The 136,723-nt window shown below is 44.8% G+C and overlaps 1 protein-coding gene across 7 annotated transcripts; it reads left to right on the forward strand.

Annotated features, from left to right (window-relative positions):
- Positions 1 to 3,252: 3,252 nt before the first annotated feature.
- Positions 3,253 to 100,696, forward strand: PUM1 (pumilio RNA binding family member 1). 7 transcript variants are annotated; one of them, XM_040338031.1, is made up of 22 exons: positions 3,253 to 3,372; positions 27,611 to 27,990; positions 31,515 to 31,583; positions 33,237 to 33,345; positions 34,678 to 34,925; positions 35,377 to 35,543; positions 38,412 to 38,682; positions 40,114 to 40,207; positions 47,613 to 47,729; positions 48,485 to 48,636; positions 49,424 to 49,562; positions 52,140 to 52,283; positions 52,442 to 52,726; positions 52,896 to 53,132; positions 61,781 to 62,048; positions 63,109 to 63,238; positions 68,518 to 68,652; positions 74,882 to 75,019; positions 75,133 to 75,258; positions 88,937 to 89,058; positions 98,807 to 98,999; positions 99,096 to 99,227. In XM_040338031.1, the coding sequence occupies exons 2-22, from the start codon at positions 27,622 to 27,624 to the stop codon at positions 99,225 to 99,227; spliced, it is 3,645 nt and encodes a 1,214-aa protein (XP_040193965.1). In that variant the 5' UTR covers positions 3,253 to 3,372; positions 27,611 to 27,621. The 7 variants fall into 7 exon arrangements, with proteins under 7 accessions (XP_040193965.1, XP_040193966.1, XP_040193963.1 ...); XM_040338032.1 differs by having other exon boundaries at positions 3,351 to 3,372; positions 47,628 to 47,729; positions 99,096 to 99,297; XM_040338029.1 differs by lacking the exon at positions 3,253 to 3,372 and adding an exon at positions 3,564 to 3,635 and having other exon boundaries at positions 47,625 to 47,729.
- Positions 100,697 to 136,723: the final 36,027 nt, after the last annotated feature.

Here is a 136,723-nt window from a genome sequence, read left to right on the forward strand (position 1 = left end):
TTCAGAGGGTCTAAATGGGAATAACACATCCACTAGGTCTGAGACAGAAGCTGCTCTCAGAAGAAAGTCGTCCAAGTAGCCAATGAGACAAAGCCTCGCTGTCCCAAGTTAGGATAAGTGCGAGCCCCCAGCTGAAAACCCATGGTGCTGACACCAGATCAAAAGGGAGGGCCACAGGCTGACAGAGACCCTCTCTCATCACAAAAAACAGAAAAAAACACTGTGACATGCGCAAAACGGGACATGCCCGAGGACGCCAGAACGTCCCCCGTATGGAGCACAGCTACCACCGAACGAATGGATTCCATGCGGAACTACCAGACATTTACAAAAGGTATTTAGGGCCTGAGGCCCCTAGAAAACCCCAAACCTCTCGTCCTGCAGGAAAGGTAAAATTACCCCGCAGCTTAGCAAGTCCCACACTGCCCAAGGCAGACCGACGGGCCGGGAGAGGAAGACACGAGGAAAGAACTTTGTTCTGTGGATGGGAGGAAACCCTATCTAGTACTCCGAAGAGACCACCTCGCAGACCCACTGGTCGGAGAGCAGGGAGGTTTCACCAAATTGCGAACCTGCAAGCCGCCCCTCCAACCTAGAGACAGGGAGACAGGTATTTAATTATCTAACATGTTTCTGCCTAGTCCTCTCCTGTAAACAGGGAACATAACCCACTTGTCAAGATTTAAGGAGCTGTGTCCGTCCATGGACGATAAGAGAAAAATGTTTTTTTATATATGTAGCGCTTGTGTACTTTATAGTACCGGTGCTAGTTAAATTTAGAGGGAGATCAGAGTATAGTTAAACTATGATCCAAATTGTCAAGTGCAAAACTGGGTCTCTGTCTCAGCTTGGCTGTGCTGTAGGCTATTCTGTTGCGCTGGGGTGTTCTTCCAACCCCGGTGCTGCAGGTGGCAGCAGTGGAGTCAAGGTTTGGGTGCTCTTTCGCAGCAGCCAATAAGGAGGGTTTGACCTCGCTGTGCATGCTGGGAGGGGTATTTATGAGGCAGGCGCCATTGGTTCTGGGTCTTCTTCTACGAGTGTGGCACCCACCTTTAGGGTGACCACATCACCACGCCCCGGCGTTATGGCTTACCTGGCCGGGGCGTGCGTGCCACGCAGTGTTCCTGGTTCTGGGACCATGTTGGCCCAGAGCATCTGAACAGCGACTGGGTCCCCACCTTTGAGGATCCCAAGCTGTATTTGCTGTTCGGTGGGGAGTCCGTCTGAGGAGCGCCATTGAGAGGCTGGCGATCCAAAAGGGCCTCGACAAACCACCGTGGATCAAGGTAGCCGGAAACTGAAGGATTGATCACCTGTCAGTCGGTATCTGAGCAACAAGTAAAGGAGTAAGGAAATCCAGGCGTAACTCATCTAAGGAGTATTATCTCCGTAACTACCAAATCAGAGAGGGTCTGTGGCAGGGGTGTCTCTCTGAAGTTCACCAAGGAGGGTCTGTGGCAGAGATTTTATCCTACAAACGTTCGAGTGATACTCTGGCTGCCAGGTCAGTGAGAGAGGCCCGTCTGGGTACGCTAAACCCACTCCGGCAGGAGTGGTGCAGGGAAAGTGTTACGCTTGGGAGCAGGACTGTTTCCCTATCATCACGCCTGACTCTGCTGGTCTCTTTCTTCTTCAACTTTACTTTCCTCACCACAAGTTTATTGTTTTTACCTGGCTGGGTAATAAAGAGCACAGCAAAGAGCACCTGTTGTGGACATTCCTTTACTTTTTCTAAATGCAATACGCATCACTCGCCCCTAGGAATTCGGAGGAGCCATGAGGTAAATGTGCCACCCAAATCAACCAGCAGCTCCTCCGGGGGTAATGCTACATATATTTTTTGGGGATATGTATCATAGCAAAAAGTAAAATATATTGCATTTTTTTCAAAATTGATGCTTTTTAGTTTATAGCGCAAAAAATAAAAAATGGGAAAGCGTTCAAAAACCACCAAAAGAAAGCTCTATTTGTGGGGGAAAAAAGGACGTCAATTTTGTTTGGGAGCCTCGTTGCACGACCGTGCAATTGTCAGTTAAAGCGACGCAGTGCCGAATTGCAAAAAAGTGGCCTGGTCTTTGATCACCAAAATGGTCCGGGGCTGAAGTGGCTAGGGCAGGGATATGCAATTAATGGACCTCTACCTGTTGCAGAACTACAAGTCCCATGATGCATAGCAAGACTCTGACAGCCACAAGCATGACACCCAGAGGCAGAGGCATGACTTGTAAACGCCAAATCTCAGAAATAGGTTCGGGTCTGTAGTGGTTAAAGTGGAGGTTCACCCTAAAAAAAAATTGCTAACAATACATTGAGAAGACTGATTACACTGTGGGTATGCTGTTTTTTTTTTTTTTCGTACATACCTCGTTATCGCTGTTTCATCCCTCGGCTTCCGGGTATGATTCTTGCTGGACTGGGTGTTTCTATTTGATTGACGTTCCTCCGACCGGCGCATACTGCGCGTCCTGACTTTCCGACAGAAGCCGAACGTCATTGCGCAGGCGCCGTATAGAGTCGGCTCTATACGGCGCCTGCGCAGCGACGTTCGGCTTCTTTCGGAAATTCGTGATGCGCAGTATGCGTCGGTCGGAGGAACGTCAATCAACTAGGAACGCCCAGACCCGCAAGAATCATACCGGAAGCCGAGGGATGAAACGGCGATAACGAGGTATGTACGTAAAAAATAAAACAGCATACCCGCAGTGTAATCAGTCTTCTCAATGTATTGTTAGAATTTTTTTTTAGGGTGAACCTCCACTTTAAGATCCGCTTTATGATTTACTGCTGTTCAGGGGATCTGGGCTTCAGAAAAATGGCCGCCTCCAACAAGAAGAAACAGGAACAATGCTGGAGGCAATTGGTAGCAGAATTGTTAATGTGGAATGTATGTTCCTTGCTAAAGAACATAAGTTGTTATGGGTAAAGTTCCACTTTGATAACTGTTTATCATACAGAGTGCTTTAGCTTTATTGAGGTTACATGAATGGGTGCTGACACTTCTAGAACATGGAAAAGTTCTCTGATATTAATGAAGAAGTACTTGTGGCGACCGAGGTCTAGCCTCACAGAGCTGTCTTTGGCACTCCTGCCCCTGTGAGGCTGCCCTGTACGAACAATACACTTTACAGTACACCGAGAGAAATCTCCCTTCATAACACTCCTAACCCTGCCTGCTTTCCCGGCAGGCCGCAGGGTTACCAAGGTAACTAGGCTCCCAGTCCTCCCTCCTCCTCTTCCCATCATGCACCGAGGCACCTCCGAGTCCCCCCAGTGCGCCGCCATGTTGTCGGAGTGATAGGCAGCGACAGGGAGACGGCTCCGGGGGCTGAGAGAGACACCGAAACAATCCGACTCCATCCTCCCGCTCCGCCTGTGAGTATAGCCTCTGTTTTGTCACCGGCCGCCGCCGGGAACCCTACACGCCCTATGGCTGCCGTTCTTTCGTTGTTTTACAGCTCCGGAAGGGGGGAGACGGGTGTTAGAAAAGGGGGCCGGTCTCTGAGGCTGGGTCCTCCCCCCCCCCTCCTGCCCATGTTTTGAGGCCTCTATTGTTACCGAGCTGGAGAATGGAGGCGACTACGTGAGGTGAAAGTTATCCGGGTGGCCCCCAATGGTGTCAGGAAGCGATGGCTGTGGTAGGGGCTGCTTGCCTTTCCCGCGTAGCTGACACATCGGGGGCTTTGTGGGGTGGTGGGCTCAGGAGGGCCTAGGACTGGCCCTGTACAGGGATCTGAGGGGAGGGGGACCCCCCCTTGGGGGCCCCTGAGGTGGTGTTTGGGGGCCCGGCTCAGTACTTGTGTGTTTCCTGCACATCACAACTAGTTGTCTGTGGGCTGAGGATGTGGTCATTCTTTGTGAATGGTGTGCCTGCACGGAGACCAGGGAGGGGGGGGGGGGGGGGGACATCTATATGTCACAGGGGGAGGGGCCACAGCTGCTCAACATTGGAGGGGATGTTGTCACTTGTTTGTGACTTAAAGGAGCATGTTTAGGGGGACAAAAAAAGGGCTAGCTTGTTATTATATATGAGGCTCCATTCACAAAGATGGTACACCACTGTCCTTTAAAGGAAACCTTACCCACTATAATGCGGATCTTGTCATATCCTCGCCAAGAAAACGTATTAAAGCTGGCCACATATAGCTTTCAGCGTTCCACTGAAATATTTTCTTGTTTAAAAGTCTGCAGCTGCTGACTTTTAAAATAAGGACAATTACCTGTCCAGGGCGCCCGCAATGTCCTCACCCGAAGTCGACCCATCCCTCTGCTCCTGGGTGGAGGCGACACCATCTTCATTAAGGGAATCAGGAAGTGAAGCTTTGCAGCCTGGTTCGCTACTCCGCGAGTTGTGCTGAACGATCTGACTGGTCCCTGCTGTCTTCTGGGACCTGTGAGTCTCCCAGAAGACAGCACGAGGCGGGGGTCGGACATGGCGTAGATCGCCGCAGATTCTACGGGGGATCTATCGCCGGAAGTTGGAGCAAATACCTGTATTAGACAGGTATCTGCTCCTCACCCTCGAAAGTTGCCAAATGTGACACTGGAGAGGGGGGAGGAACCAGAAAAGCAGAAGTTGCATTTTTGGGTGGAGCTCCGCTTTAAGAACTAAAATCTGAAAAAGTATTTTTTTTTAATATACATACACACGTACCTGCTTTGTAAACCACCTCTTCTAGGGTCCCCCGTTGTGTGATGCCCCATCTTCTCCATATGCCCCCAAAGCAACCCACTTGCTATGGGTACGAAGGTGCAGGTTTGATCCTGAGCTGGGCCGTGCGCATCTATTGCAGTATATCTCAACTCCAGCCCTCGAGGTGCCCCAACAGGTCATGTTTTCAGGATTTCCCTCAGATGAAACAGCTGTGAAACTGATCAAATCACCTGTGCACAATAATGGAAAGCTTGAAAACATGACCTGTTGGGGCGGCTTGAGGACTGGAGTTGTGAATCTATTGACACGCATACCGCGGTTTGGCCCCCCACTCCTTCCTCACTAATTTTGACTGACAGCAGCAGGAACCAATTGCTGTCACTTCTGTCTGTCAGTCCCTGAGTGCAGCCAGGCACAACGCTGGATCGATCCAGGAGTCGGCTAAGTGTTTAGATGGAGGGAGGGGCACGGGAATTCCTAATTCTTTTTTTCTTAACTTGACCTTTTCACACCCGTGCCTCCTGGCCCTTTAAGAGTTTTATGGAGGTGGGGCTTAGGAGCATGTGACCGTCGTGATTGGATGTCACGGCGGTTACATGATCCATAAACTTTTCGGTTAGGCGCCGGTGTGTCAAGAGCACACACTCTCGGTACAGCTGTTTGCACAGCGATTCACAAAAATATGCGACCCCCCCCCCCCCCCCCCCCAGTGCCAATGACCAGGTAGGGAGAGGCCACGTATTTGCTGGCGCCAAGGGGTTAATGCTGGCTCTCGGTGGATGGGTTTTAACACAGAGGCTGCATATATGCGGCCCTCTATAAACACCCTGATGCATCCTTGTGATTGACTGTCGCATGATCAGAAAGTTTCCAATCACAGTGGTCACATGACCTGAATGCCCACCTCTTGTCATCCAGAAGTTCCTAAAGGGCAGCTGCGGGAGGGCGGTTAATGGTCAATGCACACTATGTGCGGTGACAGATGTTTTACCACATAGTAAAGCGTCCTTTACCAAACGGACACTCGGAAAACGATTTTCCTATGTGTCCCGTACACACTGCAACACAGCCTAGTGCTACACTTAAATGCAGACTTGTTGCATTTTATTGCAGTGTACCAGCCCAAATCACACTGCAATGTCGGGCAGAGAAGCACGCCACTCTTACATTGCAGAGAATTAAATGTATGTTTTGTACACTTCAAATAAAGCTTGTACAAAAAAAAAAAAACATGCTGCGGTGTGTGCTGAATTGTGCACCACAGTGCCCCCTAGCCAGCCGGACACAGAAAATGGCCAGAGCATTGAATCTCTCTGGCTGCTCTGCCATTTACCCTTGTACACGTGTGAATTGGTCTTAAGGTAAAAAAATGTTTTAGCTTTAGAACTACTTTATCAGGTTCCTTTATCAGTGTGTCACAGTGCAGATGGATGAATGCTCCCCAATAGAGTATCCTGACAGCCGCCGGCGTCAGCTGTCAGAATACAATAGCCTAACAGCAGCGCCTGCATCAGATGCGAGACACTGTCCGACTGGCAATGTTCTGACAGTCTCCAACAAAACTTTGTTGAACAGTCAACAAAAAGTTGAACAGAGCCATACATAACCAATTCAGAAGGAATCTGGTGAAATCCAAGCCGTGTATGGCCAGCTTTACCTACTGGCACCTTTTTAAAATGTGTACGCTGACCTGGTCTGACTCTGATCTGTATGTTGTAGTACAGCATAATGTCCCAGTATCTGTAATGGAGCCAGGTGCTAAGTTATATCATCAGTGGCTGCCCATTGCATGAATTGAGAAGACAGCGGACCCAGAAGAGAAGGGGTATAGCATAATACCAGTGGGGATAAAGTGGTTTACAGGAAGCTCAGACCTCAGGTGGAGGAGAGCGCACAGAGAGGTAAGTGTGCGTATCATGGCAAAGGCTGGCCGACCACACTGTGGTCTAATTCCACTTCAAAGTGACTCTAAAAAGAAACAAAGAACACTAATAGTTGGACTGGGCCTCCAGCTTTACCTCTCTAGAAGAGGTAGCTCAGCCTGGAGAGTCTTCTGCAACTTCCTGAAGTGTCAGATTCCCGTGTTCCCTGCTGCATGTTGTAGTCCCTTCTGCCAGAGCCCTTTGTCACTAATAGGGCACAGTAATGATGTAGTGGGCTGTCATATGGAACCACAGTGCTTACTAGGGGGTCATGGACATCTGACACTCTTGGAAGTGTGTTGAATGCCGAGATTTTTTCTTTTTTTTGTCGGCAGTGGAGAGTGAAGATCAGTAGTTTGGGCCTTTAGAACTCCCAGGAAAGTGTTCAGTTTAATTGCAGGTACTACTTTTTAAACTTTTCTTTGGTAGCACTTCGAAGTCATTTTAATTTAAAGAAGTGACAGTTGCTTTCAGCTGGGAGGCTATGAGATTTGAAAATTTACACTTGAATAACTGAGAAATGTAGATCCTTTTTAAAAGCTGTGTGATTTGAGTCTATGGACAGGTGTAATGTACCTATAGTATCGTTTTTTTAGTTCCGCACTGAATGTGCTGATTTCGGTTTTCTTTTTCTTGGTAGCTGTCGCTAATTTGTTGACTTTATTGATCAGCCAGTTCATTTTTTCCTACTCCTAAGGTTATCTTTGTATTTTTTTGTCACAGGGGGCAAGTGCTTTGTGTCATGCTTTTGTCACAATTTGGCGGTGCAGCTCAGAATGACATCATGAGTGATCTTTTCTGCACCCAATTTTTATCTGCTATTGTCTTTGCCTGTTTGGATCCTTACATTGCTTTGTTTTCTTTCGATCCAGCTCTGTTAGTTGAGATTTGTCCATCTTTATTCTCTCTCGATGCTGTCCCCTCACATTCTTTGTTTGATGTACTACCTTACTTGTAGAGCTGTATGAAAAGCAACATATAGAATGCTCATAAAAACATTTACCATATGTACTAAAATCAAAGTACCACACCTATCATCGCTTTGGTTCTGAAATTCGCTCATAAAGAGTTAGTTGGCAACTCTAAAGCTTGAACTCCAGGCGAAAATCATTTTTTTTCGCCTGGCAGTGGGGCTGTTCCTGCACTGCACCTTTTTTTCCTTTTAGGATAGAGGAGAGCAGAGATATACTCTAACCCCCACCCCACTAGAAGTCTTAAAGGGTCACTAAAGGAATTTTTTTTTTTTTAGCTAAATAGCTTCCTTTACCTTACTGCAGACCTGGTTTCATGTCCTCATTGTTCGTTTTTGCTTTGATGTTGCTGTAATTCCTCTCTGTTCTGGACACTTCCTGGTTGTCTGTTTCCTGATCACCACAGTACTGGGAGATTTCTCACTGTGGTGACTAATCAAGGAGGTGTGATTACTGTGTCAGCACCAATCCAGTTTCGTTTTACAAAGCATCACTGCCCTCTATTGGCTCTTTGTCTCTGTACATCAGAGAACCAGGAAACAACAGCAAAAACTAAACTAAACTGTAGGTACATTATATGATTGATTTTTTATCTATTTTTAATCATTTTTAAAGGGAATCGGTTAACTATTATGTCTCTATACCCTGTAAACAGTCATTTCAGCTTAAATTTTTTTTTTCCTTTAGTGACCCTTTAAATAATGGACTGTTCCTGACATCATAAAGCCCAGAGCAGGGGAAAACTTTTTTTCGTTTTTTATGTGCGTGAGCTACTTTGAAGTTCCAATAAGAAGTCCAGCCATGATAGTGGAAGGCCTTGCTTGTACTGGAAATGTATTTGTTATTATTGACAATTGCAGAATGTCATGTAGACAATGCAGTCATTTTCAGACCAAGCCTTATTCCTACATTTCATGTAGATGTAATTCCTGTCACTAAAGTATTAAACTTTAGCTTGTGATTTCAAAGTAATTTTTAAGTTGCATCTTTCATGAAAATACCTGGTGGTCCTGCCATGAATGTCCTTGTTTAGGCAACTTCCTGTCATAGGATGTCAGTGTTCTTCCTGTCACCCAAAGTTCCCTGTCACCATGCTTCCAGTGGCGACTGCTACTTGCTGTTTCAAAGCACACTCTACTGACACGGTCCATTGTTACCGTACTCGGAGAGATGCAATACAGCCATAGTTTGGGTACATGCATGTAGACAGGAAGTGGCTGCAAAATGTATGTGGCAGATCAACAGCACAAACATAAAACAAATTGTGAAAAACAGAGAGCCTTAATTTTAGTTACAAATGTCCGGCATGCTAGTAAACTTTGACCCGAGGGCTATGAGTGGTGAACTCTTCCTGTCCGTCACTGGAACCTGCTGTAATGTACTTTGTAACTTGGCCAACAGACTGGTACGTGGCATATGTGGTCAAAGCCTTCCTTCCCTTTTTCTGCTTAGAACGGAAGAAATTGGGCCTTCTCTGTGAATTTCATGAACATTATTTGCATGGGAATATAGTTTTTAAAGGTGATCCCTGTGATTGAAAGGAGAATACCTTTACAGTTGGGGGTCCCCTCACATTGCAAGGGTGGTCAACTGTCTTAATATGGGGGCCGCAAGTTCAGCCCCCCGACATTGCCACAAGGGCCCAGTGTCAGACAGCAGACGTGCAACACGTTATGGTCAAAGACTGGGCATAATACAGGAGATGGTCAGAGCCTGCTGCTGACATTATATAGGAGTTGTTAGAGACTGGGGACACATTACATGAAACTGCTAGAGATCACTGCAGCAAGGAAATGGGTTTGGCACCAGGGGTGTCAAACTTTATTTAATCGCGGGCCACATCAGCATTGTAATTGCCTTCATAAGGCCAGTTGTATCTACTCAAAGATAGAACTTTGGGGTGCGCTGCATACAGAGTGCAGAGTTTAGGGGTGTTCTATGCACAGAGGTCAACCCCTCACTGTGTTGGTGGCTCTATTACCTCCCTGTGTAGGCAGCTCGGCCTTGCTTTTGCAGGGAGATAGTTTTCTCTCCAGGCTCTGGAGATCTGTCCCTGTCTTGTGTGTGCAGGGCTCTATTGGATTCAGGAGCTGTTAAGAGAAAAGTTATACCTTGCATGAGTGGAGAGTAGAAGGGGGGTGGAATGAAGTTCCGCCACGGTTCCCTGCTGCAAGGTAAAACGCGGAGACAAAGCCTGTCGGGCCAGATTCGGCCTGTGGGCCTTGTGTTTGACATATGTTGGGAAAGAGAAACGAGCAGTTTTACTTTCCCTGGTTCCCCGCTTCTGTGAGGGGGTCCCCTTGCAAAGACATTTTTCCCAGCCCGAAGTTCAGCATCACCACAGCTGATATTATAAGGCAGGGAAGGAAGATAATGGTTAACGGTATTTTTATTACAGCTGCTATACCGGTAAGCTTCTGCAGTTTAAAGTGAAGTCTCATTGTGCTCAACAGGAAATGCTCCAATTATTTCCTAGCAGCCATGTTGTCTGTCTGTAGTGGTCTACATTTGACAATGGAATGTTCACATGGCCACACTACAAGTTATGCAAAACATTCCAATGTCAACTATAGTGGATATCACTGCAATAATTTTGTCAAATGTGTAGGATAGTGTTGGCCTGTTGGGCCCCATTCACGGTGGCATGTTTAGCTTTTCTAAATGCAAGAGAAGTAATCTGAGAAGTACAGTAAGGGAAAAAAGTATTTGATCCCCCTGCTGATTTTTTATGTTTGCCCACTGACAAAAAAATGATCAGGCACTAATTTTATTGGTAGGTTTATTTTAACGGTAAAGGTCCATACACACGATTGGACTTTTTGACAACAACGTTCCGACAGACGTGTTTTATCGGACAATCCGACCGTGTGCATGCTCCATCGGACAATTGTTTTCGGTTTTTCAACAGACAAATGTTCGCTGTGAATGCTCTCAAACTTTCCGACAACAAATGTCCGGTGGAGGATAATCGGATCGTGCGTACACAAGTCCGTCGGACTAAAATCCAAAGTTTAAATGACAATGCTCAGAACCAATGCTAAACATCAGGCAACAATAGCAGAAGTTGCGCAAAGGGTGGCGGCAAAGAGCTGAAAAATCTCATGGTTTGGTGAATGTTGGCTGAAAAAGTTCTGCTGTGTGTGCATACCCAGTTCACGGCCAACACCCCTTCGGACCAAAATCCACAGACAAAATCCGATGGAAGTCAGATTGTGTGTATGAGGCTTTAAGGACAGAAATACAACAAAAATATCCAGAAAAATGCATTTCAAAAGTTATAAATGGATTTGCATTTTAATGTGTGAAATAAGTATTTGACCCCTTCGCAAAACATGACTGTTTGGCAACAAGGGTTTTGCCGCCAATTACTGAGGTCAGACAATGCTTGTAGGTGGTGACCAGGTTTGCACACATCTCAGGGGGGATTTTGTCCCACTCCTCTTTGCAGATCCTCTCCAAGACTTTAAGGTTTTGAGGCTGAAGTTTGGTAACTCGAACCTTCAGCTCCCTTCACATATTGTCTATGGGATTAAGGTCTGGAGACTGGCTAGGCCACTTCAGGACCTTTTTAATGTGCTTCTTCTTAAACCACGCCTTTTGTGGCCTTGGCTGTGTTTTGGGTCATTGTCATGCTGGAATACCCATCCACGACCCATATTTAATGCCCTGGCTGAGGGAAGGAGGTTCTCGCCCAAGATTTGATGGTACATGGCCCTGGCCATAACTCCTTTGATGCACTGAAGTTGTCCTGTCCCCTCAGCAGAAAAACACCCTCAAAGCATGTTTCCACCTGTTTGATGGTGTTTTTGGGATCATAGGCAGCATTTCTTCTCCTCCTCCCAAACATTGGGGATCAAATACTTATTTCACTCATTAATATGCAAATAAATGTACAACTTTTTTAAAAGCGTTTTTATGGATTTTTTTTTGTTTTGTCTTTCACTGTTAAAATAAACCTACCATTAAAATGATAGACTGATCATTACTTTGTCAGTGGGCAAACATACAAAATCAGCAGGGGATCAAATACTTTTTCCCCTCGCTGTGTAAACTACTTTTATGCCTCCTAAGGTGCCTTGTTTATGCGTTTTTGGATAATTCTGATTTAAGGGAGGTTTCGATGCTCTTTGCTGTGTTTACATGTATAGCCATGAGTAGAGTATCTGAATCCTGGACACAGATTATTATTTTTTTTTTATCTAAACACCGCTAAACTGACCACCTAATACAGGTAAAAGAACCACTGAAAAATCATCACCTGCATTTATTTGTGTTTAGAAGCGTCCTATAAATGCAGGTTTTACAGTGCCGGTGTGAATGAGGCCTAAAAATTCAGATCTTGTAAACGGATTCATTTAATCACACAGTTGGATGATGGCACTGGTTTTATAAAATAATTTCCCTCTGAGAATGTAAATGTTGCTTGTGGCTTCCAGATGATGATGGTGGTGGGGTGTGAATTTCTCCCTAGTAACACATTTTACAGAAAATGATGGTGTGGTCTGGAAAGAAATAGAAGTGTGCTATTTACGTAGTTTCATACATGTGTCTGCTATCTGCTGGCGCTGATGTAAAAACAGGAAATCTAGCACCTGACCATAAAGCTTTTCTAAAAATCTGATACGTTTCTTGTTGTAACTGCAGACATTGATACTATTTCAACTCAGGGGCTAACAGTGGCTATACTTCTTTTTTTTTTTCTTCTAAACATTTGAGAGTCCTCTTTGTGTTCACGATTTGCATGGTTGGCAATTTTTCATATACTTTTAAGCACCGAGCAGGATTCTAATATGCAGATAGGTTAAAAGTCACATCCACCCCAATCTGATAAGACAAGGTTCCGTGGTTGCTGTCATGTTGAATCATTTGCTGGCTTATTGTATCTCTTGGACTTTGGTTGAGAGAAGGTTCCAAACCGCTTTCCATTATGCCCAGCTACTCGGGCCTTGAGAAGTCAGATAATAGTGTCATATTCCCATGAGAGATTCTCCATAATTAAAAATAAATAAGTGAAACCTTTTGTTATGGCCTTCTAAAGGGAATATGTGATATAAATGAATTTGGAGAAATGTTACTATTATATTAAAAAGGAAGTAAACCCTCTTAAAATAATCCAGAAAAAAAAAACACCGGCAAGAGATAGGCATAATGAGCTAGTATGCATAGCATACTAGCTCATTATGTGGCACTTACCTGAAATCGAAGCCCCCGAAGTGCTCCTTGTTCCCCTCCGCCATGTCCCCTCGGAGCTTCTTCCTGGTATCAGCACTAGTGGTGCAATGAATCACCATTGATCCGTGATCCGAATGGGTCACCCCCTTCAGATCGGCACGCTATGCGATCCGCGGATTGCCTTAGCGGCCATAGTGTTGGGAAAGGCCGCGGCTTCGGCCTAGTTCCGGAGCCGCGGCCATCTTGGTACACCCGTCGGCGGCCCTCCTCTCTGTGTACACCCACAGAGGAGGAGGAGCCCGCGGTCGAGGGACACACAAGCCGTTGTCTGAGGTCTGGAAGTGCAGTGTAAGCAATTTTTTAGTACAAGAACGCTATGTTGTCATCTGTAAAATAACGTGACTAAAGAACAGCTGAAATGCTTGCTTTTGGTGGCATTGTTGTTCCAGTCTCCTTGGCAGTGCTGGTCATCTGCCAAAAACCTTGGGCATTTGGTCAAGTGAACATATTGATGAGGGGTCTGCACTGAGGGGTTACTCTGTCTGCCTGTACTTCTGGGGGTTACTCTGTTTGCCGTCTTTACTACTGTGGGGGGTGTCTGCACTGAGGGGGGGGGGGGGGGTCTGTACTGAGGGGGGGGCTATAATTGGGGGGGGGGGGGGTTGGATGACACCATTTTTTTTTTTGCACTGGGTGACACCAACCCTAGTGACGAGACTGCAGTGGGGGAGATGTGGATATTACGTTTTTTTTTTTTTTTTTTTTTGATCCGTTGCACCCCTAATCAGCGCTGTGATTGGCCGGAGCCACAATGACGTCACTCCCGCGCGGGGAATGATCCCATTCATTATGCCGTGACGCTCAATTTTTTTTTGTCAAGGTACAAAAATTCAGGATGGAGTCTGTAACGGCTACCCACTGGTGTGAGGGTCTCAGCCGCTGGAGACGTCCTTTTCCCTGGCAAGCTGCGATATGCAGGTACCGCCGGTATATCCCATCGAACGCCCTTCCAAGAAACGAGACAGACTACGTTTGCAGAGTCAAGCAGGACTGACTTTTAATGCCACATTTTTCTTCCTTATATCTGGTTACAAACTGTACAGAAACAAATGACACCCCCCCCCCCCCCCCAAGGGGGCCTTCAATACACACACTTTGAAAGAATGACCTTCCCTTGAGCCAATCAGCCGCTAGCCGTTTCGGCTCCTCAACTTAGCTTGATCAGACAATAGAATTCAATTAACCTTTAAAACAATTATCACTCGCACATAATCCCCATCAGCATACACCTCACAGGGGGGCTGTTACCTCCACAAAAGAGTTCATTAGCTATGCAAAGGGAACATTGGCATTCAGCAATGAAAGAGACTTGTCCAATTAACCCTTTGAGCTCAGAATACAATGTGGTACATCCAATTGTGACAAGCCATGCAGTTCCTTGTAAGTCCTCCCTGCATGAAGACTATAACTGTCCCGGCAGCATGCATATGTCCGTTACAGAGTCTATTCGCTCGGTGATAGCGGCACTCCATCAGGGGGACTTCATGGAGTCCTTGGATATCATGGACGCGTACCTGCATGTTCCGATATGCTCAAAGCACCAGAGATTCTGCGCTTTGTGGTCGGGGAGGACCACTTTCAATTTGTGGCCCTCCCGTTCAGCCTGGCATCAGCACCACGGGTTTTCACCAAGGTGCTGGCCCTGCTGAGGCAGCGAGGGATCGCTATCGTGGGGTATCTGGACGACCTTCTCCTGAGAGCTTCCTCAGGATTAGAAGGGGACGTGTCTATCACTTGTCGGGCTCTCCAAGAGTTCGGCTGGCTTCTGTATATCCAGAAGTCGGTGTTGGTTCCGTCTCTGCGTCTGGAATACCTTGGGCTAGTCCTGATTTCCGCTGAGGCGAGAGTTTTTCTCCCAACGGAGAAACTCCAGACACTGCATTTTTTCGGTGCAGCAGCTGTTGACCCAGACGTGGTCATCTCTTCAATTTTGCCCAATTCCACACCAGGGAACTACAGAAGGATATTCTGTCACATTGGGACAAGCTCCCGTCTTCTCTGGATTACCAGATTCGGTTGAGTCAACTGGTCAAGTCTTCCCTGGTGTGGTGGCTGAGGACTCCGGTGCTTCGGACCGGGAAGTCATTTCTACCTTGCCACTGGACCGTGGTCTGGCGGATGCCAGCCTCTCCGGTTGGGGGTACGTTTGGGGCACCCAGTCAGCCCAGGGGCGCTGGTCTCAGGAGGAGTCCCGCCTGCCAATCGATATACTGGAGTTCCGAGCAATCAAGCTGTGCCTTGCCAGGTGGTCCCTGGATTTGCAGGGCCGACCGGTCAGGTTCCAGTCCGACAACGCCACGGCCGTGGTGTAAGTCAACCATCAGGGGGGCACACAGAGTTCGGCTGCAGCGACGGAGGTCGCGCACATCCTTCCGTGGTTGCGCACATCATTCCATGGGCCAAAAGGTCCATTCCGGCTCTATCGGCCTTGTGCATTCCGGGGGTACTGAATTGGCAAGCCGACTTCCTAAGTCGCCAAACGCTAGACAGAGGAATGTGGTCACTCCACCCGGAGGTGTTTCAGAGTCTGTGCCCAAAGTGGGGCACTCCAGACGTGGTCCTTCTAGCATCCCGTCTCAATCAGAAGGTGCCACGGTTCGTGGCCAGGTCCAAGGACCTGTGGGAGGACGCGTTGGTGGCACCTTGGGATCACTATCGCCTGATTTACGCCTTCCCTCCTCTGAAGCTTCTTCCTCACCTGCTGCGCAGAATGGAAGCCGAAGGGATTCCAACAACTGTGCTCTTTCTCCATTTAATTTTTTTAACCTGATGCAGAAAAAGCAAATAAAGTGCACATAGCCTGCTACAGTGCCTTGAAAAAAGTATTTATACCCCTTGAAATTGTCCACATTTTGTCACGTTACAGCCAAAAATGTAAATGTATTGTATGTGATAGACCAGGGTTCTCCAAACATTTTAAACAAAGGGCCGTTTTTTTGTCTTTAGGAGGGCCAGATTGTGGCCAGCAGGAGTAGAAATTGTCTTGGCATCAGTGGGAGTAAACATCACCACATTTGGTATGGGAGGGGGGGGGGGGGGGGGAAGGAATATTGCCCCATTGTTGGTATCCTAGGGAAGAATAGAGCCCTCTGTGGGAAAAATGGTGCTCCATTTTTGGTATCAGTGGGAGGAATAGTGCCCAAGGGCCGCGTAAAGGCAAGCAAAGGGCCGCAGTTTGGAGACCACTGTGATAGACCAACACAAAGTGGCACATAATTGTTAAAGCGGGGTTCTAACCACAATTAGCATTTTTTAAATGTATGTCCTTTCATCATGCGTTTTTATAATATAAATCCGGTCACTTACTATTTTACAATCAGCCGCCGCTCCGCATAGTTATTCAAAAAAGATAGTTTATAAAACTATGTCCACACCGTTGTCATTTTGCTTGTGGGCATTGTGAAGCCCACAAGCACTTCCTGGAAGTCTTGGATGGGGAGTGATAATTAGGTAGCGGACTGCATCCTGGGAAATGATGACACACATTTCCCAGAAGCATTAGAGGGAGGTGATGTCCGAATCCTAGGTAATTCCAAAGGCAGATTTGTTTTTTTTAGGTCTAATGAGTACAATAATGAAAAACAACATTTTGGGATGGAAACTCCACTTTAAGTGGAAGGAAAATGATAAATGTTTTTCAAAATTATTTACAAATATGTGAAATATGTGAAAAGTGTGACAAATACTTTGTAGAGCAACCTTTCGCTGCAATTACAGCTGTAGGTCTTTTTGGGGATGTCTCTACCAGCTTTGCACATCTAGAGTGAAATGTTTGCACATTCTTTTTAAAATAACTCCAAGCTGTCATATTGGATGGAGAGCGTCTGTGAACAGCAATTTTCAAGTCTTGCCACAGATTCTCAATTGGATTTAGGTCTGGACTTTGACTGGGCCACTCTAAACTTTTGCAGACTCTAACAGGTTTTCTTCTAAGATTTCCCTGTATTTGGCTCCATCCATCTTTCCATAACCTCTGACCAGCTTCCCTGTGCCTGCTGAAGAAAAGCATTCCCACAACATGATGGGGATGGTGTGTTCAGGGTGATGTCCAGTGTTTGGTTTTTCGCCACACAGCATTTTTCTTTTGGGCCAAAAAGTTCAATTTTGGTCTCGTCTGACCAGAGCACCTTCTTCCACATGTTTTCGGTGTCCCCCCACAAGCCACTGTATGTATTTTGTATCCTTGTTCAGTTTGCATCGGCTGAAACTTACTTTGGACCAGCGAGGCTTAAAGGGATTGGGGGAGAAAAGGGAAGTGGCACCTAAGTGTGGAGGTTAAAATACATTTATTCCACAAGGATTAAAAATCACTTGGACTTGGAAGATGTAAGCAGGTTACAGGGAAGAAATTGCCAATGCCATCAATTGGGGGGTTAACTTTCATTGCCATGACCACCAATGCGTAGGATGGAGAGGGTTAACTTTTTACAGCGACTGACCACCAAAGTGTGGTTGGTGGGTGGGCTTATCGTGCTGGAGGCTATTTTTGACTCACTGACACCAATGCTAAGGAATAATAACTGCGTCCACTAACACACTCGGTAGAGCTGCACGGTTCTGGGAAAAATGAGAATCACGATTCTTTTGCTTAGAATGAAGATCACGATTCTCAAAAACGTAACGTAGTTTAAATATGCGGGCGAGACTTGCGTATGCGTTCTGCGTGCAAACTCACGGGGACGGTGGTACTTTATTTTAGAGAGAGATATATTAATATTTGCCAGAGAGAATATATAAATTATATACTAGCAGCTTACACTTGCCTGTGTGACATGTACAGGCTTGCCTTGTACTAGCAGGTGCACTGTCCCCTGAGAAGAATACTCCTGTTGCCCATCCACCGCATCGCGGTCTGACATCAGTTCCTGTATCTCCGAGCCATTTGCGTTTCACGCTGGCTCCGTCGCGGCCAATGATTCCCCTCCACTCCAACACAGGGACACAGGCAGCCTCACTCCACAGCAGCATCCGGCTTATAATGTGCACACTGAGAATGGCCAAATCCAGCAGGTGAGATTGTGGGGGCTGGAGAATTGCGATAACGATTCTCCGCGATTAATCGTGCAGCTCTAACACTCGGTGACACCAATGCTGAGGATTATTACTTGAGACAGCAGGATCAGGTGTGCATCACAACCCTTGATTTGCTGTGTGTGCGAGTATGTTTGAGGATAACCCAGCAAAAAATGTAAGAAGGTATTAGGAAAAAAAACGTTCCTCTTTAATACTCTTATAGTAAATTTTGATTGTAGGGTCATTTTTTATTTGTCTTTTAAAATGCATTGTGTTTACTTCCTTTTTTAAATATGAAAATAGCCTTTACATGCTAAAGTGGAGATCCACCCAAAAGTGGAAAATACGCTCATTCACCCCCCCCCCCTTCCAGTGCCACAATTTCCACCTTTCAGGGGGAGGGGGGACAGGTATCCTGTTCCCACTTCTGGGAGCCACAGCTGCGGATATTGAAGTCACCGCTCGGCTCCCTCCTTCTCCCCTGTTGCTGGGCCATTAGGGGAGAGGAGCAGAGCCTTGCGCATGCGCAATAGGGTTCCCGCCGTTGAGCTGTGAGGCTACAGTGCCGGGTTTCCTTGCCCGCAATGGCGGCGGCATGCATCCGACAGCTGATGGAAAAATCGGCTGCGGTGCCAGGCCGACTTCATTGGCCTCCAGGAAAGGTAAGTGTTCTGATTTATTAAAAGCCTGTAGATGCAGTATTTTTGTAGCTGCTGGCCTTTAATTTTTGCAGTGGTGGGCAGACCTCCGCTTTAAGTTTGAGCTTTTGTGTAAATACATTCCTGATTGGGAGTGGTATTATAGTCCATATAGTTATATTTCCTGTGTAGTTGTGTACAATCTCTAGACTCAGGTTTACGCTCTTCCTGCTTTTTTTCTTTCTTTCTTTCTTTCTTTTTTTTTTAACCAGCGCAGCTAGATGATATTGTCAGTTCACGTCTTGACATTTCTTCAGTCTGAATAACATTAACTTTGCCTTGTTGGCATCATCTTTTTTATTTTATTTAAAAAAAAAAAATGTTAATATAACTAAAAGTTTTGTAATCAAATTTCAAAGTAGAACTGCAGAGAGGTATGAGGTTAGAAAATGTCGTCATGTCTTTATTGCTACCATTAAACCAAAGACAAGAGTGCAGCTGCATTTGACAAATTATCCCACCTTGATATCAGTCACCAAAGCAGGTGATGTTTGCACTACCCCTACTGCAGACATTGAATCTTCTTGGCAGGACACGGACATCGGTAACATTTGTGTTTTAGGATGGAAAAGAAATGGGAGTGAAACGGATCAATGTAACTAGTAAACCATGAGAAATATTTTCATTAAAGACATACTAAAGTGTTGTTTTTTAATAAAAAAAAACAAAGTTATTCCCATCTGCTCTGTGCAACAATATTGCACAGAAACCATCCTCGTCTGCTCTTCTGGCTGTTCTTAACCAGTGCTGTCAGCTTCCCCCTGCTCTGGGTGCCTCCTAAGAAAGCCAGGTGAGCCATGTTTGAGCTTGGCTGTGTGTATCCATAGGCGCACACAGTGGCAGTTAGCCACACCCTCCTCACAGGCATTTGACTGACAGCAGCAGAAACCTAGGGCTCTGCTGCCCTCAGTTTTTCCTTTTGAAACAATGGAAGTGAAGGGAGCCAGAGAAAACACAAGGGGTGACCAGAGCCAGGTAATTGGGGAGGGGTGGGTTCCTTTTCCTTTTAAAGTTTATTGTAAAGCCTTGTGTTTTTTTTCCCCCCCCTATAAAAATGGCAAACATGTTTATACTTGCCTGCTCTGTTGCAGTGGATTAGCACCGAGCAGCCCGGATCCTCCTCGTCTCGGGTCCCTGCCTGGAGCTCCTGGCACCTCCCTCCTATTGAGTGTCCCCACAGCAAGCATCATGCTATGGGAGCACCCAAGCAGAGTCAGATACCTGTGTCCATTCAGACACAGAGCCCTGGCCCTGCTCCCTCTCTCCTGATTGGCTAGCTGACTTTGATTTTCTTGACTGTGTCTCAGCCAATCAAGAGGGAGAATCTCGGATGGCTAAGACACTGGTGGACTGAGAGGGACCTCGGGTAAAGCTGAGGGGGGCTGCTGCACACAGAAGGCTTTTTATCTTAATGCATTAAGATAAAAAAAAAACTTCTGACTGTACAATCCCTTTAATGCAGAGAAGGCATTAAGGTAAAAAACTTTCAGACTTTAGAGCCACTTAACCACTTGACCACCGGGCCTCTTTTGGCACTTTTCTCCTTCATGTAAAAATCACAATTTTTTGGCTAGAAAATTAATCAGAACCCCCAAACATTATATATATATATATATATATATATAATTTTTTTAGCAGACATCCTAGGGAATAAAATGGCAGTCATTGAAACTTTTTTTTTCCTTGCACAGTATTTGCGCAATAATTTTTCAAAGAATTTAAAAATAACAAAACAGTAAAGTTAGCCCAATTTTTTTTGTATAATGTGAAAGATATTACGCACACTCATGGAATGGCGCCAAACTTCGGGACTTCAAAATCTCCATAGGCGGCACTTGTAATTTTTTTTTACAGGTTACTATTTTCGAGTTACAGAGGAGGTCTAGTCTAGTGCTAGAATTGTTGCACACGCTCTAACGCACGCGACGATACCTCACATGTGGGGTTTGAACGGCGTTTACATATGTGGGCGGGACTTGCATGCGCGTTTGCTTCTGCGCGCGAGCTACCGGGGATAGGGGCGTTTGAAAAAAAAAAAAACATTTTATTTTTATTTTACTTAATTTTTTTTATTTTTACACTTTTATTTTTATTTTTTTTGATCACTTTTATTCCTATTACAAGGAACGTAAACCTTGTAATAGGAATCGGTGTGACAGGTCCTCTTTATGGAGAGATGTGGGGTCAATAAGACCCCACATCTCTCCTCCAGGCTTACAAGCATGAAATTGGCGAAAAAACATTCACCGATCTCACACCGACAGCCGCGATTGCGGCTTTGTTTACTTCCGGGTACCGGGCGTGACGTCATAACGTCGCGCCCGGGCCTCCGACGGTCATAGAGATGACTGGTGACCATCTGGTCACCAGTCACCTCTATGCTTCCCCAGCCAGCGCCGGCCGATTCGCTCTCCGGGCCCCCGATGGCACGGGAGAGCCCGGAGAAGCACCGGATGGTGCCTATAAGAACGATCAAGCGGCAGAACTGCCGCTTTGATCATTCTTATTGTGCACAGAATCGCCGGCTGAAGACGGTGATATCTGAATGATGCCTGTAGCTGCAGGCATCATTCAGATATCAACGCACAAACAGAGGACGTATTTTCTCGTACTGCGGTGGGCAAGTGGTTAAAGGTGTGCAGCTGACCTTGAGTGCTTGAAGGATCCTGTGCTCGAAAAACACTGAGTTGTTTTGATGGGAATATATGATGTAATTTTTTTCACTATCCAGTTTGCAGGTGACAGAAAGGGAGGTGTAAATTTAAAAGTTGACAGCGGTCACTGAAACAGAAGGTGAGGTATCTTCCAATTTCGACACCTCTTCAGAGAAGGGGGGGGGGTTCTCTTTCTTCCTATGATGTTTTTCACTTCCTGTCATACCTCCATGGCAGGCAAAATGCATTTTTAAACCTTCCTTGAATAGCAGATCCCTGTAATGTAGAAACGAGTCTGACATGGAAGCTGGCAGCAGTACTGTGATGAACATTTGAAAGGTCCTCACTTCTGCTGAACTGTTTCTTGGCAGGAGAACTAGGCAGCCCCCAGCTAAAAAGGGTGCCAGGGTCAACTGAGATGAAACAATAAAATTACGGCTTGGAAGATACTGTGCTGCTCACATGAATAGTTTAATATGTCCTGTGCGTCTTTAATTCGGGCTGCACCGATGCCGAGTATTTGCATGAGTACTTGCCAATACAGAGTACCAATATCTTTACAGTGTGAGTTGAACCCATACAAAATGAATGGGCTTAAATCACACTGCAAAGAATTGCATGCAATTTGAACAGGAATGCGGTGCGATTCCTGTCCGACTCGCTTGTGTTTTCCCACACCCCTCCTGTGTGAAGCAAGGCTTGTCATAGTGACTTCAGCCTGGATTCACACGAGAGCGGTGTGGGAGACCCGCATGCAATTTGGACAAATTGTAACGCATTCCTGGTAAAAGCGCATGCGATTCTTGCAGTGCGATTTTTACCCTATTAACTTTGTATGGACTCAAATTGCACCATAAAGGTGCAAGTTATTGGGTATTGGCGCACTTGACTGAAAGTATTGGCAGTCATACTCGCCGGTATTGGTGCATCCCTACCTTCTTTCTTCTGTCTTTCTTCTTCTTTTTTTCTTTCTTCTTCTTCATTCTTTTTATATTATATTTTGTAATTTACCCCTCGAACAGCCTTTACTTTTACAGTGCATTCGGCTGGTTAGTACTTCAGATGTTTGCCAATGCAAGACATTGTTTCTTTAGTGGACAGCATCAGGAATTGGACTAGATATTTTTTTACTTTAGGTTTGCTTAAAAGAGAAGTATGGTTGTGTGGGTTTCTCCATAATAATACTTGCCTAGGTGGGTGCAGCATCGGTCTGATGTTGCATCTGTCCCCCTGGCGCCTCTAACACTGAGAACTGAGCGATTGAACATCGCTGGTGGCTCGATTCTCACAGCTCCCTGAGCAGAGAGCTGCTGACTGTCAATTGGCAGCTCTCCACTCTGCTCCCTCCTCGTTCACTGAGCTGTGGAGGGGGCGGGGAACCGCCATCTCAGGCTCTCAGCGGCTCGCTGAGAGCCTGAGACGGGCACCTGGCAGATCCAGACTCCCATTGTTGGGTTGACATGCTGCCTGGACTGATTTCTGTGACGTCAGCAGAGAGCGGACTGAAAAGGGGTTGCAGGAGTGCAAAATTAAGTGCGTTCCTGTGATCCATAGGGGAAGCCCAGCCAGACGAGCTTTGGCTGGACTTCTCCTTTTAAGTCCCAACTCTGGGAATTGGTCAAGATCCACACCTCTAGTGCTGTCCTCTTCTCTATTAATAAATTCCTGTCTTTGAGCGGTCCCTCAGTGTTGTCGTGTACCATGCAGGACAATTAAAATGAATCGGAGTGTTTCAACCCCTCCACCACGCTCCAAATGCTTACCTGAATCTCTCGATCCAGTGATGTGCCCATCTGCAGTAGTAGTGTTCTCTTTTTCTCTTCTCAAAGGACTCGCTGAGAGTAGGGGGAGCCATTGGCTCTTGCTGCTGTCAGTCAAATCCTGTGAGGAGGAAGCGGGAGGTGTGGCCAAACCACATTGTGTGTGTGTCTATGGACACAGCCCAGGTCAGGAGTGCACCCCCTCAGCACACAGCTTCCTGAGGGGGCTATCGGAGAAAAGAAAAAGCACAGTACTGACCCTCCCAATCCATGTCAAAACCTGCTCAAAAGGCCAATAAAGATTTAAATGTATTTTTATTGAATGTAGAACTACATTTATTATGTTCCATTGGGAGCTTACACAGGGCTTGTTCTCTGTTGAAAGGAGCAGTGAATGTTAGCAGCTGGAGTGCCCACATCAATTCTTTTTACTAAACGGAGTACTCGGACAGTCCTTGAGGCAGTGTCAGGGGTTTGTGAGTAGGGGACTTTTATTATAACCATTTTAGGTGACTTTGAGGAAATATGCAAACCTTTTGGTATTAAAGGAGTTCTGTGACCTAAAACTTTTAACCCCCGCTGTGCCCGGGCTGTAAAACTATACAAAATAAACCGTCACTTACCTGCCTACGATCCCCCGTTGTTCCGATATCGCCGTCCCGGTCTCTTCCGCTTCCTGTGTGTCGGTGACTCATAGTGCGCTCAGCCTATCAGCGGCCGCAGCAATGTCCCGTCGCGGCCGCTGATAGGCTGAGCGCACTATGAGTCACCGACACACAGGAAGCGGAAGAGACCGGGACCGGAGAACGGGACGGCGATATCGGAACAACGGGGGATCGTGGCAGGTAAGTGACAGTTTATTTTGTATAGTTTTACAGCCCGGGCACAGCGGGGGTTAAAAGTTTTAGGTCAGAGAACTCCTTTAATAAATGATAGTAATTCTTATCCGTTTACAAAATTAGCATTTATTTAGAGGATGGAAAGTGTGTAATGTTTCATAGACTAATAAAAAGATGTCACATGATGTATGCTTACACAGTTCTGCATCCTTTAGACTTGTTTTGGTAAGTTGGATATGGACTTCCAGAAAATCATGCTGGTTCAATGTCTTTGATCCATTGAGTATGGCCTGCAAGGGTGATGATGGATTTCTAGAGTGACAAAGTTAAATTCATGTGAGGTTTTATCTTCACATTAACAGACGTCTCATAGACTGGCCCCCTCCTTCCCAATGAAAGCCACATTAGCCCGTGTACGTCAGCTAGAGATTTATTGCGGCTTTGGATTACTGAAAACAGACGTACGTGCAGTGGGCTCCTATGTTAACACTACTTTTAGGTTAATTGTTTGAGTCCTGGCCAGGTAGGGGTTAAGGTGAGTGCAGAGAACATTTTACTAGATTGAACTTTTCTGAATGGTACATCCAATAGAAGACTGGTCTTTGAATAGCTATGACAACCTCTAAAAAGACAGGAATGTCAGATTCAACTAAAACAGTGGGGCAAATAGTGATACAAGTAGGACCGCATTATATCTACTATGGGCCACATCTACAAAATGTTCACATTATAATTATTGTAGTTAACATTTCTTCCCGAAGAATGACCAATAAAATCTTTTTTTTTTTAAACCTGGCAAAAGGCATAACGAACTAGTATGCACCGCATACTTGCTCATTATGAAATGCTTGCCTTAGAACAAGGGGTCAGCAGGTGAATCCTGGTCCACATCGAGGGAGCTGACATTTTCCCTCGGTGTGTTTTCCTGGGTTTTGTGGCTCCTTCGCTGTGAGTGGCCGGAGCTGCAATGTTGTCACTCCCACGCACAAAGCCTTCTTTCCAGCAAGATCCAGCATCATCTGCCGGGCATTCAGAGCGCATGTGCCACTGCTGTCAGCAGGTGCATGCAAAGGAAATATCTCCTAAACCATACAAGCCTTATAGGCTTACCTGTAGGAAAATGTATAAAACAATAAAAAAGGGAATACAACCACTTTAACCCCTATGTGCCAACAGTATGCAAATATAACGGCCCCCGATCGTTTCTTGCAATCGGGAGCTTTCTGGTTGTGTGATTGCTGTGAGAGCCAATCATGGTGCTCACATGACCATAAGCCCCGCTTCTGATCATCTGAAACCTCCTAAAGAATAATTTGGTGGGTTTTGAAATTTTAAATGTTGCATAGTGTTTGCGCAGTGGTTTTTCAAATGGGGAAAAATTATTTATTTATTTTTTTTATGCAAAAAAAAAAAATGCATAGCCCAATTTTTTGGTCAAATATAAAAGATGTTACGCAGAGTAAATACCAAGCCTGTCATGCTTTTTAAATTTCACATGCCCATGCAACCGCGACAAACAATGTAATCTTTGCTATCCATAGGCGACGTCTTAAAAGCACTTTAGATTTACACAGAAGGTCTAGTGCTATAGATTTACTAGCCGTGATCTGATGTTCACTGGGGCGGGTGCTGTTTGCCTGCGTTCGCCTATGTGCACAAGGGGGCTTTTTAATTTTATTTAAATATTTTTATTTTTACACAGGTATTTATCTGTACTCAGAACATGGGGAAAATGCACATTTCGAGATTTAGGCCCATTTTATATTAATGGTTTGGAACAAACAGAAACAAAATTGTGTAGCGCTATGGCTAATTAATATCTATAATGGTAGTTCCTCATGGGAACAATGGGAACATAAATAAAGTAACAAATGCAATAAAGAAGTTCTCGTGAAAGATAAAGTCCAATGGTTGTAAACACAAAGTCCATATATCTGTAGACACCACGTGCAAAATGAGGGAACTTGATTAGAATCCCATCGAGACAAATTGTGTAGTGAGTGATCACCGCCACCAGTGGTAGTAAATGGAGGCTTACCGAAGATGGTGGACCTGAAATGACGTACGTCAATCAAGTCATAACAAGCTTCAAGTACCAGACAGGGTACACAAAGTAGCAATCACCAAGAAACTTGCTAGAAGTAATCAATCGGTGTATGATCATAAATGGATAACCTTGGATCTTCTATAGTATGAGGCGGCAGTGGGTCGCCATTGACTGCCGCCTCATACTATAGAATATGCGAGTTTTTATCCAGATACATGTGAGTGCACTTGCTATCTTTTTACAATAAATACCCAGTTTTATACCGGTTTACACTATGTGGCCCTTCTCTTTCCATTTTCTTTCAACTATTTAACCCCTTGCTGAGCTGCAAAGATCCAAGGTTATCCATTTATGATCATACACTAATTGATTACTTCTAGCAAGTTTCTTGGTGATTGCTACTTTGTGTACCCTGTCTGGTACTTGAAGCTTGTTATGACTTGATTGACGTACGTCATTTCAGGTCCACCATCTTCGGTAAGCCTCCATTTACTACCACTGGTGGCGGTGATCACTCACCACGCAATTTGTCTCGATGGGATTCTAATCAAGTTCCCTCATTTTGCACGTGGTGTCTACAGATATATGGACTTTGTGTTTACAACCATTGGACTTTATCTTTCACGAGAACTTCTTTATTGCATTTGTTACTTTATTTATGTTCCCATTGTTCCCATGAGGAACTACCACTATAGATATTAATTTGCCATAGCGCTACACAATTTTGTTTCTGTTTGTTCCAGCTAATGTGTCTTTGTTAGCAGTGTGAGCAGCTGGTCTTATTAATTAGTGTGTTTTAAGCAGCGCAGTATAATCACCCTTTTGTATTAATGGTTTGGTCAGGTCTGTCTGTCAATTTTTCAGGCTGACCTGAGCAGATGATCTACTTTAGTGGACAGCGTCATGTGTCAGTTTACATTCAACTACCACATATCAGAATAGAACCCCCCCCAAAAAAAAATGGAAATCGTTTTTGTCCTTTTTTTTTTTTAGCTACCTGTAGATCTAACATGGGTCTGAAAAGCTCCAGTTTGCAAATGGTGCAAAAATAAAAAAAATGAATGTCGCAGAAGTTAATTTCCATCCCGTTCTGCTCTGATTCAGCAGATGATCTGTCCTAAGATCTCTTACTGATCAGACCGAATGCCACCCCTGTAAAACCTCTTACTGGACATGAGGTTGTTTTGATTTTTGTTACCCCCCCGCAACATTCTTTTAAACTGACAACAATTCGAAATACTACATGATTCTAAAATTCTGAGTAATTTTTTCCTTGTATCTTGTCAGGCAAAATGGTAATGAGCAGATTTGCCCAAAGTCAACCTTAACCTTGAGAGCGTGGATGGTCAATAATGAAGGCACAGTTTATCTACCCTCAGGGCAAACTTTCTGCAAAGCGAAGTAAATATTTATGGAACCTCATGCACATGGACGGTTTGAGGCTGAAAAAAAATGCACTAGCGTAAAATCCCAGCATTTGTCTGTGCCCACGGAGCAGCAGGTGATGTGTACAGCTGGCCCTAGAAGAGGCTGTATGAGCATGTACTCCGATATATGCTGATGCTTTCATGCGTTGGTGCAAACACGCACATGTGTGTATGTTGTATTTCACGAGCACAGAATTTATGCGATTGAGAAATCTGTCACATTTTTTTACTCATGCATGACATATACAAGTACGTACAGCCATTTTATCTGTGTAAAAAAAAATATTTGTATTTATTAATGAGCCTTCGTGTTCTAGAATTGGTGGGTTTTTAAATACTGTTTTGTTGCTGCAATTACCCAGTCAATTTAGATTTTTTTTTTTTCGCTTTTTATAGGCGTTGGTGGAATGAGCGTTGCATGTGTCTTGAAGAGGAAAACAGTTCTCTGGCAGGACTCCTTCAGCCCCCACCTGAAACAGTACACAGAAGGTACCCTTAACCACAACATGCCCGTGGTCCTAACATCTGGACCTGTGGGCCAGCAGCAGCCGCCGCCACAGCATCCAACTCATTCTGCACTGGCAACAGGACCTCACGCCAGCCCTGTGGGCAGCTCAATGGGAGTGGCTGGGCGCTCGCAAGATGACGCAATGGTGGATTACTTCTTTCAAAGGCAGCACGGAGAACAATTAGGGGGAGGTGGAAGTGGTGGAGGAGGTTACAACAATAGCAAGCATCGTTGGCCCACTGGAGATCATATACATGCGGAACATCAGGTAAGCAAACGCGTTAGTAATAGATTTTATAAAATGTTTATGCTACTGTGAACTTATGTGCCTAAAATTTTTTGAGAAAAACTATAGTGTATATTTAAAGCCTCACCCCAGTTCTACTCAGGTTCACAGTACTCTCCTAGTCCAAACACTATATCATGACAGATGGGGTGATGTATTCCTACTCTTTAAGATCTGACACCTTGTGTTTTGCAGTGGCTGCTACACAGGATGTGGGGAATGGGAACCACTGTGGAGGCGGGTATAACTGGGTTGAGGAACTGCCCATGTGACAGGGTCTCTTGAAAACGGACATCTAGTAGTGGTGATCAATCAACTTGGGTACAACCGGCATGCCAGGTTTTTACCTGCAATTATCGCTAGTGTCTTCCCCTGCCCTCTTACACCTGGTAATTAAAGTGGAGTTCCACCTTTTTTTTTTTTTTCACCAAAAATCAAAAAAAAAAAATTTTTTTTTTTTTTTTTTTTTATACTCGCCTGAAAGGGCCATTTCTATGCGGAAGTAGCTCTTCTGCCTCGTCGTCCGTCACAGTGTCTTCTGGTGAATGGGGCACGCTGCCTTATGGGGAACTGTGTGTATCCCAGGAGGCAGGCGCCCTTCACAAAGCGCCGCGCATGCGCAGTAGGAAACGGGCAGTGAAGCCGTAATGCTTCACTGCCTGTTTGTTTACCTTAGTGAGGGTGGAGGCGCCAGAATCGAGCGATCGCCATTGGGGGGGTCGACATGACGGGCGACTAGGACACAGGTAAATGTCCTTATTAAAAGTCAGCAGCTGTGTGCCAGGCTCTGTTATCTGTAAGCATCACGACGCAGGGGGCAGAGCCTGGTGGCAGATTCAAAAAGTACAAAATGCATACCACATACATTACGCTGTGATCTTGCAGATTACATTACTGTGTGAAATCATTTCACCTCTTTTGTCCAATGCCCTGCATCCACTTTTATATTTATAAAAATATATATATATATATTAGTTCTTTCTGCCTGGAAACTTGAGATTTTTCCATAGCAACCAAAAAAGTGTCTCTTTTACGTCAAAGTGATTATAGAACAGCTAGAAAACAGCGATAGTAAATTCGAACACGTGCAGAATTGAGCGATAGTGAATCGTGGGGAAATTCATTTTATTATTTTTTATATTTTGTGTTTCAAACATTATAATACCTTGGATATCTACTAGACTCTTGGACAGATTTAAGTGTGTTATTACTAAGAATTACAGGCCTACAATATAAAATGCCAAATTTCTATGCAAAACAATTGTTCTGCATGTAGTCGCAAATAATTTCACATCATACCGGCAGGGAGGCTACATAAAACAAAAGATGAGGTTGCGCTGAGTAAAGAGATAACTAACATTTCAAAATTGCATATGCCAGCGAAACAGACTTCAGTACCCCAAAATTTCCATAAGCAATGCTTTAAAAGCCCCTACAGGTCACAAGTTTAGTTGATCATGAATATTGCCTCTTTTGTACATGGGTGCCCCTACTGCTTGTGTTTTTTATATTCGTATTGGGGGGGAGAGATGTTCGTATTGGGGGGGGGAGAGATGTTAAGTGCTTGGGTGTAATATTTTTTGTTTTCTCCACTCCAAAAAATTCCCTATATGATTTGCATTTTGCTGTTCCAGGTTCTGATAAATGAGATATTGGGTGTTTTATTTGACCCCCAATGTTTCACCTGCCTTTTGTTGACCTTAAAGCGGGGGTTCACCCTAAAAAAAAATGTTTCTTTATCTACCATCCCATCCAGCATACTAGCGTCAGCTACAGTATGCCTTTTTTTTGCGCTGTACTTACCGTTTAATCGTCCAGTTTCGTTTCAGACTCCGGCATTCCTATGAAGAGGGGAACATGATTGACGTCCGGCTATGGCGCTTCACGCGTTCCGAAAATAGCCTAAATAGGCCTCGGATATATACGGCGCCTGGGCAGTCAGCTCCTTGTCTGTGCGCAGGCGCCGTATAGCGGCGTGAAAAGCCGAGTCCTACTCTGGCTATTTTTGGATCGCGTGACGCGCCATAGCCGGACGTCAATCATGTTCCCCTCTTCAGAGGAACGCCTACTCCCCACGGGAGTCTGAAACGAAACTGAAGGATTAAACGGTAAGTACAGCTGCACTTCTGGAGATCTGTGAAAGGGATCAGGTGGCTGTACATCCAGCCCACAGTCTGCATGTTATATTTACATGGTGGCAGGAAAAGGATTAAATGGCTTCTGTACTTGACAGAAGAACACTGCATATGATTTAGTTTGCCTGTGTGTGATCTAACTGGAAACCATTTTTAAAGTTGTACTAAACCCTCCAAATCAAAATAAAATAAACATTTACAATGTGTGATGCGTGCCTTCCTTTTTAAAGATTTTCCCTCTTTTGCATTTAGCCTCTCCTCTGAAAATGGGCTTTCCTGTGTTTTTTCATCTTTTGGATGGCTACTCTGCCTTTCAGGGTCCTGTGGAACCCTGATGTGGGCACCCTCACATGTGGGCTTCTGATTCCTGGCGTGGGGGCTGCTGCATAGTAACATAAATCATTTTGTACCCTAAATACAGGTGTAACATAGTACTAAAGGTGAGCTTATACTTTAAAACTGATCTTCAGCTTTCCTGTCACATTACATAGTTTGTTTTGGGCCAAGCTGGCCCAAATTCACTATTTTCCACACTAACTAGTGCAACTACTTGGCGGCAGTATACAGCCTTGTGTTCAGTTGTGGGACACAAACATCCCGTTCGACACCCGGAACAAAATTGTGTGGGGTGGAGCGGCACTCAGCCATTCACGGCAACTTTTGTATTCCTTGAATACAAAGCTCCCTCTGGCCGAGGTAACGATTGTGACACCATCTGCCAATTTCTCTACCTGAACTTATCAGAATAAGCACCTGTTGGTGTAGGACAGCGGTCTCTAAACTGTGGCCCTTTGTCTGCCTTTATCCGGCCCTTAGGGCACTACTCCTCCCACCGATTTGAGGCCTTTTTTTGCCGACTGACCCCAACAATGAAGCGCAATATCTCCCACTGACGCCAATAATGGGGCACTATTCCTCCCAATGACAGGGTACTGCTCCTCCCCCATAATATTAATTGTGGCAATGTTTACTCCCACTGATGCCAATAAAATTTCCACTGGCCACAGTCCGGCCCCCCTAAAGGAAGGACAATAAACTGGCCCTTTGTTTAGAAAGTTTGGAGACCCCCTGGTGTAGGAAATATTTTGGGCAAAACTGACTAAAGTGACAGTAAAGCTGGAACGTTGGATTTTAAGTACCCCTGTAGGGGGGAGTAGCAGTAGGGAGCTTGATCAGATTCAAAGACCCCAAGACTACAGCTGCCTCCTCCATTTTGGTCTTAGAGGTTTGGGTGTCTGCCCCTTTGGTGGGAGCAGTAGTGACTCGTCATCAATGGAACCAATAAACCCTGGACTATCCATTTAACATTGTAGCAGTTACTTTAACATGTTTAAACCAGGTTCAACAAAAATAGATTTTTATGTCTTATAGGTGCGTTCGATGGATGAATTAAATCATGACTTTCAGGCTCTTGCACTTGAAGGAAGAGCAATGGGAGAAGTAAGTATGCATGTACGAACTGTCAATTAGCAACTCCAAATACCCAGTTATACCTTTTTAATCTGAGATTGATCAGCTAGATTTTCGTAAACTCTATTATGCTTTTGAGTATGTGTGCTTAATTTTGGAGTCTTTTTTTTTTTTTTTTTACTGAGTAGAATTGGAAACCCATGGCCTGTAGTTTCACATTGAACATGAGGTATTCCCAAAATTATAGGGGGCGGGGGGGGGGGGGGGCTGTGCTTGCATACGTTATAGTTTTCGTCTGAATATTATCTTTAAAGTGGAGGTTTACCCGGAAATGTTAATTTTTAACATTAGATTCATGCTCATTTTGTCAAGGGGAATCAGGTAGTTTTTTTAAAAACGAAGCAGTACTTACCGTTGTAGAGAGCGATCTTCTCCGCCGCTTCCGGGTATGGGCTGCGGGACTGGGCGTTCCTATTTGATTGACAGGCTTCCGATGGTCGCATCTATCGCGTCACGTTTTTCCGAACGTAGCCGAACGTCGGTGCGCAGGCGCCGTATAGAGCCGCACCGACGTTCGGCTTCTTTCGGCTACTCGTGACGCGATGTATGCGACCGTCGGAAGCCTGTCAATCAAATAGGAACGCCCAGTCCCGAAGACCATACCCGGAAGCGGCGGAGAAGATCGCTCTCTAAAATGGTAAGTACTGCTTCGTTTTTAAAAAAACTACCCGATTCCCCTTGACAAAATGAGCATGAATCTAATGTTAAAAAAAAAAATTCGGGTGAACTCCCGCTTTAACGATTCTTTTGTCTATAAAATGTCTTTTGTCTATTAATGAAAGACTATCATTTTTTTTTTTTATTAAAGGGTAACTGTATTTGTAGTTTACAGCACATTTAGTCTGCTCATCCTTAAGGCCTACTCCCTTTCCCCTAAGGTCTGTGTGTGTGTTGCACAGGAACTATTCTAGATATTCTCACTTCTGACATCTCATCTTTGGTGTTTGCTCAAAGCCCATATATAATGTGTCAGGTTTGACTAGCTTTCCTTCTAAAATGAATAGGGTTAAATGTTGTCAGGGGTTCGTGAGTGAAAATAATTTGAACAGTTGCCGTGAATTGTTAGGCAAGCCTCAGAGTAAATAATGTGCACAGCCTCAAGACTGTTGCAAAAATTGATGCGTTGGTCATGAATGGACTGACTTTTTAAGCGGTAGCCTGTAACCTTGCTTCTGTAAGAATAAAGTAGTGCTACTTCACATCCCGAATGCACAGAAAAATTGTGAAAAACAGGAAAATGGTTAGCCATGTGGCACAGGCCTGAGGTTATTGGGTATTATTCAAGTGGACAGGTGGAGTGGGTCCTTGGGTTTCTTGGCATTCTGTTTGCCGGTAGATGTAGAGTCTAATCTTTCGAACCTCACGGACCACTAAACGCACAACTTTGAATCCCATGTACTACTAACATGCCTTATACCCACAATGCTCTGGCTCCAACCTAGTGTACAGGAAATACCACTCCATCTTTGCAAAAAAAAAAAAAATCAATTGGAAGCTGGTTTGATATCATCATGAAGATGTTTTGTTTGTTAAATGGAGAGTAAAAGCTATTTTAATATGTATAATCATAGCGATTCTTGTATTTTTTGTGCTAGTAAAATAAAAAAAACTTTGTCCCCCAAGCAACTGTTGCCCGGCAAAAAATTCTGGGAGAGCGATGACTCCAACAAGGATGGACCAAAAGGCATTTTTCTGGGGGATCAGTGGAGAGAGAGTGCATGGGGGGCATCTGGTAAGTTAAATATAATTGTGTTGCTAATTTATGGACTTGCTGCTATGTGCATAAAGTGTGCTGCCACCGGTATTTTAAAAATGATTTGATACTATTTTATTCAGAGTATAATGTGGTAACTTGGTAGTTTGAGTAAAGAACAACCTGTTGCATTTTCAGTGGTAGTGAAGAGCCAGACATCTGGGTTCAGTTCAAGCAGGGTTCCGCAAACATTACGAAAGTTTGGGCATTTTCTAGGCCCACCTTTTTCAACCAGAGGGCCTAGGTACCCTGGGGTGCCTTGACAAAATGCCTAAATTGCCACAAATTGCCCAAATATTTTGTACAAGCCAGCGGTTGGATCAAATTGCATTCTTGTTTTACCACCACTGGATCTACATTCCCTGATGACCTGATTGATGTACATTGCGGGGGGGGGGGTTGGTTTGTCAAAAGATATATATATATATATATATATATATATATATATATATATATATATATATATATATATATATATATATATATATATATATATATATATATAATTTTTTTTTCCCCCTAAATTAATTGGGCTACTATATACTACTCTATTCACATAGGGGGTGGGCTGGTATCTGGGGTTACCCTTATTATTTTTGATAAAGACCATTGGCAACAGACCCCCACAACCACTAGGCCATAAATGTGGGGAAGAGATTACCTCCCCCCTTTTCCTGGTCTGTGTATGCAAGCTGTGCTTATAAGTGTGTGTGTGTGTATTGTTGGTTGGGGGATCTTGCATAGAAAAATATTTGGTGCATGAGTGTCCCTAAAATTTAGATTCCAAAGGGGAACCCCATGCAAAATATAAAGCGTAAGGCCCCCCCTTTCCAAAAATCCACCCCAGACCCGAACGTATGCTCCCTCCTGGCAAAGCACCTTTTCCCCAGATTCCCTACTTTTGTTTATGTTGGTAAGGATTTCCTGCCATGTAACTGAATGAACTGTGTAATGTTGGCAATCTTTGACGGCAGGAACATCCTTCCTTCCTTGGTAGTAGATTAAATTAAATGTGACCATAAAGACTAGATAAGTCTCCTAATGCAACCATTTTTGGCAGTCTAATACCTGCCTTCTACATCCCTAGGCAGTTAAAATGGCATTGCCTGATCATTGTTTTTCCCTTAGATCTGCACATGTCAGGATTGTCTGTGTAGTTCCCTCCTTTGTCTTCCAATGCCCAAACGGCACCACAGTTGGGTTTAGGACATTGTAAGAGGGCCAGAATATTTCATGTATAAATCCAACTTTGAAAGACATTTTCATTTTTCTAATGCATTAATTTTTCCTTTTTTTTTCTTTTTTCCCCAGATCATTCAGTCTCCCAGCCTATCATGGTCCAGAGGAGGCCTGGTCAAGGATTCCATGTTGGCAGTGAAGTTAACTCTGTGCTCTCCCCTCGTTCTGAAAGTGGAGGCTTGGGAGTCAGTATGGTGGAGTACGTCCTCAGCTCCTCTCCTGGAGACAACTGCATGAGAAAAGGAGGATTTGTAAGTGCCTCTCCCTTAATACAAACAAGGGGGGGAGCCCTTCGATTGCCAAGATATAGAAAAATGCAGGTAAAAATAAAGATGGCTGCAGGGATGCACAGTCAGTCTTGAACATTGTTAGTTCGCCCTTTAGATTGTGAGTTTGACTGTGTGAAAGCCATATTGTGTTGACATAAAAACTTCTGAGCTCCCATTATAAACACTATATATATATTTTTTTTTTTATGAAATATTGCTAATGCTCCAGAACTAAAAATTAGTAATTTTATTTTTTATAGTAGAAACATTTTTGGTCTTGCCAGTTTTTTTTTTTTTCTGGATGTCACATTTATGGTTGCTGGTGCCATATTAATTGGAAAGGAAATTTTGTTTTCAAGGTTTATGATCACCCAAATGTCAGCTTCAACTATTAAAGGCTTGGGAAATGTGTAGTTCGAACATAAGTTGCGAGACAGTTTTGGGTTGAACCTCTAATGGTTGTTTTTAATCTGTGTTTTTAAGAAATGTTTTGATCTTTTAGGGTCCTCGTGATTCCGAAGGAGATGAAAATGACAAAGTGGATAAAAAAAGCAAAGGAGTCTATGAAGGGGATAAATTGGGAGACCTGAAGGAGGAAGGTGACCCTATGGATAAGGCTAATGGGCTGCCAGTCCAGAACGGTATTGATGTTGATGTAAAGGATTTTAGGTAAGAACCTCAATTATTTTTTTATTTAATTTGTATGCTTCTTGAAAGAATAAAAACATTTTTTTTTTTTTTTTATAATCTTGAGCTCTTATTTTTTCGATATAAAATGTTAGTTTATGTATGCACCCAGTAAAAAGCGTGATTTCTGTATGCAGTTGAATATTTAATGTTTTCTACTGTGCTGTAATCCATGCTGTACGTTTTGATATTACTGCTGCCACTGATTTTTGTAACTTTCAAGTGTGTGTTAAAAGGGTTTTCGGCCATATATTTATTTAGCCTTGTTTTGAAACACACAGTAGTTAAGGCTAGGTTTGTATTTCTGTGGGTGGTTCCCTTTTGCACCTGTTGCCACAACCACCCACACAGAAAAAAATGCTGGATGAATGTGGGTGCCATTATTCCTAATGGCATGCTGCACTCACTGGAAATTGTACCCGCACTGGTAACCGAACTGCACTTGTGGTTCATGTGAGGGCTGCAAGAACCTTTACCCTTTGATACAGGAGGCCTGGTAGCCCATTCAGATAAACATTGATGGATTGGCTACACGGTTTAGAAAATATTTGCAGAAAAGACTGCACCGATGTCTATGGCACATCCGCGCCGTAGACAATGGCGCAGGCTCACTGAGCGTGCCGTGCCGTTAGTGAAGGCGATCGTGCCGTCACTGACGGCTCCCACGCGCATGCGTGACATCGCGGCTCTGGCCAATCACAGCGCCGGAGCCGCGATACCCGGAAGTTATTCGGGTATCATGGCGGAGGAGAGGAACGAGACTCGCTTCGGGGGCTTCGATCTCAGGTAAGTAATTCATAACGAGCTAGTATGCTATGCATACTAGCTAATTATGCCTTTCTCTTGCAGGGTTTTTTTTTTTTTTTTTTAAAGGCCTCTCTAAGGCCCCTCTTACACTGAGGAGTTTTTCAGGCGTTTTGGCACTAAAAATAGCGCCTAAATACCACCTGAAAAACTCCTGCCCTGCATTGTGGGCGGTATTGACCCATTTTTGGCCGCTAGCAGGGGGTTAAAACTGCACCGCTAGCGGCTGAATGCCGCTGCAATTCCCAAGGTATATCGGCGCTATACCGTCAGCGCACCTCCTGCCCCACTGTGAAAGGGGCCTTAAAGGGGTTGTAAAGGTAAATGTTTTTTCACCTTAATGCATCCTATGCTTTAAGGTGAAAAAACATCCAACGGTACCAGCCCCCCCCGAACCCCCATTATACTTACCTGACCCCTCGAAAGTCCCGCGCGCGTCCACGTGATCCCCTTCGGTTCCCAGCCTGGCCGAGGGACCCCAGAAGACAGGGTTAGGGGAGATGCATCTCGAAAACTGGTAAGTATGGATCATATTTTAATACAAATAGCCGATTCCCCTAGACCGAACGAGCAGGAAGCTAAGGGGGGGAAAAAAAAAGTAATTGGTTGAACTCCCGCTTTAATTAACTGAAAACAAAATATTCCATGAGGTGCATTTTGACACTTGTCTAGAATAGAGTAATCATTTGGGTTACCCTGAGAGACTGAAGGCAAAAAAAAGAACCAAAGCAGAGTTTTGCCTGTTGTGGCCAAAAGGATTCCATGTTTTGTTTCCCCTTAATTTTCTATCCCAGACTCCTAAACACATGTAAAAAATATTAATTTGTAAACAATATATGTGTGCCTTTTAACTAAATCCACTTTCCACTCCTCTAAGCTACATTGTGTTAACACTGCATTTTGGGTACCTACATTTCAATTCCACATCCCCCTCTGATATTTACATCCCTTTCAACAAAATCTGTTCAGTGTTTGCTGTCCCCAAGTGCTTGAATGCACTCTATACAGACCCCCTGTATATGACTTTTTTTGAGGCCTATGTGGACAAACAGGAATCGTGTCCAGCACAAGACTGATATTGTCAAATTACATGGAGCAGGTTGTGGTGTTAGAATGGAGTTGGCAAATGGCAGCCTCCCTATTTCTAACATGATAGGTTTCCCTCAAAGTGATACTAAAAACACACACTATAATTTACGTTGTCCCTTCTTTTTCTGTGTATGGATGATGGCACTGTAATTATTTTAATAAAAAAAGAATCCAAGTATCTTTTTCCTAATCGATATACAGCTGCCACATGGCCCAGATCTTTCCCAGCCTGTCTGCAGGAGACATAAGCAGGAGGAGCTTCTAGTCCTCTGCTGCTAGTCACATGTTCAAAATAATAATAAAACAGGCTTTGGAATACAGAGTGAGAATAAACGTTTTAAAGTCAATCAATCAAATTTTTGTTTGGTAATACTATGGCGTTTGCAGATTTCTGCCAGTCACAGGCTGTGTCTCGGACACTGCACATCACAGATCAGGACATGGGTGTTGTGATTGGCCCTACCGAGCAAGTGATGGCTTCTCCAGCCTGTGTCTTAGAATACGAGGGAGGTGAAGCCACCATTAATCTACATGTAATATCCTGCCTCCATTGTGTTAGCTGGTTAGTGGGCCTGGAGGAGAGTGGGAGTGGGCTGTCATTTTACCACACTGTATATGCACACATGTGTGACTAGTCACATGGGCTGCTCAGATATAAGAAATGCTCAGTTTTCAGTGATGTGCAGAGTTGCAAAATCCCTAGCTGAATTGGGGACATGAACAGAAGGTGGAGATAGAGAGCAGCAGTATCAACCATGTATTTTGCAGGATACAGGAAACCTCATAGTGACTGAGTAGGTATGAACCGCATGTAATACAGCATTTGTTGATGGTGTGTTTTTTGTTTTTTTATGATGTGGGTTTAGTGACACTTTTTAATGGAAATATTTTCTATATGGCTTAAAAATAAACGTATTGTATTTTATTTATTTTAGTAACTGTGTATTTTCCTTTCAGTCGTACCCCAGGTAACTGCCAGAACTCTGTAAGTGAGGTGGATCTTCTTGGACCAAGTCAGAATGGCTCTGAGGGTCTCGCTCAATTGACAAACAGCAATGGAGCAAAGCCAGTGGAAGACTTCGGTGGCATGGAGTCGCAAAGTGTTCAGCTGGATCCCATGGAGCATGTTGGCATGGAACCTCTACAATTTGACTACCAGGGCAACCAAGTTCAAGTTGATTCAGGAGCTACCACAGTTGGCCTCTTTGATTATAATTCTCAACAGCAGGTACATCTAGTCTGCATTAACCACTTAAAGACTGCCTACTGCATATTTGCTGCTGCAGGTTGGCTGTATTTTGCGCAAAATCACGTACCTGTACGATATTCTGTGCATTAGTTGGGGGGTATGCATGCTGCCGGAGGCCTGATTGCGCACTGATTGCGCACTGATTGGACACAGTGGGAGGCCAATCGGCGGGTCCAGCAGACTTGATGTCCTCTTGCCGCCTGCGATCATTTCCCCAGAGAGGCAGAATGACGATCTGCCTATGTGAACAAGGCAGATTGCCTATTCTTACAGGGAGGAAGATGGAGATCTTGACTTTATCCAGTCAGAGTAATCCCCTCCCCACACAGTTGACAAGCACCCCTAGGGTCACGCTTAACCCTTTGATTGTCCTTGATGTTACCCCTTCCCTGCCAGTTACAGTACAGTAACGGTGCATATTTTTAGTACTGATCATTGTATTGGTGTCACTGGTTCCTAAAAAAGCGCCAGGTGTCTGATTTTTGTCTGCCACAATGTCGCAGTCCCACTAAAAAATTGCGGCCACTACTAGTAAAAAAATAAATAAAAAAATCCATAGTTTGTAGACACTAATGTTTTCGCAAACCAATCAATATACACTTATTTTTTTACCAAAAACATGTAGCAGAATACATATTGGCCTAAATTGATTAAAGTGGAGGTTCCCCCTAAAAAAAAAATGCTGTGTGTTTTTTTTTTTTTTTTTCGTACATACCTCGATATCGCCGTTTCATCCCTCGGCTTCCGGGTATGATTCTTGTGGGTCTGGGCGTTCCTAGTTGATTGACGTTCCTCCGACCGACGCATACTTGACGTCACGACTTTCCGAAAAAAGCCGAACGTCGCTGCGCAGGCGCCGTATAGAGCCGACTATACGGCGCCTGCGCAATGACGTTCAGCTTCTGTCGGAAAGTCGTGACGCGCAGTATGCGCCGGTCGGAGGAACGTCTGTCAACTAGGTCCAGCAAGAATCATACCCGGAAGCCGAGGAATGTACGGGAAAAAAAAAAACAGCATACCCGCAGTGTAATCAGTCTTCTGAATGTATTGTTAGAATTTTAGAAGAAGAAACTAGATTTTCTTTTTTTTTTTTGGATATGTTTTATAGCAGAAAGTAAAAAATATTTTTGTTTAAAGCGGGAAAAAAGTAAAAACTGCAGAGGTAATCAAATATCAAAAGAGCTCCATTTGGGTTGAGAAGGGGGGGGGTCAATTTTATTTGGGTACAGCAGCGCACGACCACGCAATTGTCAAAGTAACGCAGTGCTGTATCGCAAAAGAAGGCCTGGTCATTAAGAGGGTAAAACCTTCCAGGGCTGAAGTGATTAAATTGCACAGTTGTTTTCCTGCCTTTGTATGCATGTATGATATGTTCAATACTATATTTTTATTTTATTTTTTTATCTACAGTTGTTTCAGAGGCCGAATGCTCTTGCAGTACAGCAACTGACGGCAGCCCAGCAGCAACAGTACGCATTGGCAGCAGCACACCAACCGCACATAGGTAATAAGTTATCTCTCGTGTGCTGGTTTCAGTTTTTCATAAAATGTTTGGTGAATTTACAGTGCCTTGAAAAAGTAATATCCCCTTGAAATTTTCTACATTTTGTCATGTTTCAACCAAAAAGATGTATTTTTGGGGGGGATTTTATGTGATAGACCAACACAAAGTGGCACATAATTGTGAAGTGGAAGGAAAATGTTTTCAAATATCTGAAAATGTGACATGCATTTGTATTCAGCCCTCTTTACTCTGATACCCCTAACTAAAATTTAGTGGAACCAATTACCTTCAAGAGTGGCCTAATTAGTAAATAGAGTCCACCTGTGTGTAATTTAATCTCATTATAAATGTGATGCCCTCAGAGGTTTGTTAGAGATCCTTAGTTTACAAACTACACCATGAAGGCCAAGGAACACACCAGACAGGTCAGGGATAAAGTTGTGGAGAAGTTAAAAGCAGGGTTGGATTATAAAAAATATGCCAAGCTTTTGGACATCTTGCGGAGCACTGTTCAATTCATCATTTGAAAATGGAAAGAGTATGGCACAACTGCAAACCTACCAAGACATGGCCGGCCACCTAAACTGACAGGCCGGGAAAGGAGAGCATTAACCAGAGAAGCAGTCAAAAGGCCCATGGTAACTCTGGAGGAGCTGCAGAGATCCACAGCTCAGGTGGAAGAATCTGTCCACAGGACAACTTAGATGTGCAGTCCACAAATCTGACCTTTATGGAAGAGTGGTAAGAAGAAAGCCATTTGCCGTTTGCAAGAAGCCATGTGGGGGACACAGCAAACATGTGGAAGAAGAGAGAAAGGCCATGACTAAGCACTGATCTATAGTGTGAAACGCGTAGGCTGCTATTCCCATTTTCTGCTGGTTTTTGTAGTGCATTTTTTCATCCTTTTTATATTAGACAACCTAAAGTTTTTTTTGGAGTGCGGCTGTCCATCTCTTATCCTAAACATGTGAAAGAAGGTTCTCTGGTGAGATAGGAGACCAAAATTGAACTTTTTGGCCTAAAAGCAAAACGCTATGTGTGGGAGTAATCTAAATCTGCAGGTTACCCTGAACACACCATCCCCCCACCTTGAAACATGGTGGTGACCGCATCATGTTTTGGGGATGCGTTTTTTTAACAAGGCCAGGGAAGCTGGTCAGAGTTGATGGGAAGATGCATGGAGCCAAATACAGTGCAATCTTAGAAGAAAACCTGTTTGAGGAACTGCAGTCTACTCACATAATTTGTAATAAGAACATCTTTGCCATTCTGAAGCTTCCCTCCAACCACTTTGCATATTATTTTATATATACTGTGATTCTTTACTTGACAAATATGCTGCAGTAATCTCTCTCCACTGAGTCTGGCTGCATCCATTTTAACTGTGGGTAGCTGAAGCTGCTGCCTGTTCTGTTCCTGGATTTACACACACACAGAGGCACAACTTCACCTCTGCAGCTCTCATCGGCACGAAACAGGAAGTGGGCTGTATAAGGTATTTACTGGCAGGAAAAAATGTTTTACTATCCAAAGTTAAAAGAACAAGGGCAGGAAGATGAAAAAATTACAAAAGACCCTAAACATACAGCCAGAGCAACAATGTAATGGTTTAGATCAAAGCATATGCATGTGTTAGAATGGTCCAGTCAAAGTCCAGACCTAAATTCAACTGAGACTCTGTGGCAAGACTTGATAATTTCTGTTCAGGCACTCTTCATCCAATCTAACAGAGCTTGAGCTATTTTGCAAAGTAGAATTGGCAAATTTTTCATTCTCCTAGATGTGCAAAGCTGGTAGAGACATAGCCAAAAAGACTTGCAGCTGTAATTGTAGTGAAAGGTGGTTCTACGAAGTATTGACTCAGGAGGGCTGAATATAAATGCACGCCACACTTTTCAGATATTTTATTTGTAAAAAAAAAAAGTTAAAACCATTTAACATTTTCCTTCCACTTCACAATTATGTGCCACTTTGCGTTGGTCTATCACATAAAATCCCAATAAAATAAATTTTACGTTTTTGGTTGTAACATAACAAAATATGGAAAATTAAGGGGTATGAATACTTTTTCAAGGCACTGTATGTTGACTGTAGCTAAAACATTAAACATTAGTTTATCCTTTTTTTTATTTTTTGCTGCTTCCGTGATATTCTTTGCAAAGGTAGCTCTGTCAACCAGGACAAGATATTGTTTTAGCTTGTTCTCTGGTTCACTGCAGCCTTGAGTAGTTATCTACTTGGCTTTTATTTTGAACAAAATTGATGGCAGTTTGGTGCTTTGTTGCTTTTATTTTTTATCGCTTACTGGCTTGGTTGCATGTACTTCCAGTAGTTGGCAAAAATGTCCTTGTGCACGGTTTTGCTTTTCTACATAAGTCGACTTCAAAGATTTCACAGGGAAAAAAAAATGAAGATGTGAGGATACTCCTCCACTGATATTACAGAACATTTTTGGTCCAGTCACTATTTTTTTTGACATGACATGTAGATGACATTTGCGTCAGTTTTTTAGATTGTTATTGCTACAGGAGGATCAGTGGACAGCCAACAGAGAGGGATGGCCCTCCTGGCAGCAAGGAGAATGTATGAGATCAGATGCTTGGCTGCTTTAGGGACACCAGAGAAGGGAAGACCTAGTAGATAATTAACAGAGTCTAATGGAGAAGTTCCTTGAAACAAATGTTGAAGTTATGACATGACATCATTCCAGAAAAGTCTTGGTTGTGCACTGCCAAAAAATGATACTGAGATCCTAGATTCAGTAATTTAAGGTTAGTGCCAACACGACACAGAAAGCAAAGGGTCTTGGCAGTGCATCACCTCTGGCGATCTATACCAGAACATTAGAATTTTTAAAGCAGTTTATCTCTGCCCTACATTTATAGATGATTTGAAAGCGGAGGTCCATATCTTGTCCCAAACAGGCAACGACATTGGCCTATGCAGGACATGTGCATCCAGCATCTGTTTTTGCGCATTTTTGGTTGTTGCAGAAACGGAACAGTAGTGACAAAAGTATAAACAAAAATGTTTCTTTCATAAGACCCCTTTCACACTGGGGCGCTTTGCAGGTGCTATAACGCTAAAAATAGCACTTGCAAAGCACCCTGAAGCAGCCGCTGCTGTCTCTCCAATGTGAAAGCCCAGAGGGCTTTCACACTGGAGCGGTGCGTTAGCAGGACAGTAAAAAAAAGTCCTGCTAGCAGCATCTTTGGAGCAGTGAAGGAGCGGTGTGTTTACTGCTCCTGCCCATTTAAATCAATGGGCAGCGCGGCCATACCGTCGGCAAAGCGCCTCTGCAGGGGAGCTTTGTGGGTGGTTTTAACCCTTTTTCGGCCGGCAGCGGGAGTTAAAAGCGCCTGCAAGTTGCCGAATACCCCTGCACGGTAAAGAGCTGCTAAAAATAGCGTCACTTTACAGCGGAAGCCCCCCACCGCCACAGTGTGAAAGGGCCTAAAAATATGGACAAAAACGGAATGGGTGTAAACGGATGGCATCTGTCTACATCCGTTTAGCCCTGCTTCACACTGGAACACGGTGTGCGAATCTATCAATGTGTGCACCTTTCCTGCAGAGTTTGCACTGCCCTTGCGATCTGCAGTGGGTGTCAGTGCATTATTAACCAGTTAACAAATATGCCATAGCCGAATGACGGCAACAGCGTGGCTCTAACTCTGGGAGAGTGTACTGTGACGTCCTCCCAGAATCACACTCCAGTGCACCCCCAGAGGTGCGCACCTGGGAATATTCATGACTGCGAACCTGGCGCATCACAGTAAATGGCCGATGACAGCGTCCATTTAACAGGTGATCGCTACATCAAATAACTGAGCAATCGGTTGTAAACAAGCCGGCACATTCCCGGGTTGGCTCTCCCCTCTCCGTACTGATCGGTACAGTGCAAGAGGAGAGAGATTGGATGTAGCAGCGCTGTGGACTAGATCTATAGTGCCCACAGCGCTGCTCTGTGCCCATTCCTGCCTCATCCATCCATGCTCGGCCATTCTCATCCATGGCTAATTTATGCCACTACAGTGCCCATCAGTGCCACTACAGTGCCTCACAAAAAAAGGTAGTCCAATTAGATTTGACATTTATGCCCCTAGAACACCTGACAGTGCTCCCTGCATGTGGCCAGGCTGTGTAAAAGTCTCACACATGTGGTATCGCCATACTTGGGAGGAGTAGCAGAATATATTTTCGGGTGTCATTTTTGCAATGTACATACTATGTGTTTGAAATATTGTATAAACAGGTAATTTTGTGCAAAAAAATAAAGTGTTTTCATTTTCTTTCCACATTTTCCAAAAAACTTGTGGAAAAAAAATGACATGTTCAAAAGACTCAATATCCCTCATAGAATATACATTGGGGTGTTTTCTTTTCAAAATGGGGTCATTTTTTTGGTTTCCATTGTCCTGGTGCTCCAGGGCCTTCAAAAGTGCAAGAGGTAGTCAAGAAATAGTCAAGTAATTTATGCTCCTAGAATGCCTGATGGTGCTCCCTGCATGTTGGGCCTCTCTGTGGCCACACTGTGTAATAGTCTCTCACGTGGTATTGCCATACTCTGGAGGAGTAGCAGAATGTATTTTGGGGTGTAATTTGCTGTGTGTGATAAATAACCTATTAATTTTGTGAAAAAAATCTTAATTTTTGCAAAGAATTGTGGGGAGAAAAAAAAACGACACTTTAAAAAAACTCACCATGTCTCTTACTAAACACCTTGGAATGTCTACTTTCCAAAAAGTGGTAATTTTGGGGGTATTTATACTGTCTTGGCTTGTTAATATCTCAAGAAATGAAATAGGCTGTCAGTTCATCAGGTATGAACATTTTTTAAGTGATTGGCACAATAGCTTGTGGACACTATTAAACCCCTTTCACACTGAGGGTGTATTGCAGGCGCTATAGTGTTAAAAAGCGCTGCTCTATTGTCTCCAGTGTGAAAGCCCGAGGGGTTTCACACTGGAGCGTAGCGCTAGCAGGATGGTAAAAAAAAGTCCTGCTAGCCCCATCTTTGGAGTGGTGTATATACATTTATGTAAAAACGGCGGCATTTTACCGCCGACGCTATGGATGGCTCAGTGTGACAGGGGTCTAACTTTCACAAAGAACAAATATACACCGATTTTGGTTATTTTATACCAAAGATATGTAGCGGTATAAATTTTGGCCAAAATTTATGAAGAGAAATTACTAATTTTCTAAATTTTATAACGGAAACAAAGAAATTTGTTTCTCTTAAAATTGGTGCGTGCAATTTGAACCCATTCAAAAGGAATCGGCTTAAATATCACCCTCCTGAATCGCATGTGACTTGCACAGAAATGCGGTGCGATTTCCTGTGCGATTCATTGTGTGAACCTGTTCAGGTCCATCTAAACCATGGGTCTTCAAACTACGGGCCTCTAGTTGTTCAGGAACTACAGTTCCCATCATGCCTGGTCATGTCAGTGTGTTACAATGCCTCATGGGATGTGTAGTTCTACAACAGCTGGAGGGCCATAGTTTGAGGATCCCTGATCTAAACAGAAAAGGATGTGGCCACCTATTTAAAAAAAATAGGGCAATAGGGCCTGAACAGGCTTGGATGCAAAAGGATGACCATCCGTTTGAATCCACCTACCCATAAACCTACATCTGAAGACCAACAAAAGCCTGAACGCCCTTGTGAAAGGGGCCTAAGATTACACAGTCCCCCTAATAATGTACTAGTGAGTTGGTAATAAGCAAGTATCTTTGGCTGAAGAAGGTGGTTACCTTAATATTTTCAGCAAGCATTCACTGAAAAGTGACATCTCCGATATTAATCTACCTAAAATGTATATCCCTCGGAGGCATTTGATATTTTCCCCTACAATAACTGCTGTGTTGAATCCTAATCTGCTTTCTATTGTTTTCTACCACATAATGTAGTTTCTGGATAATTTATGCCCCTTTTTGGAGTCCTTTTTGGTTTTGTGTGATTTTGTTCTAGTTTCTGGAAATATATTTCCTTTGTTATTCTATCAGAACTGCTTGGCTTTCCTAAAGCAATCTGAGTGGTATAACAATGAACAAGTCATGCCATCAGTGACCATGTCCCTCTTAGATCTGAATTGTGTGCTTTTTAGCTCTTTAATTCTTCATGGGCAATCTATTCTCCTTTATCACTTTGCCCTGATCCGTGTAGCATATACATAACTCTGCAGTCACTGTGCCTTAGTGGATCCCAACCATGTCAAATCCTTTTTAGCTTGATTCACCTTTTTGTGAAAAAGTCCAAGACAACAATGGGAAATTTTGGAATGGTGGTGCTATACATGGTAATTCTATTCTATTGGTCTATGTTTTTAGCAAAACAAATATTGGTGTGCGATGATAAATATTTATTGAATGTTTGGACTATGCAAAAAAGAGAGCCATTTGTTGTACCTGTGCAGTCCTTGTTTTAGCAATCGATACTTTCACAGTGTGCTTGTTTCTAATTATATAGAATCTAGGAAAACGTTTTTTTTTTCCCCCATTTTGGCTAGCGTAGGGAGGGTTGTATTTTTGCTATCTGTGTCCCGTTGCAAATGTTTCCCTTCACTTCCGGTCTTATAGCCAAAATGGGAAGTGAGAGGAAATCCCTGCAAATATAGGCAATCTCTTGGGGACCCCCAGGTCTCCAGAACTAGTGTCCCCATTGGAAGAGTTCCCCTCTATTACTTTTCTGGTGACAACCCAAAATTTGGGATTTTCTTTTACTTTTAATGGTAGACAGGAAAAATAGAGAGGGTGAATCTCCCTAACGGGGCACAGATAGCAATAAAAAATTACTCGCTTTCTAATCCCTCTGCACTCCAAAACTAAATAAAAAGTTTTGCCTTTTAGTTATACTTTAATGCTGGTTCACGCTGACCATGGCCACAGTGACTCATTCCAGCTGTAACTGCAATTACTAGACAGTGAGAACATTGGGCCATGTCCTGTACCATTTTAGCACAAAACCTTGCTGGTCTCTGCCTCAGAATAGTTGCTAATTAGATTGAGCCCAAATATATCGAAGCATTGCTTTGCTTTACCAACGTGGAACTCATTTTTCTTTTTTGGTGTTGGCAGACCGCCAAGGTGACTCTAGGAGATAGGTGACTTTAATTCTGTATATAGTATGTTACTGTCGGGAATAATTGAGAAGGGTAATTGAAATGGCAAATTGTGGATTACTGTTTTGTTGCACTTTACATGTCTCACTAAAATGGAGTGGCATAGGATACCTTATCTAAGAACTACGCTTTTAATTTTGTGTAGTCTCTCTAATTGGCCCCACCCCAAAATAAAAAAAGACTATAAAAGCATGACTTTGTTTTACTGAATGGATGCAAAACACTTTTTTTTTTCCTCCCTCTTCTGGCAATGTACTGAATTCTCCTTTCACTGACAGGTATGTTTTCAGCAGGTCTAGCCCCAGCTGCATTTGTACCAAACCCTTACATCATCAGTGCCGCGCCTCCTGGAACAGACCCCTATGCAGCCGGCCTTGCAGCAGCTGCTACGCTTGGTAAGGTTTCCTTTTTTGTTTATTTATTGATATTTTTTGTGATTTAAACATTTGCTTGGTGCATTGGTTTACTAGTTCTGTTTTAGACACAGTGACTGAGAATAAAAACCTAGTTTTAGCTCAAACCTCGTTGTATACAAAGCATTACAAAAATTGGTTTAACTCGCTGAAAAAGTTAACAATAAAAAATGGTACCACGTCACACAAAAAATAAAAACGCTCATACCATTAAAAGCCATTTGTCCATCTCCTATTTGTATACACATACTGTGTTTCCCCGAAAGCAAGACCTACCCTGAAAATAAGACCTACTGTGATATTCGGGAAAGGGGTGCAATATAAGCCCTACCTCACCGAAAATGAGGCCTAGTTTAAAGTGTCTTTAAAATGCTAGACTCTACTCTATTACAGTAGTATATAATGTAAAAGGTGTGTTTCTGTAATCTACCGTTTTTTTAACTCCATAAGACACACATTTTTATGCCTTGACTCCCCCTTCCCCGCACTGTACAGTTAACTGAACGGGTGAAGCACAGAATGGTCTATGACCCTTCAGGCACAGTTCCAGAGATAATTGTAATCCATTGATATGAAGAAATGAAAGTCCCAAATCCAAGAAAGTAAATTTTACAATCCGATCGTTGGTAAATCTCCTATGGTTGATGGAGAAAATGTCCAATTCAGGATCTTTTTTTAGGTTTAGGATGGATTCCTATAAGATGATTACATTGTTGGCTTTCCCCTAACTTATACAGGCCCAGCTGTGGTTCCCCACCAATATTACGGTGTCACTCCATGGGGAGTGTATCCTGCCAACCTCTTCCAGCAGCAAGCAGCGGCAGCAGCAGCAGCAAACAACTCTGCATCTCAACAGAACAATCCTCAGAATCAGCAGGGCCAGCAACAGGTGCGTGTTCTCATCTTTGGCATGTTGGTCTCTCAACGGTTCTTTTGCTTTTTTTGTTGCATCGTTTCTCAAATTAGCCTCCTTTTTTCATTTTCATTTGTTTTTGTAGGGGGGGGGGAGAGACCACAGTCAGGTGATTGGTTGTGAGTTTTCTCCTCTCCTTACGAGGTATAACCTGATCTTTTAGAGGTCCCCATAGGGGCAACATCTGCAAAATATTGCTTATGACCACAAGTCCTGTGTGTCGTGTTGTTTTTTTTTTTTGTTGTTTTTTTCGTTTTAACATTTAATGGTTGAGATTTGATTTGTAGGTAACGGTACTCTTGGCAAATAACGCATTAAACCTCCCAGTTTTCTGAATTTAAATTTCCAGCTTTGCTTAGCTGCTGTGGCTAGTATGAGGATCTTCATTAAATATATGCTAGGTGGAGAGTATCTGTAATAACATTCCCTTGCTTGCCTTCAATATGACTTTAGCAGAATGCAGGACTTAGAAATGCTACATGAAGGCCTCACTGGTGGGGTCATATAATAATAATGTTTACACTTATATAGCGCCAATTACAGCGTTGCCACTGTGTCTAAGCGCTGAGGAAAACAATGCGGTTGTACTGGCATGTAACAAGGAATCTGTTTTGAGTGTGCTTAAGAGGTTGTATTTACCTCTGGTCTATCTGTCACTTTGTGGCATTTTAGTTGTTTACTGCTTTCAAAGGCAAAAATTAGTAAAGAGCAACCACACATTTTTCATGTTTTACCCCTTTTTAAAAGTGTGTGCATTTCCCAGGTGCTTCGTGCAGGAGGTAATCAGCGACCGCTAACCCCCAACCAGAATCAACAGGGACAACAAAATGACCAGCTAGTTGCAGCAGCTGCTGTGAATTCTGCACTGGCCTTTGGGCAAGGCCTTGCTGCTGGAATGCCTGGTGAGTTGCATATTTTGCTTTGAATAAAACATTAACTTTGTTTTGGATAAAGTGAGAGAGAACTGGAAACTCAGTCAGATTTGGTTGCTGTCTTTCTCTATTGAAGAGATCCTCCCTCACTTCTTGTGCTGCTGGCACAACAGAAGGTGACAGGAAATGTACTTTAAAGGTGTGACAGTCATAAAAATTTGGTAGTTCTAATCGCCCTCCAATGGGGAAAAAGGTGTTGGCTGGTTATTCCACTTCAGTATATGCAGGTAGAAATGTAACTCTGGTTACTTACTGAAGTCAGCCCTTGTGAGTGTATTCTGGTATGGGGTATTGCTTGCAGAGGGTATTAAAGCAAACTCCAGCCAAACCGCTAAATACACTCATAAAATATATATAGAATAGCCATTTTACCAGCCAAAGAAATATCATTTTTGTCCATCTAGTCCTTAGATTCACGCAGCTCTACCACAAAGCCTAGTGGATGACATCTCTTGCCTGTAAGGTATACAGTGCCTTGAAAAAGTATTTATACTCCTTGAAATTTTCCAGCTGGAATGCTTAGATTAAAGCATAATTATATGTTAGAATGGCCCAGTCAAAGTCCAGATCTAAATTCAATTGAGAATCTGTGACAAGACTTGAAAGTTGCTGTTCATAGACCCTCTCCTTGCAACCCGACAGAGCTTGAGTTATTTTGCAAAGAAGAATGGCCAAAAAGGTGTGCAAATCTGGTAGAGACATACCCAAAAACACTTGCCGCTGTAATTGCAGTGTAAGGTGTTTCTACAAAGTATTGATTTAGGAGGGCTGAATACGCCTTTTATCATTTTCCTTCCACTTCACAATTATGTGCCACTTTGTGTGGGTCTATAACATAAAATCCCAATAAAAAAACATTTATATTTTTGGTTGTAACATGACAAAATTTGGAAAATTTCAAGGGGTATGAATACTTTTTCAAGGCAATGTATAGTAGTGTACTTTCTCCACCCCTTGCCTGCTGACTAGATCATGACAGACAAATCATAGACTGATGAGATGATTATCTTTCTTTGTATCGGTATGTTCCATGTCGGCACATTTGCATACAGCACGCCTGAAGGGCTCTTGGCCCTAATGCTAATCCTATAGGTATTGCAAAATACAAGAGACTTGATATGAAGCCAAATTTAGGTAGTAGTGGTCGAAATAACTGAATGGAGAGCAGAATTAATTTATCTTGTCTTAAAGTGGTTGTAAACCCACTATTTGGACTTTTACCTACAGGTAAGCCTACAACAAGGCTTACCTGTAGGTAAGGGGAATATCTCCTTAAACCTGCACGGTTTAGGAGATATTACCCCCGCAATGCGGGCGGCGCATGCGCAGGGGGGAATCCACGGCTGAAGGACCGGCATCGCCGGACCCTGCCGATTTTAAATCTCCCGCGCGCACGCGCGGGAGTGACGTCATCGCCGCTCCAGCCAATCACAGCGCTGGAGCGGCGATACCCGGAAGACACGCCGGAGCAAGATGACATCCTGCTCGGCGTGGACCAGGTAAGTGGTACACACCTCGTTCCGAGGTAAGTATTTCATAATAGGCTAGTATGCGGTGCATACTAGCCTATTATGCCTTTTGCATTGCAGGTTTGGGGGGAAAAAAAAAAAAGTTTATGCGGTTTACAACCACTTTAAAGAAGTTGTAAACCTCGGAAAAAATGAAACAAAACAAAAAACCATTGCATTACTAGACCAGAGAGTCGGCATTCCAGTACAGGACCGACATCTTCCACCGGAGTTACTTCCGTGTTCGGCTCTGATTGGCGGGAGCCGCCGGTCACAGCACGGCTACTGAAGAAACGGCACCAGCTGCCTGTTTCTTCAGTGCGCATGCGCCATCGACAGCAGCAGCACATATATCTCCTAAACTGTGGACGTTTAGGAGATATTCACAGTACCTACAGGTAAGCCTTTTTATAGGATTACCTGTAGGTAAAAGTGGTGTAACAGGGTTTACAACCACTTTAAAGCTGCACTTTAGGTATGGCACTTTTTTGCATAGAGTGCAGTTTTGCATTTTCTCAATGTATCAATCGTGACATCGCTGCCCTGCCTCTGCAGCTCTTTTAAGTTGGGAATGCTTTGCATTCATTGAGAAAATAGTGTTCTTGAATGGCACATGTGGCTGGCAAGCAACTTTGGGTGCACAGGACCTTGAAACAAGTGGAGATCACTGTAGTAGCGGTATCTACTACAGTGAATTCCAGCTTCCACAGGGATCCCATGCCTATGACACATGGTTACATTGGTCTAAGCTGGAATTGTGTCAAAATTTAACTTTAGCTTGCAAGTTGGAGTAGTTACTGGTTCTGTGGTTTTCCTGCAACATGTGTAATGTATGAAAGTACTGTATATAAAAATTGGGCATTTTAGTGCTTGCCGCCTATATATTTGTGACATACAGATTGTGATATATATATATATATATATATATATATATATATATATATATAATATATTCTCAATCTATTATATATTAAAATTATATTCTCTTCCATCTTCCCATCTTTTCTTACTTTTTTTACTTTTCTGTCTCTTCATTTAGGATATCCAGTTCTAGCTCCTGCTGCTTACTATGACCAAACAGGGGCACTTGTTGTGAATACTGGAGCCAGAAATGGACTGGGTGGCCCTGTTCGGCTGGTAGCTCCCGCACCAGTTATTATTAGTCCATCTGCAGCTCAAGCAGGTATGTAGCACTGTTGGAAACGCATATACAGCTGCATGTGTTTCAGTCTATTGTGCTAAACCGCCTCCTACAGCTACCATTAATTTTTTTTTAAATGATTTGAAAGGTGTTCAGTTGTCTTGTACATGAAAGCTGATCTTTTGCAATATATCTTTAAGCTGTTGCAGCAGCAGCTGCTTCTGCCAATGGACAAGGTGGTGCGTCAAATGGACCCTTTCGTCAATTGAATTCTCAACAGCCTCAGGGACAACCTCAACCACAAGGCAACCAGAATCTGGCATCAAGCTCGTTCTATGGCAACAGTTCCCTGACCAATAACTCTCAAAGCAGTTCCTTATTTTCACAAAGTTCAGGCCAGCCAGCGAATAGTTCATTGGGTTTTGGAAGCAGTGGATCACTGGGAGCAACGCTTAGTTCAGCACTGGGTGGCTTTGGAACAGCAGGTCAGTATTGGCAAAAAAGTAATAATAATAATAATAAAAACTCCATTAATTAGCATTTTGTTGTGCCTACAAATAAAGTCCTTGTTGTCTCTTTTATTATTTATTTTTCTTGACTGATATATATATATTTTTTTTATATAATATAATTTTTTTTTTTTTTTTCTATCAGTTGCTAATTCCAACACTAGCAGTGGATCGCGTCGTGATTCTCTGACTGGCAGTACAGATCTATACAAAAGGACTTCCAGCAGTTTGAATCCCATTGGACATAGCTTCTATAATGGTCTAGGCTTCTCTTCCTCTCCTGGTCCTGTAGGCATGCCCCTTCCAAGCCAGGCGGCCAGCCATTCCCAGACACCGCCACCATCTTTATCCTCTCATGGATCATCTTCCAGCCTTAATCTTGGTAAGAAGCCCTCTGTATTTGGTGGATGTGCGTATTTTCTTGTCACTCAGCATGCTTTCATTATGAAATTTATTTTTGTGTGTGCATAGTCATCATTTTGAGGTGAATGTGGTTAAAAAGAAAAAATATATATTTTGTTGGTCTTTGAAAGCCACAGGTTTCAGAGACAACTGGGTTATGCTCCCGCCTACAGGAGGATTTGGACATTGGCAAAAAAAAAAAAAAAAAAACAGCGATTGGCCTGGTATAACTTCTCCCACTGCCAGCATGTGTCAGTTTTTTTTTCATGCATATCCTCGGCAATAACTTTGGAGGCCATACCCGGACCCAGGATGGTCTAAATGATTGTGGGCCTACCTGGCACGTGACCTTCAGGCACAGCCTGTGGTGCTTTCCAGACATCTGTGTATTGTGTTTTTTAATATGAGTCCTCCTATCTGTGAACATGTGGAGAACTTTTTGGTTTACATTTTGGGCTGCAGGCAGGTGATGGGAATTTGCTTTGCATACTCTTCAAGGGTGAACAACGCTTTGAAGCTTCATTAAACACCCTCATCCTAGAAGTTTACTTGAGTGTAAGTTCTCATCTACCCCAGCAACAGAAGTCCAGCCCTCAAGCTGCGAAAAATATCCCTACGAGACAGAGTTCCTTAAGTTTTTTTTCCAAGGCTTAAAGTGACACTAAAGTCTTGTTGTTTCTTTTGTTTTGTTATAATTACCTGCCCTGTGTATTTTTGCACAGAGCAGCCCAGAGACTACTCTTCTTAGGTCCCCTGCCGGCACTCCTAGCCCCTCCCTCCTGCTAAATGTCCCCACAGCAAGCAGCTTGCTATGGGGGCACCTGAGCTGAGCCACTGCTCCCTGTGTCCATTCAGACACGGAACCTTGTCCTTGCCTCCTATACAGAATTGAGATCCAGGGGAATGTGGTACTCTGATTATATTGGACTCATTGCAAATGCTGTGTGGGCTTTTCCAAATCTTCTGTCCCAAAGAACAGTTTACCATCCTGCTTCATGGTTGCTGGCTTTCATGGCATGTCTGAAGCCCAGGTTTTGAGGGATGTGCGTCTGACTTGATAGTCTCCACAATGTTAAAAGCTATTTCCCACAAGGTCTAGCATTCCACAGGGAAAAGCATACATTGCTTGGTTTGAGGAGAGGACACTTAAAAATGTCAGAATTCGTCCCACACTCGTGCCTGGATCAACAATTGGTCCTCAAGTACAATTAAATGTCAGATCCCAGCACTTGTCATCTTGTTTCAGAGGCCATTAGCCACTCATTCCTTAAAGTGGATGTAAACCCCCCAAAAAATTTGATGTCACAATGTAGAGAATAAGATTTCCTATCATCTGTGCCCAGTCTTGCCACACAGAGTTAATCCAGCTCTGAGCAATCCTCTTTTTATTGTTCAGGGAAATAAAACAGACTTCCAGATAAAAACCAAAGTCCTTGCTTGAGTGACAGGTTATTTACATATATTGTGCACTGCTTGCAGACATACACAGCTTCTGTAAAAAGTGCTCAATTCACATCCCCCTCCCCTCTTCCCTCCAGCTATATATTCTGATGGCTGTTGCATTTTCTCATGGCACTGAACTGTGACTTACCCCATATTTTGAAAACATTTAATCAAAACACAGGGGAGGGGATGTGAATTGTGCACTTTTTTTTCAGAAGCAAGGACTTTGGTTTTTATCTAGAAGTCTGTTAATTTTCACTGAACAATAAGAGGATTGCTCAGAGCTGGATTAACTCTGTGTGGCAAGACTGGGCACAGATGATAGGAAATCGTATACTGTACATTGTGACCTAAAAAAAAAATTTTGGGGGGGTTTACATCCACTTTAAGTCCTTCACTCAGTGTTTCTCATGTGACTCCTACTGTGCGCTCATTAGTGTGTCTATGGTAGTTGAATTTGGATCTCTTTGCACTTTTACAGCCGCATTTTGAATCTAAAAAGGATATACCACTTTCCACACTCACAAGGTTGTGTTCTATGCTGCCATCACCTCTGTAAGGCATGTATCTGGACTTGACAACATTGTCCTGTAAAGAACATTTTCTGCTCTTATACAAGGACGTAGTGGAATTCAGGTCTAGAGAGTTCAGGCCAAACTCAAAAGAAAGCTGCCACTGTTGTTCAATCAACTGGCCATGGCATTTCCCATCCTGTAGCTGCACATGTGCACTATTGAACAGGGATACTTGTGATATAATTGGCCTAATATGGCTATGTAAGGTCCAAGTTTTATCCTAATGTGGCTTTATAAGATTTTTGGTGTTATGAGCATCCCTCCCCCTTTTGTGTATGTGAAGCTGCAGGGCAGGGAATACCCTGGTCCTAGTTAATTTGGCATCGGTGGATAGAAGTGACGGCTTCCACCTGGGTTCCAAACCTGAGCTCATCAACTAGTCTAGAGCTTCCTCCTTCACAATACGATTTCAGCCTTTCACATTAACCAGGACAATGTGCTTTTGTCACTCTCTACTGCAAGTACATCAGGAGATTTCTCTTCATTGTCTGTATGTTTCGAGCGGTGCGTCTACCTTTTAGCCACTGCTTCCATTAGAAAGACTTGAGACTCTCTGCTATTTCTGATAGTCCACGTAAAGGGAAATATCATCATTCAAGCCATTGACCTTAAGGATCATGTTCCACTCCTTCCTTTTCAACGTTCACTCTTTTCTAGATCTATTGGTGCTTCCTATGCTAATTTGCATCAGGCAATTGTTTTCTAGATTTGCTGCCACCTGGTCTTCTAAAGCTGACCATACACTATATACAATCTCTGCACAGTCTTCTTTAGACTTGCCAAGTAATATAAAACCTAAACAGTTAATTTGCATTTCATCAGACCCCTGAACTACATTTTTGATGGTAGATCTAAATCTGATTGTGTAGTGTATGATCGATCACCTTTAGTTTTACCAGGTGGATATTCAGGACTACTGTAATGCCAGCTTTGGGGATAAGGTCTGTCAGGCAGCTTTGTTTTTATTTGGGTCTTTTGGTGTTTTGTTTGCTGTTTTGCCCACGCCTCATTTGCACTGCTTTTGGATGGTCCCAGTTGCCTCTGGATTACTGTGCCTTCCTCAATGAATGAGAGAGAAAAATTAATTATTTTGTATTCACCATAAAATCCTTTACTTGGAAGCTCATTGAGGGACACAGGCCCCACCCCTCTGTGTTCTATGGTCTCACTGTATTCACTACTTATAAAAATATAACTTGCTGGGAGGGGTTATTCTAGGCTCTTCACAGTTTTTTGTTTGCCAATGTCAAGATTTATCTGTAGGCAGTAGTATAACACAATTGTGTCTGAATCCTGTGTCCCTCAGTGAACTTCAAAGGAATTTTCTGGCAAGTACAAAAATCTATTTTTAATTTCTTATAATAGCCTCTAGTTGCATTAGCTGATTTAAAAATTGCTATGTTGCTTGGCTGTGACTTTTGCTGGCATACACGTATATATTTTCGGATGAAAATATTTGTATGAACATTCTTTGTACATTCAATAAATGGACGAATGTCATTTGAAAATTTCAGCTGCCTTTTAACGTTCGATTTAAAGAAATTTAATTTCTGAACAAAAACCACATACACTGTCCAAATATTAGTTTTAGAAGTTTTTAGTTGTACTCCTTCAAATTTTTCTGGCTAGTACACACAATTAGAATATCGGATAAATGGTCATCATTTTTTTTATTTTATTTTTTTGCATGCTAGTCTCATATTGAAAACCAATAGGGTTACTGAAGTTATAAATTGTATCGTAATATATTATTTCGTTTCTGACCATGCATGGTCTTGGTAATGTGTGTGTTTGTTTTTTGTTTTTCCTCGTACAAATACTATACTAATTGCATGAAAATCGTTCGTTCTGTTATCATACGGGGAAAAAAAATGTGCTTGTCCCTTTGGATATTTTTGCATAAACTGTTGTGATTGGTTCTCAAAAGCTGTTTTCTCTTTTGATAGTCTGTGTGTGTACGGGCCTTAATTAGAAAATCGAACGTTCTTGAAATTAAATTTGAAAAAAAAAAATGGAAAAAAGTGTATATAAGCACCTGTTTCATCCCATGTTTCCAGCCTTCACCATTATTGCAGAGCAAGAAATCCTGTTTTTTTAAAGTGTATTTTTTCACCACATTTAAACACTATATTGATTTGTAGGCGCCAGCAAATGGGACATATCGGGAAATTCCAGCATGCGCAGACAACTGACGGCAGACCCCCATCCCCCCCCCCCCCCCCCCCCCTGCTGCTGGAGGGATGCACTTAATTTTAATAAGTGACCGTTCTGTTTACAGAGGAGCTCCAGTCATTTGTGTTAAGTCGGCAGCTTTAAAAACTATAGCTGCTGACTCTCTTTTTAAACATGCACTCGCCTGTCCCAGGATCCAGCCATGTGCTTGGGTTCTTTCCATCGGTCTTCTGTCCCCGACATCTCAACTGTGGGCACTGACAGCTTGCAGCTTCACAGCTAAGTGCCCACTGCACCTGCGAGAACCGCGCCATGCATTGTGAATGGTCCCGAAGTCTTCTTGAACTTGTGAGGGTGGGAAGAGTAGAACTCACGCTCAGATTGCCTAGGTGATTGCGGCTAAAGTGGGAGCAGCTACCTGTCAAAACCAGTTATTCAGGTATCATTGACCTGGTTTTCAGAAATGGCAGTGCTTTTACTTAATTTGGCAAAGGCTCCTAACAAGTAATCTGCTGGCTTTACAATTAAAAACTCAAAACATTGACAAAAATATATTAAAGGCATAGGGCACCCTAGGACAAAACAGAAAAATAAGTTCTGTGGTGTGCATAGCACGCTACGCGACCAGTATGCTGGCAAGATTTTGGCGAACAGTAAATGGGCTTAAGGGGGGGAATCCTTAAAACAGAATCTGAGGCTAGTTGCTATGTACACTGTGCACAATTATTAAGCAAGTTGTATTTTTGAGGACTAACTTCATTATTGAACAACTACAGTACTCATGGTCAATCCAAAATGTTAATAAACCTCAAACCTGAATATTAAGCAAGTAAAAGTGAGGTTTGGGCTTTCTTAGAATATCTGTGTGCACAATTATTGGGCAACTATTACGTTAGGTTCACATATATGCAATCTCAGACACTGCATGTGATTCGCACCCGCACCATAGATGGCGATCACATGTGATGCGAGTTCAGCCATACAGTTGTATGGCTGAACTCGCATTAGATTGGCAGAAATCAGATCGCATGGGTGTTCTCACTTACGCAATCCAATTCCTGTGAGAGTTCACGCTGCAATCTTAGAACTGATCTGAACATTGTATTGACACTGCCTGCGGGAGATATGCGATGCATGAATCATCGCTATAATCATGCTAGTTCCCGCATCGCAAAAGTGTGAACCTAGACTGAGTGTGCAGAATTATTAGGCCCCTTTCACACGGACGGATAGAATGGTGCTTTTAGCTGCGGATTTTCTAGTTTTCTACCGCAGCTAAAAGCACACAATGGTTTTTCTATGGCCCCATTCACACTCGGCGTTTAGCTGCGATTTCGTTACATGCGGTTTGGTGTGAATAGAAAAAATAGAATTGAATGCGTCCAGGAGCGATTTAGCGCAGCTATATGCACATAATTGCAGTCTTTTGTGTCAACTGCGGATAGCAGCGTGAGAAAAAAAAACAGGAAGGGCATCTAATCCAACATTTTTTTAAAAGGGTTGCTATGGGAATGACTACCGCATGTAATCGCAATGTACAAATGCAGCTAATCGCAGTGCCTGGAGTCTCTTGAATTTCACAGAACATATACATGCTTTTAACTGCGGCAAAACAGCCGTCCGTGTGAAAGGCGCCTTATGCAATTTTAAATGATAAACTTTTTCCCATCTCATTTGTTTGTTTTCCTTAAAGTTAAAATAAACAACTCAAAATTTACAAATTTTATTTTATTTCTGACATTTCCAAAAAAATATACCAGTGACCAATATAGCCATCCTTCTTTTCAGTAACGGTCATAAGCCTTCCATTCATGGAGTCTGTCAGTTTCTTGATCTGTTGATGATCAACTTTTTGTGCAGAAGCAACCACAACCTCCCAAACACTGTTCAGAGGTTTTTTCCTTCACCGTTTAAGAAGGGCCCACAAGTTCTCAATAGAGTTTAGGTCAGGTGAGGAATCGGGCCATGTCATTATTCTTTCATCTTTTAAGGCCTTTACTGGCTAGCTATGCAGTGGAATACTAAGATGCATACAATGGAGTATTGTCTTGCATAAATATCATGGTTGTCTTGAAATATGCAGACTTTTTTTTTTTTTTTTTCCGGTACCACTGCTTGAAGAAAGTATCTTCTAAATACTGGCAGGTAGGTTTGGGAGTTAATTTTGAGTCTATCTTCAACTCAAAGGTCCAACTAGTTCATCTTTTAATAATACCAGCCCATACCAGTACCCCACCTGCACCTCACTGGCATCTTGAGTCAAATTGGAGCTCTGTACTTGTTACTGATCCAGCCACAGGCCCATCCATTTGGTCCGTCAAGAGTTACTCTTATCTCATAAGTCCATAAAACCTTTGAAAAATTTGTCCTGCAGATTTTTTTGGGCCCAGTCATGTTTCAACTTGTCTTGTTCAGTGGTGGTCGGGTTTCAGCCCTCCTTACCTTTGCCATGTCTCTGAGCACTGAAAACCTTGTACCTCTGGGCACTCCAGGTAGGTTGCAGTTCTGGAATATGACTGCACTGGGGGATAATGGGTTCCTGGTTGCTTCATGTTTGATTCTTCTCAAATCTTTGGCAGTCATTTGCATAATTTTTTTCTTTTTTTCTCAACATGTTTTCTTGCGACCCTGTTGACTATTTGCAACAAAACTGTTGATGGTTCTGTGATCATGCCCCAATATCTTAGCAATTGCAAGAGTGCTGCATCCCTCTGAAAGACCTTCTCTTTTTTTTTTTTTTTTTTTACTTTTCAGAGTCAGTAATTTTTTACATTTTTTTTTTTTGGCTGCCTAATTATGCACACCTTGATATATTGTGGTGTTCTCCTTAGGCCACACCCTCCATCATTGCACAAATGCACATTAACCTGATATGCCTAAATTCAATGAGCATTCAAGTTTATACAGCTTGGAGTTGGACAATTCTGAATAAAAATTATGACTTGGTCAAAATACTTGCCTAATAATTGTGCACACTGTGTATACTATAGTTCTTGTACCCACAAAATATTCCTAATTACTGTATGACAGCCGATGGCCTCAGTGTGTGAGAGAGCATTGCCCTGCTATCTCCATGGCACTACAAATCCCAGCATATAGGGCTCCTAGTTCTCAGCTTTCCACATAGTGCACCAGAAGATTTCACTGCCCCCCACCCGATGCCCTCTAACCCAGCCACACACGACCAGCACTGTGCCCCTCCCCACTCTCGCCTTACATCAGTGTCCCAGCTGGCCCTCCTCCCCTCTGTCAGACTCCCTGTTCTGTTGTCCGCATGGGAGAACCCAGGAAGTGGAGCACTAGGAGGCAGAGTAAGTCTGGAGGAGGAGGCTACATCCTTTTCTTAATGCTGGGACATGTGCAAGCACATTGTTGGTTGCTAGGATGACAGGCGGGCTTGGCAACAATTATCATTTACAGTGGTGGGCAGCAGCTGGGGGGGGGGGGGGGGAATTGGGAGTGTAAATCACCATGGACACTACAGGGCCTCTGTATTTTTATAGATGGTTTTGACCTGTCCACAGACCTTTACGGACAGGAGAAACCAGGGTGTTTGCAAACTGTCCATAAAATTATGGATGGTTGGCAACCCTGTTGCCTACAGAGCACACTCTCTACAGCCTTTGCCTCCTTTCCAAGAAGACATGCCTGTATACTGGTTTTCAATTTATCAGAATACACATAGGTGCTTTGAAAGGTCGTCTGGGGTGCTCTTTGAGGATGTAAGCAAAGGTACAGCATGCAGTAATTTTTTTCATTGTGGCAAAAAAAGTACTGTGTGATGAGCTGTTTAAAGTCAGTTTTCTTTAGCTAGATCATCTACTTAAAGTGCTGACATTTCTTGGATGAGGGTAGTTGGTTTCTGCACCTATTTGTTCTACATTATTAGAGCAGAACTTCATCTCTCACTCAACGCTGACTATTTTAATCCTTATGCCGCTAGCATTAGTAAGTAGATGGGAAAGTGTATCATATTTATTTGTGTTAAACTTCTTTTTTACATTTCTTCAGTTACTTCCTGGTTTCTAGGCCTAGGCAAATGATGTCATACATCCCAGCAGTCATCAGGATGGGGAGGAGGGGTTTTCTCAGCTAAGCATACCCTCCTGCCTGCATGCCTGAGCTAAGGGCAGGTGGATTCCAGGAAGTAAATGCTACATGAATCATTTGCCCTTATTCAAGATGGCCACAGCAGGAAATGCTAGGGGGTGTTTTTCAAAGTGATCTCAACAAAATAAAGCACGGAGACATGGATAGGTGAGTTTGCTTTGAATATTAACAATTAATTAAATAGCTTTTTTGGTTTGTGGTGCTCAGATGCAGTGTAGTTCTGCTTTAAATGCTGCAGACGACAAGGTACTATTTCTGTTTATTATAGTGTTTGTTTTATTTTATCAACAAAAAATAAAGAAGCTATAACAAGATTTCTTATTTGCAGGAGGATTGACAAATGGCAGTGGCCGATACATATCTGCTGCACCCGGGGCAGAGGCTAAGTACCGCAGTGCGAGTAGTGCATCAAGTTTATTTAGCCCAAGCAGCACGCTTTTTCCATCTTCCCGACTTCGCTATGGTATGTCTGATGTGATGCCCTCAGGTCGGAGCAGATTGCTTGAAGACTTTAGGAATAATCGTTATCCTAACCTTCAGTTGCGAGAAATTGCTGGTCATATTATTGAGTTTTCTCAGGACCAGCATGGATCTAGGTATTGTACCTTCATTTACTGTGCATTTAAAATAAAATTATTTTTATATATATATATATATATATATATATATATATATATATACAATTTATTTTTCCCTTCAGTGGCCTTAATGCATTAAAATGACCTGTTGCAAGACTGGGGATCTCTAGAAATCACTGCCTTTTCCATCCCAACTCTCCCACCCCACAACTCCCTTTCTCCCACTTATCCCTCTATACCCCCTCCCACCCTGCTCTCACCCAACTCCCAAACCACCCACCCTACATACTTTTTTGCAAGTACTCACGGATACCTATCCCCTAGAAAGAGTATCAGTACTCGTACTCTGTGTTAAAGTGTTATCTGTGCATCCCTACCAAATATACTGCCTTGACGAGAAAATCTGAGTCCCTCATTATTTGTAAAACAAACTGGTAGTCGCTGCTAGCTGCATGGTCCGTTGAGAGAACACCAGTACCTGCACTCATTCACTAACTGGAGAGGCTTTCATGATTTTTAATATCTGGCCTAAATCTACTGGTTGCTGCTGTTAGTAGAAACTTGTAATTTAAGGAAAAAATGTAGCAGAAGAAACGGAAACATCCATTCTTCTACGGACACAAAGTGAAATGGGTGGGACGCATTTAAATTCGCAAAGAGACTGGTCTTTTAAGTTTCTGGGTGCCTAGTGTCCATTTTTCTTTCAAGTGAAACCCTAGGTTTTTCACTATCAAGCAGTGTCCCTCAAAAAACCACACAAATACTGGTAAAAAGACCAAAAATGCAACAGATAAGAGTTTTCTTTCTCTTCTATCAGTGAAAATGGCTGTAAACTAGGGAATTCAATGGATTTTGGAAAGGTATACTTTCTTCATAGTTCAAGTTCAGCATATTTATCATTGCGACATAGTGGGGGTGAAATTGAGTTGCCAATATGACAAGAGGATCCAACCTTTTCTCTATATCAAGAGCTTGGGGGGAGTGGGGGTATAGGTAGCCCTTCATTTAATTTTGGTTCTACTAATATTTGCTTATGTTTAAATCCTTTTTTTTTTTTTTTTGTGCTTTTGTTCAACAGGTTCATCCAGCTGAAGTTGGAGCGTGCAACTCCAGCGGAGAGACAGTTGGTATTTAATGAGATCCTACAAGCTGCTTATCAGTTGATGGTGGATGTATTTGGAAACTACGTCATACAGAAGTTTTTTGAGGTAGCTTTTCTTTTCTATGGGACGGGTGTTGCTGGCGCAAATGGAAAGACAAAATTTGTTCTGTATTGGTTGGTTTGCTGCAATCCAAAAAAATGCAAGTCACTCTATGGTGTCTCGCCCAAAATTAAATTGGTATAGTATATAGATTGTGCTACCCCGGTGGTTGACCTGCATCCACCTAAATCCTGTGCAATAATTACAATTATTAACCCCTATATATATCACCCATAAATGACAATCCACCAAACATATATGTGTATATAAATGTGTACCAGGTGCTCATATATACAAATATTCTTCTCAGGATGTGAAAACACACACATATGCGTACCATACACATATTTAATAGTGCGCGTAAGAAAGAGCATGCGTTTCCCTATATCAGGTTCACAAAAAAATTCTTATCACAAAGACAAACAACTTTTTTAGTGACAAAAATATATATATATATATATATATATATATATATATATATATATATATATATATATATATATATATATATATATACATATATACATACATACATACATACATACACACTATATATATATATATATATATATATATATATATATATATATATATATTAGGGGTGTTGAATATAATCGATGCATCGCGATTCGGGGCCCCCCGATTTGGCATCGATGCATGTGACCCCAATAATCGATGTCGGGTGACGTCATCCCGACTTGCCCCGCCCCTCCCAGGAGATCGCTCCGAGCAGGTCTTTTAAAATGTTTTTTTTTAATAAATGCGCGTTGTAATCCATTAATTGGCAATCGCTGTGTGTGCTTTTTTTAAATTTATGCAGATTCATACCTCATAGCTCCGTGTGTAGTAACTGTACATGCGATCATGTGACTCCATGGTCCGGCCCGCCTCTCTCTTCCTCTGTCCTCTCACATCCCTCGTCTCAAAGTCTCTTCTGATGTCAGTCCCGCCCGCCTCTCTTGTGATCTGTTACTTTAGCTATAGACGATGGGCGGGGCTGAGAACGGACATCAGGAGAGAGAGGCAGGTCCGAGCATGGAGTCACATGAGGGGAATAGAATACAGTTCTATACACACAGAGACATGAGGTATGATTCTGCATATGTTTTAAAAAGCACATTACAGCAGTGGCTATAACAGCATTTATTATCACAGGTATTTTATCAGCAGTCTGACTCTTACACGTGCTCTGGCTGCCTGTGCTGACATTTCTTTGCTTTGCACATTCCACTGTGTTAACTCCTAGTGTGCTGGAATGTGCAAAGAGTCAGAGAAATTTCAGCAGACAGTGCAGTGCAGTGAAACTCACAGGGCTGTCAATTGTGGAATCTAATCCCTGAGTCCTGCCCCCCCCCCCCCCCCCAGCAGCCATGTGTGTATTTCTGTGCACTTTTTAAAGGGGAGTTTCACCCTATTTACACCCTTTAAAAATTAACAGATGACAATGAACCCTCAATAAAAAATATCATCGAGGACTTGGAAATGTGTCAATTGTAATAGAAAATAAATAACACGGTAGTCCTCGCTGTACTGATGTTTTTATTGAGGGTTCATTCATCTGTGCATTTTTAAAGGGCGTATTGATGACAATGTCGGCACATAAAAACACACTGAAAATGCACAGGCAAAATCATGTATTTTCCTCATTGTTCCCTCCAATCATCCTCTGTGCGCATAACAGCATGTAAGTACAGAGGAGGAGGGGGTGCTGTTATCCGGGGACACAGGGGGGGTACGGGCATGTAGTGGAATCTGATGTGTCACCTGTGATAAGTCATTGTCACTGCAGGGACTGGGCTGTATGGAGGAGATATCTGATCATCTCCTGTACTATGTCTGCAGTCTCTGATCATCTACTGTACTATGTCTGCAGTCTCTGATCATCTCCCTGTACTATGTCTGCAGTCTCTGATCATCTCCCTGTACTATGTCTGCAGTCTCTGATCATCTCCTGTACTATGTCCGCAGTCTCTGATCATCTCCTGTACTATGTCTGCAGTCTCTGATCATCTCCTGTACTATGTCTGCAGTCTCTGATCATCTCCTGTACTATGTCTGCAGTCTCTGATCATCTCCTGTACTATGTCTGCAGTCTCTGATCATCTCCTGTACTATGTCTGCAGTCTCTGATCATCTCCCTGTACTATGTCTGCAGTCTCTGATCATCTCCCTGTACTATGTCTGCAGTTTCTGATCATCTCCCTGTACTATGTCTGCAGTCTCTGATCATCTCCTGTACTATGTCTGCAGTCTCTGATCATCTCCTGTACTATGTCTGCAGTCTCTGATCATCTCCTGTAGCATGTCTGCAGTCTCTGATCATCTCCTTTAGTATTTTGGGGGGAGAGCCATGCGCACTTGCGCTGCAATCGTGATGCATCGCCGAATCGAATCGTGGACTTGATAATCGTAATCGCATCGAATCGTGAGACCGGTGAAGATGCGCAGCCCTAATATATATATATATATATATATATATATATATATATATATATATATATATATATATATATATATATACTGTATATATATATATATATATATATTAGAGATTAAATAGAGGATTTCTAAATTGATCCTCTTCCCTTTAAAGTCCCAATGTGATAACCAAGTGCTCTTAGGCAATCAATACTCCTCCTGCGGAGTGTTAAAACACAACGTGATTTCACCACTTCTGTGATTAGTCCCATCACCGTTAAGAATGGCCACTCACCAGACCACATTCAATAAATGCATTTGGTTCATTCCGAAATTGCACTCACAACGAAATGTGAGTGCAATATATGCTTTGTTTTTTAAATAATAAATTATTTTACCTACTACACTATGAGGGGCACTCTTTTTCTGTGAGCTTTTGTAGAAAAAAAGAGACCACATTAATATACCCAAGACACCTGACAGTTGTGGAGACGCAAAATAGGAGTGGTTATCCTGGGAATGAACCAAAGGCATTTATTGAATGTGATCTGGTGAGTGGCCATTCTTAACGGTGATGGGACTATCACGGAAGTGGTGAAATCACGTTGTGTTGTAACACTCCACAAGAGGAGTATTGATTGCCTAAGAGCACTTGGTTATCACATTGGGACTTTAACCACTTAAGGACCGCCTCCTGCACATATACGTCGGCAGAATGGCAGGGTTGGGCACGTACAGGTACGTCCTGCACTAGTACCCAGTCGCGGGCGCGCTCCCGCGACCCGGTCCGAAGCTCCGTGACCGCGGGACTCGCGGACCCGATCGCCGCTGGAGTCCCACGATCGGTCCCCGGAGCTGAAGAACGGGGAGAGCCAGCATCAATCGTGTCATCCCTTTTTATAGGGGGACACAATCGATGACATCACACCTACAGCCACACCCCCCTACAGTTGTAAACACACTTCAGGTCACACATAACCCCATCAGCGCCCCCTGTGGTTAACTCCCAAACTACAATTGTCATTTTCACAATAAACAATGCATTTTAAATGCATTTTTTGCTGTGAAAATTACAATGGTCCCAAAAATGTGTCAAAATTGTCCGCCATAATGTCAGTCACGAAAAAAATCGCTCATCGCCGCCATTAGTAGTAAAAAAAAAAAAAAATGCAATAACACTATCCCCTATTTTGTGAACGCTATACATTTTGCGCAAACCAACCGATAAACGCTTATTGCGATTTTTTTTTTTTTTTGTATTACCAAAAATGGGTAGAAGAATAATTATCGGCCTAAACTGAAATTTTTTTTTTTTATATATTTTTGGGGGATATTTATTATAGCAAAAAGTAAAAATGTTTGCATTTACTTCAAAATTGTCGCTCTATTTTTGTTTATAGCGCAAAAAATAAAAACCACAGAGGTGATCAAATACCACCAAAATAAAGCTCTATTTGTGGGGAAAAAAGGACGCCAATTTTGTTTGGGAGCCACGTCGCACGACCGCGCAATTGTCAGTTAAAACGACGAAAAAAGGGGCCTGGTCTTTTACCTGCATTTTGGTCCAGGTCTTAAGTGGTTAAAGGGAAGAGGATCCATTTAGAAATCCTCTATTTAATTTCTAATATTTTTTTATAATATATATTTTTTTTTATATATATTTTTTGGTCACTAATTCTTTGTGATAAGAATTTTTTTGTGAACCTGATATAGGGGAACGCACGCTCTTTCTTAGTATTTAATACGTGTATGGTACGCATATGTGTGTGTTTTCACATCCTTCTGAGAAGAATATTTGTATATATGAGCACCTGGTACACATTTATATACACATATATGTTTGGTGGATTGTCATTTATGGGTGATGTATATAGGGGTTAATAATTGTAATTATTGCACAGGATTTAGGTGGATGCAGGTCAACCACCAGGGTAGCGCAATCCATAGCTTTTTCTTTTCTTAGCATTTATCTAATCAGACTTCACTTACTAACAAAATATTCATTTTTAAATCTAATATTCTTATGATCATTCATATTTCTGTCATTAAAGCAGATGGACCTTCCATGCAAATAGAAGTTCTGCTTTACTGCCAGCCTCCCACCACCAAAACAAAATTACCTGCAAACAAATCTAACTTTAACTTGAGGTTTTAAAAAATATCTTCCAGCATTTTCAGGAGGCGTGGGTGACTGCACTGCTTCCTAGACATTCAAAATCCTTCAAAAATGCACTATTATATTGGGCTGAAGGGCATGCATGTAGGATGTCAAAATGCTCCGCTATCCAGGAAGGCAGCAGTGAAGCATTGTGATGTCCCCTGTGCCCCTTTTTTTTGCAGCTAATGTTTAGAAGGTGGAGCCTGGTGGAAAAACATGGAAGGTCCAGTTTAATTGTTTACAGGGTGCACAGACACCCTTAAATCTGGTTGAAGGCTCTAGATTTTGAGGAGTGAGCCTACTATTGCATATTTTATTTAAATATCACTACCTAGGCTAGTGGTTGCCAACGTACAAAATATAGGTACCTCATCTGTGGACCCTGGCATACACAAAGGGCTAACTATATGTAATACAAGTCAGGACTATCAGACTGGATGTACTACACTAGAGGAACAGATGGACAAGAGACTCTGGACATGCTACAAGTTTGGTTGCAGACTGGGAACAAGCTGCAGAAGACAGTGAGCTACTGAGGACATATCATATTGGCCTAGTATAGATCACTGCTTGTATACAAATTGCTGGGGTCCAGGGGCCACACAATAATAAATGCTAGGGGGCCTCTGGGGCTATAGTTTAAGCACCAGGGATCTAGGATGTTGATCAACACAAGTAAACTAGGCATTTCATCCGTTTTCTTTTGCAGTTTGGAAGTCTAGAACAGAAGTTGGCACTTGCAGAAAGAATTCGCGGACATGTTCTTTCCCTGGCTTTGCAGATGTATGGATGTCGAGTAATTCAAAAAGCGCTCGAGTTCATCCCACCTGACCAGCAGGTCATCGTAAGTCAACCTTGCATAGCTGTTTTTGCTTTTACTCGGAGTGGTATTTCATAAGTTGCACTCTGTAGTATTTATCGGTGGAAATTATTTTAATATATGTTCCTGTAATCTCGTGTGAACACCAGTGCTCCCGGATGCATGCTCATGGACATCATTTCCCAATTGCCCCACTCTTTCTTTTTTTTCTTCTGGAAAATACATTCGTGAGCTTACATAAGATTACAGGAGCACAGTGTATTTGTAAAAACGAATATTGCCAGAAATACACCACAGCTGGGACTTTGGAGCACTATGAATACAGGCATATTTTGTGCTGTACAACTATATGGCTATATTTGCGTTCATGTGCATGAACCCTTATCTAGACTATTTATTTGAGGATCTTTCACAACCTTGTTAAAAAAAAATGTATGCAAGGATATTCCCCGTTCTGCCTAATGACATGTCAGGGATCTTCTGTTCCCAGATATCGGGAACAGTGATCTCTGTCATGTCCCAGTGAGCCCATCCCCCCTATAGTTAGAACTTACCCAGGGAACGCACTTAACCCCTTGATGGCCCCCCTATTGTTAACCCCTTCCATGCCAGTTTAATTTTTATTGATCAGTGCATTTTTTTTTTTTCCAATAACAATTTTATTGATCAAGTTTGTACATACATAACTTACAGTTCTCCAAAAAAAGGATGCAGATAAAGACAACATAAAAAAGAAGGCACAGTAACATTAAAACAGAGAGTGCTCAATACCTTTTGCTTACTGTAGTCTGCTATATCAGCTTGTCTATCGATTCCGATAGCGCCAGTGTGGCGGGGTGCAAACTTGCCCTCGTCTATAAGGACTGCCTGTGTGTTGTGGCTAGAGTGATCAAGAAGCCTAACTGGCTGTATAGTATGTCAGTCGGAGTCCTTAGCGGACTCCAAATTTAGGGAGGGGGGAAGAGTAGGGAGAGATTGTCATCACGTTGGGCCACGTACCGTCTCAAGGCGGGTCCTCCTGGCGCTCCCAGACAGTGTCATGTGCCTCCATCCAGTCCCGCAATCTGGCGGTCATTTTCTCCATAGTTTCCACGTCCTTGATCCGGGCGTATAGGGCCTCATGGGGAGGGGGAGAGCGGCGCTTCCAATGTAACGCCACTAAACATCTCGCTGCCTTAATGATGTGGCTGGCCAGTTTCTTATACGGGGACGGGAGCTTTAGTGGTGAAAGACCCAGGAGGAAATATTTTGGGGATGAGGGAATCTCTCTGTCCAGGAGTCGCTCCAGCAATTGCTGGACCGAGTCCCAGAAAGAGACTATCAGCGGGCAGCTCCAATAAATGTGGAGGAGGGTACCCCTAGCCCCAAGGCAACATCAACAGCGGTTCCGAGCTAGAGGGATAGATGGCGTGGAGGACGTCCGGAGTCATGTACCAGAAGCACAAGATTTTATAGGCATTTTCTTTATAAAGCGCGCAGATCGAGCTTTTCGCAGCCTGTGTCCAAATCCCACGCCATTGTTCCAGGGGGATCTCCTCGCCAAGAGCCTTTTCCCATTTAATCATGTATGCATGTTTGCCCTTTACCTCCATGGGCCAAACACATTGCAGTATAGCGTATATCCCTGAAATCAGTCTCCTTCTGGCTGAGCCCGCCAGGATCATGCTTTCGAATGGAGTCTGAGTGCTATCGTTAAGGCAGTGTTTCTCAATTCCAGTCCTCAGGCCCCCCCAACAGGTCAGGTTTTCAGGATTTCCCTCAGATGAAAAGGCTGTGGTGATTACTAAGGCAGTGAAACTGATCAAATCGCCTGTGCAAAATAATGGAAATCCTGAAAACCTGACCTGTTGGGGGGGCCTGAGGACTGGAATTGAGAAACACTGCGTTAAGGCAAGGTGGCATATCTGGAGATACCCGTAAAATTCCCGGCTCGTGAGGTCATATTGTGTCTGTAATTCGGCAAAGGGGCGCCGTCTACGGGTCAGGGGATCCACCAGGTTACCAAAATGAAAGAGATTCCGCGATGTCCAGGGGAAGGACATTCGATGTGTGAGTCTGTCTGGGACCTTAGGGTTACAGGCAAAGGAGGTCTGGAGCGAACTGTCAGAGGTCAGTTCATGATTTGGTAGCAGCTTGCTCCACAGCCGCCGTAGCATCGACACCGGGCCAAGCATGCGTTCGGGGTCTACCTCCGCGTTTGCACTACACAATAGATTGTTGGGATGGATCGGGGCTAACCATAGTTTCTCAATTTCCGTCCATTTATTATATGAACGTAGTGTAAACCAAGACGCTATGGCCCGAAGCTGGGCCGCTTGATAATACCTAATAAGGTCAAGAAAGGCCAGACCTCCATCCGATCGGGGCGCCGTTCGGACCTATCATGGTATCCTATGACGCTTGTAATTCCTCAGGTGGGCGTATGGGACTGGGATGGGCAGTGTCTGGAATAGGTATAGGACCTTCGGAAGGACAGTCATTTTCAGACGCCACCCTCCCTAGGAGGGATACATGATGTTTTTTCCACTGTAGGAGTAGGGCTCTAATAGATCGGAAAAGGGGGGGGAGAGTTTTCCTGGTACAGTGTGCCAAATCTGGGTGTAATGTGTATACCCAGGTACTTCAGGGCCGTAGTTTTCCAAGTATATGGGAAGCACGTCTGCAAGTGGGCCACCTCGCTCGCCGGCATGTTAAGCGGGAGCGCTTCTGACTTGGATGCATTAATTTTTGACGCCATATCGATCGAGTTCTGCATGTAAATTCGGGAGGGACGTTCTAGGCTGGGTCAGGGATAAAATTACATTGTCCGCAAATAGTGATATCTTAAACTCCCGATCTCTAACCATCATGCCCTTGATGCTCGCGTTTCCTCGAATCGTGGCTGCCAGGGGTTCTACACACAGTGCAAATAGCAGGGGAGACAACGGACATCTTTGCCTGGTGCCATTAGTCACCGGGAACGAGGACGAGAGAGCGAAGGGTGTTTTAACCTGGGAAGAGGAGTTTGCGTATAGGTGTCGAATCGCTTGCATAAAGGGTCTGCGTCCAGGCTAAGTAGAAAGGACTGCAAGTCCTCCCTGTTCGCCACCTCCACCTGGTCAACTATTTTCCTGGTGTTGTCCCCCGCTTGGCGGAGTGGGACAAAGCCCACCTGATCTTTATGGATAAGGGAGGGGAGGACCGTATTCAGGCGGACAGAGGAGGGCTATAGGTCTATAATTGGCACAAAGGGACGGGTCTTTGTCTGGCTTGGGTATCACCGTGATGAATAAACGTTGCATATCTACAGGGGCGGGGGTATTGTGGAGAAATGCGTTAAACAGTTTGCACATATAGGGGAGCAGTATAGGGTGAAATGCCTTATAGTATTCATAAGGGAAGCCATCCAGTCCCGGGGCCTTGCTAGACGGCAGGGATTTAATAGTGAACTCTAGTTCCTCTTCTGTTAAGGGGGATCAAGTCCTCCGGCCGTAGTCGGGATACCCCACTTTGCTCGAGGTATTGACTTATACGTTGGGCGATATCAAGAGGGAGGGGGCCGCTCGGAATGTCAGGGTTATTATAGAGGTGCGTGTAGAACTCCGCGAACGAGTGGGCTATCTCTTGGGTGTGTGATCATGGTCCCAGAGCTGGTTTTGATTTGGTGAGGCGTTGAGACTGGAGTGCTGTCTCACAGCTTCGGAGCCAGGAGGGAGTGGGCCTTGTTTCCCTTGTCATAAAACTGCCGTAGACCAACTAAGGCTTTGTCCACCCTGTCTATTGCTATGTCACTCAGGGTCGCACGCAGGGATGTAATCTTTTTAAGGAGCGCCAGGGTGGGTGAGCTCTGCAAGCGGCGCTCCAACACTTTGCGCTCTCCTTCTGTCCGCACTTTGAGGGCTTGTGTGTCTTTCTGCATGGCGGCCGACAGGGCTAAACATTTTCCCTGTAACACTGCTTTATGGGCTTCCCATAATGTGAGAGGCATCGTGTCTGGTGTATCATTTTCCGCAAAATAGTACTTTAGTTAGTACTCTAATTCGGACTGCAAGGGGGAGTGCTGTAGGAGAAATGTATTCAGCCGCCAAGTACACGGCCTGCGGGTGGGGGTACCCAGTGCTATAGGGACATGATCTGACCAGGATAGCGGGAGGATCTGGGCTTTACTGGTCAGTCTAAGGGCTGTGTTGTTAACAAAAAAATGATCTATTTGGGAGTGAGTGCGGTGGGGGGACTCGCCAGGCATCAAAGAGAGCGTAGCGTCACGATAGCTGGCGGAACTGCCTCGAGTCCCTGAGGACTCGGGCAGAAACAGCCCTGGGGTTTAACACGTGGTGTTCCGACGCAGCAGATTGGGTCAAGTTAAAGTCCCCCCCAAGCACTAATATCCCGTGATCCGAGCGATGAAGGCGGGCGTAGACTTTGGATAGGAACCCAAGTTGATGGGTGTTCGGAGCGTATACCACGCAGAAGGTAACCCTCTGATCCTGCGTTCCTGGGGTAGGTGTCTGGGGCGGACACCCCACGGGAGGATTTCCGGACAGAGTCTGTGATGCATCTGCAAGGCCTGACGACAGCTATAGGGGGGGGGGGGGGGGGGGGGAGAGAGGAAGACCTATAGGGGGGGGGGGGGAGAGAGGAAGACCAAAAGGAAAGAAAAGAAGGATTAGATACATGAACCAATGATGAACTACTTCAAACAATACCTGTAACTTTTCAAGACCTATGAGGGCTAGTGGGCCCAGGTCTGTATGGCTTCCCACGTGCTTCCCCTAGATCCTTCCAGGGCCGAAGTAAATGAAAATATCGATACCCTAAATTTTCCATTGGCGATGCTTTAAAGACCTATAGTTTATCAGTTTAGTGTTACAAAGGAGATCTGGTGCTAGAATTATTGCTCTCATTCCGGCGTGATATGTAAGGTGTATTGCAATCATTTTTATTTTTTTTGGTGAAAGGTTCTTTAATGAAACATCCAGAGTCTAAAAGACGCTGCATGTCTCCTATGTGCTCCACATCGCTCTGCGTTACATTCTTTGCCGGCTGGGGAAAACTGTAAACAAGAACCTGAACGTGACGTCACTTACGGGTCAACAACTAGAAGGGGACACTTCTGCTCTACCCAGCAACACCAGCCAGTTAAAGCGGTGGTTCACCCATAAAAACAACTTCCCCCTATTACACTGCCCCCCCGCATTACAATACGAATATGCCATTCATTTTTTTTTGGCTGCTGTACATACCTGGGTACAGCTATTCACCCGTGTCCTCCGGGTTGCGAGTCCCGCGGGAGTGGGCGTTCCTACCATGGCGGTGATTGACGTTTTGACTAAAAAATGAGCTCCCCCCCGTCGCGTAAGCCGCGTCACGACTGGCGAAAGGAGCCGAACTGCGATGCGCAGTATAGCGCCGACTCGCCGTTCGGCTCCTTCCGCCAATCGTGGCGCTGCTTACTCGACGGGGGGAGCTCGTTTTTTAGTCAAAACGTCAATCACCGCCATGGTAGGAACGCCCACTCCCGCGGGACTCGCAACCCGGAGGACACGGGTGAATAGCTGTACCCAGGTATGTACAGCAGCCAAAAAAAAATGAATGGCATATTCGTATTGTAATGCGGGGGGGCAGTGTAATAGGGGGAAGTCGTTTTTATGGGTGAACCACCGCTTTAAAGAACAATCGAGAATGCTGACTGTGTGCGAAGGCACTATGGGCTTCTCTGGCAAACGAAAGGCTTTGTGACTATGAACATTGCTGTGTATGGCTACAAATAGGTTATGACTGAAGACAGGTTTATTTTTAAAGTGATTGTAAAGTCTCATGTTTTTAACTTAAAAAAAAAAATACAAACATGTTATACTTACCTGCTCTGTGCAGTGGTTTTGCACAGAGCAGCCCAGATCCTTCTCTTCTCGGGTCCCTCTTTGGTGCTCCCTCCTGTTGAGTGCCCCCACAGCAAGTAGCTTGCTATGGGGGCACCCCGATCTGCAGCTCCTCCCTGTGTCAATTTGTTTTTTCTCATTGGCTGATTGACTTTGACAACAGCGGTAGCCTATAGTGCTGGGCTGCTGTCTCAGCCAATGAGGAGGGAGTCCCGGTCAGCCGAGTGACTTGTGCAACATCGCTGGATCTAGAGGGACCTCAGGTAAGTATGAGGGGGGCTGCTGCATAGAATGCATTAAGAAACCTGCCTTTACAATCACTTAAAGTTAAGTTTTTCTTGTGTAAACAGTTTTTCATACTGTGAGTATTTGACTGCATCCCTTTTCTCTTCTAGAATGATATGGTCCGAGAACTGGATGGGCACGTTTTGAAATGTGTTAAGGACCAAAATGGAAATCATGTTGTACAGAAGTGCATAGAATGTGTCCAGCCACAGTCTCTGCAGTTTATCATTGATGCCTTCAAGAGTCAGGTCAGTTTTACATGGCAGGACCATGGTATAAACAAAGAATTTTGTAACTGTTATTAAAAATATACATGTTTTCCTTACACTAGTATATTTTAAAATAATCATGGTTTTTGCAGGTGTTTGCGCTCTCCACGCATCCGTATGGTTGCAGGGTGATTCAGAGGATTCTTGAGCACTGCCTTCCTGAGCAAACGCTGCCTATACTCGAAGAGTTGCACCAGCACACAGAACAGTTAGTACAGGTAATGCATAATTTCTTTGCTTTTCAATGTTTGCTATTTAGCTTTTTAATACATCTTACAGAATCGTGCCACATAAACTTGAAGCCGTTGTAACTCTGTTTAATGTTCAATTATTCGTAAGCTTGTTTCATATGAAGAAAACATACAGAAAGGCTTTAGCAATGCAGTGTATAGTCCTTGGTCTCTCTAGAGCAGTGGTTCTCAACCTGGGGGTCGGGACCCCCTCGGGGGTCAAATGATGATTTGCCAGGGGTCACCAAATCCTGGGCTGTTCCTGAAGCCTGCACTGTTCTCCCAGGAAGGGAGATGATAAAAGGGGGAGGAACAAAGAAAAATGGAGAGAAAGGAAGAGAGAGCAATGAAGACGGTTAGAGAGAGGGATGGGGGAAAAAAACAAGGAATTAGGATAGAGAGAGATGAAAGGAGAACCAAAAGAAAGAGTGGTACATCCTAAAATGTACTATAAGGGGTTTTAATATTGTACGAGTGGAAGGCACTCGGGGAGCGCTAAATGTCCGTGGGTTAGGGGCACAAATTACTTGTCTTGCCTTGGGTGCTTTTAACCCACGCTACGAAAATAATTTTACTGTTGGGGGTCCCCACAACTTGGGAAATTTTATCAAGGGGTCACGACACTAGAAAGGTTGAGAACCACTGCTCTAGAGGCTTCTTTAAATAGTCTGGCATTGGTATTTCTCTTCCGTTCATAGACGGACACAGTCTTCTTTGACATTAGGGTTATGCTTCTTCCTACCAGGAGAGTTTAGGCAGAATTTAACAGCACTTAAAGTGTTAAAACCTTTCCTTCGTGCCGCTCCTCCCAGGGGGCGTGGCTCCCCCAGGCATAACCCCCACCCTGCTCTAGGAGCCTCAGTCTTTTTCTGCCTAACTACAGGAGAGTCAGGCCCTCTCTGGAGTTCCTGTTTTTTTCTGGCGATTTTTCTCGCTTTTATTTTTTTGTTCCTGCATTTTTGAATCCTGCGATTCTTCTATCAACAGCCGACTGGGTGACAGGCTGAGTCCTCGACTCTTGTAGTCCCCCCATGTTCGGCCATCGAGCGTGTGCCGGTCCTTAGCTCAGCTTTGGGACGTCCACGACAGGCCCCGTTGCTCCAGGGGCAGCCGGGGAACTTCGGTTCTAGGGCTCACATATGACCGGTCTCTATGGCTGTGTCAGTGTGTCTGGCCGACAGCCATGCCGTTTACGGACGTTGGTTCTGTCTGGGATACCTCCAGCCGGGTAGTCGCAGGATGGGTAAGTAGTGGCCCCTTACTCAGGTAAGTGGTCTGGCTGGAATGTTTCCCTGGGGAGGTCGACTGAGGGTCCGCCCTGCTTTCCTCTCTCCCCTTCCTCTCCCTCCTTCCCCTGACTGGGTAGTGGCTGTGAAGGGGGGCCTCCTGGTTTTTTTTTATTACCACCGGGGCCCGTGTGTTGTTGGGGGACTGTGTTGTTACTCTGGGGGGTGCTGCTGTGTTATATGAGGTGATTTTTACCTCAGACGGCGGCCATCTTGGATTCTTCCCTGAGGTGACAGATACAGCACAGCCTCTGGTCTGTGGGACAGTTTTAGTGCTGTGAAACGCTGCGTTTCTTCCCTGAGGTGACAGACACAGCACAGCCTCTGGTCTCTTGTGATGATTCTTCCCTGAGGTGACAGACACATCACAGCCAGCACATCAGAGCACACCTCAGGTTTTCAATTCTCTGCAGCTGGGTGGGGTGGTGAGCAGCAGGGGCCCCCATGCTCTTCATTAGCTGCAAGGAGGTGACCAGTGGGGATTTTTTGTCCTGCCTTGCAGGGTGGGTGACTCAGAGCCAGGTCTCCCTCTCCACTAGGCCTGAGTTAACGCCCCTGCCACATCTGTTATGTTGGCTGTCCTGGGTTTCTTGCCAGGTTTGAAGCAGCTAGTGCCCGGATGGGGGGTTAAAAAGCGCCCCCTCCCTGAGCCTGCTTCTGGGGATGTCTCTGACATGGAATCTGGTTCTGGTATGTCAGAGGCTGCGGGCTTGACCCACATGGATAGTGAGGATGTCTATGCTGCAGTGTCAGTTGCTGGCAAGATTTTGTTGGAGCTCTTGTTTCTGCGGTGCGTGAGACTCTAAAAATTGAGGTTGTGGCGGAGACACCACCGTGTCGGTACCTTTTTGGATTCCGCAGACCGCCACGCACCGCTGAAGTGTTTCCTTGTGTTCCTTATTTGGACAATATGTTATGCAAGGAATGGGATGCACCGCAAAAAGTTTGTCAAAAAACTTTGCAACCAGTTACCCCCTTGAGGGGGACTTTAGAAAAAAAAAAAGTGTGTCTCTCCTCCGCCAGTGGACCCCCTATGTCCAGACTGAGCAGGGCCGCCACATTGCCTGTGGAAGGGGCTCCTGCATTTCAGGATCCCGCTGATAGGAGAGTGGAGGGCGTGGCCCGCTCCCTATTCACGGTGGTGGGTTCGGCGGTGAGGCTCTGTCAGGAGCTGTCCAGGATCTTCTGGTCAGGGGAGTGATTGTGCCAGTTCCCTCGTTGGAACGGTCTCAGGGGTTTTTACTCCATTCTGTTTGTGTCCCCACGGAGGATGGGGCCCGGTCAATCCTGGGCCTCAAGTCCCTCGTTTGTTTTGTCAAAGTGCAAACTTTCAGGTGGTGTCGATTCGCTTGGTAATAGCGGCACTTCATCAGGGGGATTTTTTTCTGGCATCCTTGGATGTCATGAACGTGTACCTACATGTTCGCGTATCCTCAAAGCACCAGAGTTTCTGTGCTTTGCGGTCGGGGGGGACCATTTTTAATTGGTGTCCTTCCCATTCGGCGGGTTTTCGCCAAGGTGCTCGCCCTGATACTGGCCCGGCTGTGTCAGCGGGGGTCTGGCAGGTGGCCCCTCCGGTGCGCCCTCCATTACCCCCATGGGACTTGATTTTAGTCCTTTCAGTGCTTCGGGATGCTCCCTTTGAGGACATTCGGGAGTTTTTTTTGTTTATTGTCACAAAAGGTGATTTTATTTTTGGTAGCAATTACCTCGATCAGACGTGTGTCTGTCTGATCTGGCGGCCTTGACTTGTGTACTTATATGGTACGGTTCCATTCCGGAAGTCGGGCTCACTGTTCGTGTCGGTGGCTGGCCCTACAAGAGGGCCTGGCAGTCTCGTCGGCCACCGTTCCTAGGTGGTTCCGACGGATTGTGCTTCAGGCCTATGCCCTGAAGGGGCGTGCACCACCCTTTCGGGTTGTGGCGCATTCGACCAGGGCGGTCGGGGCCTCTTGGGCTTCCGGCATCATGCCTGTGTGTTACAGCGGTGTTGGGAAGCATCCTGGTCGTCAATCCACGATGTTTCAAAGTTTTACGAGGTGGATGTGTGTGCATCTTTTGATGCCTTCCTCAGCCGCAGGTGTTACGGGCGGCAGTTTGTTTGGAGTTTCTCCGTTGAGCAACTCCGGTTTTTGTTTGGGGTGTAACCTGGTTTGCTGTGTTACTTTCCCACCCCTCAAATTTTTTGACACTGCTTGGGGACGTCCCTAATGTCAAAGAAGGCTGTGTCAGTCTATGAACGGAAGAGAAAATAGGATTTTTGTACTCACCGTAAAATCCATTTCTCTAAGTTCATAGACGGACACAGCACCCACCCTCCTTGGTTTGTACTGCTTGTTACGGACTGAGGCTCCTAGAGCAGGGTGTGGGTTATGCCTGGGGGAGCCACGCCCCCCTGGGAGGAGCGGCACGAAGGAAAGGTTTTAACACTTTAAGTGCTGTTAAATTCTGCCTAAACTCTCCTGGTAGGAAGAAGCATAACCCTAATGTCAAAGAAGGCTGTGTCTGTCTATGAACTCAGAGAAATGGATTTTACGGTGAGTATAAAAATCCTATTTTTGCTCTAGTACACAGTGCCTTGCGAAAGTTTTCGGCCCCCTTGAACTTTGCGACCTTTTGCCACATTTCAGGCTTCAAAAAAAAATTACAGTTTTATAGCTTTGTTTGAAGAATCAACAACAAGTGGGACACAATCATGAAGTGGAACGAAATTTATTTGATATTTCAAACATTTTTAACAAATAAACTGAAAAATTGGGCATGCAAAATTATTCAGCCCCTTTACTTTCAGTGCAGCAAACTCTCTCTAGAAGTTCAGTGAGGATCTCTGAATGATCCAATGTTGACCTAAATGACTAATGATGATAAATAGAATCCACCTGTGTGTAATCAACTCTCCGTATAAATGCACCTGCACTGTGATAGTCTCAGAGATCCGTTTAAAGCGCATAGAGCATCATGAAGAACAAGGAACACACCAGGCAGGTCCAAGATACTGTTGTGGAGAAGTTTAAAGCCGGATTTGGATACAAAAAGATTTCCCAAGCTTTAAACATCCCAAGGAGCACTGTGCAAGCGATAATATTGAAATGGAAGACGTATCAGACCACTGCAAATCTACGAAGACCTGGCCGTCCCTCTAAACTTTGAGCTCATACAAGGAGAAGACTGATCAGAGATGCAGCCAAGAGGCCCATGATCACTCTGGATGAACTGCAGAGATCTACAGCTGAGATGGGAGACTGTCCATAGGACAACAATCAGTCGTATACTGCACAAATCTGGCCTTAATGGAAGAGTGGCAAGAAGAAAGCCATTTCTTAAAGATATCCATAAAAAGTGTAGTTTAAAGTTTGCCACAAGCCACGTGGGAGACACACCAAACATGTGGAAGAAGGTGCTCTGGTCAGATGAAACCAAAATCGAACTTTTTGGCAACAATGCAAAACCTTATGTTTTAGCGTAAAAGCAACACAGCTTATCACCCTGAACACACCATCCCCACTTTCAAACATGGTGGTGGCAGCATCAAAGTCCAGACCTGAATCCAATCGAGAATCTGTGGAAAGAACTGAAAACTGCTGTTCACAAACGCTCTCCATCCAACCTCACTGAGCTTGAGCTGTTTTTCAAGGAGGAATGGGCAAAAATTTCAGTCTCTCGATGTGCAAAACTGATAGACATACCCCGAGCGACTTACAGCTGTAATCGCAGCAAAAGGTGGCGCTACAAAGTATTAACTTAAGGGGGCTGAATAATTTTGCACACCCAATTTTTCAGGTTTTTTTATTTGTTAAAGTTTGAAATATCCAATAAATTTCATTCCACTTCATTAATTGTGTCCCACTTGTTGATTCTTAAAATAAAATTAGTTTTATATCTTTGAAGCCTGAAATGTGGCAAAAGGTCGCAAAGTTCAAGGGGGCCGAATACTTTCGCAAGGCACTGTACATTTCTTTAATACAATTTGACCATGTCCTCATTCTGTAATATATTACACCTTTAACTCTTGGACCAAGATGCTGTAAAGGTGTGTGCTTCTTTGTCCTAGAATCCATCTTTGAAATGTAATATGCTAATATTTTTCATATCCTTTGGCCACTGATTGACTCAGAAATGTGTTCATAGTTGTTGCTTTTAGATAGTCCTAGCCATTTAGACATTCAGCTTGGGTACAATATCAGGCTTCATTGCTTCACAAGATGGCCGACTATGTACTTGAGTGATCTACTACAAAGATTTACTTGTCATCTGATTTTCCTAAATACATAAAATCTACATAAAAACAGAATGCAATAATTTCCAGATCTCGTAAACCCATATTGTATTCACAATAGAAAACCTATCAAATGTTTACATTTGAGAACATTTACCATTTTACCAATAATAAGCTAATTTTGAAATTGATGGCAGCAACACATCTCAAAAGTTGCGTATGGGCAACAAGAATCTGGCAAAGTAAGTGGTACGAACAAGGAAGGGCTGGAAAATCATTTTGCAACTAATTAGGTTAATTGGCAGGTCAGAAACAACCAAGTATAATCTATAAAAAGCTGCATCTAAAAATGATCGAACAATTTCAGAATGTTTCCCAATGTAAAGTTGCAAAAACTAAATATATCAACAGTACATAATATCAAAAGATTTTGAGAGTCTGGTGAAATCTGTGTGCAAGGGACAAGACTAAAGTGCAATATTGGATGCCCTCAGACAGTTCTGCATTAAAATCATTGCACAGGCTCAGCAATTTTTCCAAAAAAGCACAGTTCGCCCCTTCATCCAAAAATGCAAGGTAAAGCTGTATCTGAATATGATCCAGAAACACCGCTGTCTTCTCTGGGCCAAAGGTCGTCTAAAACTGATCTGTGGTCAGTTGAATCAAAATTTGACTTTTTTTTGTGCAACCATGAGTGTTGTGTGTTTCTTCTGGACTAAAGAGGAGAGGTACCTATATTTCATTCAGGTTTTAGAGCAGCATATGCTCACTTTCATATGTCTTTCAGGGAAGGCCTTGTATAAGTCAGCAGGACAATGCTAGTCGGCATACTGCATCTGACAACAGCATGGTTTCATAGTAGAAAAGTCTGGGTATTCAACTGGCCTGCTGCTGTCCAGATCTTTCAGTAATTGAAAATATTTGCTGCATCTTGGAACAAAAAAAAGATAAACAAGTCCCAGGACTGTTGAGCAGTTAGAATCATGTCAAGCAAGAATAGGACAACATTCCTCTCCCAAAACCGAACATCTACAGAGTGGCGTTAAAAGAAAAGGAGATGCTACACTCTGGTAAACATGGCCCTGTCCAAACTTGTTTGAGATGTGTTGCTGCCATCAATTTCAGAATGTTTATTTATTCTCTTCCGTTCATGGACGGACACAGCAGCATTGACCTTAGGGTTATATATCCTTCCCTTCAGGAGAGACTAGGCAGAAAAAACAGCACTTCAAGTTAAAACACTTCTCTCAGTACAGCACCTCCCAGGGGGCGGGTCCCCCGGGTACATCTCACTCTCTTGCATCATGCAGCCTCAGTTTTATTCTGCCTAACGTTGGGAGAAGACATGGCCCTTCTGGAGCCCATGTGCTCTGGAGTTTTTTTACGATTTTTTTTTCGTTATTTGGATTTTTCCTGTATTTTTGGATCCTGGGATCTACAATCAACTGCCGACTGGGTGACAGGCTGGATCTTGATCCTTGTAGTTCCCCCATGTTCGGCCATCGAGCGTGTGGCGGCCTTTAGCTAAGCCGTCCACGACATGCCCCGTTGCTCCAGGGGTGGCCGGTGAGCTATATGCTACAGGGCACACATATGACTGGTCTCTATGGCTTTGTCACAGTGTGACGGGCCGACAGCCATGCCGTATCTACCTGCGGACGTTGGGTCTGTCTGGAATGCCTCCAGCCGGTGGTCGCAGGACGGGTAAGTAGTATCCCCTTGCCTTGGCAGGGTGATTGGGCTGGTGCATTCCTGGGGAGGTCGACTGATCGCCCTGCTTTCCTCTCTCCCTTCCTCTCCCTCTTTCCCCGTTATGGGTGGGGGGGCTCCGTTACTGCCGGGGGGCTGTGCTGCTGTGAGGTGCTATTTTTTTATTACGTTTTCTGCTGTGTGTTACTGGGGCTTTAAAACACGTGTATGTCTGCCATTTTACCGGGGTCACGGTTCTATGTATCGGCGGCCATTTTCTTGTAGCCCACATGCTGTTTTTCGGCATGTCGGCGGCCATCTTGGAAACGTTTTTGTCCTCTAGTGCCTGAAATAACGGCGCCAAAGCCCGCAGAATACTTCCTGAGGGACAGCACAGCGCTCTCAGCTCTTCAGCAGCACTGTACTCTGGTCGTGTGGTGAGTCTCCTGGGGGGTCCCCTGCTCTCTGTTGCGGCCGGGAGGGTGCCTGTGGGTCCTGCCTTGCAGTATTAGGGTGGCATATATATAGGTGGGTCAGCATGGAGTCTGAACCGGAGGCTTCTACCCCAACCATGCCAGAGTTAACCCTTAGTGCCCCTGCTCCTGCGACCTCGGTGGATGCTATGGCGGCAGTCCTTGAGGCGTTCGTTGCCAGAATTGAAGCGGCAAGTGGCCAGAAGGGGGGTAAAAAGCTCCCCCTTCCTGCGCCTGCTTCTGGGGATGTGTCTGACCCGGAATCAGGCCCTGCTATTGCATCTGGCTCTGGTTCCGTTATGTCAGATGATGCAGGCTTGGCCCACACGGACAGTGAGGATGACCCTGCTTCAGGGTCAGCGCATGATGAGGAATTTGTTGGAACTCTTATCACTGCGGTGCGGGATACTCAGAAACTTGAGGATTTGGCGGAGGCATCAGACATGCCGGTCCCTGTTTGCGTGCGGGGTGGCTTGCGGAACCCAAAGTGTTTCCTTGTGTTCCATATCTGGACAAATTGTTGTACAAGTAATGGGATCGGCCGCAGAAAGTTTTTGCTGTTCCGAAAATACTTTGCGGTCCGTTATCCTTTTGAGGAGGAATTTTTTAAAAAGTGGGTCTCTCCTCCGTCAGTGGACCCCCCTGTGTCCAGGCTGAACAAGGCTACCACGTTACCTGTGGAAGGGGCTCCCGCTTTTAAGGATCCCGCAGATAGGAGAGTTGAGGCTGTGGCCAGCTCCATGTTCACAGTAGTGGGGTCGGTGGTTTTGGCCGGGGCTCTGGTGTCGCAGACACTTACCGAACAGGCAAAGTCCTTGCTGCAGGAACTGGAAGCGCATAATGCTTCTGAGCTTTGTGTGGACCCGGCCGACCAGTTGGTACAGGGACTAAAGTTTGTCTGTGAGTCGGCCCTGGATACGCTCCCCTTGCTCTCCAGGGCCTCCGCGGTGGTACTACACCGCCTCGTGTGGCTGAAGTGTTGGTCTGCGGTCTTCAAAAAAGGCCTTGGTGGACTTGCCCTTTAAGGGTGAACGGCTTTTTGGGGCGTCCCTGGATGACATCATAAAGGATGCCACAGGTGGTAAGAGCACTCTGCTCCCACAATCTGGGAAGGGAAAGGAGCCTCGTCGTAAGCAAGGACCCTCCTTTACTGCCCCCAAGCGTTTTTTTCGCCCGCCAAGTGCGGCAGGATAACGTTTTCAGGGAGCTAAAGTGCCCGCTGAAGGGTAAAATCGCCCCTGGTACCGCAACCCTGCGGACAAGCCTGCTTCTACATGAAGGTCTGCCCCGCCCGCGGCTCGGTGGAGGTCTCTTCTTTCCGACCATTGGGTTTGCGAAGTAGTTTTCTCAGGGTACAAGATAAAGTTTCTCTTGCTCACCAAACTGATTTTTTCCCTCCAACCTCCGGGTCGCTGGAAGGCTCTGTCAGGAGCTGTCCAGGATCTGCTGGTCAGGGGGGGTGGTTGTACCGGTTCCCTCGACGGAACGGTTTCAGGGGTTTTGATCCAATCTGTTTGTACTCCTCAAGAAGGAATGGGTCCGGCCAATCCTGGACCTCAAGGCCCTCAATTGTTTTGTCAAAGTGCAAAAATTCAGAATGTAGTCGATTCGCTCAGTCGTAGCAGCGCTCCATCAGGGGGATTTCCTAGCATCCTTGGATATCAAGGACGTGTACCTGCATATCCCCATAAGCGCAAAACACCAGAGATTTCTGCGTTTTGCGATCGGAGAGGACCACTTTCAATTTGTGGCCCTCCTGTTCGGTCTGGCCTCGGCACCACGGGTTTTCACCAAGGTGCTCGCTCCGATTCTGGCCCTGCTGAGGCAGCGTGGGATCGCTATCTTGGGATACCTGGACGACCTTCTTCTGAGAGCTTCTTCAAGCTCAGAATTAGAAGAGGACGTGTCTATCACCTGTCAAACCCTCCGAGAATTCAGCTGGCTAATGAATACCCAAAAATCGGTACTGGTACCGTCTCAGCGGCTGGAATACCTGGGGTTAGTCCTGGACTCCTCAGAGACAAGAGTTTTCCTCCCGACGGAAAAACTACAGACATTGCCGTCTGCGGTGCAGCGGCTGACGACCCAGAAATGGGCGTCGCTTCGCTTTTGCATGAGAGTGCTGGGTCTGATGTGGCCTCTTTCGAGGCAGTGCCGTATGCCCAATTTCACACTCGAGCATTGCAAAAAGAGATTCTGTCACATTGGGACAAGCTTCCTTCATCTCTGGATATCCAGATTCGGGTGAGTCGCCTGGTCAGGTCCTCCCTAGTGTGGTGGCTGACATCTCCGGGCCGGAAAATCTTTTCTGCCGTGCCATTGGACAGTGATCACGACGGATGCCAGCCTTTCCGGCTGGGGGGGTGTCCAGTCAGTCCAGGGGCGCTGGACTCAGGAGGAGTCCCGCCTACCGATTAATGTACTGGAGCTCCAAGCGATCAAGTTGCGTCTCTCCAAATGGTCGCTGGGTCTACAGGACCGACCGGTCAGGATCCAGTCCAACAACGCCACGGCCGTGGCATACGTCGATCATCAGGGGGGCACGCGGAGCTTGGCTGCAGCGCCGGAAGTCGCGCACATCCTCCGGTGGGCCGTGAGTTACGTTCCGGCTCTGTCAGTCGTGTACATTCCGGGGGTGCTGAACTGGCAAGCCGACTACCTAAGTCGCCAAACGCTAGACCAAGGAGAATGGTCGCTACACTCGGAGGTGTTTCAGTGTCTGTGCCAAAGATGGGGCATTTCAGACGTGGACCTTCTGGCGTCCCGTCTCAATCGGAAGGTGTCGCGGTTCGTGGCCAGGTCAAGGAATCCGTGGGCGGACGCGTTGGTGGCACCATGGGGTCACTATCGCCTAATCTACGCCTTCCCTCCTGAAGCTTCTTCCTCGCCTGCTACGCAGAGTGGAAGCCGAGGGGATACCAACAATCCTGATTGCTCCGGATTGGCCGCGCCATCCCTGGTACGCGGACTTGGTGCGTCTGGTGGCAGACGTCCCCTGGCGTCTACCCCTGAGAGAAGATCTTCTGTCGCAGGGTCCGATCTTTCACCCTGCTTTACAGTTGCTGGCTTTAACGGCGTGGCTGTTGAGAGCCAGGTGCTGAAGGATCGAGGCCTGTCGGGCTCGGTGGTCTCTACCATGTTACGAGCACGGAAGTCTACTTCACAAAAGATTTACCATCGTACGCGGAAGGCCTATATCGCTATGTGTGAAGAGATGAAATGGCACCCCCGTACATACGTGATGTCCCAGATTCTGCTGTTCTTACAGCGTGGAGTGGATCAGGCTCTCGCCTTAAGTACGGTTAAGACTCAGATTTCGGCTCTAGCTGTCTTTTTTCAGCGACCCTTGGCGGCGCACTCCCTGGTGCGTACGTTTGTGCAGGGGGTTCGGCATGTTGCCCCTCCTGTGCACCCTCCACTGCCTCCATGGGACTTGAATTTTGTCCTTTCGGCGCTTCAAGAAGCTCCGTTTGAGGACATTCGGAAGATTCCTTTGTTGACTCTGTCCCAGAAGGTGGTTTTTCTGGTGGCAATTACCTTGGTCAGGCGAGTATCTGAACTGGCGGCCTTGTCCTGCAAGGCTCCTTACTTGGTCATCCACAAGGATAAGGTGGTGCTGCGGCCACAGCCGCCTTTCCTTCCGAAGGTGGTTTCGGCTTTTCACATTAATGAGGACATTGTCTTGCCATCCTTATGTCCTCGGCCGAAAACCCAGAAGGAGGCCACTTTACATTCCTTGGACATGGTTCGGGCCCTACGGGTGTACTTGTCTGCTACGGCTCCGTTTCGGAAGTCTGACTCACTGTTCGTGTCGGTGAGTGGTCCTAGGAAGGGTCTGGCGGTCTCGTCGGCCACCATTTCTAGGTGGATCAGACAGGTCGTGCTCCAGGCCTATGCCCTAAAGGGGCGGGCGCCTCCCTTTCAGGTTACGGCGCATTCGACCAGGGCGATCGGTGCCTCTTGGGCTTTCCGCCATCAAGCGTCTGTTTTACAGGTGTGTACAGCGACCTGGTCGTCAATCCACACCTTTTCAAAAATTTTCAAGGTGGATGTGAGCGCATCTTCGGATGCCTCCTTTGACCGCAAGGTTTTACAGGCGGCAGTTTAAGGTTGAAGTTCCTCTGTTTGTTTGGGGTGAAGCTTGGTTTGCTGTATTTTTTTCCCACCCCTCGAAATTTTTTGACACTGCTTGGGGATGTCCCTAAGGTCAATGCTGCTGTGTCCGTCCATGAACGGAAGAGAAAATAGGATTTTTGTACTCGCCGTAAAATTCAGAGAGTTCATGGACGGACACAGCACCAACCCCTCCTTTGTTTGTACTGCTTGTTTACGACTTGAGCTGCATGATGCAAGAGAGTGGGATGTACCCGGGGGACCCGCCCCCTGGGAGGTGCTGTAATGAGCGAAGTGTTTTAACACTTGAAGTGCTGTTTTTTCTGCCTAGTCTCTCCTGAAGGGAAGGATATATAAGACAAAGGTCAATGCTGCTGTGTCCATCCATGAACTCCGAGAAATGGATTTTTCTAATTAATTCTAATTACTACAGCTATGTATTCATTTTTTCCCCACGCAAATTGCATTCATCCTTGATGTCCAACTGACCAAGTTCATTTAAAATCTTAAGTACATTCCAGATGCATCAAAACAAAAGCTGTACAAAGTTTTATAGTTTGTTTTCTTTACTACTCGGGCTGTGGATGAGTTTTAAATCATGTCTCCTACCTGCAGCTGCAAAATGAACACCCTTGGTCTCTGTGTGGAGCGATCTGTCTGACACACACCGTCTGTTGAGTGAGAGCTAGACCTCCGCAATCATCAAGGAGCATGAGTATCCTAGGTTGCAGAGCTATAGGCCTGACTTAAAAAGGAGTGCATTGGACTGCTTTAAAATAATGGTCACTTCCTACACACAGAGCAAGGGTCTCACTTTGCAGCTGATGGCAGGGAACATATGCTTTTCTACTCGGGATGTGGCTGATTTAGAAAGATGTATATAAAAAGGGTAAAATGTAAGTGGTTTTTTTTATGCACCTGCAGTTTATTTAGCTGAAGTAAACCAGTCATAAACACAGTTTTTGTTTTTTTCATTATTTATTTTTAATGCGAGAATGCAATTGACAATAAGAGTGGCCGCAACATTTGGCCAATAAAACGAGATAACAATGTGCATTTTAAACTGCACAGTTTAAATTGCACATCTAATGTGACTTAAAGGCTAAGTTCACCTTTTTGTGATCGTTACATGTTATACCTTTATTTCGGGGGGGTAACATGTTCAGCATGCATATCCTCTCGCCCCTTTAACCCCCGCAGCCACAACAGCGGGCGGGAATCCCCTCCCCGCGCACGCTGTCACAATTTGAAAGCAATGCGGCGGGAGCTTTGCATATTGGACACATGAGGTGTATTTGTTCTGTGGTTTGTTAGAAAAAGGCAGCCTAAAATTGGCATGTGTTTGACAGGCTTTTGTCCATGTTACACCTGCTTCCCTCTGTTTTTAAGTTAAAGGATGCAAAAGCTGCTTGAAACAAGTTAATGCAGCTTGGCTTAGAGGTCAACTGTTGGTCAAATGCATCTGTCAATCACTTTTAAATTTAATGATCTCAAAGGGATCTCAAATGAGGGTAAATACACCTGAAAGCACAGTGCATTTGCCTATTTGACAGGACACTTGCCTATTCTACCCTTATAAGGCTCATTTAGCAACATTTTATAATTTTGCATTTTGTTATCACTATTGTATTGGTACACATGTGTAGATTTCCAGTTGAATTTTTAGAAACTGCTTGTAAATAAAGTTGAGACCTATAACAAGCTATTGTTATTGTGTTTGGTTGTGGGTTTAAGAGTATTTGAGGCGCTTGATGGTAGGAGCTTTACCATATAACCTCAGATTGTATTCTGTTATGACTCAGTTATATGGCTACTTTTTGGTATGTAGATTTTTTTTATTAATTTTTTAAGCGCTTTTGAAATAAAACTGTGTTCCATTTCACTTGCAGGATCAGTATGGGAACTATGTCATACAGCATGTTTTAGAACATGGTAGACCTGAAGACAAGAGTAAGATTGTTGCAGAGATTCGGGGCAATGTCTTAGTTCTGAGTCAGCACAAATTTGCAAGGTATGTTTGCCTTTGAACTATGCCTGGTAAAGCAATTACTAAAATTGGAATACAGTACAACAGTGAGAGACCAAAAATCAACTTTACTCTACCAGAGTTGTCTTCATAATTGCACATAATTTGTCTAGTCACAACAATTTGAATTTTAAATGTAATAGTCTCGAAAGGGTTGATAAGTGAATAGTAGCAAAAGGGTTGAAACTGTAGCTCAAGGTTCCCTGCTGGTTTTGTGACTAAAAGCCTATACCAGTGATGGCGAACCTTGGAACCCCACTTATTTCGGAACTACATTTCCCCATGAACTCTGCAGTGTAGTTTAGCATCATGAGAAATGTAGTTTCAAAACATACGGGGTGCCAAGGTTCACCATCACTGGCCTAGGCGGGTTAATCATTCTGAAGGCACTGATCCGAATATAAATTGGTGGAAGTCATAGGCATTTATTTATAACAGGTACTTGTAAAGCGCTGTAAATTTACGCAGTGCTATTTTTTATATATATATATATATATATATATATATATATATATATATATATATATATATACACAGTGAGGAAAATAAGTATTTGAACACCCTGCTATTTTGCAAGTTCTCCCACTTGGAAATCATGGAGGGGTCTGAAATTGTTATCATAGGTGCATGTCCACTGTGAGAGACATAATCAAAAAAAAAAAATCCAGAAATCACAATGTATGATTTTTTTAACTATTTATTTGTATGATACAGCTGCAAATAAGTATTTGAACACCTGAGAAAATCAATGTTAATATTTGGTACAGTAGCCTTTGTTTGCAATTACAGAGGTCAAACGTTTCTTGTAGTTTTTCACCAGGTTTGCACACACTGGAGGAGGGATTTTGGCCCACTCCTCCACACAGATCTTCTCTAGATCAGTCAGGTTTCTGGGCTGTCGCTGAGAAACACGGAGTTTGAGCTCCCTCCAAAGATTCTCTATTGGGTTTAGGTCTGGAGACTGGCTAGGCCACGCCAGAACCTTGATATGCTTCTTACAGAGCCACTCCTTGGTTATCCTGGCTGTGTGCTTCGGGTCATTGTCATGTTGGAAGAGCCAGCCTCGACCCATCTTCAAAGCTCTAACTGAGGGAAGGAGGTTGTTGCCCAAAATCTCGCAATACATGGCCCCGGTCATCCTCTCCTTAATACAGTGCAGTCGCCCTGTCCCATGTGCAGAAAAACACCCCCAAAGCATGATGCTACCACCCCCATGCTTCACAGTAGGGATGATGTTCTTGGGATGGTACTCATCATTCTTCTTCCTCCAAACACGGTTAGTGGAATTATGACCAAAAAGTTATATTTTGGTCTCATCTGACCACATGACTTTCTCCCATGACTCCTCTGAATCATCCAAATGGTCATTGGCAAACTTAAGACAGGCCTTGACATGTGCTGGTTTAAGCAGGGGAACCTTCCGTGCCATGCATGATTTCAAACCATGACGTCTTAGTGTATTACCAACAGTAACCTTGGAAACGGTGGTCCCAGCTCTTTTCAGGTCATTGACCAGCTCCTCCCGTGTAGTCCTGGGCTGATTTCTCACCTTTCTTAGGATCATTGAGACCCCACGAGGTGAGATTTTGCATGGAGCCCCAGTCCGAGGGAGATTGGCAGTCATGTTTAGCTTCTTCCATTTTCTAATGATTGCTCCAACAGTGGACCTTTTTTCACCAAGCTGCTTGGCAATTTCCCCGTAGCCCCTTCCAGCCTTGTGGAGGTGTACAATTTTGTCTCTAGTGTCTTTGGACAGCTCTTTGGTCTTGGCCATGTTAGTAGTTCTATTCTTACTGATTGTATGGGGTGGACAGGTGTCTTTATGCAGCTAATGACCTCAAACAGGTGCATCTAATTTAGGATAATAAATGGAGTGGAGGTGGACATTTTAAAGGCAGACTAACAGGTCTTTGAGGGTCAGAATTCTAGCTGATAGACAGGTGTTCAAATACTTATTTGCAGCTGTATCATACAAATAAATTGTTAAAAAATCATAAATTGTGATTTCTGAATTTTTTTTTTTTTTGATTATGTCTCTCACAGTGGACATGCACCTACGATGACAATTTCAGACCCCTCCATGATTTCCAAGTGGTTGAACTTGCAAAATAGCAGGGTGTTCAAATACTTATTTTCCTCACTGTATATAATTCCCTGCCCTTGACCTAAATCGAAAGTCTTTAACTCGCATTCATAAATACACATACTGGGGCCAATTTTAGGTATGGCCAAATGAATGTGCATGACCCCAGCATTGTTTGTTGACTCATATTTTGCCCAATTCACACACTGCTCATTACATAGTCTGCTTTACAGTCACATTATGTTTCGTCTTTACTGCTTCTTCTAACCCTTTGAGGATGATATTGTCACTCGTACTGTAGTTGCTAAGAGAGAGAGACTCCCTCTAGTGGCTCACTGCAGATCTCTATTTTATTATTATTATTATTTTTCTTCAAAAAAATGTTTATTGAAGTTTTTATCATTATACATACTACAACCCATACAAAACACGCAAAAAAATTACAAAAGAAACTCCATGCAACAATACGCATGTGTGTGTGTGTGTGTGTGTGTGTGTGTGTGTATCTCTAATAAACATTTTAAAGCACAAGCATTTAAAAATGTGAAAGTGAAAAAAATTACTAAAATACTGCAACAGCATATCAAAATTTGGATTTACCAAAAATATTGTTTATTATCATTCTCCCTTTAACCACTTGCTTACTGGGCACATATACCCCCTTCCTGACCAGAGGACTTTTTGCGATTCGGCACTGCGTCGCTTTAACTGACAATTGCGCGGTCGTGCGACGTGGCTCCCAAACAAAATTGACATCCTTTTTTCCCCACAAATAGAGCTTTCTTTTGGTGGTGTTTGATCACCTCTGCGGTTTTTATTTTTTGCGCTATAAACAAAAATAGGGCGATACGTATTCTACATATTTTTGGTAGAAAAAAAACGCAATAAGCGACTGGTTTGCGCAAAAGTTATAGCGCCTACAAAATAGGGGACAGATTTATTATTTTTTATTATTTTTATTTTTTTACTAGTAATGGCGGCGATCTGCTTTTTTTTTATTTTTTTTTTGGGGACTGCGACATTATGTCGGACACTTTTGACACATTTTTGGCACCAGTCACATTTATACTGCGATCAGTGATATAAATATGCACTAATTACTGTATAAATGTGACTGGCATTGAAGGGGTTAACACTAGGGGGTGAGGGAGGGGTTAAATGTGTACCTTAGTGAGTGTTACTAACTGTTGGGGGAGGGGGGTGACTGGGGGAGGTGATTGATCTGTGTCCCTATGTACAAGGGACACAGATCCGTCTCCTCTCTCCCTGACAGGACGTGGATCTGTGTGTTTACACACACAGATCCATGTCCTTGTCTCTGTAACCGCCGATCGCGGGAGCCTGGCGGACATCGCGGCCACCAGGTACACGCATTGGCTTCTCAGGCTCCATTCACATCTCCGCGACAAGCAACGCCGCGTACGCGGCGTATTTTGCCGCGGATAGTGTATCTTTTTTTTTTTTCTTTTTTAATTCTACCCATTGCTGTCAATGGGCGAACGCCAATGTCGCCTGGAAAAAAAGGGTCCGGGACTTTTTTTCAGGCGACAGGCGTACGGCGTCTATGAGATGTGAACCATCTCCATAGACAGCAATGAGAATTTCCCCCTCGCACAAGCGTCGGGCGTTTTGTCGCCTAGATGTGAATGGAGCCTTAGTGATGCAGCGTGAGCCCCCCGGTGGCCAGGAGGAGCGGAGGCCGTAAAAACACAGATTCACAACCACCCTGCGGCCGTATAAAGTCGTACGGCCGTCGGGAAGTGGTTAAGGAGAATTGCACCATGCTTGATGTAGATTTTTGCTTTCCTCTTGACCAGTTTTGCTTAGAGTGCCAAGTATACAATGTGCTGCTTTTTTTAATTTGACTGACAGCCAATGTAACTATTTAAATCTTTGCAAGCACAGGCAGATTATTTTCAAGAAATGTGCTTCACTACATAATATGGTTCTACATAACTGCTTCCTCCTGTCCTATAGTGATGATTTGCCAAGAAAGCTTTGGACCTTGGAAGGGCAGCAAGATGATTTTGAATCTAGCCAGGCAAATGGAAGGCACATCTTGTCTATTGTTCCAGTAACCACATTTGATATATAAAGCCTGAATTAGAGTAAACCTGTTATAACAAATACAGATGCTGCAATTGATGATGTCCTCTTGTGATCGCGCATGGCCGGTGCGCACTGTGATCACCGAGTCCTTTGGACTCAGCTGATCACAGAATAGGGTAAAGGGCCAATCACAGCGAGCCCTTTACCACGTGATCAGCTGTCAGCCAAAAACAGCTGATCAGGAAGTAAACAGAAGCCGGTTATCGGCTTTTTTCTTGTCCTCACAATCAGTGTGAGGAGAAAAGATCCAAGCCAGTAATTGACTTCTGTTACAGGGAAATGTGCCCACAAGTGCTGCTAATCATTGCCCAGGAGTGCCATCAATCAGTGCCACATTTCAATGCTGCCAATCAGTGTCACCATTCCTACATATCAGTGCCGCCTCATCATTGCCACTTCATCAGAGTAGCCTCAGCGCACATCAGGAGGAGAAAAATTACCCGTTTGCAAAGTTTTATAACAAACTACGAAAAAAAATGTGTGTGTGTGTGTATATATATATATGTATATATTTTTTTTTTTCATCAAAATGTTTGCAAAAAATTAAAAAACCCAGTGGTGATTTAAATGCCATCAAAAAAAGCTCTATGTGAAAAAAATTATAAAGTTTGGTTGGGTACAGTGTTGCATGACCATGCAATTGTCAGTCAAAGTGCAACAGCGCTGAAAATTGGCCTGGGCAGGAAGGGGGTATAAGTGCACAGCAGAGGCGGCTCTAGGCTTTGTGAGGCCTTAGGCAAAACTCAGACATGAGGCCCCACTCACGCCCATAATGGGAAAAATAATTCAAGCAAGAAAAATGGCTGCAGAAAGATGCACAGATCTAGCACACAGGTGATCAGCACCACTTCCAGGGGACCCTTCTCACCCATCAGACATATGCAGCCAATGCCGGAAAGAGGGTGAGAAAGAGAGGGATGATGGAGAGATCCCCAGCGCCCTGTCCCTGTCTGCAGCCCTTCCTGTGCCCCATGTCCCAGTCTCTGCAGTCCCTATCTGTGGGAAGGTTTGTGTGATGCTTGGTACAGTACCTTCCATGCCAGCAGGATGTTCATGATGGCCAGCAGCAGGCAGGGTCCATTCTTGTTCCGGGTGGGGACAGTGTTCTGCTCCTTCCAGAGGATCGGTTTGCTGTCAGATTGAGTGGTCCCTGGCCGCCAGCACCTTCTGCCCGTCCTCGTTTTCTGGGCCCCAGTCAGCCTGCCCTCTGGTACTGGGAGGTTTTCAGAGCTCTTCTCCCTCCAGGGTTATCGTTGCTTGCTGCCGATGCTGCTCACCTTCCACACCAGGCCCGGACTGGGACAAAATAAAGGGGCCCATGCATTTTAGACTGAGCAGTCCATGAGACTGGTCCCTTCCCCGTTCTCCATCCTGACAGATCACCTGCAGCAGCCAGCAACCTTGCAGAGCTGAGGGGGGCAGGGAAAGGGCACAGGGGTGGGGGATAGCATGGGAGTGAGGTGGAGGGGGGGGTGGGTAGAGAGCAGCCGGACTGAGAGCACTGGGTTGGGCAGGGGTAGGGGGAGCGAGAGCACTGGTGGGGCAGAAAGCACTGTTGTGGGAGGGGGGCAGAGAGCACTGGGGGGGGCAAGGAAAATTGAAATGGAGAGCACTAGGGAGAGGAGCCAGGGAGCACATTGGGGGGGGTGTGGTGGAAAGCACTGGGGGGAGCCAAGGAGCACATGGGGGGCAGACGGCACTGGGGGAGCTGAAGAGCACTGTGAGGAGGGGTGGAGAGCATAGGGGGGAGCCAGAGAGCACATGGGGAGGCGGGCAGAGAGCACTGTGGGGGGGGACTGGAGAGCACGGTGGAGTTGAGAGCACTAGGGAGGGAAGCTAGGGAACACATGGGGGTAAGAGCACGGCGAAAAGCACTGGGGGAGCTGAAGAGCACTGTTTAGCGAGCTGGAAAGCAAAGTGAGGTGGAGAGCAGATGGGGGGCTGAGAGCATGGTGGGGTGGAGAGCACAGGGGGGCCCGGAGGAGATCATGGGGGTGAACCGAGAGCATGGTGGGGTGGAGAGCACAGGGGGCGGAGACAGGGAGCAAATGGGCATACTGGAGAGCACTAGGGAGGGGCAGAGAGCACTGTGTTGGGAGCTGGAAAGCAAGGTGAGGTGGAGAGCAGGGGGGGGACCGAGAGCGTGGGGTGGAGAGTAATGGGGGGGGGGGGTGAAGAGCAGATGGGGTGCCGAGAGCATGGCGGGACAGAGAGCGTGGGGTGGAGAGCACAGGGGGGCTAGTGGAGAGCAAGGGAGCATATAGGGTGACCAAGAGCATGGTGGGGTGCAGAGCACAGGGGTCGGCCGGAGGAGCTCAATGGGGGGGCGGAGCCAGGGGGCAGCAAAAAAAGCTGGATAGGAGGAGCGGCGGGGCCGCTGCATATAGAAGAATTGATCTGCAGCCGGTAATGCTAGTTTCAATTCCCCTCCTGCAGAACTTTAGCGGCTGTAGGAGGAATATGGAAATATCAATTCTTCTATATGCAGCGGCCCCGCCGCTCCACCTATCCAGGAGAACAGGAGGGCTGCATGGTCAGTCACTCACTTTCTCTCCGTACGGCCAGGCAGCATCAGAAGATCGGATTCGGATCCATTGAAGCTCTGCCTTCTTCCCCTTCACAGTCATGGGGTGTGCTGCTGGGTAAGTTTGTCCCTGACTGGTGGCTGAACTGTATTGGCGGCCGGGCTGAAAGAGTGCCTGATTGGTCAGTCCGCCCCTGGGCCACAGCGTCCCGGTGGGGAGGCGGAGCTGAAGCCATCGACATTAGTATTGATCACACACAGGCAAATTAGGCGGCCGCTTAATTAGAGAGCCGCCTCTGGTGCACAGTAGCCAAGTGGTTTTAATAGTTCCATTAACTGCTATATTCTTGTGTAGTGTGCCTTTACCCAACGTGAAGCATTGCATTTTAGTGCCTGCCTCCCCACCAGAAATGGCTCTCAACAGTGGCCTACCTAGCCTACTTGACATCCTTGGCAATTATTTGTTTTTAACGCACACACATACCTTTTCATCTCTAGCCGTGAAATTAGGAATGGCAGAAAAAAGACGTGGTGTCCTGCAGCAAAATGGGAATAATTACCGAGTGCTAAATAAAACATAAGAGTTTAATAGCGGTTCACTGTGCCCCCCACTTTTTCAGGGTGACAGAGCTGCAGTAAGAAATCTCCCTGCCTCCCTTTACATGAGCCTGAATGTTTCAAAAGGTGTTAAATCTGGGTAAAATAAATAATATTCTGAAAGCTGTCAAGCAGGAAAGACCAATTCCTGAAAGGACCCTGGAATTGTTCCTGCTTAAAGCCGCCGATTTTTATTTATTTTTTCTTCAAAAGTCAGCAGCTACAAATACTGCAGCTGCTGACTTTTAAAATAAGGACACTTGCCTGTCCAGGGCACCCACGATGTCCTGGCTTTGCTTACTGGTTCCCTACTGTGCATGTGCAACTCGCGCTGCGCGAACCCACTGGTCCATGCTGTCTTCTGGGACCTGTGTGTCTCCCAGAAGACAGCGGGGGAACGGAGGAGGCGCTGGATGTGGCATAGATAGCCGCGGGTGGCTCGGCTATCTATGCCCGGAAGTGGGAGCAAAATACCTGTATTAGACTGGTATCTGCTCCCCCCTGAAAGGTGCCAAACGTGACACCGGAAGGGGGGGGAAGGGTTCCGAAAAGTATTTTTCCTTTTTAGATTTATACTAGACATGTAGAATGACAAATTTTCTACAATGATCTCAGTCGTTTTTGTGCCTTTTTAATATGTGCTGCATCGAGCAGACTATTTTAAAATTATTGGGCTACAATGCACCTTTCCAAACCAAAAAATGGCACCACAGCCCAGCAAGTCATGTAAACCGGTTACCCTAATGCGGTTGTGGTATAAATAGCACAGCCAGTCAGGAAAAAAAGAACACAATGTGAACAGGGGAAACTGTAGGAAATGCACACATTTTAGCTGACCACTCCACAAAATATGCTAAATTCCTAAACTAAATCTCCACTATTTAGCTTGGCTTTAAAACATTTGATGAAGGTGTCAGAATCACCAGTGTGGGACAGAAGCAAGATCTTGTGTCAGTGTGTGTATATATCTTTGGAATTGCAAAGAGAACAAAATTAAAATTGGTTTGTTTTAAAACTGGCAGTCAAAGTACATGTGGGAGGGTAATTGAATTAAATACAAATGCAAGTAACTTGGCTCAGGTTGGCACCCACTTTCATCATTTTAGTAAGTGCTTAATACCTCCTGACGCTTATGTGTTCTTTTCCTGGTCTAACCAGGCTTTCTATGCCTGATGAATGGCATTTCTAAATTCTACAGGGTCCTCAGCAGGAGTCATGTGGCTGCAAGGGAAGGGGGGGGGGGGTTGCAGAGTGCATGGTTCATGATCTTGGTTAAGAGGAAGCAGAGCGGGTTGCAGAGTGCATGGTTCATGATCTTGGTTAAGAGGAAGCAGAGCAGCTGCAGATCCAAGAACCCTTACAATTTATTGTGCTGGCTGCGGCACCATACACACGGTCGGGCTCCTATCACACTTGTGGAACTTGGGCTCTGACTTGTGAGGCCCAAAGTCGCAGGACATGTAAAATGCCATGCATCTCTACGAGAGCCATTACATATGACACTACAGGCGGTCCTCTACTTACAAACGACTTCTACTTACAAACGGAGGGAGACAACAGGAACTCAGAGGAAATCTACCCCTAGGAAGGGAAATTCTCTCCTTTAAGAGTTAATAAGGGAAAAATGTGTCTCCTATCACCAATCCTTGTTTTCCTAACATCCCAAAAAAAAATTAATCTAGTTCTCATTGGGACAGAAAGTGAGGTGAAATCTTCTGAACAGGGGCACAGACAGCAAAACAAATGTTACAGGGGTGATGACCCTTCCCTATGTTTTCCAAAAAGCTTAAAAAGAGATTTCTTGGCTGGAGCTACACTTAAAAAATGTACCTGTTCCAACTTACAGATTCAACTTAAGAACAAGCCTACAGTCCCTGTCTTGTTTGTAACCCGGGGACCGCCTGTACTGAAGTCGCTGCAACTCCAGAAAAGGTTCCTGCACTACTTTGAATAGACTTTGACATAATTTCAGTGCCAGGGAGCGTAAAAGTCTTATCGAAGTAATATCAAAGTTGTACTGAAAATCGGGCAACTTTGGAGTTGGCTAGTGTGAAAGGAGCCTCACTATTTGCATGCTTGTTCCAGGCCAGTAACTGAGGCACCAACAGTAAGGCACCTAGCATTTTCCCAAGGAATGGACATTTATGACAACCTAGATGGTTGGCCATGACAAATTCCTTCAAAGCCAAGTGAAATATATTTATATTGTGTGTGTGTGTGTGTGTGTGTGTGTGTGTGTGTGTGTGTGTGTGTGTGTGTATATATGTGTGTGTGTGTGTGTAATATATATATATATATAGTGTGTGTGTGTGTGTGTATATAAACATTTTATATTTATATGTCTTTATATGTAAATAGAATTGCTCGATGGGTCTGAATCAGTTTCCCCCCCCCCCCTTTTTTTCTTCTTTACTTAACAGTAATGTAGTTGAAAAGTGTGTGACGCACGCCTCCCGCACAGAACGAGCAATGTTAATCGATGAAGTTTGCACGATGAATGATGGGCCTCACAGTGCCTTATATACAATGATGAAGGATCAGTATGCCAACTATGTGGTGCAGAAAATGATTGATGTAGCAGAGCCAGCTCAGCGTAAGATTGTCATGCACAAGGTAAGTCAAATTCCACCAACTCAAGTATGTAGCTAGAATTGAAATGCATCATCCAGGACATGAAAAATACCACTTCTTCTTCTTTTTATTTTTTAGATTCGGCCACACATTGCCACTCTTCGTAAATATACTTATGGCAAACACATTCTTGCTAAGCTGGAGAAGTACTACATGAAGAATGGTATGGATCTGGGTCCAATGTGTGGTCCCTCAAATGGCATCATCTAGAGAATCTTCCTGGACCCACTGTATCTCCCTATTTCTGCCCACCACGTGGGAGATTCGGGGTGTAGCTCTTTCAAACCAACCTTTGTAAATGTCTTTAATTTTATTACACCCAACATATTATTTTTAATAATCAACTTGACCCCCCCCCCCCCAAATGTATTTCTGTATAGAATCACTTGTACATATCTTGTACATGTCCTGCCCCCTTGCTGAATGCACATCAATTGTGCAGCAGAGGCCATGTGAATAAATTTGCTCACCAGAATCCAAAAGGATCCTGAAACTTTTTTTTTCTTTTTTTTTAAGACACGATGCATGGTTTCCCTTGCCTTTGTTTATTTTAAAACATACTTTGATGAACCAGAGTTCTCCATTTCTATCTGTATGTTCATATGTATACAATAATTCTTCTTTTTTTTTTTTTTTCCTGAGCGAAATCAGTTTTATTGTGCAGAAATTGGGATTGAGGCAGACTGCCCTTTTTACAACTGTATTATTTGATTTTTGACTTACTTTAGCATGTCCACCTTAATTCTAACCCGTATACCCTTTTTTCGCTTTGTATAAATATGTAGTGTATACTTGATATAGATATTTGCATATATATAAAACTTTGTAGTATTTTTCTTTTAGCTTTTTTGATGTTTAAAATACAGATGTATCCTGCAGTTAGTGGACATAAACCCTTTTGACTGTAAAATTGTACATTTGTAAAACCTCAGTAATGTAAATGTGAGTTTGAAAATTGACATAACCCCCTTCCTTTTTGGTAAGAGATAAGAAAAGGCAAAAAAGAAAAAAAAAAACTTTAGGCCAAACTGTGCATTTCCAAGATTCTTCTACAGATATATTGGTCGTGATGTTGTAAATTGTAAATTGTAATTTCAGCCGGGCAAGACAAAACTGCATTTCCCCCTTTTTTTAGTTGGTGTTTGATATCTCATTTTACTTCCATTTATAATTGGATTAATGTTAAATTTGCTCTAAATTAGTGCAGATATCTTTTTAAATCAGCCAACTGCAAGTATAATTTCAGATTTTTAAATCTGAACTAAAACTACCCTTATCCAGTTGGCAATCTCGTTAGTTCTTTCCTGTACAGACTATAACATTTTGTTTTGCATTTTGTCTCACTTGTAAGTTGCTGTAACATATTGTCCACTTAATTCTTTGTTTGAATATACAAATGTAATAGTTAAACGGTGTATATTTACAACAGACATGAGATCCCCCTCCCCTTTTGTGTATATTACAAATGAAAATTTTCAAAGCACACTTGTTTAACTGTATGTGTATAATTAAGAATACCCTTTTCAATTGCCAGATGGAGCAGAAGGAGGGCAATGGGGAAGGGGCATTATTGGCCCTGTGGATGCTTCTGATTTAGCAATTATTTTTTGTACTTTGTGTAGAATGTCTATAAATGATGTGTGATCTTTATTTTGAAAATTACAGAACTTTGGAATCTCTTTTGTTGTCAGTTTTTGTATTTTAAAACAAAAGCTTTCGTACCCATCTCTAATTTAAAAGGCCAACACAATATGCTATATATTTGTGAGTGTGTGTGTGAGTGTGCTTTTATACATACAGGTGTAATTTAACAGACCGTAAAACCTAAATTAACGGTTGATCTAGCGCAGTTACACTTGGAACAAACTTTCAAATCATAGGTTTCCTAACATAGGAAATTTTGTCCTGCCTGACTTGGGTACTTGCAAGTCTTCTCTTTAAATATGTATCTTATCTTGATACAAAATCAATTCATATATGCTTTATAGTGTGGAGACTTTTATATCATGGTTTATTTGTGGATAATAAAAAGGGAATATTTGTTGCCCTATAGAAAGTTTAATTTTGCCTAAGCAGTGACCTGAAAAAAACACACCTCCTGTAGTTCTGAAGGGCAATTCTTGCTGATAAGCATGCTAGGTTTATACTGCTGTATATGTAGAAATGGAACTAGGCATATAGAAAACTGAAGGCCATTTCCCTTGGGGGCTATTCTCCCCACGGCTGATAAGTTTTGTCCTGAAAGTGGTACTTTTAAGAACTGAGGTTCTGCTCTTCCTCCTACATTTGGGGGAAGATGGTACATGGTTTTGACAGGTATCCGCGCCAAACTTCTGCTGGAATCGCCTTAGAGATTGCACTGGAAGTTTGCCCACAACCTTCTGGGATAGGTCCCAGGAGGATGCGGGAACATTCGCGCAGCAAGGATTGCACATGCACAGTGGGAGCTGCTCGGCTGTGATCCCTGTACAAAATTTTTGTATTTATTTATTTTATTCATTTTTGTATTTATTTTTTTATGTTAAACATCAACAAGGCAAATACAACATACCAAGGATACAAGGCACACAGCTAAACAATCATCAGTTGAACGATCATCCCCAGCACTGGAGAAACTTGTACATATAGTGAAAATAATCATTTTCTTTTAGCTGAGCAAAGTATGCTGCAGTGCAATGTCTTTTGGGTTTAAAATCTTACAATAGTAAGAAAAAGATCAAACAAAGTGCCTACGTCTGATAGTCCAGAGGGTAGTCACTAAGACATACAATAGAGCAAGGCACAAGAAAAATAGGTAGGCATTTTCGCAGAATAAATATAATATGCCACTATACATAAACCAAAATCGGACGAGTATGCATAGTACCCAATACATCTTACTAGGTCAGTTTAAAAATGGGCACTAAATTAACTTGGGTAACTCACAGGTTTTCAAATGGCTCCACCCATGGGATATTTACAAACATCTCATCCATATGACATAACTTCTATTATACACCTGCCAATCTCTTGGCCAGTAAGAGTTGCTATTACAAATTCTGCCAGGCTATATTATGTTTAAACCATAATAATTCATCAAATTTTTATTGTAATCAAATCAAAAGTAACACAATTTCTCTTTTTGTTATTTTCCTTAACCCAGAAGAGCCCTGGTTATCAGTAGAAAAAAAAAAAACTCTGAACCACCAACTCAACCTAACCCCTCACCCCCTCCATTCTCCCTTACATAACCTCTTGCACTACCAATAACCATCCCCTGTAAACTTCTCTACAAAAAAACTTACAGGGGGGGTCCTTCTCCAAAAGCAAACCCACCCCCTTTCCTTAACCTCCCCACCAAAAGAAACTCCCCCCAGGCAGGAATTCTCACCCCTCCTTCCTCCAAATAGAAAGTCATGCTTCTCCACCTACCTGACCTCATCTTCAAAATTTGGCACGGCACAGAGGCAGGAAATCTTCTGCATCCCCGGTCTCCCTTCGGCTGTGTCACAGCTGAGGAGGAGTCTAGGAGTTCCCTTGGCAGTATGCCCTCATTGGCTATCTGCAGCAACAGAGCTCTGCCATGTGATGTAAGTTTACCCCTGATTGGCAGAGCGTGTGGTGCCTGGAGCAGTGTGTGTGTAAGCAGCCACGGCTGCTAACGGGAACGGCGTTCCTGCTGAGTAAAAAGTGCAGGGACGTCATTCCTGCAGGACTTGAGCCCTGCTCATAGCCTTATGTGTTTCCCACAAGCAAAATGGGGTGACCTATTGTCTCGTTAATTGCAAAAAAAATCTAGTTCCTGAGCCATCTGTTTATCATATTCCAGATCTTTCAGGGGTGTCTCATTAATCTTCCAGTACCACTCCCGAGACCCTGGCTCTTCTATAACACAATTGGTTGGTGCATGTAAACCTATGGAGCACAGGTGTCAAACACAAGGCTCGCAGGCTGAATCATGCTCTCCAGGCCATTTCATGTGGCCCTTGCACCCTTCCTGTAGCTGCAGGAGTGCTCCAGTCCTCCTCTGGTCCTACTCTAGACCTTTACTTTCTGCTTTCAAGCAATGCATCCAGCTTTTTCCCAGTAGCAGCATAAGAAAAAAGGAGGTTGCACTGTGATGCAAGGAAGAGTGGGGGACTCAACGTCTGATGGTGGGGTGGCTCTTGACATCTAATGTAAAGGGGAGGGGATGCGCTGGACATCTAATCTTACAGCTACAACCGGCCCTTTTGAGTGCAATCATAATACTGATGCGGCCCACAATGAAATTGAGTTTGACACCCCTGCTATAGAGGCTTCGAACAAGCATGGCAAGCCATTCTGCGAAACAAAGACAGTTCTAAAAGGTATAATCTCTATCCTGTACATGGAGAGTTCCATGAGCTATCCATCAATTGCAGATCTTGAAGCTCTGGTCAATTTTGCATATGATAGATGGGAGGCACCTTTAGACACATTGGGCCAGATTCTTAGTGGAGATACGACGGTGTATCTCCGCGTTGCGCCGTCGTATCTATGCGCCTGATTCTTAGAATCAGTTACGCATAGATATATGTTAGATCCGCCGTCGGATCGTAACTGCATATTTACGCTGGCCGCTAGGTGGCGCTTCCGTCGAATTCCGCGTCGAGTATGCAAATTAGCTAGATGCGCAAATTCCCGAACGTACGCCCGGCCGACGCAGTAAAGTTACGCCGTTTACGTTAGGCTTTTTTTTTTTCCGTCGTATAGTTACCCCTGCTATATGGTGGCGTAAGTGCGGCGTAACAATGTTAAGTATGGCCGTCGTTCCCGTGTCGAAATTTGAAAAAGTTACGTCGTTTGCGTAAGTCGTCCGTGACTGGGGCTGGACGTCATTTACGTTCACGTTGAAACCAATGACGTCCTTGCGGCGTACTTTGGAGCAATGCACACTGGGAAATTCCACGGACGGCGCATGCGCCGTTCGGGGAAAAACGTCAATCACGTCGGGTCACAGTACATTTACATTAAAAAAACGCCCCCCCCTGATCCAAATTTGAATTAGGCGGGCTTACGCTGGCCGATTTACGCTACACCGCTGCAACTTACGGAGCAAGTGCTTTGAGAATACAGCACTTGCCCGTCTAAGTTGCGGCGGCGTAACATAAATCGGATACGTTACGCCGCCGGACGAGAATCTGGCCCATTAAGCGTGGGATCTAACACCATGTTAAGGTCCCCTCCCACCACAAGGAGCCCCAGAAGTCAGGGATTAAAGATAAACATTGTCCATATATCGTCAATGAGACTATTAACATATCTATGCCATCTGTGGATTAAATAGGTCTATAGATTTAAAGTGGTTGTAACGGCAATAGGTTTTTTATCTTGATGCATTCTATGTATTAAGATAAAAAGCCTTCTGTGTGCAGTAGCCCCCCCCCCCCCCCTCCCCTCATACTAACCTAAGCTCCATCTCTGTCCATGAGTGTTTTGGCGATCCGAGACTATCCCTTCTGATGGCTCCTGCTGCTGTTAAAGTCGGTCAGCCAAATCGGGAGGGAGAGCTGCAGCTCTGTGAATGAATGGACATGGATCTGTGACTCGGCCAGGGTTACCCCATAGCAAGCTACTTGCGGTGGGGGACACTTGGCAGGAGCACAGAAGAGGAGGATCCAGGCTGCTTTGTGCAAATCCACTGCAACAAAGCAGATAAGTATAATATGTTTGTTATTTTTATTGAAAAAAAAAGACTTTGCAGATGTGTTTTTTCACCCTAAAGTGATTGTAAAGTACACTCCAGCCTTATACGTACCAGTAGCGGAATTCAGTTAAAAAAAAAAAAAGAAACCAATGTTATTGGGCTGATTTGTAGGATGTATTGTATCGACCTAAACGGATTACATTAAATTCATAATCGTGCAAAAAATGTAAGTTTGAAGTCTGAAATGTAAACGTGTGATTGTAATAAAGCTGCATCCAAAAAGCTTGATGCGTTTCATGGAATTCTCTCAGGAGATGCAAGGTGCATATCGGCAAAGAATGAATGAATAAATAATATAGTCTGATACTAAACAAAAAGGGGGCACCATTTCAATTGGATATTTCCCCTTAAATTACTTACAAATCAGCTCTAAATTCAACATGTGATATTGAAGGCTCTTGGGGACGTCTATCCCGGAAGCTGTGGCAGTAGGAACCAAAGGTACAAATAAATGAACTTACAGAAAAATACAAATCCACATATCCTGGTGAATAGTGATGCCAATAGCAAATTTATTTTAATATGCATAAATATATAGAATATGTGTATACTACTTAAAATAAATTGTGCCCATGACTGCTAGTTGAATCCAGAAAACAGGATGGGTGTAGGATAAGAGGTGTATTGGTAAAACTCAAAACCCCAATAGGCAAGGGAAGTAAAAATAGTAAGGGATCCACGGTGAATTCCACCACAGGGGGCTCATAAAATCAGAAGAAAAGCTAATAAACAAGTATAAAAGGAGAGACATGCCAGAGCGGATACTTTATAGTCCCACATATTAGAGCCATAATCCAGAATGTGATCTACTATATCCCAAGGGAAAAAGAAAGGTCTAGTCCAACGGAGTATTACTTATCAGCGGATCCCTCCCAAAATCATGTACATGTTGGTAAAGAGAGGATGCACCATCACCCAAGCGGCGAGTGCCACCCAGCAAATGGCGACCACATAACACCACCTGATGTAACGGATATCAAACCATGCGTCTGTGCCATATCGTCGCATTAGTTGACAGCCATATGTCCAATGTGGGGCGTGGTGCCACTGTGTATTGGGGAATCGCCCACCTACCCCCTGCATCCGGGAAAGACAAAAGGAGGAAGGAAAAGCTCCAGGTGCGCGTCACAGCTTCTGGGTAAAGAAGAACCCCACCCAGCACTACAAATCCAGAAATGGGCACATAAAAACACTTGCTAAACCCTCAATGCATAACATAATGCTGGATATATACTAATAAATTGTAACACTGCTCCTTTCACTGACCAATCAAAGGCTGGGGAGGGAAAAGACCTGTAAGTGTAACTTAACTGCAGCAATGCAAAATCAGGTCTTCTGCCCTGCCAGAAAGGGCTGGATGCCTTAAAAGCTCAAATCCTTCAACTGTAAAACAGGTCCCATACATGCATTTCATGTGTATATTTAGCTGTGTGCATGAAGTTCAGCTTTAATCATCAAGGCTAACCTCACTTTTGGTTATGACATCTGAGAATACAGCAGTGTTAATGTAACCGGCAGCAGGACAGTTTTAAACAGAGATAAGAGGACCAACTGGTATATGTCCTTATATTATCTATAATAATAGAGGGTGCAGTAAATGTGAGTGAGATGGTTTAGGTGCACACTGTTCTTACGCTTAAACTATTTACGGACCAGCCTCTGCAGTTGTACTGCAGCAGGGTTGGCTCCCCTGTCATTGTACGTCGGCGTGTACACGGCGATCTGTGGGCACTCGCCCATTCGCTAGTGGGGGAGCCAGCTAGCTGGTCTGGTGGACTCGATGTCCGCCGGTCACCTGCGATCGCTCCAGAGACAGGCAGAATAGGGATCTGTCAGTGTAAATAACAGATCTCCATTCTGTCAGGGGAGTAGAGAGTGAGTTCTGCTGTTCCTAGTGATTAGGAACAGCGATCTTTCTCCTCCAGTCAGCCCAGCCCCCATACAGTTAGAAACACCTTCCAAAGTAACACTTAAACTCTTGGGACCCGCGCTATAGTCAAATGACGGCTACATCGCGGATCCCAAAATCCAAGTGGACGTCAATTGACGTCCGCCCCTTTGCGCGTTCCCCGCGCGTGCTCCAGAGCGCGCAGCGGGGAACTGCTGTGCTGGCCGCGTCCCTTGGACACAGCCAATCACAGATCGCCACGGATGGCCAATCAGAGTGGCCGTTTGCGATGCGATCTGTGCGGCCAATGAGAGATGATCTCATATGTAAACATATGAGATCATCTCTCATTGCCGTTTTACACAGAGACAGCGGTGCTGTCTCTGGAGAGGAGACCGATCTATGTCCCTTGTACATAGGGACATAGATCGGTCACCCCCCTTCCCCCACAGTTAGAACACTAACCCCTTACTCACCCCCTAGTGTTAACCCCTTCAATGCCAGTCACATTTATACTCTACTTAGTACATATTTATAGCACTGATCGCAGTATAAATGTGAATGGCGCCAAAAATGTGTCAAAAGTGTTCGATGTGTCCGCCATAACGTCGCAGTCCCAATAAAAAATCGCAGATCGCCGCCATTTCTAGTAAAAAAAATAAAAAATAATAATTCTGTCCCCTATTTTGTAGGCGCTATAACTTTTGCCCAAACCAGTCGCTTATTGCAAATTTTTTTTTTTTTTACCAAAAATATGTAGAAGAATACGTATCGGCCTAAACTGAGAAAAAAAATGTGTTTTTTTTTTTTTGTTTTTTTTATTGGGATATTTATTATAGCAACAAGTAAATTATATTGTATTTTTTTCAAAATTGTCGCTCTTTTTTGTTTATAGCGCAAAAGATAAAAACCGCACAGGCGATCAAATACCACCAAAAGAAAGCTCTATTTGTGGGGAAAAAAGGACGTCAATTTTGTTTGGGAGCCACGTCGCACGACCGCGCAATTGTCTGTTAAAGCGACGCAGTGCCGAAAGCTGAAATTTCACCTGGGCAGGAGGGGGGTATATGTGCCCAGTAAGCAAGTGGTTAATCACCCCCTAGTGTTAACCCCTTTCCTGCCAGTGACGTTTATACAGTAATCGGTGGCTATTTTTTTTTTTTTTTTAGCTCTCATCGCTGTATAAATGTCAATGGTCCCATAAAAAGTGTCCGATCTATCAGCTGCAATGTCGCAGTCTCGCAAGAAAACGCAGATCACCACTATTACTAGTAAAACAAAATAATAATAAAAATGCCATAAATCTAGCAAGTTACATATTGGCCTAAACTAAGGAAGATTTTTTTTTTTGGGGGGGGGGGGGGGGATATTTGTTATAGCAATTTTTTTTTAAATTGTCGCTTTTTTTGTTTATAGCGAGAAAAAAAAGAGGTGATCAAATACCACCAAAAGAAAGCTCTATTTGTGGGGGAAAAAAAGAACATACATTTTGTTTGGGTACAACGTCGCATGACCAGGCAATTTTCAGTTAAAACGATGCAGTGCCAAATTGCAAAAAATGTCCTGGTCATTAACCACTTAAGGACCGCCTCCTGCTCATACTGTATACGTCGGCAGAATAGCGCGGCTGGGCACAAGCACGTACCTGTACGTCCTCTTTAAGTGCCCAGCCCGGTCCGAAGCTCCGTGGCCGCGGGACCCGCAGACCCGATCGCTGCCGGAGTCCTGCGATCGGTCCCCGGAGCTGAAGAATGGGGAGAGCTGTGTGTAAACACAGCTTCCCCGTTCTTCACTGTGGCGCTGTCATTGATCGTCTGGTCCCTGATATAGGGAAAGGCGATCAATGACGTCACACGTGCAGCCCCACCCCCCTACAGTTAGAAACACATATGAGGTCACACTTAACCCCTTCAGCGCCCCCTAGTGGTTAACTCCCAAACTGAAATTGTCATTTTCACAGTAAACAATGCATATTTATAGCATTTTTTGCTGTGAAAATGACAATGGTCCCAAAAATGTGTCAAAATTGTCGGATGTGTCAGCCATAATGTTGCAGTCATGAAAAAAATCGCTGATCGCCGCCATAAGTAGTAAAAGAATTTATAAAAATGCAATAAAACTATCCCCTATTTTGTAAACGCTATAAATTTTGCGCAAACCAATCGATAAACGCTTATTGCGATTTTTTTTTACCAAAAATAGGTAGAAGAATACGTATCGGCCTAAACTGAAGGAAAAAATACGTGTTTTTATATATTTTTGGGGGATATTTATTATAGCAAAAAGTAAAAAATATTGAATTTTTTTAAAAATTGTCGCTCTATTTTTGTTTATAGCGAAAAAAATAAAAACCGCAGAGGTGATCAAATACCACCAAAAGAAAGCTCTATTTGTGGGAAAAAAAGGACGCCAATTCTGTTTGGGAGCCACGTCGCACGACCGTGCAATTGTCAGTTAAAGCGACGCAGTGCCGAATCGCAAAAACTGGCCAGCATAAAGGTCCGGGTCTTAAGTGGTTAAGGGGGCAAATTCTTCTGGTGGACAAATGTTGGTGCTTAAAAGATCCTCCCTCTGTGACTGTGGGCAGGAGTTCTTTTCCCAGCACCTGCCCACAAAGCTGCATCATTCATTCACAGAGTTCAGTGAATGAATGAACTACAAATATCATCTTTCATTGCAGCAAATGGCTTGTAGTTCTTAAAGAAGTCCAGCCAAAACTTGTTTGGCTGGGCTTTTCCTATGGGTCACAGGAGTGCAGTTCGTTTTGCACTGCTGTGACCTGTTTTTAGTAGAGAGCGGGCTGAAGTCCACTCTCTGCTGACGTCACTGATATCAGTCCAGGCACCGCATCATTGTGACAATAAAGTCTCGATCTGCCAGGTGCTTGGACTGTGATGGCCACTCCCCACCTCTCCACAGCTTAGCACTCCAGTAAGCGTGGAGGAGCAGAGTGAGTGCCGCTGATTGACAGTCAGCAGCTCTCTGCTCAGGGAGCTGCGAGAACCCAGCCATCGGCGATGTTCGATCGCTCGGTTCTCAGTGCAGAGGCTCCAGGGGACAGAGCCCCCTGTTCTAGCACGATACGCTGGACCTTCACTGCCCATGTGCCGCTGACGTCAGAGGCTACATGCAAGGTGAATATCTCTTAAACCGTACATGTTTAGGAGTAATTTATTTTACCTACAGGAAAGCCTTATTCCAGGCTTACCTGTAGGTAAAAATGACCAAGCGGACAATATAACTGATTTAACCAGTCCTGGACCAGCCACCACAGTTATACTGCGTCATAGCTGTAAGTCGCCCGCGCCAATCGGATTCGCTTCAGAACCTCCAGGCCCAGGCCAATGATTTCTGGACTGGACCTGGTGGAATGAAATCCTCCCCTGCCTGTGTAAGTTTAAACACAGGCAGGGGAAGTGATGTGATGAGTAAGTACACTGACACATGTACACATAGATACACTTGTCACCCCCGATCGCCCACCAGTTATCCCCTTTACCCCCTGTCACTGTCACCCAGTGCGGTGTTCATATTTTTTTTTTATCACTGTACTGGTGTCATTAGTGACAATAATCAGTGTTAGGGTACATAGTGATAGGTCTAACCCCCCTAATAAAGGTTTAAACCCTTGATCACCCCCTGTCACCAGTGATCACCGTATTAGTGTCATTGGTGACGTCAGTTAGATTTTTTTTTATAGCGTCAGGGCACCTGCCGTATATTATCTAAATAAAATGTTAACACCCTGATCACCAGACGGCTGATATCAGTTAGGTTTTAGCGTCAGAGAGGGTCTGCGTCGTCCCAGGCAGCGTCAGATTAGTGCCAGTAGTACTAACACCCAAGTAGTTTAGGGTTCCCAAAAACGCAGTGTTAGCGGAATCAGTCCAGATACCTGCTAGCACCTGTGTTTAGCCCCTCCTCCCAGCCCACCCAAGTGAAGTATTGATCAATCGCTGTCTCTTACAAAACACTAAACAAATAACTGCAGCATCCGCAGAGTCAGGCCTGATCCCTGCAAATGCTAACAGTTTTTTTTGTAGCATTTGAAAGAGTCGCTGACAGTCAGGTGCTCTTTTTCCTGTGAGTCTCACTACTGTACCAGTAAATTTTGAGACCAAAATGTCCAATCGAAGGTACAGTAGTGAAGAGGCCTACACATTTCTGAGCATGACAGATAGTGAAGAGGAAGTCACCTATCTGTCAGATTCAGGTTTAGAATGCAAACCAATAGACAGCAGCGACTCCCTGATAGATGGCTATGACGACGAGTAGTGGTCCCTGCCAAGGTCAGGCATACCCGACTCCGTTCTTCTGCTGTCGTTGAGGTGCAAGATCCGCAGGGCTTTCATATGGAGCAGAGAGCCAGTACTAGTGCTGCTCATCCTTCTGGTGAACTGGCAAGCACCAGCGGCCTAGTACATCCCGGTTGTACATCCAGCGCTGCAGTAACACTTGGTGACGTGGCGAGTCCCATAAGTGCAGTTCAAGCTGGTGAGGTGGCTAGCACATCTAGTGTCCTGCAGCCACCAGGAAAACAAAGACGGCCCTTTGAGCCCATAGTGCCCTTCCTGCTGCATTTGCCAATCCTGATTGGGAGCCCACCACTTCTGCAGCACCCGTACTTCCCCCATTCACTGGCCAACCCCGAATTCAGGTGAAAACAGTTTATTTTACATCACTTGATTTTTATTCAATGTTTTTCACGGAAGATCTCTATAGATCTGTTGTGGACCAAAGCAATTTGTATGCAGGTCAATTCATTGCCGCTAACCCCAAGTTGACCCTTGCCAGAGATTGGAAACCTTTTACAGTTTCTGAATTTAAGACATTCCTGGGCCTATCCCTCCTCATGGGCGTAGTTAAAAAGAGCGAGTTGCGGTCATATTGGTCCACTGACCCAATTCACCATATGTTGTGTTTTCTGCCTCCATGACCAGGACACAATACAAACAGATCTTGCGGTTCATGCACTTCAATGATAATGAACTAAATTCAGCCCCTCGTAAACCACTTCAACCAACAGTTTGCAGCCTTGTTTACTCCCGATCAAGTTGTCTGCGTCGATGAGTCCCTGATTAAGTTTTCTGGCCGCTTGTCTATCAAACAGTATCTTCCCAGCAAGCTTGCCAAATATGGGGTCAAGATGTATAAGCTCTGTGACAGAGCAACAGGCTATACATATAGTTTTATGGTTTACGAGGGAACAGATAGTCACGTGGAGCCGGAGAACTGCCTAGACTATATAGGGAGCGCTGGTAAGATTGTGTTGGATTTGGTGTCACCCTTATTCGGAACGGGGTACCACTTGTACGTGGACAATTATTACACAAACGTGCCACTTATTAGTCACCTTTTTGATTGTGGAATTGATGCATGTGGCACTGTGCAATCTAATCACCGGGGCTTCCCCCAACAGCTTGTAGAATCCCGACTTGGGGGGGGGGGGCCTGCTTGGAATGTAATCATTTGTTAGCAGTGAAGTGGAGGGATACACAGAATGTTTTCATTCTGTCCTCCCTTCACGCAGATACGACAGTCCAAATTCTTACGGCGACTGATGTTGTGGAGAAATCCCTCTGTGTCCACGAATACAATCTTATAGTGGTTGTATAGTCAAAATTTGGACTTTTACCTACAGGTAAGCCTATAAGGCTCATTTGTAGGTAAAAAGAATATCTCCTAAACAATACGCCGCTGACTTCAGCGGTGCATGCGCATCGGGGATTCTCGGCTGAAAGCCCGGCAGACGCCGGACTTTGCCGGAAAGAAGTCTCCCACGCAAGAGCGGGAGTGGCAACATCACGGCTCCAGCCACTCACAGAGCTGGAGCCGCGATACACGAAAGACACGCCGAGGCAACATGTCATCTCCCTCGGCGTGGACCAGGTAAGTTACCGATGCCTCGTTCTATGGTAAGTATTTCATAATGAGCTAGTATGCGGTACAGGATGAGTAGATGAACTCAGAGAGGAGGAGATATATCAAAAATAGGTACATTTTTTAATATAATATCAAAAAATAAATAAAAACATCAAACATTAAAGACAATTAAAACAATACACATATCGTGATGACCGATCAGATCACCGAAATTGCAGTCCCCAAATGGGGAATCCAGGTGAGTGTTGGGGTCACAGTACGGGGAGTCTCTCTACTAGTTTCGCGACATTGCATCGCTTCGTCAGGAGAAATTCTGAAAGTTGATATACAAACACAAAACATAATTAATTCGAAACACATGTATATACAGGGGAAGAGGGGGAAAAAAGGAGAGAAAAAGGGAAGGGAAAGAGGGGGGGAGAAGACAGGAGGGAAAAAGGGGGGGGGAAGGGAAGAAACAAGGGAAGGGGGAGGGGGGAAGGAGAAGAAGAAAGGACGGGGGGAGGAACCGAAAAGAAGGGGATAGGTGGGAAGGGGGAGGGGAAAGATGGAAAGTGAGAAGGATGAGAGGGGAAAGAAAAGAGGGGAGGGGGAAAGGGAGGAGAGGAGAAGGGAATGGAAAGGGAAGGGGGGAGGAGAGGGGGGAAAGGGAGAAGGAGGGGGAGAAAAAGGGAGGGAAAGGAAAGGGAGGTGGTGGAGAAGGAAGGGAGGGGCAGGGGGAGAGGGGGGGGAGGCGAGGTGATGAAAAGGTGATAAGACAAGTGATCAAAAGTAATAAATGGTTTACCTGCATGAGATACACAGCAGGGAATAAATGTGGGGTCCCAGGACCAGCGGTCCCCGTAAATAGTGCTGCTGAAACCAATATTAATAGTGGTTGGAAAGTCGAAGGTGAGAAACCAGATGATAAGGAATGTAAAAGGTAATATTATCAGTTAGCACTTATCAAAAAAGGAGAAGCCAGTAAGCACCTAAATAAGAAGGGGGGAATGCAGGTAAATGAACTGCTTTAAGCATGTTAATGTAGAGAGGTCAAGGACTGAGCAGCACAGAGGTGGTAGAGACTTACTTTGATATCTGGTGAGATACAAGTGTCCTTGGACCCGGGCTCCAACACATCTCCAATGGGGATCTCCCCCATTTAATTACCCCAAACGAGCAGTGTCATTGAGCCGAATACAAGCTTTGTCACATGACGTCGCTCGTTCAGACCGCCCACATGACGTCAGTGCGTCGTAGGACGCATGCGCACTACAAGAAACGGCTGAAGCAGAACAGGGCTCTGCCATTAGTAAGGGCAAGTGACGCTGTCCTAGCAGAGGGGGAGGCTAGGGGTGTCACCAGGGCGGGCACAAGGCCGCCGAAGATGGGGACAGCCGTGACGACAGGCATAAGAGCCAAGGGGACACATAGGGAGAAGATATCTCCTGTTACAAGGAAATTACAAATATGTATGAATTAGTAAACAATAAAGTATACAGTATCACTTGTCTTATCACCTTTTCATCACCTTGCCTCCCCCCCTCTCCCCTGCCCCTCCCTTCCTTCACCACCTCCCTTCCCTTTCTTTCCCTCCTTTTTTCTCCCCCTTCTCCCTTTCCCTCTCTCCTTCTTTCCCCCTCTCCTCCCCCCTTCCCTTTCCATTCCCTTCTCCTCCCCTCCCTTTCCCCTCCCCCCTCCCCTCTTCCGTCTTTTCTTTCCCCTCTCACCCTTCTCACTTCCCATCTTTACCCTCCCCTTCCCATTCCCCTCCCTCTTCCCTCCTATCCCCCCTTCTTTTCGGTTCCTCCCCCCTCCCCCATCCTTTCTTCTTCTCCTTTCCCCCTCCCTTCCCTTGTTTCTTCCCTTCACTGGCCCCCCCTTTTTCCCTCCTGTCTTCTCCCCCCCCTTCTTTCCCTTTCCCTTTCCCATTTCTCTCCTTGTTTTCCCCTCTTCTTCCCTCCACCCTCCCCCTTTCTTTATTTTCTCCACCCTCTCTTTCTTTCCCCCCCTCCCTTCCCCTTTTCCTTTCCTAATCTATTTCCCATGTTTCACTTTATCCCCAACTTTCACATCTCACTTGGTCACCATTCACGTTTAAGTCACCAGTCCACTTTTTTCCCTACTTTATCACTTGCACTTTTCAGGATATTCCCTATATTTACCTATTTTAACACACAATTGATAGGTCTATCTCCATAATTACCCCCTTGGCCGCTGTGGGAGACAACTTTGCTTGGTTGTTTGGGCGTCTGAGCTGACGGGACACCTGCTCCTAGGTAGGCGACACAACTCCTAGTCCCCAATATGTACTATTGTATATACTTGTTCCTGTCGGTGGGTTGACCTACATGAACTGGATTATATGTGTTTCAACTTATTTATGTTTTGTGTTTGTATATCAACTTTCAGAATTTCTCCTGACGAAGCAATGCAATGTCGCGAAACTAGTACAGTTAGACTAGAATTTCGGTGATCTGATCGGTCGTCACAATATGTGTATTGTTTTAATTGTCTTTAATGTTTGATGTTTTTATTTTTTATATTATATTAATAAATTTACCTATTTTTGATATATCTGCTCCTCTCTGAGTTCATCTACTCATCCTGTACCGTAACAGTCCTCCTTGTCCGTTCTTTCCTGTGGGTTCTCTTGGGTCCTTGGGGTCCCCTGAGCCCTTTCGCTAGCTAACTAGATTTTGGGTGATGGTACATCGTCTATCGAAGACGCTAAAAATGTATTCACAGTTGATTGATAGTAAATGGCTTCAGCCAAATACTAACCATGAGTGAAAGAAATGTTTTTGTGTTATCATTCATATTCTCTGAAAAATGGCCAAGAAATCATAAATTCTGCCAGGGTATGTAAACTTTTGAGCACAACTGTATATATAAACTAGAATAATTGAAGTCCCATCATTAGCTGAAAGAGCTGAACATTTTAAAAGTTGAATGGTTTTAATAGCTGAAAGTATGCAGAAGTTACACAGAGCCAAAAAACCTACGGAATAATACAATTAAAATTAAGAATAATAAAAACGAATAACAACACTGGGAATGCTTGGAGAACATTCCTACTATATAGCGAAGAGAGCAAAATGCATAACTGTACAGCGATTACCAGGCAAGGCGGGGGTAGACTCATGGAGAATACTTATTATAATGGTACATTAATACACAAGAATATAAAATAAATGTGTATATGGAGTGTATATATCAAGATATACCAAAGAGTTTTTATATATTTTATTATAACATACAGTACAGACCAAAAGTTTTGACACACCTTCTCATTCAAAGAGTTTTTTTTATTTTCATGACTATGAAAATTGTAGATTCACACTGAAGGCATCAAAACTATAAATTAACACATGTGGAATTATACATAACAAAAAAGTGTGAAACAACTGAAAAACCTACGTTAGACTTACCGGTAACGGTAACCTTCCAGGACGGCACACCTGAGACAAGAGGGCTCCTCCCTGCAGGAAACACAATCAAAAGCTTGTAATAAGTCCCCACCCTTCCCCTTGATCCCCAGTATGTATTAAAGTAATCCTGAACTGGTTCACAAGGGACATTGTTCCATATAGGTACTTACCACCTAGCGTTTAGCTTACCTTTCCCTCCACATAGGGCGGGAAGTAGGCCTGCCGTCCTGGAAGGTTCGTAGAAATACTGTTACCGGTAAGTCTAACATAGGTTTTCTCCTATCACCTTCCAGGACGGCACACCTGGAGGATAATCAAGTAACCACAGGCCTACCTTCAGGGTGGGACCACAGCTTGTAGGACCTTTCGACCAAAAGCCAAGTCTTGCTGTGACAACATTTCCACACGATAGTGCTTCAGGAATGTATGATGACTGGATCAGGTAGCCGCACTGCGGATTTGTTCCCAGGAGGCCCCTGCTTTCTCAGCCCAGGAAGGTGCTAAGGATCTGGTTGAATGAGCCTTGATATTAGCTGGAGCTGGGACCCTGGCACACACATAAGCCCCGGAGATAGCTTCTCTTATCCATCTTGAGACTGAGGCTTTTGATTCCTGCAGTCCCTTCCTGGGCCCAGCATACAGAACTAATAGGTGATTGGATCTCCTAAAACTCTTTGTTCTCTCCAGATAAGTAAGAAGACACCTTCTTGTACCTTTAAAAAAAAAAAAAGAAGACACCTTCTTACATCTAGATAATGAAATTTATTTTCTTTCTCGTTCTTTGGTTCAGAACAAAAGGACGGCAATATAATGTCTTGCGTCCTATGAAATAAGGATGCCACTTTTGGTAGGTAAAGAGGGTCTGCTCTGAGAGTGATCCTATCTGGCTGTACCCTCAGGAAGGGTTCCTTCATGGACAGTGCCTGCAGATTCCCTACCCTCCTGGCTGTAGTAATGGCTAACAAAAATGCTAACTTTAAAGTTAGGAATTTAAAGGGAACCTCTTCTATGGGTTCGAATGGGTGTATAGATAACGCCTCTAACACCCTAGTTAAGTCCCAAGGTGGACAACTACTTTTAAGGACTGGAGAAACTCTTTCTCTTGCTAACAGAAAATGCTTAATAAGGTCCTCTTTTGCCAATCTTCGATCGAGATAGACTGAGAGGGCTTCCTGGAAAGCTTTTAGGGCTTCCCCTACCGCTCTGAGCTCCCTGTAATTGGATGTCCTGCAAGCTAGTGAGCTGTTCCATTGCCCTTGGGCTTTTTTCTTTCCTAGGTGGGCACCAAACCCCCATGAACTGGCATCCGTGGTAACCTTTACGGGGTTCCACTGAGCCCATGGTCGACCCTCTTTTAGGTTTTGGTGAATTGTCCACCACTCCAGGCATGACAGGACCTGAGGGGTGAGCAGTATCTCCTGATCCAGGGATTCCTTCTTTTTGTCCCAGGAGGACAGGAAGAATAAATGAAGTGTCCTGGAATGAAGTTGTGCCCAGACTACTGCTGGTATACTTGCTGTCATAAGGCCTAGGGTTCTTAGAATATTCCTTCCGGAGAGCCTGGGTTTTTTTATCAGATCCCCTGCCGCTGAGGCTAATTTTGCCACCTTGTCTTCTGGCAAGAAGAGCCTCTGCTGCCTGGTGTCCACTATGTAACCCAGAAAGGTCTTGACCTGTTCTGGCTTGAGGGAGGATTTCTCTGTATTGATTATCCAACCCAAACTTTTTAAGACTGATACTGCTTTGTTGGTATTCAACATGACCTGGGAGGCTGACTGTCCGGAGATCAGTAGATCGTCCAGGTAAGGTATGAGGGATATACCCTGAAGGTGCAGAAAGGCCACTGCCTCCGCTAGGATCTTTGTGAAGATCCTTGGGCTGGATGTTAGACCAAACGGTAGTGCTCTGAACTGCCAGTGGAGGATCTCTTCTCCAACGACTACTGCAAACCTCAGATATGCCTGGTGATCCACGTGAATTGGCACTTGTAGGTAGGCATCTTTGAGGTCTAGAGTCATCATGAAGGCTTCCTTCATGAGGTTCTTTCTTACCGAGTAGATACTTTCCATAGTAAATCTTTTGTATTCCAGAAACTTGTTCAGGTTTCTTAGATTTACTATCAAACGGTATTTTCCCGATGGCTTGCGGACTACAAATACGTGGGAATAGAATCCCTGGTACTGTTGATCTTTCGGTACTGGTACCACTACTTGTTGTTCGGCCAATTCCTGGATACCCTCCAGGAGGGCAGACCTTTTTAGGGCATCCCTGGAAGGATGAAAAAAATGAAGAAAAAGTTGCGCTAATCCTGTGAAAAAATGAATAATAGATGTAGCAGCCAGCACCAACAATGGAACAATGTTGTATACAAAAATAAAAAAGTGCAGCGCTGAATTGCATAAGGTAAGAACCCTATATACAAAATATTCTTTGCAAAAATGCAAATGTAGTGCTCACAACCAAGTGAGAATAGATTGGACCTAAAGTAAATAAAAATATGAATACCTAGAGGTATGTGATTTTTTTTTTAAAATAAATATATTGTACATGTGAATACCAATATATACCACAAGGGTGATGTGGAGGAAGTCCAATGTTGGAACTGTTCTTATTACAAAACGTTCTAATAAAAAGCAAATAAAGAAAAAACGTCTTTGAGGTAGACTAAGTTAGAAAACATGTGAGGTGAGTCATCTCAAGGCAGGAATCAGATGCACATTCCGTGGTACGATCCAATAATGCTTTACACAGGTGAGAGGAGTCACATCAAGGTATCACCCCTACAGGATCAGCCAAGGCATCCAAATGGTAAATGGAAAATGTAAAAGATGGATACTCTTACCAGATAAGGTGGACACACTCGTCAGTGACGGTGTGTCAATCAGGCCTGTAAGAGCTCCTTAAAACAATGGTAACAATGGAACAGCCGATGAAATTGTTGATAATCACCATCAGAAGTTGAGTATATCCAAATTGAGGTAAATCCCTGAAGGAATCCTTACAGAGGGCAGCAGCTGTACATGTTCAATCATTGGAACATGGAAGGAAAAGGAAAACGAGCACATTGCACGTATTAGAAAGGGTAAGACTAATCACAGTGTGCCCAAGCACTATCTAGAACAGGGGTGTCAAACTGGTGGCCCTCCAGCTGTTCCGAAACTACAAGTCCCATCATGCCTCTGCCTGTGAGAGTCATGCTTATAACTGTTAGCCTTGCAATGCCTCATGGGACTTGTAGTTTTGCAACAGCTGGAGGGCCGCCAGTTTGACACCCCTGATCTAGAACATCACCAAAAAAATCCAGAGGGAACAAGTTTTCAGAAAATTGGAAAATTTACCCCCCACTGGAGAGGGGAGTCACGGGTTAGAGGTGTTTCCCAGCTCGAAATGTATTGGATCTACCAGCTCCGGTGTTTCTCTCCTTATGGGTTAAACATCGAGTGGGATATCAATGCATTTATTAATAAATCTTAGGCTGTTTATTTAAAAAAAAAATTCACATACCTCTAGGTATTTATATTTTTATTTACTTTAGGTCCAATCTATTCTCACTTGGTTGTGAGCACTACATTTGCCTTTTTGCAAAGAATATTTTGTATATAGGGTTCTTACCTTATGCAATTCAGCGCTGCACTTTTTTCTTTTTTAACCCTGGAAGGATGTGTTAGAGTGATCATAGAGGGGGGTGTTGCCAGAAATTCTAGACGATAACCTTCTCGTATAATTTGGCAAATGTAAGCTGTTCGAAATCTTTTCCCATTGAGGTACAAATTGGGACAGCCGTCCCCCCACTCTGACCTTGGCGTCACTTGGATTGTTTGTCGCCAGTTTTGGGAGAGGGGAAAAGTAAGTTGTTCTTTTTATTCCCCTTATCCTAACCCCAACGTTTGTTGGGTTCTTTTTTGGTTCTCTGCTTTGCTTGCCCAGGGGGGCCTCGAAAAGTTTTCCTGAAACCCTCTTTTTTTGGTTTAACTTTACATTTTTTACCTTTCTCTGATGACCTAGATAGGACATCATCCAGGCCCTTGCCAAACAATAGTGAACCCTGAAAGGGAAGGCCACAGAGTTTACCTTGAGATGTTACATCTCCTTCCCAGGCCCTAATCCAAACAGCTCTTCTTGCTGAATTGATTAAGGCTGCTGTTTTAGCTGAAGCCCTTGCAGACTCAATTGCTGCATCCGCCAAGTAGGCAACAGCCTTCCCTATTACTGTTAGGGACTCGATAACCTCCTCTGAATCGGTATTCTGGGACATGTGCCCGGTAAGCGTCTCCACCCATGTATCTGTGTTCCTGGCTACACAGGCTGCTGCCAAGGCTGGACCCATGGCTGCTGTATTAGCTTCCCAATCCTTTCTAAGAAGGGATTCTGCTCTGCGGTCCATCAAGTCCTTGATATTGCCAGCGTCCTCAAAGGAGAGGTCAGACAACTTGGTGACCTGCGACAAGGCCGCATCAAGTCTAGGGAGCTTAAAAAAGGTCTCCTCATCCGACTGGTGAAAGGGATATCTTCTTTTCCAAGTTTTTTGTCTGATAATTCTCCTTTCAGGTTCTCTCCATTCCTGTAGGACTAGCTCCTTAAGGGATTGGTGGAGAGGAAATACCCTAAATTGAGTGTTGCTCAACCCCCCTATAAACTGTATCCTGTGCTGAGGTTGCCTTAGGGGTTTCTGGGATCTCCTCTGTGGCGTAAATTGCCTGGAGGAGACTGTCAAGATCTTCCACAGCAAAGAGGTGTCTCCTTAGCTCATGTCCTCCTGGGGATGGCTAAGGAAGTCTCTATCTGCCTCTCCCTCTGAGCTGTGTCTTGATCTGACCTGACTTGCTATGTCACTTTCCTCTTCCTCTGTCTGACCTAGAGGGAGCATTTGTGAAGGTGGGAAAAGGGCACTGGGTCCCCCCGAAAATAAACTTTCTTGAGAGGATGTGCCTTCCCTAGGGGCGAGTTCCTCTGTGTCAGGATTCTGTACTGACTGCCCAGCTGCTTCACGAAAGGCTTTAACAGTTGCTAGCATTTCCGTCTGCATGGATGCAAGAAAACTTTTCATCATTGCAGCAGCCTCTTTCCCTGCTAAATTATTTATGCATTTATAGCAAAAGGGTTTTGAGTGGGACTTAGGGAGTTTATCCTTACAGTTCCCACATTTCTCGGAGGAACTATGCCCTGTTGAGACAGGAGACTGAACTGAGGCCTCCTGGGTTCCGCTGGGGGATTCTCTAAGACATGAGACATAAAACATAGTATTACTCCGTCCTCCCCTGCGACTGCTGGTTTGTACTGGGGAGGGAAAAAGGGGTAAAGCAAGATGCAATCCAGATTCCTGTTCTGGCTGTTCCCTGAAAGTCAGGAACTCCCTTTTTCCTCCCTTTCCAAGGGGGTTTTGTACTCACCGACCCCCGACCTGGATCTGCCTGCAGTCGCATTTGTCTTCCCATCCTCTTCCATGAGGAGGTTGACTGGGTCCTGGCTGTCGGTACCTCTGGAGGGGCTATCCGCAAGCCGACCGCTTCCACCGCTCCACACTGCTCTCCACGCTGCCCTTCAGACATTTCCGGGTTGCGCTGTGGGGAACCTGTGACGCGGTTCCTGTTTCTCTCAGAGAGAGGCTTGGAGCGCAGTGCTCCTAATAGGAAGCAACCCCCGGGAAGAAGAGAGCAGCTCAATGGCAGCGTTTCTTTTGCACCACAGCGATGGCTCGCCTTCCCTGCAGCTCAGAGCGCTGGTGCACGCCTGAGGTGACCTGTGAGATGGACCAAGCCTACAGGTTAGTTCAGCTTAGTTCCCCGGCCTCCCTAAAACCTGTCTCAACAGGGGTACCTTTCGACCCTACCCGGTCTTTAGGTTTAAAACAAAACAAACATGTCGCTGTGTTCGAGAAAAACACAATCAATACTGGGGATCAAGGGGAAGGGTTGGGACTTATAACAAGCTGTCAATTGATTGTGTTTCCTGCAGGGAGGAGCCCTCATCTCTCAGGTGTGCCGTCCTGGAAGGTGATAGGAGAAATATATTTCATATTCTAGGTTCTTCAAAGTAGCCACCTTTTGCTTTGATTACTGCTTGGCACACTCTTGGCATTCTCTTGATGAGCTTCAAGAGGTAGTCACCTGGCGCAGCACCCCATCACTCTCCTTCTTGGTCGAATAGCCCTTACACAGCCTGGAGGTGTGTTTGAGGTCATTGTCCTGTTGAAAAATAAATGATGGTCCAACTAAACGCAAACCAGATAGAATAGCATGCCGCTGCAAGATGCTGTGGTAGCCATGCTGGTTCAGTATGTCTTCAATTTTGAATAAATCCCCAACAGTGTCACCAGCAAAGCACCCCCACACCATCACACCTCCTCCTCCATGCTTCACGGTGGGAACCAGGCATGTAGAGTCCATCCGTTCACCTTTTCTGCGTCGCACAAAGACACAGGGGTTGGAACCAAAGATCTCAAGTTTGGACTCATCAGACCAAAGCACAGATTTCCACTGGTCTAATGTCCATTCCTTGTGTTCTTTAGCCCAAACAAGTCTCTTCTACTTGTTGCCTTTCTTTAGCAGTGGTTTCCTAGCAGATATTCTACCATGAAGGCCTGATTCACACAGTCTCCTCTTAACAGTTCTAGAGATGTGTCTGCTGCAAAAGGTGGCTACTTTGAAGAACCTAGAATATAAGATATATTTTCAGTTGTTTCACACTTTTTTGTTATGTATAATACCACATGTGTTAACCACTTCCCGACCGCCGCATGTACATATACGTCGGCAGAATGGCACGTACAGGCACATTGGCGTACCTGTACGTCCCTGCCTAGACGTGGGTGGGGGGTCCGATTGGGACCCCCCCCCGCTACACGCGGCGGTCGGGTTCCCTCGGGGAGCGATCCGGGACGACGGCGCGGCTATTTGTTTATAGCCGCTCCGTCGCGATCGCTCCCCGGAGCTGAAGAACGGGGAGAGCCGTGTGTAAACACGGCTTCCCCATGCTTCACTATGGCGCTGCATCGATCGAGTGATCCCCTTTATAGGGGAGACTCGATCGATTACGTCATTCCTACAGCCACACCCCCCTACAGTTGTAAACACACACTAAGTGTACACTAAATCCTACAGCGCCACCTGTGGTTAACTCCCAAACTGCAACTGTCATTTTCACAATAAAGAATGCAATTTAAATGCATTTTTTGCTGTGAAAATGACAATGGTCCCAAAAATGTGTCAAAATTGTCCGAAGTGTCCGCCATAATGTCGCAGTCACGAAAAAAAAACGCTGATCGCCGCCATTAGTAGTAAAAAAAAAAAAAAATTATAAAAATGCAATAAAACTATCCCCTATTTTGTAAACGCTATAAATTTTGCGCAAACCAATTGATAAACGGTTATTGCGATTTTTTTTACCAAAAATAGGTAGAAGAATATGTATCGGCCTAAACTGAGGAAAAAAAAAATTTTATATATGTTTTTGGGGGATATTTATTATAGCAACAAGTAAAAAATATTGCATTTTTTTCAAAATTGTCGCTCTATTTTTGTTTATAGCGCAAAAAATAAAAACCGCCGAGGTGATCAAATACCACCAAAATAAAGCTCTATTTGTGGGGAAAAAAGGACGCCAATTTTGTTTGGGAGCCACGTCGCACGACCGCGCAATTGTCTGTTAAAGCGACGCAGTCCCGAACTGTAAAAACACCTTGGGTCTTAAGTGGTTAATTCATAGTTTTGATGCCTTCAGTGTAAATCTACAATTTTCATAGTCATAAAAATAAAGAAAACTCTTTGAATGAGAAGGCGTGTCCAAACTTTTGGTCTGTACTGTATATACAAAGATAAGGTGTATACATTGATGCACTGGCAGGGACCATAGTATATAATATATACCGTCCATATAAATGCTGCTAGAAGCAAAAAGGGGAGTATTGCTATAATTGATCTACATGGCAAATAAAACACTTGTTATTGAGAATTGAAAGATCGAGGATTGAAATAAATAGGGTCTTTTAGTCATTTATAGGCAGTTGAGTTTAGAGGATTTTTCTGGAACTCCAAAAAATGCATTCAGAAGCTGTGTTTAGAGGAATTTCAAGCGCCAAATGCAGCTAAATGTGGCAACTTGCTTTAGCAGCGTTTTGTTTACAGACAGAAAATATTAATTTGTTTTAGCCTAGGTTCACACTGCTGCGAATTCAAAACCGCGATTTTACCGCGATTTCGCGGCCGCGATTTCGGCTGCAATTTAATGTAAATCGCGGCCCGAAATCGCAAAAAGTAGTACAGGAACTACTTTTTGAAATCGCAGATGCGGCGTCGCACTGATTAGGACAGTGCCATTGCCGACAATTGCCGCCGATTTGAGATGCGATTTGACATGCCAAATCGCATCTCAAATCGTTCCAAATCGTACCCAGTTTGAACCAGGGCTTAAAAACGCTTCTAGACGCAAATGCGGCATGTAAACGCGGCTAAACTGACGTTTTTAGATACCGGTTTCTAGCTATCAAGTTAAATCGTTCAGGAGAGGTTGAACAGTGTCTTGTGTATATGAAGCCTAAGGCCTCTTTCACCCAATCGGCCCGCTTGGATCCACCTGTTTTTCAGGCGAATCCGAGCTGGCCACCCATTGACTTCTATGGGCAGGCGGATATCAGTGCTGACACCCAGCTCTCATCCGGTCAGACGGATGGCGATATGTTCACCATAGAGAAGAGCGGGGCTTTGAGTGAGCACAGTGAGCAGAGATGGACCTGTCATCTCAGCTGGCGGAGTCCGTCCAGGTGGTCTACTCTATGTGAAAGGGGCCTTATAGGCAAGAAAACAGAAAATTGTTCCATACTTACCGTAATTTTCTTTTCCTGGTGCCTATCCATGGCAGTATACCTGTGACAAGCTCCGCCTTGGCTCCTCCCTCAGGACTAGTGAATATTATAAAAGAGTTGGTTAGCACAGCCCCCACATTCTCCGTAATATAGAATACTGAGGGTAGGATTGTATGCTGCCATGAATAGGCACCAGGAAAAAAAAATTACGGTAAGTATGGAACAATTCTCTGTTTTCCTGGTGCCTCCATGGCAGCATACCTGTGACAAATAACTAGCTGAGACGGGTAGGATGATGCTTAGAAGTTTATTTTAAAGAAATTATTATTATTCATAACGGAAAACGGAAGTGGTTCGGTGGCCATTTTGTCTGAGTACATGTCTCCGCTCTGACGGCGGCCATTTTCTTGGTTGGTTCATTTGTGACATTCCGCGATATAGAGGCGTCTGGGAGGAATACACTCAGTAGCCATTTCCTTAAGGTCAGATATCTGAACTCATAGCTACAATGCAACCAGCCGGACATCGCTATATGGATACTTGATAATGGAGTATTAAATGCATAAAACATAAATGCTGATATATTGTAATAAAAATTATACTAAAATGTAACTAATTAAAAATGACTTAAAAAACAGTTAAGATCAAATTCTGCGTTCAGTCCATCAGTTACCAATGTCTGTAAACTATGGATCCATCTAGATTCTTTCTAGCCAATCGATCTAATCATGTGTGCCCCTCTCCATGTTTTTTTGTACCTTTCTATTGCCCAGAAAGATAATTGCATGGGATCTTTGTTATGAAATAGGGCAAAGTGTTTACGAACATTGGGGTAGATTCAGGTACCGCTGCGCACTCCTTAAGGAGGCGCAGCGTCCCGTTTTTGCCCTGTGCACCCGCAAATTAACTGCGCTACGCTTCATTCAAGAGGCAGTAGCCACGTAATTTGCGTGGGCGCTCCTCAAAAATGCCCGGCGTAAGGGCGCCTAATGTAAATGATCCCGTAGGGGGCGGGAATCATTTAAATTAGGCGCGTTCCCGCGCAGAGCGTAGGGCACATGCTCCGTCGGGAAACTTTCCCGAAGTGCATTGCGGCAAATGACGCCGCAAGGACGTCATTTGCTTCAAAGTGAACGTAAATGGCGTCCAGCGCCATTCACCATTCACTTACGCAAACGACGTAAAATTTAAACTTTGCGACGTGGGAACGACGGGTATACTTAGCATTGGTTGCCCCTGCTATTACCTTACGCGAAAACCGACGTACGCAAACGACGTAAACTGCGTACGCAGGGCTCGCGTAGGGTTGTGAATCGGCGTGAGTATGCAATTTGCATACTATACGCTGACCACAACGGGAACGCCACCTAGCGGCCTGCGTAAGAATGCAGCCTAAGATATGAGGGTATAAGGAGCCTTATGCCAGTCATTTCTTAGGCTGCAGTCGGCGTATCGAGGTTCCTGAATCAGGAGCATTCGATACGCCGGGGCAAGTAAGCAATTGCGCTGCGTAACTATGGTTACGCAGGCGCAATTGCTCTTTGAATCTACCCCATTGTGTTTGGGAAAGCCCTTTATAATATTTTGAATGTGTTCCCTAATTCTCTGTGTGACAACTGATGAAATCTTTTATTGGATAAAGCTGTCCTGTTCTAGTAGAGGTAAATTGCTGTTTTTTGGTTTGTGGCTTTTTTTGAATGTCTACATGCATAGCAGTATTTGCACGGAAAGAACCCTTTACTTAAAAAAAAGGTATAACCACTTTTTGGTAGGGGTTCTATCACATTCTTTACAACCAGGTCTCTTAATGTTGGAGCTCTTCTATAAACTATTAGCTAGATTCACAGAGATTGCCTTAACTCTAAGGCGGCGTAGCTTAGCGTATTTACGCTACTCCGCCTTAAGTCAGAGAGGCAAGTACTGTATTCTCAAAGTACTTGCCTCCTAACTTACGGCGGCGTATCGTAAATGCGGCGGGCGCAAGCGCGCCCAATTCAAATTCGGCTGAGGGGGCGTGTTTTATTATAATTAGGCTTGACCCGACGTGATTGAAGTTTTTTTGCAACTGCGCATGCGCAGTGCGCCTACATTTCCCAGTGTGCATTGCGGCTAAGTCCGCCGCACGGGCCTATTGATTTCGACGTGGACGTAAACTACGTAAATCCCTATTCACAGACGACTTACGCAAACGATGTACAATTTTCGAATTTCGAAGCGGGAACGGCGGCCATACTTTAACATTACTATTCCATTTATAAGATGGAACAACTTTAGGCCTGATAAAGCGTTACGTAAACGGCGTATCTGTACTGCGTCGGCCGGGCGTACGTTCGTGAATAGGCGTATCTAGTGATTTACATATTCTACGCCGACCGCAATCGAAGCGCCACCTAGCGGCCAGCCAAAATATTGCAAGCCGTCGTATCTTAGAAAGGTTTAAGTGTATCTCTGTTTGAGAATACACTTTAACCTAGGTCGGCACAGATTATGAGTTAGGTCGGCGTATCTACTGATACGCCGACCTAACTCTTACTGAATCTAGCTATATAATGGGTTTTTCTGGCAGGACACTCTGTAAATGCCTATTGCTTTTAAAGCGTGGGTTCACTCAAAAATAAATTTTTAACATTACATTCAGCCGAGTTGTCCTAATGACAATCGGCTGTTTTTTTTTTTTTTTTTTTCGTACATACCTTATTTTCACCGCCGCTTCCGGGTATGTCTTCTTCGGGACTGGGCGTTCCTATCTGATTGACAGGCTTCCGACCGTCGCATACAGCGCGTCACGAGTTGCCGAAAGAAGCCGAACGTCGGTGCGGCTCTATACGGCGCCTGCGCACCGACGTTCGGCTTCTTCCGGCAACTCGTGACGCGCAGTATGCGACGGTCGGAAGCCTGTCAATCAGATAGGAATGCCCAGTCCCGCAGAAGACATACCCGGAAGCGGCGGTGAATGTCGGTATGTACGGGAAAAAAAACAAAAAAACAGCCGATTGTCATTAGGACTACTCGGCTGAATGTAATGTTAAACATTTAGGGGCAAATCCACAAAAGAGATACTCCGGCGTAAGCCGTCGTATCTCTGGTTCTAACTTTGGAACTGATCCTCAGAAGCAGTTTTCCTAAGTTAGGCAGAAGATCCGACATCTGTAAGGGACTTACACTGCCGGATCTTAGGATGCAGTACCGCATCCGCCACTGGGGGCATTTCGAGTCGAAATGCCTCTGTTAGTATGCAAATTAGCACTTAGGGCGATCCTCAAAGGTTTTGTGCCTAGTTTTTTCGCCGTAAGTGTTAGTTTGCCTGGTGTAAAACTAGGGCTGCTTTTACAAAGTGTAAAGTTAGTCACACCTTGTAAAGGCCCATTCAAGCGACGGCATTTGGTATGCATTCCCGAGGGAGAACTCCACGGCAATTTGTAAATTCCAAACCGGCATGGGTTCCCCCCCAGGAGCATACCAGGCCCGTAGGTCTGTTATGGGTTGTAAGGAGACCCCCCTCCGCCGAAAAATTGACGTAGGGGGTCCCCCTACAATCCATACCAGACCCGTATCCAAAGCACGCTACCCGGCCAGCCAGGAAGGGAGTGGGGACGAGCGAGCGCCCCCCCCCCCTCCTGAGCCGTGCCAGGCCGCATGCCCTCAACATGGGGGGGTTGGGTGCTCTGGGGCAGGGGGGGCGCACTGCGGGCCCCCCCACCCCAGAGCACCCTGTCCCCATGTTGATGAGGACAGGACCTCTTCCCGACAACCCTTGCCATTGGTTGTCGGGGTATGCGGGCGGGAGGCTTATCGGAATCTGGGAGTCCCCTTTAATAAGGGGGCCCCCAGATACCGGCCCCCCACCCTAAGTGAATGGATATGGGGTACATCGTACCCCTATCCATTCACCTGTAGGCAAAAAGTAAAAGTTAATAAACACACAACACAAGGCTTTTTAAAATATTTTATTATTCTGCTCCGGACGCCCCCCCTGTCTTCGTTATTAGCTCAATTACCAGGGGGGGCTTCTTCTTCCACTCTCCGGGGTCTTCTTCCGCTCTCCGGGGGTCTTCTCCGCTCTCCGGGGGGGGGGGTTTCTTCTTCCGCTCTCCGGGGGGGCTTCTCCGGACTCCGGGGGGCTTCTTCCATCTTCTCCCCTCTTCCGCTCTTGACTCGGCGAACCCCGGTTCTTCTGCAGCTCTCCGGTGCCTTCTTCTTCAGCGCTGGCTGCCTGCTATGTTTGTGTGTTAGCTCGATTTCAAACAGGCAGCCGGCGCGGTCTTCTGTGGCGTCAGGGTCTTCTGGTCTTCTGTTCTTCCGATGTTGCCTCGTCGCCTGTTGTCGCTGTAATGATGGAAGCGCGCCTTGCATCACATTTATATAGGCATCACCGTCCCATCATGCTCCGGTAGGTACCCACGTGGTGGGTGCCTACCCACGTGCACCCACCACGTGGGTACCTGCCGGAGCATGATGGGACGGTGATGCCTATATAAATGTGATGCAAGGCGCGCTTCCATCATTACAGCGACAAGAGGCGACGAGGCAAGATCGGAAGAACAGAAGAGAAGATGACGTCACAGAAGACCGCGCCGGCTGCCTGTTACTAATTGAGCTAACACACAAACATAGCAGGCAGCCAGCGCTGAAGAAGAAGGCACCGGACATCTCCAGAAGAACCGGGGTTCGCCGAGTCAACAGCGGAAGAGGGGAGAAGATGGAAGAAGCCCCCCGGAGTCCGGAGAAGCCCCCCTCGGAGAGCGGAAGAAGAAACCCCCCCCCGGAGAGCGGAGAAGACCCCCGGAGAGTGGAAGAAGAAGCCCCCCCTGGAAATTGAGCTAATAACGAAGACAGGGGGGGCGTCCGGAGCAGAATAATAAAATATTTAAAAAAGCCTTGTGTTGTGTGTTTATTAACTTTTACTTTTTGCCTACAGGTGAATGGATAGGGGTACGATGTACCCCATATCCATTCACTTAGGGTGGGGGGCCGGTATCTGGGGGCCCCCTTATTAAAGGGGACTCCCAGATTCCGATAAGCCTCCCGCCCGCATACCCCGACAACCAATGGCAAGGGTTGTCGGGAAGAGGTCCTGTCCTCATCAACATGGGGACAGGGTGCTCTGGGGTGGGGGGGCCCGCAGTGCGCCCCCCTGCCCCAGAGCACCCAACCCCCCCATGTTGAGGGCATGCGGCCTGGCACGGCTCAGGAGGGGGGGGGCGCTCGCTCGTCCCCACTCCCTTCCTGGCTGGCCGGGTAGCGTGCTTTGGATACGGGTCTGGTATGGATTGTAGGGGGACCCCCTACGTCAATTTTTCGGCGTGGGGGGGTCTCCTTACAACCCATACCAGACCTAAGGGCCTGGTATGCTCCTGGGGGGGGAACCCATGCCGGTTTTTTCTTTGAAAATTGGCATGGAGTTCTCCCTCTCAGGAATGCATGCCGAGCGACGCTGTCATTTTTTTTTTTAATTATTTGTTTTCCCGGCGCGTCTTTTTTTCACCCGTCGCAACTTTAGTGTCCCGTCGCAATCCACAAAGCCGCCCGGCGTCAATTACGTTCGCGCGATGCACGTCGGGAAAATGACGTCACACGCATGCGCAGTACGGCCGGCGCGGGAGCGCGCCTCATTTAAATTGTAAACGCCCCCCGGAGAGGAGGAACGCCTTACGACGGCGGCACTTAACTTACACTGCTTGAAATTTTTACGTAAGTGCTTTGGGATCAGGCACTTAGGTAAGAACTTTAAGTCAGTGTAACTTAACTGCTGAAAGTTAAGTTACGCCGCCTGGCTGAGGATTTGGCCCTTATTTTTTGGGTGAACCTCCACTTTAAAGGATGTTCCAGTGTTTATGAATAACTTTTTCAACTTCTCGATGTTGTATATTATAGTCAAGGACTATCATTGGTGCCTCTAGATTTCGTTGATTCATCTTGTGTCCTTGTAGCATTGTTTTCCTATCTACTTTTGATACATCTTCAATCTGTTTCTGGATGAACTCATCTGTGTAGTCTTTTAGCCAGATTCAGGTAGATGGGCACATCTTTGTTAGGGATGAGCCGAACATACCCGGGTTTGGTTCGCACCAGAACGTTCGAACAGACCGCGGGTTCGCGCGAACATTTAGAACACCATTGAAGTCTATGGGACTCGAACGTTCGAATTCAAAAACGATCATTTTAAAGACCAATATTCAATTTAATGTTGGAAAACATCTTTCAGAACCCGGCACTTGCCCCAGGGAACATGTATCAATGGAAAAAAAAGTTTTAAAAACGGCCGTTTTTTCCGGAGCAGCGATTTTAATGATGCTTAAAGTGAAAAAAAAAAAAAGAAAAAATCCTTTAAGTATCACACCTGCTGTGTGTCTATAGTAGTGGCACGTGTTTAGAAATGTCCCTGCACAACATGAGATTACTCTCAGAAAAAAGTAATTTAATACTGCTTGCGGCTTTAATTTAATGTTTGGTCACTGCAATATGGATAAAAAATCATGGAAAAAAATAGCATGAGTTTCCCCGCCACCACTCCCCCCAGGTCATTACAAGACCCAGCGCCGATCCTGACCTCCCTGGGGCCCTAAGCAAAATCTGACGACAGTGACATGTCACATTAAAGAAAGTTGAGAAGTGGGGGGAGGGGATGTTCTGCTGTCGGAAATGACTCAGCCAGCGAGTTTAGTAGCCCCACTGACCCCGTCCACTGCCCCACTGACACCGTCCACTGCCCCACTGACACCGTCCCCTGCCCCACTGACACCGTCCCCTGCCCCACTGACACCGTCCTCTGTCCTACTGACAGCGTCCTCTGCCCCACTGACACCAACCACTGCTCTACTGACACCGTCCAGGCGTCCACTGCCCCACTGATTGACAGTGTCCACTTTTAAAAGGTAGGCTAGTTTCATATTTTAACTGTGACATTTATTTTATTAATCTAATCATATTTTATGGGCACACCATGCCCCTTTAAGTCCACCCCCCTCTCCACGGTTAACACAATTTGGCTACAGCCACTGTTCACTGCAGTGCGCTATGCGCGCCTCCTTACTACTCTCCTAGGGTAACTCAAAGGTGTCCTAAGTCTCTTACAATCCTATAGAATGTACTACAAAAAAATTGCCGTGCGCCGCTAAAGTGTTCGGGTTTGGCTTGACGAAAAGGTGGCAACCCTATCTATGAACCTGCGAGATAGGAGGTCGGCCTTTGAGTTGAGATGACCGGGCAGGTAGACTGCCCTTAGATCCTTTAGATTCCTTTCTGCCCAAAGGATTATGGATTCCACTTCCCTCAGCAGGGACCTGCTGTGCATCCCTCCTTGTCGGTGTATATAAGATACATCGGCTCTGTTGTCCATTCGGAGAAGAACTGGTTTCCCTGTAATCTCGAATTCTAGGGCTAGTAATACAAGGTAGGCTGCCCGGGTCTCCAGGATTTTTGATACCAGGCCTGTTGCATGAAAAGACCATCTTCCCTGCACTGAGATATTGTTGCTGTGTGCTCCCCAGCCTGCCGAACTGGCATCGATGGTAATTGTGATCCAATTGACATGCCCTAATGGACGTGATTTCATCAGCGTGTGCTTCTTCATCCACCAGTGAAGACTCCTGAGCATCAGGGTCATGAGGCGTATGGGTTGGGATATATATTGTCTGTTCCACTGCCTCGAGAACTCCAGTTGGAAATATCTCAAATGCCAATGGGCCCAAGGGACCATAGGGATACATGACGACATCCAGCCTATCAGGCTTAGACAGTTCGAGGCGGTCAGGTAGGATCTTGCACTCACACTATTCATATGCCGAATAATGGACGTCACCTTCTGAGGCGGAAGGGATAATGTACCATTCTCTGTGTTGAACAGTGCACCCAGATAAACCATCTATTGGGTTGGATCCTTTGCCAAGAGAAGAAGGTCGTCCAAGTAATGGTATACCCAAAGCCCCCACTCCCTTAGAGGGGCTATGATGGCAGAGGTCGAATGGGAGACTCCGAAATTAAAGCTGTACCTGGCCTACTGCAAACCTCAGATATTTCTGGAAAGGAGGGAGTATAGTATATGCAGGTACGCATCCTGTAAGTCTATTGATAACATCCAGTCCCCTGGTTGGATTACCCAAATGATTGTTTGTAGCGATTCCATCTTGAATCTTTCTAGGAAGATGTAGAGATTAGCCTTTTCAGGTCTATGACAGGTCTCCAACCTCCATTCTTTTTGGGGACTAGAAACAGGGTGGAGTAAAAACCTGAAAATCTTTCCGATGGAGGTACTGGAACTACTGCCTGCTGTTCCTGTAAAGAGAGAAGATACTGCTGTAGAGCCTCCGCTTTTTGAGGGGACTTTGACACCCTCGTTGGAGAAAATAAGTCTTTGGGGGGTTTGTCTAGAAACGTCCAGAAGTGCCCGTATTTGACAGTGGAAATTACCCAAAAATCCCTGCACTTTTGCTCCCAGATTTGTGAGAAGTGTTGGAGTGTGGCCCCCACAGGGATCGCTTGGGATGGCTCTGAGTCAAAAAGACTTAGCAGGATCCTGTGGAGTAGGCACGGTTGCCTGTCTACGGTTTTTGAGGAAAGTGGACTGCGTGCTTCTCCAATTTTGCCTGAAGCTTTTTCCTTGCCTGCACTGTCTGTAGTCCTTGTTTTTGGAATATTGGAATCTGGGTGGGAATGTCCTAGAGCGCCTGGATCGCCTGTCTTGGGGTAACAGGCCCGAATTCCCGCAAGTGACCGAGAGATGGCTTTATCTAATTTCTCCCCAAACAGGGCTTTCCCATCAAACGGTATTTTGCACCAATTCTGTTTTGATACAATATCTGCCGAACATGGTTTGGCCATTACCATGTGGAGCATTGACCTTGCGGAGCATCAAACTGAATCCATAGTGGCTTCCCCAATAAAGTCTGCTGAGAGTTTTAGCTCATCTAAGGCTTTGATAATATCCACCTTTGAGATATCCTGTTGGATTGCCGACTCTATATTATCTGTCCAGACACGTAGCTCTGATGTCAGTGCAATCGCAGGTTTACAGGAATTGCCCGCCATCTGGTAAGCTTTCGAGATCCATTCTTCTGTCGAGTGGATCCTTGAACGAAGTCGAGTCTTCCATGGGCAGTGTAACGTTCTTTGCCAACCTTACCACGGCTGCATCGACTACTGGAGGGCCCTCAAGCATTGCAGAGTCAGCCTCTGAGAGAGGGTATAGTTTCCCCAGGCGATTGAGGGAGAATCTTTTCTCCGTCTTTTTCCATTCTTCCTCAATGACACCCTTAATCTCGTCCGTGAGAGGGAAAAAGGAAACCTGGCGTTTGAGAAAGGGGAAGTACTTCTTAGACTTCTTGACTTCTGTTTCAGTCTCTTCCCAGCCGATTGCTTGTTTAACTGCCTGTACATAGGGCTGGACCATGGCAAAAGAAAAGCCAGAGGCCTCTAGGTCATCAGAGGAGTCCCCTGAGATGTCATTCTCTTCCTGATGCTTAAAGGAAGAGAGAGGCGTCGGGCGAGAAATTTAACTTGTGGACGGCCCGGGAATGGCCTCCTCAGCCGGTTGCTCCGAGGAGGAGACGCCGGTTATTGCGGTGGCATTGTGGCTACCAATTCTGCAAAGGAATCCTTTATTGCTTTCTTAAGAAGGTCCGCCACTTGCAGGCCTTCGGACTCACTGTCCACTGCATAGTCTCTTAGGCAATCTCGACATATCAGTTTATGTGGAAGTGGGGTGGCTCCACAGGCCTGGAGCTCTCCACATTTTGGAGATCTCGGGGAGCGTGAGTGACGGCGTTTCTTGGCCCATGACTTCCTGACACGCCCATGGTCCCCACGCCTGGAAGACCTCTCTCTGCTGGGACTAGAGTCAGAATCTTCATGTCGCCTTGAGGTCTTCTTAGGCCTTGTACACACGGTCGGACCAAACCGATGAGAATGGTCCGACGGACCGTTTTCATCGGTTCACCGCTGAAGTGGCCTGATGGTCTGATGTGTGTAAACACCATCATTCCAAAAACCGATCAGGTCAGAACGCGGTGACGTCAAACACACGACGTGCTGAATAAAACGAAGTTCAATGCTTCCAAGCATGCGTCGACTTGATTCTGAGCATGCGCGGGTTTTAAACCGATGCTTTTTGTACTAACCATCGGTTTGGACCGATCGGGCAGCGGTTCATCGGTTCGGTTTTGAAGCATATTTTAAAATTTTGGACCGAAGGAAAACGGACCGATGGGCTATACACACGGTCGATGAAACTGAAACTCGGCCCATTCTCATCAGTTTTGTCCGACCGTGTGTACGGGGCCTTAGACGTCTTCTGGCGTAAAGGGCTGAAATACATAAGAGTACCAGCCTCAGTGCACTTTTTTTTTTTTTTGCTGTTTTACATGCATCAACTTACCTGGACGTAGGTCCTTACCTTAAGTTTAGAGTAGGATCTTGTATGGGCGGCGAATGGCTCATGTTAAGTGGCCTAGCAGAGGAAGCAGCTAAAGAAAGGACAGGAAAGGGTTAAGCACTGTGTTCTAATCCGATTGAGCGAAAAAAAACATCTACATGTTTTTAGTTCTTCCTCCCCCTTTTCTCTTATCTTTTTTTTTGCACGTATGTATAATATACACACATACATGCATGCGCAATACATTTTAGAATCTATGTCCCCCTTCTTTTTTTTTTTTACCTAAAATTATGCAGGTAAATTTCCTCCCTGGAGCTCTCTTATAGGAAGGTCTCTCCAGGCAGCCTCCGGCATCACACTGAGGCAGCTAGGGAGATAAATAAGGCCAGGTGGACAGAGGGAACACCTCTGCCCTGTAATTTTGTTGAAAATGGCAAAGAAATTAAATGTTGCCCTTTTCCAAGATGGCCGCCGCGGCTTCTGCGCTCACCGCGCATGCGCAAACCGGTGGCTCTAGGACCCGGAAGTCCCGGCCATCTGCGTGTGTGCCAGGGCCATCTTAATAGCATCCTAGACCCCTGGGCAAAGTAATGCTATGGGGCCCCTACAAGCCTGCCCCAATTTACGCACCTACTCTCAAGAATGGAAGTACAATATTTCTACTTTACAGCGTGTCACTTGCCACCGTCCCCTGTCACCAGATTCAGCGTGTCACTTGCCATCAAATTCAGTGTGTCACTTGCCACCGTCACCTGTCACCAGATTCAGCATGTCAATTGCCACCCGTCCCCTGACACCAAATTCAGAGTGTCACTTGCCACCAAATTAAGCGTGTCACTTGCCACCTGTCACCAGATTCAGCGTGTCAAGTGCCACCAAATTCAGTGTGTCACTTGCCATCATCACCTGTCACCAGATTTAGCATGTCAATTGCCACCCGTCCCCTGCCACCAGATTCAGCGTGTCACTTGCCACTAAATTCAGTGTGTCACTTGTCACCTTTCACCAGATTCAGCATGTCACTTGCCACCCGTCCCCTGCCACCAGATTCAGCGTGTTACTTGCCATAGTCACCTGGGAGAATGAAGGGGGGAGAGAAGGAAGGGGGAGGGAGAAGTGAGGAGGGAGAAGGAAGGGGGGAGAGAAGGGGGTCTGGTCACAGTGCTCACTTACTTGAATGGTCCTCGGGGCTCTCAGTCAGTGACTTCTCTCATTGTGGTCTTTGGCTCCTTAATCTTCCCGCCCCCTCATCCCCTTCACAGACATAGCGGCACACATGCAGGGATTGAGGGGCGGGAGAAGGGATGTGTGTCATGCAGGAGGGAACGGGACGGAGCAGCGTGGGGATCTCTTCCAGGACGGCCACACCTCCCGAGCCGCTTGTCACTGCACATTGAGCAGTGAGGATGGAGCAGCTCAGCAGCCATGAAAGGAGGGGAAGCTGGATTGAACTACGGGTTTCCCAGGTGTGCTGCGGATGTTCCGCAAGCGGAGGATGGTGCTTCTGGTGCTGTGGAGAGCCTTAGTTAGCTGGTATCTTTGGCGGTGATGTGGAGCTGAACACCACTGAAGATACCAGCTAACTAAGGCTTTCCACAGCACCAGAAACACCATCCTCCGCTTTCATAACATCCGCAGCACACCTGGGA

This window comes from Rana temporaria, chromosome 2 (genome assembly GCF_905171775.1).
Source record: "Rana temporaria chromosome 2, aRanTem1.1, whole genome shotgun sequence".
Taxonomy (NCBI): Eukaryota; Metazoa; Chordata; class Amphibia; order Anura; family Ranidae; genus Rana; species Rana temporaria.

Excerpts from the sequence above, each read along its gene's own strand:
- PUM1 (XM_040338028.1), top strand. The coding sequence starts at position 3,611 with ATGGTGTCAGGAAGCGATGGCTGTG. Across the intron at positions 40,208-47,612 it reads AGCACACCAACCGCACATAG|GTATGTTTTCAGCAGGTCTA; the intron begins GTAATAAGTTAT and ends TTTCACTGACAG. Across the intron at positions 62,049-63,108 it reads CAGGACCAGCATGGATCTAG|GTTCATCCAGCTGAAGTTGG; the intron begins GTATTGTACCTT and ends TTTGTTCAACAG.